The sequence below is a fragment of the Mytilus edulis genome, chromosome 4 (genome assembly GCF_963676685.1).
Source record: "Mytilus edulis chromosome 4, xbMytEdul2.2, whole genome shotgun sequence".
Lineage (NCBI taxonomy): Eukaryota > Metazoa > Mollusca > Bivalvia > Mytilida > Mytilidae > Mytilus > Mytilus edulis.
The window spans coordinates 36,286,556-36,388,512 of NC_092347.1; the positions used below are offsets into that span (position 1 = coordinate 36,286,556).

The 101,957-nt window shown below is 32.1% G+C and overlaps 5 protein-coding genes across 9 annotated transcripts; 4 read left to right on the forward strand and 1 right to left on the reverse strand.

Moving 5' to 3' along the window:
* Window positions 1–4,262: 4,262 nt before the first annotated feature.
* On the forward strand, window positions 4,263–8,487 carry LOC139519579 (uncharacterized). The gene is made up of 5 exons (XM_071311747.1): window positions 4,263–4,350; window positions 4,549–4,631; window positions 5,558–6,571; window positions 6,970–7,023; window positions 8,366–8,487. The coding sequence occupies exons 2-5, from the start codon at window positions 4,550–4,552 to the stop codon at window positions 8,380–8,382; spliced, it is 1,167 nt and encodes a 388-aa protein (XP_071167848.1). The 5' UTR covers window positions 4,263–4,350; window position 4,549; the 3' UTR covers window positions 8,383–8,487.
* A 5,051-nt stretch (window positions 8,488–13,538) lies between these two features.
* LOC139519581 (reticulon-4 receptor-like) lies at window positions 13,539–74,657 on the forward strand. 4 transcript variants are annotated; one of them, XM_071311754.1, is made up of 14 exons: window positions 13,539–13,603; window positions 29,516–29,698; window positions 33,001–33,072; window positions 42,083–42,154; window positions 43,884–43,955; window positions 45,716–45,787; window positions 49,349–49,420; window positions 52,694–52,765; window positions 57,156–57,227; window positions 59,016–59,087; window positions 60,954–61,099; window positions 62,136–63,277; window positions 68,306–68,466; window positions 71,523–74,657. In XM_071311754.1, exons 2-12 carry the CDS (start codon window positions 29,517–29,519, stop codon window positions 62,147–62,149), a joined length of 918 nt encoding a protein of 305 aa, XP_071167855.1. In that variant the 5' UTR covers window positions 13,539–13,603; window position 29,516; the 3' UTR covers window positions 62,150–63,277; window positions 68,306–68,466; window positions 71,523–74,657. The 4 variants fall into 4 exon arrangements, with proteins under 4 accessions (XP_071167855.1, XP_071167853.1, XP_071167854.1 ...); XM_071311753.1 differs by lacking the exon at window positions 13,539–13,603 and adding an exon at window positions 28,172–28,256; XM_071311752.1 differs by lacking the exons at window positions 68,306–68,466; window positions 71,523–74,657 and having other exon boundaries at window positions 60,954–63,179.
* A 327-nt stretch (window positions 74,658–74,984) lies between these two features.
* Window positions 74,985–80,422, forward strand: LOC139519580 (PE-PGRS family protein PE_PGRS47-like). Of its 2 annotated transcripts, XM_071311749.1 has the most exons (6): window positions 74,985–75,087; window positions 76,890–76,982; window positions 77,738–78,244; window positions 78,317–78,559; window positions 79,790–79,843; window positions 80,311–80,422. In XM_071311749.1, the coding sequence occupies exons 2-6, from the start codon at window positions 76,892–76,894 to the stop codon at window positions 80,322–80,324; spliced, it is 909 nt and encodes a 302-aa protein (XP_071167850.1). In that variant the 5' UTR covers window positions 74,985–75,087; window positions 76,890–76,891; the 3' UTR covers window positions 80,325–80,422. The 2 variants fall into 2 exon arrangements, with proteins under 2 accessions (XP_071167850.1, XP_071167849.1); XM_071311748.1 differs by having other exon boundaries at window positions 77,738–78,559.
* Window positions 80,423–88,135: 7,713 nt separating this feature from the next.
* On the forward strand, window positions 88,136–92,215 carry LOC139519582 (isoniazid-induced protein IniB-like). The gene is made up of 5 exons (XM_071311755.1): window positions 88,136–88,207; window positions 88,988–89,080; window positions 89,767–90,276; window positions 90,957–91,010; window positions 92,095–92,215. The coding sequence occupies exons 2-5, from the start codon at window positions 88,990–88,992 to the stop codon at window positions 92,106–92,108; spliced, it is 669 nt and encodes a 222-aa protein (XP_071167856.1). The 5' UTR covers window positions 88,136–88,207; window positions 88,988–88,989; the 3' UTR covers window positions 92,109–92,215.
* A 3,479-nt stretch (window positions 92,216–95,694) lies between these two features.
* LOC139519583 (netrin receptor UNC5A-like) lies at window positions 95,695–98,259 on the reverse strand. Its single transcript, XM_071311756.1, has 4 exons — window positions 98,081–98,259; window positions 97,064–97,260; window positions 96,460–96,607; window positions 95,695–95,899 (listed from the first exon to the last, which is right to left on the reverse strand). The coding sequence occupies exons 1-4, from the start codon at window positions 98,142–98,144 to the stop codon at window positions 95,832–95,834; spliced, it is 477 nt and encodes a 158-aa protein (XP_071167857.1). The 5' UTR covers window positions 98,145–98,259; the 3' UTR covers window positions 95,695–95,831.
* Between the last annotated feature and the right edge of the window lie 3,698 nt (window positions 98,260–101,957).

Consider the following 101,957-nt stretch of genomic DNA (forward strand, 5'->3'; position numbering starts at 1 on the left):
GTCAGTTCTATGATTGAATCAGAGTGATAACGTTTACAAAGTATGATAAACAATATCTTAAAGCAAGGTATTTCTACCATCGTTATACCTTGATATAAGCAATTTCTCGTTTAATAAACATTATAAGTTCTTGTCTTAAGGGTAGAGAAGATACATGTTTTATAGAAGAAGTCTTACAATAAGAAAAACGTAATGTAATCAGATTACTATTTGGATAATTTAGTATTCACATTTGCGTCACACCCTCCCTAGAGAATAAAGGCTTACAGTGCTTGTTTTTATTTTAATCCATAAAAATAGATCTTAAAATGTTTGAAATGGGTTATCATTATTCTTTTTACATTGCAGATGGCTATGGCTTGCTTGAGTTAGCATTGTTTTAAAGGCAATTACGAGGAGTTTTATCTCGGGGTTCCCCGCAATTACAATATCATATATTCAGTAATAGACGATTCTGTAAGCAGCGTCGTTTGATAAATTCTGGAATTCAAAATACTTACGTGCTTGCGGATAAAAACAGATAACGATATCATATCATTTACTAATTACAACACATAAATTGTATCTTTGTGCTTTCATCATATTGTAAATGGTTGCATTAAGTCTTGACGGGTTATCTGCTTGTTGACTCTGCATACTCAAGATAAAAACTAAATAAAAGTCTATATCAGTTTTTGTTTCGTATTCCTAATTGAAGGCGTCAAAACAAATATTTCAACAGCCTTCCAAGATTTCATAATACTTTTTTTCTGTGTAACCCTTAGATCTTTTTTTTCTTAGTACATGCTCCACACAGTGAAACGGTCAATATGAAAATAATGGCAAAACATTCCACAGTTATACAAGCATCAATTTTTACACATGGAAACTTTATATATAACGTAGTATGAACCAGCAGTTTTTAATCGTAATTTCAGCAATTTTAAAGATGGCCAATAGTACGAACATAATAGTTTTGAAAATGATTACCCTGGTCTAATAAAATGAATACCATGACATAACGCTGGTCGGCTAGCCATTTAACCAGGTTCAACCCACAGTTGTTTTTTTAAGTCCTTTACAAAAGTCGGGAGTGGGGCAGTTGATATCAAACAGTCTGTTTCTATGTACGTTAGCGTTTGTTTTTGTTGCAGTTCAATGTGTTTATTGTTCCGTTGCTTTCCTCTTATAGTTGATGTGTTTCCCTCGATATCAGTTTGTTACCCGGATTTGTTTTCTCTTAATATCGATTTATGAACAGCAGTATTCTACTTTTGCCTTTATAAGACAGGCTAATAAGAACAACTCTGCTATATAAAATGAAGGAAACAGTAGTGTACAAGCACGGGAAAATAAAAAGCATATAAAGCAACATATGAAATTGAAAAGTCAATCCGCAAAAAACCTACTACCAAAAAAATGTCAATTTATCCTCCCTTAAAAATGTCATAAAAGAAACTGCACACTGTTGCAATTTACTGCTGTGTGACTCGATATTTCGGGTCAGTCTTAGCTTTGTTCATTTGTTACATGGAGGCTCTTAATTTCGCCTCATATACGGTCATTGTGTCGTATTCAAATTGACGGATGTTGCATATCTTATTTTGGATACAATTCAAAATTTTAGAATAAAGAAAGTCATTAAAATATATGTGTAACATGAGTTAAATAACGTTCGATTAACGATCAGGCTGTATGTATGAACAAAAAATGTAGTTATATCTAATAGTTAATTTTGATTGAAGGTGGTAATGGATAACCCATTGTCCTTTTAATCATTACAGCATCTACAACTGCAATAGTTCAATTCTTGATTTTTTGTTTGTAGTATTTTTTAAACGATAAGGATGTTCAAGTAAATTTTTAAATCTTAGTGTGTGAACATTTCGAAAAATTTATTAAACATAGTTTTGACCAGAACGGCTTCACTTAATATAGACACAAAAATCTGACTGGAATGTCTTTCCAGTATCTAGTTTTCATAATTTAGCATATTGCCATAATTGAATTTTGTAGTCGATACGGATGACCGACCAAGCTAACTGGATAAAACAGATGAAGGTCATCTGGTCTGTTTGTACGTTCCAAACATTAAAATAATGTTATTTCACCATATATGATCTAATTGAGCATACTACAAGCTTGGCAAACTTGTAGCCAGTGTATGGGGCGTGATCGACAGTTGTAATTGCCGTCTAGGGTTTTGAAAATAAATTATAACTAGATTTGTAATTGCTAGCAATAACGGATGGAATCCTCGTTGCCCCTTTGACATTTTTGCTGGTTCCATAGTAACGATTGCCATTTTGCAAATGCCATACCCTGATTGCAAATCTGCACAGGCTGGTTAACGTAATTTAAAGTACAATTGCAATATGTCACCCCAACTCCGTTGAAGGTGTCATAATGACGTTTTTATAACATATTGGATATCTTTCACAGCCATATCCGCGCATCTTGCTATGAATTTATAAAATGAGTCAGAAGCCTGATGTTCAGTGGTTGTCGTTTGTTGATGTTGTTCATAAATGTTTCTCGTTTCTCTTTTTTATATTGATTCGACTGTTTGTTTTCTTGTTTTAATGGTGTGACACTACCTTTTTTTTGGAAAAGGGGGGGGGGGTATATTTTGCTGTTCTGAGTAAGACGATGCTTTCTGTTGAAGTCAAAACAAATCATATTCAACCTTGATATAATAAAATTATAATATAGATGGTCAGATGTTCTTTAAAAAAGAAATTAATAATCAGACAATTGAAAAAAATTTATTGCCTTTACCAATATATAGTATAATATATAACAAGTGCATTGAATGCAATGCTTTCAGATCCAAAGTTAAACAGTCAAGTTGTTACGTATTGTGTTAAAAGAGGGGAATAACTACAATTGTACTGTTACGTTGGTCTACGTAAAATGTGTTTGATGTCACTAATTGAGGTATTTAGGTAAACGTTTAAGTAAACTTTTAATTGATAAAGTAAAGTTTTTTCGTAGACCAAGCTAAAAACATACAACGGCTATATCCATTCCAATGCAACTTGATACTTTACATTTCATTTTTTTTTTATGTTAGTAGGTTTTCACTAAATTTCAAATATAGATTTAGTGAAATTTGTCCTTGTGTTTGGCAAATTAACGTCGTGACGTTACAAAAACACTTCCTCAATGGTAATTAATTTCTCTTTATTTTGCTTTAAAAAAAATCTTTGGATCATCACTGATGAGTCTTTTGTAAATAAAGGCAACAAAAGTAAACCGTTGTTCGAAATTCATAAATTGATTGAGAAGAAAACAAACTAAAACTGAGGGAAACAAAATAAATATACGACACAACAGAAACAAAGCATTAAAATGTAACATACACAGAAACGAACTATTATATTATAATGGTCATTTTCCGGACTTGGCATAGGATATTTAAAGAAAACAATGGTGGGTTGAACCTGGTTTTGTGGATAGCCAAACCTCGCACTTTTATGGCAATGTTAAATATAACACTAAAATGTCACCTTACATGACAGGAATACAGTACAAATAAATGCAACAACATTCAGAACACAGAATTACGCAAATAACAATTTATTACCGTAAATTTAGACAACGGAACAACAGAAACACTGAAGTAAACAAACACAAAACAAAAAACGACAATGCAACACACACAGAAACAAACTATACGATAACAAGTGTTACGAGACGAGCGTCTGGCGTACATAATTTGAAGTCTGGTATGCTTAATGAGTATTTTCTATTTAAACAAAAAAAAAAACAGGCGTTTTTTGAAACTGCATACGCCTCAAAATAATAGTAATATTTACAAAAGTGAATTTTCAGGTAAAACATGTTTTGGTTTATTATAAAAGAAATATTAAATCAAAAAGAATTCGGAATTTAAAATGGCGCTTAACTTCAGTTACATACATTTAGATCGTAGAATCTACCACTTCAAAGTATATGAAGACGACCAATAAAAAATCGTAGTTGCTTATCGATTACAAAATTACATGAATAAATGACCATATTACATAACAATCCAGACTTTTTAAGGAAAAGTGTTCAATGACAAATAAAATGTCTGATTCATATTTGTCAATAAATTGTCATGTAAGCAGAGGAAAATTTATAGTGTGGTTTAAAATCATGTAAAACACGAATTTTACAATTAAGTGTTAAATATAGAGAATGAAAGTGTACTAAACTTCAAACTTTATTGAAAAACATCAATGTTCATATACAAAGGTCAAATGTAATGCTCGCCAAAGAATACGGAAAGCACGTAAACATAACCGTATAAATAAGAACAATTCCTGATCACTTACACATACCGATATATTCACTAGTTACCAAAGGGATCAAGAGAAAGAAAACTAGGTATAACAGTTATATGCTCGAGTAAATATCAAATAAATTATCGTTTTATATGTATAGAAATCGTTTGATTATAAGACAAATTAATATAAAAACTATTTATTTTTCTATTTAAAAATCTTGAAAGTATGGTTTTACGACAATTATTTATATGATATGGTTGAAGAAATTAATTAATACCTTTTACTTCATTTTAAACAGGATGAATACTTTTATTACCGTTCTACTAGTGGCTGTTTCCTATGCTAATGCTGTTCCAACATATGGTGGCGGTAGAGGAGGAGGTCTGTATTTATAGAAATTGATTGTAGGTCTGATTGACGTAAACAATGATAGGTTTAAAATCGGTTTCACTTATTAAGTTCTGATTTTTTTCTGGATTTTTTTTTGGCAATTATTCTTTTTACGCGAGGTTTATCATATTATCGCTAAACAGTATGATGGACATACAATTTTGTTCTTCGAAAACTTCTTTATGAAAGCATGATAATATTAATTTGATGTAATACAATTATAGTTACATATAACTACTCAGTAGTATACATATTTTTGAGGGGCCAGCTGAAGTCCGCCTCAAGATGCATTGTTTTCTTCCTGTGTTTTGCTGTTTTCTGCTCTTTGGTCGAGTTGTTGCCCTTTTGACACATTTCCTATTTCCGTTCTAATTTTATCTACTTTTTCATTCGATGACTTACTTCGTTATTATGACGACCTTAATCTGGCTAAGTATTATTACTGATTTTGGTTTGTTTGACATCAAGTGGCTAGTATTTCATGCTCATACAGTACGAGAACAGTTAACAAATACACCAAACTGGAAAATTCTGAAAAAAGGCCGACCGGCACTGTTGCATTGCAAGTGCCTTTAGAAATAACTGATTTGTCGATCGGTTGTTGCAAGAATTGATGAATGTGCAAAGAGTTTGGGTCTATTCCAGCACATACTTTGAATATAAAGAACCAATGCTTTCTTTTCCGGTGTAGCAAGAAATGCCAGTGAATTATCAACAATTACTCAGATTTTCCATTTAATAATTTTAATGTGAATACCTGTTTTGTTTTTAAAAAAATGAGTATGGAAATGATTATAACATTGTTTTATTCGATTAACAAAAGTTAGTCAGAATAAGCGTCAGAAAATAACTTTTGATAGAACTAAATTTCTCATTTGTTTTGCTATCATAACATATTCTTGTATAAATTATTTCAGTAAGTGGTTCAATTAGTGGAGCAATTGATGGATCTATCGGTGGAAATTTAGGAAATAACTTCGGAAGTGGAATTGGAAGCAGCGGAATTTCTAGTTCTCTCAGTGGTGCTCTAAGTGGAAACTTGGGTGGAGTCAGCGGCAGTGGAATTGGCGGCGCAGGTGTATCTAATTCTCTCAACGCTGCTCTAAGTGGTAATTTGGGAGGTAGTCTAGGAGGTGGATTTGACGGTAGTGGACTGTCTAGTTCTTCTCTCAATGCTGCCCTAAGTGGAAACTTGGGTGGTGCTATCGGTAGTGGTTTTGGCGCCAGTGGAGTATCAAATTCTCTTAACGCTGCTTTAAGTGGAAATTTGGGAGGAAGTCTAGGAGGTGGACTTGGCGGCAGTGGACTATCTAGTTCTATCAATGCTGCTTTGAATGGAAATTTGGGAGGCAGTCTAGGAAGCGGTATTGGAAGCAGTGGAATTTCAGGTTCTCTGGCAGGTGCCCTTAGTGGAAATTTGGGAGGTGGAAGAAGTGGTGTTGGTGCCGGCAGATCTATCTCCATCAGCATTAGTGCCTACCTTAGATTGATTTCCTACATCTCTTCTCTTCAACAAGCTGTTAGTGCCAATACCTTAGCAGCAAGTTTGAGCGGTGGAATCAGTGGTGGCATCAGTGGAGGAGTTGGTGGTGGAGTAGGTGGTGGATTAACTGGTGGATTAACTGGTAGTGTTGGTGGTGGAGTAGGAGGTGGATTCACTGGTGGTGATGGATCTAACTTTGCTGGACAATTTGACGGTGGATTTGCTGGTTCTGTTGGCAGATCTGGATCCGGAACTGGAGTAGGAAGCAGCGGATTTGCTGGACAATTCGGAAGTGGATTTAGTGCACAAAGTGGAAATATCGGAGGTATTGGAGGAGCAGGCGGTTTAAGTGGAGGACTTTCCGGAGGATTAAGTGGTGGAATTTCTGGTGGACTAGGAGGTGGTATTGGAGGTGGTGCAGGAGGAATCAGTAGTGCAAGCCTTCAAGGTCAGTATTATATGTCATCACCAGGCAAAACTAAAATAAATGAATACAATTCAATGCTTCATATTGTCAATAATACTTACAGTGTTAATTATTTAAGTGCTAACGTTCAAGTGCTATAACGTTCAAGTGCTATAACGTTCAAGTGCTATAACGTTCAAGTGCTATAACGTTCAAGTGAGCCATAAACTGCTTCTAAACCATCATGTTATTGGTTCAGTATACCCATTTTTTAAGGAACTATTTTGACTGGGTTGCCAGTCTGCGTCTTTAGTAGATGAACCGGCTTACTTAGCTATACGCATGACAATTTTATCCAATTATCTGTTGGTATGAAACATAATTTAACTACTTAAGGCTGTATTTCTATATATTATATTTTGCTTTATACTTGAACCAAGGTGCTCTTCAAGGACGTCTAAACAGTGGAATCGGTGGAAGCGCTGCTGGAAAAGGTTAGCTTTTTGTAATAACGTTTAAAAATAACAAGGTAGAAATAATCAAAAATATGATAGTCAATACTTTTACAATACATGCAAGTCACAGCTATTTTGTTTTGCTATCCGAAGGAATGAATCGGAGCTCTTTGATCGGACTGGACATACGATTATAAAAGAGTTTGTATAATGTACCTGAAACGTTTTCAACAATTTTACATCGCCTCTCAATCCGAGTTACCCGTGCAACTGATATTCCTGTTTGGATCAATATTACCAATTTTACATGTTTTAGAAAAATGTTGTATTAAAGATCATCTTTAACAAAAAACAAGTAAAATTTGATATCGAAGAACATCTTTAACCAAAATGAGTAAAATTGTATCATAAACCAAAAACCATATATACATGTATAGAAGGAAAAATGTATTCCCATTATTATTAGATGACGAATTAGAATGAAATTTGTTGGATATTAACTCGAATTTTTTCGAAATCTTCTTAAATTATAGTTCTGAGCCATCCTTATGCATTTGGTGACTCGTTCCGATTTAATCCTAACTATTGTTAGAACTCTTTTTTTTTATCTTAATTTCATGTTTAATAGCAAAAACATATTACAATTAGGAGATAACTGTATTATAATTTAAGCTCGGATTGCATCAATTGGTGATAAGATGGTCGCAAATCAAGTTTACTGGCGACGCGTTAGCGGAGTTAGTTTACTAATATTTGAAACCATCAATTCACCAATTGATGCCGTAAGAGCTTAAATTACAATATATTATTTCCATTTTGATGAAACTATCAGAAAACAACGTCAAATCATACAGTTAAAATTTGTTATACATCGTCTGCGCTCGCGCGAACATTTTCAAAGCATCAATTTGACTTAATGTCATGAAAATTTAAGCGTTATCCATTCAAAATGAACGTTACAAACGATGTTGCATTAGAATTCATCTTTATAAAGTCTCACTCTCAGGGTCAAAGTTTGTGTGATGATGAAAGTGAAATGTGAATGTTAAAAAAAAACAGTTGTCAATGTACCATAAAATATAACTTAAAGATTTATGTAAATTGACAAAGAGTAAAGACGTTCTACATGTATGCATGTTGTGAATAACAATAATAGATTTTTCGTAAAATATACATTAAAAAAACTTTCACAATAAAATTGAATAAGTACTTTTATCTATAAATACCCCCCTTATTGGAAATACAAAAATTGTAATTAAAATATTATCATAAAAAAAATCTAACATGATCAGTGATACAATCATTATGTTTATAGATATTGGTTAGTTATTTGTTTACAGCTTAGGTGTATGCATATACTAATATAAAATTTGTTTTGTAGGAGCAGCATATTATTAAATGATGTATATTTATTGGATGCCTGAAGTATTAATCAACAGCCCCATGTGTGTCGTGTCTATTGTATTTACTTGTTATTAGAATAAACATTGTTATTGAAGTTCATATTTAGTCTTTTGTTTTATCGATAAGACCCTATAATAAAAATCAAATCGAATAAGAATCCGAAATACTTCACATTCATATTGTTTAAATGAGAGGCAAATCATACAAGAGGATATTCAAACTCCTAAATAGAAAACAAACTGACTGTTATTACCAAAACGAGCAAACAATAGCAAACAAATCACATCTTTAAAAAAACTGAAGACTGCGATACTCGAATCTCACATTGTACCGGGGTGATCTTATGTGCCCAGAAATCGTATATAGATCCAGTTCTGCATGTAACACTCGACCCGATAATATTACTAATATTACCGGTGATAAGGCAAATTCGTTCGGTCACATTCAAGGAAAGAGAGACAGGATGGTGATTTACGAGGATTGGAACATCTCCAGCGGCAAATATGAGGCAGATATAGCATAACGGTCAACCAACTCGTAAATTGTTGTCCGTAGAATTTTCAAAGAGATGTTAAACTTCACATAGAAAAAAGGGACGAAAGATATCAGAGGGACAGTCAAACTCATAAATCGAAAATAAACTGACAACGCCATGGTTAAAAATGAAAAGGACAAACAGACAAACAATAGTACACATGACACAACATAGAAAACAAAAGAATAAACAACACGAACCCCACCAAAATCTAAGGGTGATCTTAGGTGCTCCGGAAGGGTAAGCATATCCTGCTCCACATGTGGCACCCGTCGTGTTGCTTCTGAGATAACAAATCCGGTAAATATTTTAAATCGGTAGGTCACATTTATGAAAGGGAAGGAGATTGTAGATACGACGTAAGGAACATATCCGATATCATTTGTGAAACGGTTATCCCATAACGGTCAACGAACTCGTGATGGCGTCCGTAAAATTTACGAAGAGATGATTTCAACTTCACCATTTGGAACTCTTGATAGAAGTGTGAACCGTTTTGAATTACTTATTTCATTCAGAAAGGTTAAGAAGGATTATTGCATTGGCATATCTAGATAAAGCCAACAGTATTATATTGCTGTTCGAAATTCAAAAATCGATTGAGAAAAAAGAACAAATACGAGGTACAAACTAAAACTTAGGGAAACGCATCAAATACAAGAGGAGAACAGCGACACAACAGAAACACTAAAATGCAAACACACAGAAACGAACTAAAATTTTACAATGGCCATTTTCCTGCCTTGCAATTTTAAGAAATGGGTTGAACTTGGATTTGTGGCTAGACAAACTTCCCGTTTTTATGGCAATGTTAAATATAACATTAAAATGACAGCATAACGGACAGAGAAACACACAAAAAAAAACAATACAATAGAACATTACAACAAGCTAAAAGTAATTAAAGATACCAGGCTTATAATTTAAGACGCGTGTTTCGTCTACATAAGACTCATCTGTGACGCTAAGGTCAAAATAGCAAATCCGGTTTATTCAGAGAAACTGTTATGTCTAAATATCTCCTTGTATTGTTTTGAGTGTATCTATCATGATACAATTAATACAAGATTACTCCAAAATACCCTTTATAGTAAACAGTATACAAATGACTCGTAGTAGAGTAGGATCTCAGATTGTATCTTTTCCTTGAAGGGATTCTTCAAGTTACTTGTTTTTTGTGAGATGTGACCATTTTTGCTATACATGTATATATATAACTTCAAAATATCCTTATAAACAGTATACAAATGACTCGTAATAGAGTTAGATTCGTGTTGTTTATTCTTTAGTTTTCTATGTTGTGTCGTGTGTGCTGTTGTTTGTTTGTCTTTTTCATTTTTAGCCATGGCGTTGTCAGTTTGTTTTAGATTTACTAGAACACACCCGCGAAATCGCGGGCATTCAGAGCGGAGTTAAAAGTATGTAAAGTGTTGTTAGAAGTTTTATACCTCCTCCTTCATTTCCAAAATTCCCAATTTTTGGTTTTCTATCAATTTCAATATGAACATACATTTAGTATGTTATGAACATTTAAGTAAGGAGCCTGTAGTTCAGTGGTTGTCGTTTGTTTGTGTGTTACATATTTGTTTTTCGTTCCTTTTTTGTACATAAATAAGGCCGCTAGTGTTCTTGTTTGAATGTTTTTACATCGTCATTTCGGGGCCTTTTAAAGCTGAGTATGCGGTATGGGCTTTGCTCGTTGTTGAAGGCCGTACGGTGACCTATAGTCGTAATTTTCTGTGTCATTTTGGTCTCTTGTGAACATTTAAGTAAGGAGCCTGTAGTTCAGTGGTTGTCGTTTGTTTGTGTGTTACATATTTGTTTTTCGTTCCTTTTTTTGTACATAAATAAGGCCGCTAGTTTTCTCGTTTGAATGTTTTTACATCGTCATTTCGGGGCCTTTTAAAGCTGAGTATGCGATATGGGCTTTGCTCGTTGTTGAAGGCCGTACGGTGACCTATAGTCGTAAATTTCTGTGTCATTTTGGTCTCTTGTGAAGAGTTGTCTCAACATGGCAATCATACCACATCTTTTTTTTTGTAATCAATGAATTTTGTAAAATATTTAATGAATGGAGAATTTCAGAAAAGGTATCAAAAGTTCACATGAATAATTTTAGCGCTTATCTGTATATTACTATATAAATAAAGTGTATTTACTTTCAATTCTTAGTTTAGTAATCGATCCATGGTGGTCAATTGACATAGTATACAGACCCTCTCCATTTAATAAACTCTGAACAGAATTAAAATACACTTTATTCGTACTATTTGTTTGTTCAAAGTATACAGAAAAACGCAAACCGGAAATATAATCTGACTTAAAATTTCGTCCAATGACGGGACAATATCCGGATGCCTTTTTTCTCGTTTTTCTCCCAAAATAACTCAATTTGAATAATCATATGAATGGATGACAAATGCGACTATGCACTGTACATATAGGACACAGAGTCGTGTTGATTAATTTATTGTGGAAAGAAGAGAAGCGACACCAAAAATGAGGTCTTCTCGTTTAATAGTATAGATGAGTTTGACTGTCCCTTTGGTATCTTTCGTCTCTCTTTTAGATCTCAGACTGTATCTTTTCCTCAAAGGATTCTTACTTGTTTTTTGTGAGATGTGGTCATTTTTGCTATAACATCAAAATATCCTTGGTTTATTGAAATGGGCATTTTCGTTGTCGGTTTATTCACCGGAATCACGTGATGTCGTTAAGGCTGAAGCTTATCGTGAGATCAAATCTACTTTACGAATTGTTTTCGGCCAATCGAAAGTTATTGATATAAATTTCATCGTTTTTTATTATACTATTCATATTATATAAATTAATAAACATACATAATTTTGTAAACTTCGAAGACATTTTAGGGGTAGTCCATGTTTTTAAACCCCATCCTTCTCACGCGTATGGCTTACTTACATGCTATAGTTCTAAACAAAGAGTTTCAGTTGTATTTCATGTAACGTTATATAAAAATAAGAAGTTGTGATATGATTGCCGATGAGACAAGTTAACCTCTTCATCAGAGAACCAATAATATAGAAGTTTAAAACAAGTTTCTGTCACCGTATGTACTTCATCAATGAGCAAAACCCATACCACATAATAAGCTATAGAAGGCAGTGAAATGACAAACATTAATCAATTCAAACAATAAATACTGATCACTGCCTCAGTTATGTACAAAAGAAAATATTTAAACCTAATATATAAGTGCTATAAATTGGATAATGCACAGTTAAGATGGAAGTGTGGGGTTACATATACAAAAGTGAACTTTTTTGTTGTTTTTTAATATACAACATAAATTTATCTCTTTGACTTATGTTTCTTTCAAAGTAAAGCAATTAATCTATAGTGAATGACCCTTTCAGTTACAATTTGTCATACACAGATGTAAAAGTACTTCAAACAGAATTAATTATGTAGAAGATGTGAGTTATAAGACAGCAATAAAACGACAAAAACCCATCAAGAAATTGAGAAGGCAACATTGATAGTGTTCAACATTTAGACTGGTAGCCAAGTTCTTGGACTAAATCTTCACAAAATTACACAAGAAATATGAATAAATTAAACAGAAACAACCAAAGATTGCACAATTCTCCAAATAGCGTAGTATATATAGTGAACTGTCGTATTACTATTAGTATAGAAAATTTACTTCAAATTATATCTCAACCCTTAATGATATGATTATCGTTATCATAATGCAGGGGTTAGAATTTGTGCACTCAAGTGATAATCATGTCGATTAAAAAATAACATAATCAGTGACACACAATAACGCACAAATACCCGGGATGGAGACATTAGTAAACGTAAGATATCCAGCAAAAAAAAAACCCTCATATACTGTATTATTTCATTTTGAAAAAAAATATACAGTGACGAAGCATATGCTATCTTTTGTATCGACATAACTGTCTATTATACACTATTGTTTTACCTTATTCGAATATTATCAGTATCGACACAAACTTTACAATTTTTATGATTTTTTCAGTACGCGTAATATTGATCCAAAATCTATTGGATTTTTTCTATACTTTTATTAATACACACATATGAACTGCGTGACTAGCACCATAAAGCACACACTTCAATCACATGTTTTCAAATATTCTCGTCCAAAATGCCCTGTTTCAGTGCCAGTTAATTTTTCAAGTCTAAAATATCAGTAATAAATGAACTGACAAATAACTGTCTTACAAATTGTTAGATACATGTGTAATATGTCCTTTCATAGTTTTATATAGTCAATTTTATCTACACGAAGGCTTTTCGATTATATTTTGATTTTAGATTGCTTGAGCTAGGCGCAAAATAATTCAGCCACCCTTTTTCCTTTTAATCACGAAAATATGAATTGACAAATGCTTCGTTTACGGATTTTAAGTTCCCATTTTATTTCTTGTATATGTACTATTTTATAAATTATATTTAAATGTTTTATTTAACTTTATGTTGTGTTCATGTATGTTATTTAAACTGCAACAATGAAACAATCACGGGGTTACATGTACATCTGATACACTTTAATCAATAAACTGAATAACAAAGAGGTGTTGTCTTATATTTATCAAATTTTGAGATAATTTTGTAACTATATAATACAATAGCTTTAGTTAATAGTCTATCAAAGCACATTCTGTACAGTATTGTTCAGTGATTAAGGTATGTCTATCTGTTTTCCTTTAAATTGCTAATACATGTTTAAATTAATTTTTTTTTATTGTGAGGATGTATAATAGTTAGTATCCTCATCCGTCTGTTGTTTGCTTTTTTGTTGATAAATGTCTGTCTGCTTGGTATCGATCTGATGAGTTGATTTATTTTCCAATAATTTCTATAGTATGTTCTTATGTTTTACTGTTGCACCACTGTCCAAGGTTAGCGAAAGGTTGGGTCCGCCAAATTATGTTTGTGTTCGTCACAAGTTGCGAGCCTGTAATTCAGTGGTAGTCTTTTTTGTTGTATATCAGAGCTGACTATGCAGTATTGGCTTTTCTTCATGGAATTTTAATTTTTATGACTCTTGTGGATATTTTTTTCATCAGCAGGTTTTTTAACTTCAAAATTACATCCCATTTTCACATTGATTAACTTCTAAAGTGCTATATTTCATTTTCAACATGAATATCTGCAAGATATTTACGAAATTTGTGAATTGGTAGAAAGAAATAATTATATTAACAATGAGAAAGGCAAGACAAGTGTTTTGCATAGCCTACGAAAATATAGGGGCGTTGTGTTTTTCTTATTTGCGTGAACTCCGTTATTCCGTCTGTGAATGCAGTCATCAATTCCGAATCAGGATGGCGCTTTCGGTACAGGTCATTTACAAAACAGTTGTGGTCACAGCAACTTGACATTTATTAAAAATATTCATTATGATGTGAATTTCTATAATCCTGGTTTTCATCCTGATTAATCGATTTACTGAAGGTGGAAATGTGATCGATTGATCAAGTTTTGGCATCTTGTGGATACGCATTACTTATGGATCAGTGGTAAGTGGTTGAGTAGCATTCACTTCCTTTTATTTGTCAGATAGCTATTTTTTCACCCATATAGACCTCGAACTTCTCCCTCACCTTAGTACCAGTACTGGAAGATACAAACCGCGCTGAAGTACGTCCATTATTCATAGTTCATTATTCATTATTCAATAATGAATAATGAAATAGTTCACTATTCACTATTCACTATTGAAAAATGAATAATGAATAATGAAATGGTTTATGTTTCATTATTCAAATTGAAGCGGTGAATAGTGAAAAAAATATAGAAAAAAATTGACTGTGACACAATAGCTATATTTTGATTCGAAATGACCATAAGAGGGTTTACGGAGGACCTAAATGCCACAAAATGCATACAAATGAGGAAATTTAAAAAAGAAGATGTGGTATGATTGCCAATGAGACAAATATCCAGAAAGACCACAATGACACAGACATTAACAAATATAGCTCACCGTACAGCCTTCAACAATGAGCAAAGCCCATACCGCATAGTCAGCTATTAAAGGTTCCGCAACGAATATTAGAAGTCCTAAATGCCGAAATACGCGTGAAAATCAAGAAATAGCCAATTTTGAATAATGAAATGGATATTTTGAATAATGGAATGGAGTGCGGCGACCCTTTAGCCCCCAATTATAGATAAACCTTATACCTCATTCGAAAGCTGATTACAAGACGAACAAAATGTATATAGTCAATATGTTCCGCAACGAATATTTGAAGACCTAAATGCCGAAATACGCATGAAAATTAAGAAATAGTCAATTTTGAATAATGAAATTGATATTTTGAATAATGGAATGGACTGTGGCGACCCTTTAGCCCCTAATTATAGATAAACCTTATACCTCATTCGAAAGGTGATTACAAGACGAACAAAATGTATATAGTCAATATGTTCCGCAATGAATATTAGAAGACCTAAATGCCAAAATACGCGTGAAGATTAAGAAACAGCCAATTTTGAATAATGAAATTGATATTTTGAATAATGGAATGGACTGTGGCGACCCTTTAGCCCCTATTATAGATAAACCTTATACCTCATTCGAAAGCCGATTACAAGACAAACAAAATGTATATAGTCAATATGTTCCGCAACGAATATTTGAAGACCTAAATGCCGAAATACGCGTGAAAATCAAGAAATAGCCAATTTTGAATAATGAAATGGATATTTTGAATAATGGAATGGACTGCTGCGACCCTTTAGCCCCCAATTATAGATAAACCTTATACCTCATTCGAAAGCTGATTACAAGACGAACAAAATGTATATAGTCAATACGTTCTGCAATGAATATTAGAAGACCTAAATGCCAAAATACTCGTGAAGATTAAGAAACAGCCAATTTTGAATAATGAAATGGATATTTTGAATAATGGAATGGACTGTGGCGACCCTTTAGCCCCTATTATAGATAAACCTTATACCTCATTCGAAAGCTGATTACAAGACAAACAAAATGTATATAGTCAATATGTTCCGCAACGAATATTTGAAGACCTAAATGCCGAAATACGCGTGAAAATCAAGAAATAGCCAATTTTGAATAATGAAATGGATATTTTGAATAATGGAATGGACTGCGGCGACCCTTTAGCCCCTAATTATAGATAAATCTTATACCTCATTCGAAAGCTGATTACAAGACGAACAAAATGTATATAGTCAACATGTTCCGCAACGAATATTTGAAGACCTAAATGCCAAAATACGCGTGAAAATTAAGAAATAGCCAATTTTGAATAATGAAATGGATATTTTGAATAATGGAATGGAGTGCAGCGACACTTTAGACCCTAATTATAGATAAACCTTATAACTCATTCGAAAGCTGATTACAAGACGAACAAAATGTATATAGTCAATATGTTCCGCAACGAATATTAGAAGACCTAAATGCCAAAATACGCGTGAAGATTAAGAAACAGCCAATTTTGAATAATGAAATGGATATTTTGAATAATGGAATGGACTGTGGCGACCCTTTAGCCCCTATTATAGATAAACCTTATACCTCATTCGAACGCCGATTACAAGACAAACAAAATGTATATAGTCAATATGTTCCGCAACGAATATTTGAAGACCTAAATGCCAAAATACGCGTGAAAATTAAGAAATAGTCAATTTTGAATAATGAAATGGATATTTTGAATAATGGAATGGACTGTGGCGACCCTTTAGCCCCTATTATAGATAAACCTTATACCTCATTCGAAAGCTGATTACAAGACGAACAAAATGTATATAGTCAATATGTTCCGCAACGAATATTAGAAGACCTAAATGCCTAATTACGCGTGAAAATTAAGAAATAGTCAATTTTGAATAATGAAATGGATATTTTGAATAATGGAATGGAGTGCGGCGACCCTTTAGACCCCAATTATAGCTAAACCTTATACCTCATTCGAAAGCTGATTACAAGGCGAACAAAATGTATATAGTCAATATGTTCCGCAACGAATATTAGAAGACCTAAATGCCTAATTACGCGTGAAAATTAAGAAATAGTCAATTTTGAATAATGAAATTGATATTTTGAATAATGGAATGGACTGTGGCGACCCTTTAGCCCCTAATTATAGATAAACCTTATACCTCATTCGAAAGGTGATTACAAGACGAACAAAATGTATATAGTCAATATGTTCCGCAATGAATATTAGAAGACCTAAATGCCAAAATACGCGTGAAGATTAAGAAACAGCCAATTTTGAATAATGAAATGGATATTTTGAATAATGGAATGGACTGTGGCGACCCTTTAGCCCCTATTATAGATAAACCTTATACCTCATTCGAACGCCGATTACAAGACAAACAAAATGTATATAGTCAATATGTTCCGCAACGAATATTTGAAGACCTAAATGCCAAAATACGCGTGAAAATTAAGAAATAGTCAATTTTGAATAATGAAATGGATATTTTGAATAATGGAATGGAGTGCGGCGACCCTTTAGACCCCAATTATAGCTAAACCTTATACCTCATTCGAAAGCTGATTACAAGGCGAACAAAATGTATATAGTCAATATGTTCCGCAACGAATATTAGAAGACCTAAATGCCTAATTACGCGTGAAAATTAAGAAATAGTCAATTTTGAATAATGAAATTGATATTTTGAATAATGGAATGGACTGTGGCGACCCTTTAGCCCCTAATTATAGATAAACCTTATACCTCATTCGAAAGGTGATTACAAGACGAACAAAATGTATATAGTCAATATGTTCCGCAATGAATATTAGAAGACCTAAATGCCAAAATACGCGTGAAGATTAAGAAACAGCCAATTTTGAATAATGAAATGGATATTTTGAATAATGGAATGGACTGTGGCGACCCTTTAGCCCCTATTATAGATAAACCTTATACCTCATTCGAAAGCCGATTACAAGACAAACAAAATGTATATAGTCAATATGTTCCGCAACGAATATTTGAAGACCTAAATGCCAAAATACGCCTGAAAATTAAGAAATAGCCAATTTTGAATAATGAAATGGATATTTTGAATAATGGAATGGAGTGCAGCGACACTTTAGACCCTAATTATAGATAAACCTTATAACTCATTCGAAAGCTGATTACAAGACGAACAAAATGTATATAGTCAATATGTTCCGCAACGAATATTAGAAGACCTAAATGCCAAAATACGCGTGAAGATTAAGAAACAGCCAATTTTGAATAATGAAATGGATATTTTGAATAATGGAATGGACTGTGGCGACCCTTTAGCCCCTATTATAGATAAACCTTATACCTCATTCGAAAGCTGATTACAAGACGAACAAAATGTATATAGTCAATATGTTCCGCAACGAATATTAGAAGACCTAAATGCCTAATTACGCGTGAAAATTAAGAAATAGTCAATTTTGAATAATGAAATGGATATTTTGAATAATGGAATGGAGTGCGGCGACCCTTTAGACCCCAATTATAGCTAAACCTTATACCTCATTCGAAAGCTGATTACAAGGCGAACAAAATGTATATAGTCAATATGTTCCGCAACGAATATTAGAAGACCTAAATGCCTAATTACGCGTGAAAATTAAGAAATAGTCAATTTTGAATAATGAAATTGATATTTTGAATAATGGAATGGACTGTGGCGACCCTTTAGCCCCTAATTATAGATAAACCTTATACCTCATTCGAAAGGTGATTACAAGACGAACAAAATGTATATAGTCAATATGTTCCGCAATGAATATTAGAAGACCTAAATGCCAAAATACGCGTGAAGATTAAGAAACGGCCAATTTTGAATAATGAAATGGATATTTTGAATAATGGAATGGACTGTGGCGACCCTTTAGCCCCTATTATAGATAAACCTTATACCTCATTCGAAAGCTGATTACAAGACAAACAAAATGTATATAGTCAATATGTTCCGCAACGAATATTTGAAGACCTAAATGCCGAAATACGCATGAAAATTAAGAAATAGTCAATTTTGAATAATGAAATTGATATTTTGAATAATGGAATGGACTGTGGCGACCCTTTAGCCCCTAATTATAGATAAACCTTATACCTCATTCGAAAGGTGATTACAAGACGAACAAAATGTATATAGTCAATATGTTCCGCAATGAATATTAGAAGACCTAAATGCCAAAATACGCGTGAAGATTAAGAAACAGCCAATTTTGAATAATGAAATGGATATTTTGAATAATGGAATGGACTGTGGCGACCCTTTAGCCCCTATTATAGATAAACCTTATACCTCATTCGAAAGCCGATTACAAGACAAACAAAATGTATATAGTCAATATGTTTCGCAACGAATATTTGAAGACCTAAATGCCGAAATACGCGTGAAAATCAAGAAATAGCCAATTTTGAATAATGAAATGGATATTTTGAATAATGGAATGGACTGCTGCGACCCTTTAGTCCCCAATTATAGATAAACCTTATACCTCATTCGAAAGCTGATTACAAGACGAACAAAATGTATATAGTCAATACGTTCCGCAATGAATATTAGAAGACCTAAATGCCAAAATACTCGTGAAGATTAAGAAACAGCCAATTTTGAATAATGAAATGGATATTTTGAATAATGGAATGGACTGTGGCGACCCTTTAGCCCCTATTATAGATAAACCTTATACCTCATTCGAAAGCTGATTACAAGACAAACAAAATGTATATAGTCAATATGTTCCGCAACGAATATTTGAAGACCTAAATGCCGAAATACGCGTGAAAATCAAGAAATAGCCAATTTTGAATAATGAAATGGATATTTTGAATAATGGAATGGACTGCGGCGACCCTTTAGCCCCTAATTATAGATAAATCTTATACCTCATTCGAAAGCTGATTACAAGACGAACAAAATGTATATAGTCAACATGTTCCGCAACGAATATTTGAAGACCTAAATGCCAAAATACGCGTGAAAATTAAGAAATAGCCAATTTTGAATAATGAAATGGATATTTTGAATAATGGAATGGAGTGCAGCGACACTTTAGACCCTAATTATAGATAAACCTTATAACTCATTCGAAAGCTGATTACAAGACGAACAAAATGTATATAGTCAATATGTTCCGCAACGAATATTAGAAGACCTAAATGCCAAAATACGCGTGAAGATTAAGAAACAGCCAATTTTGAATAATGAAATGGATATTTTGAATAATGGAATGGACTGTGGCGACCCTTTAGCCCCTATTATAGATAAACCTTATACCTCATTCGAAAGCTGATTACAAGACGAACAAAATGTATATAGTCAATATGTTCCGCAACGAATATTAGAAGACCTAAATGCCTAATTACGCGTGAAAATTAAGAAATAGTCAATTTTGAATAATGAAATGGATATTTTGAATAATGGAATGGAGTGCGGCGACCCTTTAGACCCCAATTATAGCTAAACCTTATACCTCATTCGAAAGCTGATTACAAGGCGAACAAAATGTATATAGTCAATATGTTCCGTAACGAATATTAGAAGACCTAAATGCCTAATTACGCGTGAAAATTAAGAAATAGTCAATTTTGAATAATGAAATTGATATTTTGAATAATGGAATGGACTGTGGCGACCCTTTAGCCCCTAATTATAGATAAACCTTATACCTCATTCGAAAGGTGATTACAAGACGAACAAAATGTATATAGTCAATATGTTCCGCAATGAATATTAGAAGACCTAAATGCCAAAATACGCGTGAAGATTAAGAAACAGCCAATTTTGAATAATGAAATGGATATTTTGAATAATGGAATGGACTGTGGCGACCCTTTAGCCCCTATTATAGATAAACCTTATACCTCATTCGAAAGCTGATTACAAGACAAACAAAATGTATATAGTCAATATGTTCCGCAACGAATATTTGAAGACCTAAATGCCGAAATACGCATGAAAATTAAGAAATGGCCAATTTTGAATAATGAAATGCATATTTCGAATAATGGAATGGACTGCGGCGACCCTTTAGCCCCAAATTATAGATAAATCTTATACCTCATTCGAAAGCTGATTACAAGACGAACAAAATGTATATAGTCAACATGCTCCGCAACGAATATTTGAAGACCTAAATGCCGAAATACGCGTGAAAATTAAGAAATAGCCAATTTTGAATAATGAAATGGATATTTTGAATAATGGAATGGAGTGCGGCGACCCTTTAGACCCTAATTATAGATAAACCTTATACCTCATTCGAAAGCTGATTACAAGACGAACAAAATGTATATAGTCAATATGTTCCGCAACGAATATTAGAAGACCTAAATGCCTGATTACGCGTGAAAATTAAGAAATAGTCAATTTTGAATAATGAAATGGATATTTTGAATAATGGAATGGAGTGCGGCGACCCTTTAGACCCTAATTATAGAAAAACCTTATACCTCATTCGAAAGGTGATTACAAGAGAAACAACATGCTTATAGTCAACATGTTCCGCAACGAATATTAGAAGACTTAATTGCCAAAATACGCGTCAAGATTAAGAAACAGCCAATTTTGAATAATGAAATGGATATTTTGAATAATGGAATGGACTGTGGCGACCCTTTAGCCCCTATAATAGATAAACCTTATACCTCATTAGAATGCTGATTACAAGACGAACAAAATGTATATAGTCAATATGTTCCGCAACGAATATTAGAAGACCTAAATGCCTAATTACGCGTGAAAATTAAGAAATAGTCAATTTTGAATAATGAAATGAATATTTTGAATAATGGAATGGACTGTGGCGACCCTTTAGCCCCTAATTATAGATAAACCTTATACCTCATTCGAAAGGTGATTAGGTATAAGGTTTATCTATAATTAGGGTCTAAAGGGTCGCCGCACTCCATTCCATTATTCAAAATATCCATTTCATTATTCAAAATTGGCGATTTCTTAATTTTCACGCGTAATCAGGCATTTAGCTCTTCTAATTTTCGTTACGGAACATATTGACTATATACATGTTGTTCCTCTTGTAATCACCTTTCGAATGAGGTATAAGGTTTATCTATAATTAGGGGCTAAAGGGTCGCCGCACTCCATTCCATTATTCAAAATATCCATTTCATTATTCAAAATTGACTATTTCTTAATTTTCACGCGTAATTAGGCATTTAGGTCTTCTAATATTCGTTGCGGAACATATTGACTATATACATTTTGTTCGTCTTGTAATCAGCATTCTAATGAGGTATAAGGTTTATCTATAATAGGGGCTAAAGGGTCGCCACAGTCCATTCCATTATTCAAAATATCCATTTCATTATTCAAAATTGGCTGTTTCTTAATCTTGACGCGTATTTTGGCAATTAAGTCTTCTAATATTCGTTGCGGAACATGTTGACTATAAGCATGTTGTTTCTCTTGTAATCACCTTTCGAATGAGGTATAAGGTTTTTCTATAATTAGGGTCTAAAGGGTCGCCGCACTCCATTCCATTATTCAAAATATCCATTTCATTATTCAAAATTGGCTATTTCTTAATTTTCACGCGTATTTTGGCATTTAGGTCTTCTAATATTCGTTGCGGAACATATTGACTATATACATTTTGTTCGTCTTGTAATCACCTTTCGAATGAGGTATAAGGTTTATCTATAATTAGGGGCTAAAGGGTCGCAACAGTCCATTCCATTATTCAAAATATCCATTTCATTATTCAAAATTGACTATTTCTTAATTTTCACGCGTAATTAGGCATTTAGGTCTTCTAATATTCGTTGCGGAACATATTGACTATAAACATTTTGTTCGTCATGTAATCACCTTTCGAATGAGGTATAAGGTTTATCTATAATTAGGGGCTAAAGGGTCGCCGCACTCCATTCCATTATTCAAAATATCCATTTCATTATTCAAAATTGACTATTTCTTAATTTTCACGCGTAATTAGGCATTTAGGTCTTCTAATATTCGTTGCGGAACATATTGACTATATACATTTTGTTCGTCTTGTAATCAGCATTCTAATGAGGTATAAGGTTTATCTATAATAGGGGCTAAAGGGTCGCCACAGTCCATTCCATTATTCAAAATATCCATTTCATTATTCAAAATTGGCTGTTTCTTAATCTTGACGCGTATTTTGGCAATTAAGTCTTCTAATATTCGTTGCGGAACATGTTGACTATAAGCATGTTGTTTCTCTTGTAATCACCTTTCGAATGAGGTATAAGGTTTTTCTATAATTAGGGTCTAAAGGGTCGCCGCACTCCATTCCATTATTCAAAATATCCATTTCATTATTCAAAATTGGCTATTTCTTAATTTTCACGCGTATTTTGGCATTTAGGTCTTCTAATATTCGTTGCGGAACATATTGACTATATACATTTTGTTCGTCTTGTAATCACCTTTCGAATGAGGTATAAGATTTATCTATAATTAGGGGCTAAAGGGTCGCAACAGTCCATTCCATTATTCAAAATATCCATTTCATTATTCAAAATTGACTATTTCTTAATTTTCACGCGTAATTAGGCATTTAGGTCTTCTAATATTCGTTGCGGAACATATTGACTATAAACATTTTGTTCGTCATGTAATCAGCTTTCGAATGAGGTATAAGGTTTATCTATAATTAGGGTCTAAATGGTCGCCGCACTCCATTCCATTATTCAAAATATCCATTTCATTATTCAAAATTGACTATTTCTTAATTTTCACGCGTAATTAGGCATTAAGGTCTTCTAATATTCGTTGCGGAACATATTGACTATATACATTTTGTTCGTCTTGTAATCAGCTTTCGAATGAGGTATAAGGTTTATCTATAATTAGGGGCTAAAGGGTCGCCACAGTCCATTCCATTATTCAAAATATCCATTTCATTATTCAAAATTGACTATTTCTTAATTTTCACGCGTAATCAGGCATTTAGGTCTTCTAATATTCGTTGCGGAACATATTGACTATATACATTTTGTTCGTCTTGTAATCAGCTTTCGAATGAGGTATAAGGTTTATCTATAATTAGGGTCTAAAGGGTCGCCGCACTCCATTCCATTATTCAAAATATCCATTTCATTATTCAAAATTGGCTATTTCTTAATTTTCACGCGTATTTTGGCATTAAGGTCTTCTAATATTCGTTGCGGAACATATTGACTATATACATTTTGTTCGTCTTGTAATCACCTTTCGAATGAGGTATAAGGTTTATCTATAATTAGGGTCTAAAGGGTCGCCGCACTCCATTCCATTATTCAAAATATCCATTTCATTATTCAAAATTGGCTATTTCTTGATTTTCACGCGTATTTCGGCATTTAGGTCTTCAAATATTCGTTGTGGAGCATGTTGACTATATACATTTTGTTCGTCTTGTAATCAGCTTTCGAATGAGGTATAAGATTTATCTATAATTTGGGGCTAAAGGGTCGCCGCAGTCCATTCCATTATTCGAAATATCCATTTCATTATTCAAAATTGGCCATTTATTAATTTTCATGCGTATTTCGGCATTTAGGTCTTCAAATATTCGTTGCGGAACATATTGACTATATACATTTTGTTTGTCTTGTAATCAGCTTTCGAATGAGGTATAAGGTTTATCTATAATAGGGGCTAAAGGGTCGCCACAGTCCATTCCATTATTCAAAATATCCATTTCATTATTCAAAATTGGCTGTTTCTTAATCTTCACGCGTATTTTGGCATTTAGGTCTTCTAATATTCATTGCGGAACATATTGACTATATACATTTTGTTCGTCTTGTAATCACCTTTCGAATGAGGTATAAGGTTTATCTATAATTAGGGGCTAAAGGGTCGCCGCGGTCCATTCCATTATTCGAAATATCCATTTCATTATTCAAAATTGGCTATTTCTTAATTTTCATGTGTATTTCGGCATTTAGGTCTTCAAATATTCGTTGCGGAACATATTGACTATATACATTTTGTTCGTCTTGTAATCAGCTTTCGAATGAGGTATAAGGTTTATCTATAATTGGGGGCTAAAGGGTCGCCGCACTCCATTCCATCATTCAAAATATCCATTTCATTATTCAAAATTGGCTATTTCTTGATTTTCACGCGTATTTCGGCATTTAGGACTTCTAATATTCGTTGCGGAACCTTTAATAGCTGACTATGCGGTATGGGCTTTGCTCATTGTTGAAGGCTGTACGGTGAGCTATAGTTGTTAATGTCTGTGTCATTGTGGTCTTTCTGGATATTTGTCTCATTGGCAATCATACCACATCTTCTTTTTTAAATTTCCTCATTTTTATGCATTTTGTGGCATTTAGGTCCTCCGTAAACCCTCTTATGGTCATTTCGAATCAAAATATAGCTATTGTGTCACAGTCAATTTTTTCTATATTTTTTTCACTATTCACCGCTTCAATTTGAATAATGAAACATAAACCATTTCATTATTCATTATTCATTTTTCAATAGTGAATAGTGAATAGTGAACTATTTCATTATTCATTATTGAATAATGAATAATGAACTATGAATAATGGACGTACTTCAGCGCGGTCGAATAGAAGAAATGAAAATAGCATGATATGACAAATATATGCTGCCTTCTTTTTCCCGTTCCTTTCATTTCAGAAGTATGCCATTCTACAGGATATGAAATGTTCAAAAATTGCGATTGAAGCTTCTGCAGTTACACATGCTTTTATTCTGTATAGTTGTTTAGGACTGTAAGGTTAAAAAATACTCTGAGACTGCCCTTTTATATGTCTACGTTACAGTTTAACAAATGTAAAACGAATGATATACTCAAATGCAGCTGTCTTTGCCGAAACCATGGTCTTATCTTGATTTCACCATTAATAAAACGATTGCTGCACGACGGCATTTCAAGGGCTTTGTGAACAGCGAGTTGTATGGCTGTCATTAAGCAAGGTTTACCTCGTATTGTCTTAGTGTGGCAAAAAAGTGCGAGCGACGATGATCACATAAGGAAAATGTGAAGGTCAAACAATTTAAAAAGATGCCATCACAACGACCTTAACATGGGCAAAATGCAATATAAACTCACACGAAAAAAAAAGAAACTTAACAAGAGCTTACAAAGGGCAAAATGGACATACGTAATTAACACGAAAACGAAGCTTAGCAAAATGTTGTTACCGCACACGAAGTTGCCGAATGTGTATAAAAACTCAGCCGGCGGTTATACGATGGCTTAAGAAGACCTTACGAAAGGCCAAAATCTTTTACAATCACAACCGAAATTGAACATTTCTTTTAGCGTGTGTCAATTTCGGGACAGTGTTATTGTGCTTTGAACATTTTATTTTGTAACGCACAAATTATTGACTGCTGTAACCTTAATTTTGACAGGTTTACCTATCCTATAATTTCAGTTTGTTTTACTTAAACATTGGTGTCAATAATGGATTTGTATTTGACTGCCATACAAGTTAGAGGTTAACTTAGCTATATAAAAAAATGATCAACCATATTCGTGATCAGGTCACTGGAAATGTCTGTACCAAGTCAGGAGTTTGACAGTTGTTTTCCATTCGTTGATAAGTTTGAGTTTATGATATTGCCTTAGATTCCAGACTTTCCATGTTGAATTTTTGTCTGAATTCGGTATTTTTTTCTTCTTATCAATTTATTTTCCTTCTAAATTCAAAAAATATTTTTCTAACATTTTCCTGGATTTTAAACTTATCTTAATTATTGTTTGTCTATATTATGATTCCATCCCTGTACCTTTGTTAATTGGTTTTAGAGAATAAAGTATCTATATCATATTTGTAAGGTGGTACACTCAGGTTAATAAAATAAAATAAAAAATGACTTGAATTCAGAAATAAACTATAATTGATAAAGCAAAAAATAACGAACTCCAAGGAAAATAAAAAAAAAAGTTGAAATCTGTCAAAATCAAACGTTAGAACTCATAAACCAAGGAGATAATTTGAAAACAACTCTCCCATTCTAGAATTAGTAAAGGCAGTTGACGATGAGAATGATTGGTTAAACCTGATCTTATAGCTAGCTAAACCTCCAACTAGCACGATATTTGCTTATAGTACTGTGATTTTGACAAAATTTGATAAGCAACCCAAACAGACACCATTGGTTGATATTACAATAATTGGAATCCAGACGCTAAACTGTGTACACATACATCACACACATACAACACATCTGACTAAAATAGTTCAGCAAACATAAAAATGAATCTGGCAATTTCTGAAATAAAAAAAACTTTTGTAGCAGATAGTATATCATAGTTGACATTTTCCCGATACAAATTAAGAATGATATGGTCACTACGGTAAACTATCGAACACGACATTTCAAAAACCTCATTCGTCCGAATCGCATTTCTTGATCCCCATTCTTGCACAAGAATCGTCAAAGGCCAAGTCGTGATAAATGGATGAACAAATACCGAGTCATGTTAGCAGTCAAACCAAAATAAGATTTAAAGTGTACACAAAGACAAATGAATTAAAAAGGAAACTGTAATGGACATACAAAAATACACAAGAGCTGAGAATGTAACAGTCAAATTAGGGGTATCGTCTTAATTATACCTAAAATGTTTCTTCAAACTTCTTTTGTTTTGCGGAAATCCGACTCATTTGAAAATATAAAAACGGTCGGTAAGGGGAGCTGCACAGTTGGTTCCTATAGGAATACCGAAAGCTTACTGTATACTTCCAATTTTGTTTAGGGGCTAGCTGAAGGACGCCTCCGGTGCGGGAGTTTCTCGCTACATTGAAGACCCATTGGTGGCCTTTGGCTGTTGTCTGCTGCGTGGTCGGGATGTTATCGCTTTGACAAATTCCCCATTTCCATTCTCAATTTTATTACATAGAGATCTTGTTCATATATATTTTGGACAAAAAAAAAATGCATAATTTGTCATTTAAAGTTAAATACGCGGAAGAGGTGCGTTAAGAAGTCTTTTCGACAAATATATATTTTTTTTATTATTCAACAATATATTGCTTGCTGTTAACAATTTACTTCACTAGTCCAGCATTTTAGTGAAGGGTATCTTTATTTTAACAAGAAATCCAGGATTTCTCCCTGTTTAACAATAAAACATTACAATTTATCTAAACTATATTATAAATATTTCATTTTCAACCGTAAATAAATAAGTACATATGAAATTCTAATTTATTAACATGTGTATCTAGCTTGTTCATGTTGTTTGGTAAGAAAAAGTTTCCGGAAATAGTTCACACTTGCCGTTATCGATTTTACATTATTGTATTGATATCTCTTCCTGGTTACCGGGTTCCAAATTACCAGTCAATAGTGATTTATGATTAATATAAGCAATTCACAGGTATGACTCTTTTTGGGTTAACAAATATTATAATATATTTGTTTCGATTCTGAAAAGAAAAATAGTATGTAAATATTTTCCTTTTTTTAACGATAAAAAACAGTGGATAACAAATACCGTTATCTCCATGCTTATCGGTGATATATGGTAAAACTGTATCTCTAAATCAGTTCCGGATCTAGAAATTTTATATTATTAACCTTTTTCTTTTCTTTTTTGCTGGATTATACATTTGCAAACATAAAAGATTATTACAACAATTTAACAACTTTATCAAGTAGACATTTATTCTTAGTATGTTTACTAGTTGCCTGAATTTAAGTATTACGAAATTGATAAGCTACAACCTCAGAATTTCAAACTAGTATTTGAAATATTGAATCGGATTATTCTTTAATTTAAGTCGAATAAATATCTTTTATGTTTGCAATTAGTAACGTTGTAATTCATGTATTTGGTACTTTGGCGCTTTATATATTTGAGGGTCCAATTAACCTATGTAAATTGACCCAAATTCTTTTTCTCACAAAAATACTTTTATAAAATATTTTTTTCGTGACGTCATGGATAAAACACTACTCTTAAATATAAAATGAAAGTGCTATTTCATTATATCAAAAACACATAGCTATGTGTTATTTAATTTATCATTCTGAATATCCTATCATTATTGTCTTTCACAGATTACTTTTTTTTAAAGTATTTTCCATGACTTCACGTACATAACAACGTTACGGGTATTAGAAATAACAACAAAATTCAAGCAAGATGTTGTATATTTTTTTTTATTGTAACAGTCAAATAATAAAACTGAGCCAAAACGAAGAACTTAAGCATTGCATTTAATAACTTGATGTAAATTCAATTCAGTATCCCTTAAATTATCGATTTCTGATTGGTCTGGACAAAAGGGTAACATTCAAAACAATTGTCACCCGCTCAGCCATGTGATAGAGTAAATTAACACCCTTGAATTATCCAAACAAAAAATAGCATTTTAACGTGAATTATGATAATGTAAAATGTAAGTCGAAATAAGACCCTTACTGCAACCTGAAATGTTTATGTTGTCATAAAGACGCCAAAATAGTATTCTGCTCCGAATTTTCCAGATTTATGGAACTGGTTTATGTATCAATAGAATTAACATAGTTTTGAAAAAGTCATGAATAAGTTAATTTTGTGTTGATAATTGTACTTACATGTATCATTAAGCCTATCTTTTTTGGAAAAGCATTGATTGCTGTTTTACATTTCAGAATGAAGAGGATTTACACAAATGAAGCACTCTGTATACTTATTATTTTGTACGCTGGGGAGGTTCTACTATGTCCCGACAAATGTGCTTGTAGAATAGACACCATTGGAGTTTTGGTAAAATGCGAATATAGACTAGGACTGACTGAAATTCCAAAATTATTTCCGAATGACACATACAGAATGTAATTTGTCTCCTAATTTTTAAGTCATTCCCCTTTTATATACATGTACTTATTAATTCAAAGTATTTCACATAGGAAAAATAATAATAATTTTGATTCTAGTTTTGAAAGGGTGAAAGAAAAAACCCAGTCAATCAAACTGGTATACAGCAAAATAATGCTGAACATTTAAAAGACAAACAACAGAACAAATAGGATTTATAAAACTTACGCAACATAAAAATTATCAAATACTGAGGCTGAATTCAAGTGCTACTAACGACAATTGAAAGGTCCGAATCACCTAGATCTACATAAGTTTCAAAAACATGTCGATGTAGCTCACAATGCATATAATTTTCAATGACCACAAATAAAAAGCAAATCTTTTCTGAAAACAATCTGTTCTACTCAATACGTTCGATGACATTAAGATGTTTTATAATTTATTTATTTAGAAATTTCTGAGCTTGTAAATAAAAAAATCTCTTTATAAACAGTCAATTTACACCAAGATAAAAGTATATTGAAATAGATAAATTAAGAAAAATGAGGAAATCAGATCACGAAAAATAGCATGTCAAGTGAAAAATAATGGAACGTTAAATTGCAAAGCGTCTTTAAACTAGACAAAGTGATGCGGGCGCAATCCACTCCGAGTAACTGTATTATAACATAGTCATTGTCAGACATTTTGTTAGATATTATTGTGTCTTGGAGACACAAATTATTCCCACGCAGATTTAAGGTGTAATTCTAAAATACACAAAGTTGAGCTTAGTTGCACATAGGTTTATGGTTCACTGTAGAAGTTATCCGGAAACTCTATGCACAGGTCTGCAATAAGTATACTACACTCCGAATATGACAAAGTTCAACTATCTCCAAAAGAAAGCAAACATCAATGAAAATAAAATACCTGACCACATGCACACCTAAAATATATGTACAAACAGCCAGCAAAGTGAAAACTTCCGAGCATTCAAATCTGTGACAAAATCCCCATTCCCATTCTCAATTTCATTTAAATCAATATAAGGAATTGATAATTCATCATAACAGAATAACAAAATACATCATGTAAAGAAAAAAGCTACATTACGTTCAGCCATTTACAAATCAAGTAATGTAAAAACCACATTGCCTAATAACATAAACACATTAAATTATAACATCCAGTAATGACAAAACAATTAATATTTAGTGGTGACAAAACGATATCAAGTCTATACGAAACCATATCATGTAATATCGAAAAATCAATATGTAATAACTATTCCATATTGAGTAATTTCAAAATATCATAAAGTAATGTCAAAACCATAGTATTTAAAGACAAAATGTCATGAAGTAATAATGATACAACATACCGTACTGTCAGAGTACCACATTAGGCAGCTGTTACCTGATTAGAAAAATGTCTAAACAATAGATCAGAATACACGTTTACTTTTCTACATTGGCTAGAGGTATAGGGGAAGGGCTGAGATCTCATAAACATGTTTAACCCCGCCGCAATTTTGCGCCTATCCCAAGTCAGGGGCCTCTGGTCTTTGTTAGTCTTGTGATTTTTAATTTTAGTTTCTTGTGTATACTTTGGGGTTTAGTATGACGTCCATTATCATTGAACTAATATACATATTTTTAAGGGGCCAGCTCAAGGACGCCTCTGAGTGCGGGAGTTTCTCGCTATATTGAAGACTCATTGGTGGCATTCGGCTGTTGTCTGCTCTATGGTCGGGTTGTTGTCGCTTTGACATATTCCCCATTTTCCTTTCTCAATTTTTTAACTAAACAGATCTACTTGTATTTTTTGTCCATCTGATGAGTTAAGCCTTTTTCAACTGATTTTTATAGTTCGTTCTTATGTTGTACTGTTATACCACTGTCCCAAGTTAGGGGGAGGGTTGGGATCCCTCTAACATGTTTAACCCCACCACATTATTTATGTATGTGCCTGTCCCAAGTCAGGAGCCTGTAATTCAGTGGTTGTCGTTTGTTTATGTGTTACATATTTGTTTTTCGTTCATTTTTTTTTACATAAGTAAGGCCGTAAGTTTTCTCGTTTGAATTGTTTTACATTGTCTTATCGGGGCCTATTATAGCTGACTATATATGCGGTATGGGCTTTGCTCATTGTTGAATGCCGTACGGTGACCTACAGTTGTTAATGTCTGTGTCATTTTTGTCTTTTGTGGATAGTTGTCTCATTGGCAATCATACCACATCTTCTTTTTATAGATGCATGTGATGTTGAATGTATTCAAATCGATAATACATATTTCAATCTGTTCAATATAAACACTGATTTCATAAAAAAAAACTAGGTGATTTCTGACACAAGATTTTCAACCTTGTTCCTCTCCAAAAGACGCCAAATGACACAGAAATTAACAACTTTATGCCACAGTTTCAACCTTCAACAATGAATAAAGCTATTCCACATATTCATCTATAAATAGCCCCAAAATGAAAAATGTTAAAAAATCAAATGAAAAAACGATGTAGATTATCAAAAAAACAATATAATACATGAAACGAAATATGTCAATCTCGGGAAAATGCAGAATGGAGGATCTAAGTAATCAAAATTTGCCCTTCAGAAGGAAAAAGAAACCACAAAAATATAACATGCTCATATAACCCCCATTCATTTTTACATAATTTAACAAAAGAAAGAAAACAAATATTGAATTCCCCCTCTAATTTGTGTTCCCCTGCGTTATAGATTTTGAAAATCCTAAAATTGATAACCTTTCCCGCTACGGACTTAGCAGACTCCTTTATATTACTCAAAACAAAACAATAAAAGCATATATAAATGAATAATATATTATTTAGACCTGGTGATAGTAAAGTCAAGTATAACCTCTGTTGTATTATAAGAGACTAAAGGAACAATCACATGTCATTTGTCATTAGAAATAGAATGCACGACGTAAAAACAGACAACACTCATGTCGATTCTTGATAGAAAAGCAAATACTGAGCACCACGAACCTACTAGATTCCAGGGATGATTTCAAGTGATTTGGAAGGACTTTTAGCGTGTACATTACTAGTATAAGAACGTAATACATAACACAATTTACAGTGAGAGTGATACATTTGTTGACTAAACTTAACCAAGTAAGCTCGATAGACAAGGAATTTAGAAATGAATAATAAGTTTATATCTTTAACTAAGCAGATTGTAAAAAAAAATGGGACAACTGAAATTTTCCAATTACTATCATAAGATCGAGCTTAAATAACAGATCAACGAATTTATATAACTTAACACAATGAGTAACTAAAAATATACTTGTTTTTCTTTATTACAGAGAATTGTATGGCAATAACTTCCCAACAATAGAAGCAGAAGCATTTCAAAATTTGTTAGTGTTACAAAATTTGTAAGTATTATTTGGTTATGTGGTATTTTAGCATTCAAATTGGTTATCGGTTCAACATTTGATTTTGATTGATAGTAGCTCTTCATAAAGCTAGGTTCACACTGCCTATCAGATCAACTCGCTGATCTCGATTGTCAAAATTTCCACGACCAAGCGCAATCAAATTCATGATATCTTATAGTTCGTTTCTGTGTGTTGTATGGTCGTTTTGGTGTTTTTGTTGGACTTCAGTGTTTCTGTTGTTTCGTTGTTTTCCTCTTATAGTTGATGTGTTTACCTCAATTTTAGTTTGTAACCCCGATTTGTTTTCTCTCAATCGATTTACGACTTTCGAATAGCGGTATACTACTGTTGTCTTTATTTACTGCTCTTTTCTTGAAAAAGATTTGACACTGGAGTAGTACTGATGTTAGATAGCAATATACATAAATTTACCATCCCCTTTAACTGCTTTTTACAAATTTAGCCTACTGTTTTTTGTCATTTATGTGCATATGTATGTAATCAGTATTTTCCATAGATCTGATATCTAGTAGTTGAATAGTTCAAGATATATCTTTTTGGTGTATCCATGGCAACAACCTGTTAGTGTTTACTAATAATATTGCAAAAAGGGGGTAAAGATGTCACATATTTTCCAATTTCAATCTCCTGATGGATACCTTTTGTGAAACTGTTTACATATCTATCACGAATTCAAATAAAAATTATTTGTCCTTCGTCTTATTTGTTTTATAAAATTGCGTCAAAAGGCGTATGCAAAATAGTATTTGTAAACATTCGACCTTACGGTGACATTCAGTTGTTAATTTCTGTGTCATTTGGTGTCCTGTGGAGAGTTGTCTCATTGGCAATTATACCAGATCTTCGTATTTTAAACTACATAAAATGTCTGGACATACGGAAAATACGGACAGTCAAACAAATATAGCCCATTAAACAGGTAAAATATTATATTGATGTTCTTAAAAACTAACTTTGAAGGCTAGATTAGTCATCAGCTGTCTAATAATGAATTTTAATAGACAATTACTTTCATATTTGAAAAATCCTTTGGGGCCAAAATACAGGTTATATTTCCCGTCCGTAACACCTAAGATCGTCACAGGTTTAATGGGGTTTCTTGTTGCTAAGTTTTTAGTTTTCTATGTTATGTAGACTGATGGGCTTTCGTTTTTCGCTATGGCTGTGTGAGTTTTGATTGTTCCTTTGGTATCTTTTGTCTCTCTTTTAAAAATTTACACCTCCTTGCAAAAGTACAGACGCGTACTGTACAAGGAGGAATTTGTGTACAGTAAAAAATAAATAGCGACAATATATTTTTGCAGAAGCAAAGTTATGAGAATTAATCAAAGATGCACATTTTTTAGTGAATCGTGTTGCAGTCATGCATACTCGTGTATCGCCGTGTTGAGATCGGATATTGGTCGAGTTCTGATTGGTAAACTATTTGTATTCCGACTAATCTCGTTTTTTATGGAATTTTTGGCCTCTATGCTCTTCAACTTTGTACTTGTTTGGCTTTTTAAGCTAGATTAACACTGCCGATCAGATCAACTCGATGATCCCGATTGTCCAAATTTCCACGACCAAGCTCAACCAAAATTTTGATCGGGCCTGTTTACGACTTCTACCCGACCACTATCCGACTGTACACGACCTTGACTCGATCATTCACGACTCCTTAATGACTCCATCACGACTCCATCCCGACAACAAAATGAATACTTATTCGATAATTCCGATCTCTTCAATATCTTTACACGATCTTTTCTCGACTAGCTAGACCAAATAAACTATTCACTATATATCTCAGCCTGATCTCGACCAGACCAGATCGACCTGATCGTATATGGGTCGTAGGGATAATCAGGAATTGATCAGGTATGCACAATTTTAGTATAAAAACGTCCGAAATGTGTATTGCCCGCCGCTTCGGAGTGACCATTAAGTGTTACCCGTGTCCGTCCGTAGGTACAATATTAGTTTCCGTTTTCTAATTTTATTTTGCCTGAACCAAATTTTATGAATCGCCCTATTATATTCACAATGCTTATTACCATGAAACACAGTTCAAATGCGAGTTCAGGTGCCCGTTATAGAGTAATGACCCTTTATAATGGTATATATGCTAGCTGTGGCATGATTAGTGTCTCATTGACATTCTTCGTTTGTTTGGTTATATTCAGTAGAAGGTCCGAGTAAAATCACACATTTAAAATATCTACATAGAAATAAAGCAGTAGGATTTGTGGGCAAGGTGGTTAGAGCTCGGAGAGACAGGTTAATAGCTGTGACGGAGCTTGAAGAGTGTATATAAGACGAACAAGATGGTGTAGACAGCAACAGGCGCCGATAAATTTAGGTGCAGCAGTGACTGACATGAAGACTACTGTGTGAGCAGTATGAGAGACTTGCACTAAGTCAACAAAGAGGAACCCAATGCTTATAAAAACTTCCTAATTGTGGACACTGATATGCAAAGATGTCACATATTTCCCCAAAATTTGACCCAAAGTAGAATTTCAGTTCCCTGGAGTGAGACCTTTTCTGAAACTGTTTACAACTTTAGATAAATCTATCAAGAGATCAACAGTGCATTTCTTTCTACCCAAAGTTTGGTAAACGTTGTGTTCCATTTGTTATCGTTTAATCAGAGTTTGCTGACCCTGTTTGAACTGCCAGAAACGCATGCACATTTTGTTGTTATTTGAGACCTATTACGAGGGGAAATAGCCTCCGTAGAAGATGTTATAGACACAGAGGAAATCGCTCCTCTATGCATATTTAATTTTATTGGCAGTTCTTTATCTTAATCAGATGAATGTTTGAAGATAGTGATGATAAAGCCTTTTTTTTTTTAAAAGAGGCATGTTCTTACTGGTCTATAATTACTCAAATTTAGGTATTACCCTTCTTTCTTTCATAGCTTTTATGTTGTTTTGAGTTATTACAAGCAAGAACATGTTTAGATAATTGATTTAATGTTAAAGATAGAAAGAAATGCATTTTTTGAACTAACAAACGACGAACGACAAATTGTAGACGCATTTGCAGCCAGTGTATATTTTGTCAAAGTTTATGTAAACTTTGCAAAACTATGTTAGAAACAAATGATCAAACGTGTTCTCGTTAGACAGTTTGTATCGTTAGTGTTAGAAAGAAATTCGCTCAAAATAAAACAATATTTGTCTTTCGTCTCCTTTTTGTGTGAAACTACGTCAATTTGAATGAAAAAAAAAATGACTGTAAGGTGACTTACACAGCTACTTTTGCATAGGTACTATTTCTGTACTAAAAATCTGTAGTACTGGAAATTTACTTTTAATGTTCACATATTTTTAGTACAGAAATAGTACATATGCAAAAGTAGCTGTGCATAGTTGTGTTTAATAACGTCTGTGTCATTTTGTATTCTGTGAAAAGCTGTCTCATTTGCAATTGTACAACATCTTCTTTTTTTATACTACAAACATTTCTGGACACACGAAAAATACGGACAGACAAAACAGAAAATACCCCATAAAACAGGTAGATATAATCGTGATGCTCTTATAAACCAACGTTGAAAGATAACTTAGTCATCAGCAGTCTAATAATGAATGTTATTGCACAATTACTTTCATATTTGAAAAAACCGGCGGTGCCAAAATTGCAGGATTTTCTTCTCTACGGAACACCTGAGTTGATCCCAGGTTTTGTTGGGTTACGTGTTGCTAAGTTCTTAGGTTTCTATGTTATGTGGACTGCTGTTTGTCTTTTCGTCGGTTTTCGTTTTTCGCTATGCCTGGCCGTTTGTTTTTCGACCTTTGAGTTTGATTGTTGCTTTGGTGTCGTTTGCCTACCTCTCTTTGCAAAAGTAAAGACACGAACTGAGAATTAATCAGATGTGCACACACTTTTGGAGAATCGTGTAGCAGTCATGTTTTCTCGTGTGTGGACGAGTAGAGATCGAAGAGTGGTCGAATGTGGTCGCGAAGGGATCGGATATTGGTCGAGTTGGTCTGGGATAAAATAAAAATAGAAGTCGCAGTGATCTGGAAGCGATCGAGCATTGTTCGAGTTAATCTAAAAATGATCGGAAATTTGTCGAGCAAAGGTCGCAATGATCGAGAACTGATCGGTAAAAATTTTGTATTCCGACCAAATCCGATCTCTACACGATCCTTTCCCGATCAATTCGACCGCTACTCGACGAATTTAGATCTCTTCTCGACTGACTTGCTTCTCTATCCTTACTCGAATGTTTTCAACAGGTCAAAAACTCTCGCGTAGAAAGTCAGATCGATGACGAGCAAGGTAGACTATTTCGAACATTCTTGTCGATTGAGTCAGACCAGTCTCCCGATCACGTAATTTGTCGTGATCGGGCTTGATCGAGTTTATCTGATCGGCAGTATGTAATGATTTTCTTATCCCAGGAGTAGATTACCTTAGTCGTATTTGGCACAACTTTTTGGAATTTTGGGTCCTCAATGCTCTTCAATTTTGTACTTGTTTGGCTTTTTAACTGTTTTGATATGAGCGTCACTAATGAGTCTTATGTAGATGAAACGCGCGTCTGGCGTAATAAATTATAATCCTGGTATCTTTGATAACTATTTAAGGTAGCACGATACAAAGATTTTATAACTCCAACTCCCAAGTTTTAAAATGCTGTAACTTTCTTGATAATGCTTGAAAATTTATAAAAGTGGTAGTTATTGATAGCTAACAGATTACTCTATGAAATTAATGCAATATTAGTATTATCCAACAATTGTGTAACCAACTATAATGTTAAGTGTGTCTAAAATAATTTTCACCAAATTTCCACTATCAATTGAAATTAGCTTCCACAAAGGTATTCCTAGAGAGTTGATTTTATTATATGTTGTTCCTATGGCCATTTTCTACAAAAGGATGTCTCAAATTTTAGATAAAATGTATAGAATAAATTTTACACCTTATTGAACATTATCTTCCTTTATGTGGTTAGGATGTTTACACTAATTTCAGATTTTGAGAGAATGGTTTACCAAAGGGACAATTTGAGACACCCTTTTGAAGCCCATGATGTGTTGATTAAGATTTCGTTAAAATTTTCTGTATAGTTAAGGAGGTGATAGAGCTAACTTCACTACAGTGAACTGACCAAGATTTGGCCACAAATTACATAATTATTGATTACATAATAATTGCATAATATAATTATTGCATTCATTTAAAAGATTATTCTTTTATCTATGTATATATACCTCTTTTAATATTTTTTATGCATTCATAAGAAAGTTACAGCATTTTAAAGGTTACTGATTGGAAGTTAAAAAATCTTTGTATTGTGCTACCTTAATACCACTGGGTCGATGCAACTGCTGGTGGACATTTCGTCCCACGGGGTATCACCAGCCCAGAAGTCAGCACTCCGACGTTGACATGAATATCCATTACATGGTCATTTTTGTAAATTTCTTGTTAACAAAACTTTGAATTTTTCGAAAAACTACGGATTTTCTTATCCCAGGAGTAGATTACCATAGCCGTATTCGGCACAACATTTTGGAATTTTGGGTCCTCAATGCTCTTTAAATTTGTACTTGTTTGGCTTTTTAACTGTTTTGATATGAGCGTAACTGATGAGTCTTATGTAGACGAAACGCGCGTCTGCCATACTAAATTTTAATCCTGGTAACTTTGATAACTATTTTACACCACTGCGTCGATGTCACTGCTGGTGGACGTTTCGTCCCCTAGGGTATCACCAGCTCAGTAGTCAGCACTCCAGTGTTTACTTGAATATCAATTATATGGTCATTTTTGTAAATTTTAATTTTTCGAAAAACTATGGATTTTCCTGACCCAGGAGTAGATTACCTTAGCCGTATTTGGCACAACTTTTTGGAATTTCGGGTCCTCAAAACTTTGTACTTGTTGGATTTTTAACTGTTTTGATATGAGCGTCACTGATGAGTCTTATGTAGACGAAATGCGCGTCTGGCGTGATAAATTATAATCCTGGTACCTTTGATAACTATTTTACTACACTGGGTCGATGCCACTGCTGGTTGACGTTTCGTCCCCTAGGGTATCACCAGCCCAGTAGTCAGCACTCCGGTGTTGACATGAATATCAATTATATGGTCATTTTTGTAAATTTCCTGTTTATAAAACTTTTAATTTTTCGAACAACTATGGATTTTCTTGACCCAGGAGTAGATTACCTTAGCCGTATTTGGCACAACTTTTTGGAATTTTGGGTCCTCAATGCTCTTCAACTTGGTACTTGTTGGCTTTTTAACTGTTTTGATATGAGCGTCACTGATGAGTCTTATGTAGACGAAACGCGCGTCTGGCGTAATAAATTATAATCCTGGTACCTTTGATAACTATTTTACTACACTGGGACGATGCCACTGCTGGTTGACGTTTCGTCCCCTAGGGTATCACCAGCCCAGTAGTCAGCACTCCTGTGTTGACATGAATATCAATTATATGGTAATTTTTATAAATTTCCTGTTTACAAAACTTTGAATCTTACGAAAAACTAAGGATTTTTTTTATCCCAGGAGTAGATTACCTTACCCGTTTTGGGGACAACTTTTAGGAATTTTGGGTCCTCAATGCTCTTCAACTTTTTAATTGTTTGGCTTTTTAACTGTTTTGATATGAGATGAGTCTTATGTGAATGAAATGCGCGTCTGGCGTACTAAATTATAATTCTGTTACTTTTGATAACTATTTTCTACACGATCCTTTCCCGATCAATATGACCGCTACTCGACGAATTCTCTATCAATTCTCAAGTGACTGGCTTCTCGATCCTTACTCGAATGTTTTTGACATGTTTCCCACGTTTTACTCAACTATCAAGATACAGTTACTATGTAATACGATGTGATTTGATACTTATTTCAATCCGGACAAGTGTTGAAGTTACACTGATTGCTCATCCAGTTCAAGCTAAACAACGTAGTCTGCATAAAACTTTTCTAAGTGACATATTTAAACCATCGTACACACTTCAACCAAAACAATTGTATTACTTGAGTTTATGTTTAAATAAGTGGTTCATAGCGAACAGTTGTTTCAATGCAATCATACCACATCTCCTTTTTTCATATAAGTATTTTCCGTTAAATAACGGCGAACATGATATGAACTTTTTTTTGAGTTTCTCAGTAAAACTAAAGTAATGTTAATTTAGTAAAAATAGATATATGTGGCACATATAATGGAAACGCAGGAAACGCATAAAAAGTATAGTCTGAACCATGTGCGTATTTTATCAAAAAACACATACGATCGGACTGGACGCGTACGGCCTGTCTAATTTTAATAAGTTGGGTACGTTGATTAGTCAGAGGCAAATGTATATTACTTATCAACATGACTGACATCGCGAATCAATATATAGAGTTCTAATGCAATTGAATTAAAGACTAATACTTTAACTATTTCTAAACGTAATTTCATATAGTAATCACTTGTATTCAGCATTGCTGTAATACATGAAATTGAACTTTGCCCTTTGAAATTAGAGTAATAGAAAGTTAACATAACGTGGAAAGAAATAGTCCCAACATAGGATCTAGATAGACAATTTAATAAATATTTAATTTAAATTGATTGAATAAATAAAGGCAACAGAAGTATACCGCTGTTCAAAACTCATAAATCCATGGACAAAAAACAAAATCGGGATAACAAACTAAAACCGAGGGAAACGCATTAAATATAAGAGGAGAACAACGATATAACACTAAAATGTAACACATATAGACAAAATCCCACGAGAATAACAAATATAACATATATATATAACATCAAAACCAAATACATGAATTTGGGATAGACAAGTACCGTGACACGTCTTATCGCAATGTGAATTTACACTCAAAAATAAGAGAAAACAAACGACACAACGTTATCATGTAACACACACAGAAACGAACTATAATATAACAATGACCATATTCCTGACTTGGTACAGGGCATTTTTAAAGGAAAAAATGGTGGGTTGAACCTGGTTTTGTGGCATGCCAAACCTCACACTTTTATGGCCATGTGAAGTATAACATCAAAATGACAACACAGGACTACAATATAAATAAATTGGAGAACACAATTGACAAAGAATCACACGAACAACAGCCAACAAAAGGCAACAAGTTCAAAATTTTAATACGCCAGAAGTGTATTTTGTCCACACAAGACCTATGTGTGACGCACAGATACAAAAGTTTGAAAGCCGAAACGAGTACAAAGTTGAACAGCATCGAGGACCAAAAATTGAGAATGGAAATTGAGAATGGAAATGGGGAATGCGAAAGAGAAAACAAAGAAACCAAATGCCAGAAAACAACCGAAGGCCACCAATTGGTTTTCAACAAATCCCACAATTATTTACTTTATTTATCGAATTGTTATGAAAATAATTTGTATAACTAAATAAAATATTTGTCTAAAATTAAACCCTGTGGTCCAAATATATGTTTGGTTCAGCTCGCACTAGACCGTATACGTGTACGGTTAAAATACTCAGATAATCTGGAACACATACACTTTTCTACTTTGGAACACAAAATATCTAGTGGCACTTTTCGTTCCTAATATCTTGATTATATCATAATGATATCTTACTCTTACTCTTGTTTTCTTTCGTGCATAGATAGTCAATACACGAAAAATGTATGTAGAAAACCAAGAAATTAAGTTAAAGATAAATGTGTGTTTTATTCAATGGTAAGACTGCATTGCAATGTTACTGGTTCGTAGAATCTTATTTTAACAAACTAAAGCCTATCCATTGAATCTGAAACACCTACTATATGAATGTGTGCCTGTTGATCAGCTTATTCTGTAACGAATAAACAAATCAGGAATGTAGTTGCATCATAGCTGATCAATGTTTTGAAATGCAACTGATCAGTATTGACTATTTAATATTGTGTTGACAGTTGTTAACCTTTTAGGGGTTCACATTATAACTTAAAACATATCGTGTCATTCATACAATTGAAATATGTTTTAGAGATCTGTCATACTGTAATATAAGAACAATTGAACCAGGCGCCCTTGTTAATTTACCAAAATTACGTTATTTGTAAGTATTTATTAGCTTAAAGATGTCTGTTCTGTTATGTTTCATAAGTTGGAATAAAAATATTTACGTGTTTAAAAGTACAAAAATTGTGAAACAAAACATGTTTCATAGCAAAGCGACAGAGCGTATACTCTTAATAGATTGTTATTTACTTGACTTTTATAATATAATTGATTTTGAAGAGTCGTAATGGATGTTGTATAGCTTTTTGATGCAGAGATAATGTTAGTGAATGAAGTTTATACACATTTTTATTCCTTACCTGGACTCTTAAAACAAGAATGTAAAAAATACAACAACAAAAAACAACTTTGAACGACCATATTGATGAACACGTAATACTAAAGAGTTTCCATAATATAGGAAGTGGAAGAACGAAGGCTGAAATAAAACTAGAGGCTTTAAAGAACCTGTGTCGCACACCTATGCCTCAATTTATATCTATGTTGTCACTGGTTCAGATGTACTTATAAATATGATTATTTCTGTGACTGTATCTTGCATTAATTTATAGGATCCTTTACAATAGATATTTCAGCTGATCTGTAACAATTCAATCTTCATGCCTTATATATAATGTACTGTATTACGACACTAGATTCAAACTGACGAGGAAAGGTAACACCCGGCCATCAAAAGCTTTATTATTTTTTGTGAAGGCTAAGTGACCGAGTGGTCTAGCGTGTCGGATACAGAGCAAGGCGATTTGGTGTCACGATATCTCAGTAGCATGAGTTCGAATCCCGGCGAAGAATGAACAAACAATTTGAGAAAGCAACTCAACAGATCTAGCATTGTTGGTCTGATGCTAAGACAAATTATATATACAGAATACACACAACCATGTACCACCATCAGTGCTGGTGATCCGATGGATAAATCAGTTGTAGAGTTAGTCACTGAATCAGACGTACTTATAAATATAATTATTTCTGTGACTGTATCTTGCATTAATTTACAATAGATATTTCAGCTATTCTGTGAGAATTCAATCTTCATGCCTTATATATCCTGTACTGAGTGATATGAATGTATGAATTTTCAATATTTGATATAGAAGCTAAAGAAAACAAAAGAAAATACAATATGGCAGATTTTTAAAATAACCTTTGAGATGTCTGATTGGGAAACTATACTGGTTTTTTTTCTTTCATAACATGCGGTATAAAACGTGTTTATTCATTTTTCTTTCATTAGATCAACATGAAAAAGAAAAACACTCCTGGACCAGGGTTACACAAAATTATCTACGTTATCTTTTCTTTTAAAGAATTTGTTTTAAAGGTATTCAATTTCATGTAAAAATATATATCGAGCCCAAAAGGTAAATTCTTTCTTGGTTTCATACAATTAATCGACAGTTTACTGATGCTCAAAAACCGACAAAACCACACAATTGACTATAAAATCCTTCAATTCATTTTAAATAAGTTTGTTCCAATATATATTTTTAATTTGGAAATGGAAATTTTTATTAAAAAAGTTGTATGTACAATTTGAAACAACATTTTTAAGTTTGAACAACATTTATTGAATCCACTATGTTTATTATTGAAATAGAAATATAATGTTTTATTATTTCAATTGACTCAACATAATATGAAGCCTTTGATACTTGCTCGCTGAGCTCACTCACCAAAAAGCTTTATATTGTGAATCTCAGCCGATCATTTATAGTATCAATATTTACAAAATATGATTATCGGTACTTAACATTCTTTTGTTTCAGATATTTGGGTTCGAACCAAATAACTACAATACAACCAGACATATTAAGGGACTTACCAGCACTTATAAAAATGTAAATATTTACGTTTTAAATATATATTATTCAGCACACACACACAAATATATCTATATATTCTTTCAGGAATGTGACCCTTGTTTTTCTAACTAACTGACTATGCATTATATGTATATATGATGCCTAGGTGGTCAAGTGGTCTAGCGCGTCGGTTATATTGCAGGCGATTTTGTGCCACAATATGTAAGTAGCATGAGTTCGAATATCGGCGAAGGAAGAACAAAAAAAGATGCGAAAGCAGATCTAACATTTTTGGGCTGTTATTTAGACGAATAAACAATATATAAACGACGTTCAAACCTATGATTGCGTTGGATAAAAACTGAAATTTTTATACGAGTGCATGTAAAACAAATTTCGTTGTAGAGGGATCTAAATACGGCCCAAACAACATTTTCCGAAAGAACAACAAGTGAAAAAGTATAATTTAACAAACCGAGTTTGACTGACAGATCGAACAACGGATGTTCTTAAAACCCTGCTGATTGCCATTGACAATTGCCAAACAAATTGATCACAAGATGTGACAAAATGTATCTTTATACTAAATTAATACTAAACAGAAAACAATAAACTTGTTGAAAAACAATTGTAACGCTTTCGAAAGCCTAATTCGCATTTGGTTTTGGCTTGAATAAAATATTGTTCCTTTATGGATCTTCTTACGTCGCATCCTACATTAATTTTATAGAACGGGAAAATTGAAAAAAAACAAACCTTTACTCAGATAATCTTGTAATTTGATATAACAGATTATCAATTTGATATATCAGATTTTCAATTTGATATAACAGATTTTCAATTTGTTATAACAGACTTTCAATTTGATATAACAGATAATCAATTTGATATTACAGATTTTCAATTTAATATAACAGATTTTCAATTTGATATAACAAATTATAAATTTGCTTCAACTGATTATCAACTCGATATAACAAATTACTAATTTGATTTATCTTATTATCAATTTGATAAAACAAATTGTGAATTTCTCTTCCAATAGCATGATTTTATCATAAAAGTGATAAATAAAAAAATCGCAAAACTCGAACTTGCGCATTTTATGTATTTAATTTTAGTTTATCTGACGTCCAGTGATAAATATCTGATGCACATTCAAAACTGAGTTTACAGGTTTAATGTTTCTTTATCCCATCCTGTTCCCCTTATCCTTTTATTTGAGACAATGTTGACACTAGCTCCTCTATTTCGTATATACGATCTTGTGTCTTAAAACGAACAAATATAAGAGATAAAATCTATTTGATCAATTTACATTGCATAATTTCAAGTAAATACGAAACGAAGATATTGATGCTGATCGGAAAATGCAAAGATAAATAAAATGCGTCACCTTCATCAAAAAGCCTGGCATGTTGCTTTATTAGTTTCAATATGAACCTAAAAGAATTTATTAAACATCCTTTAATTCATCCTTTCACTTCTTTTAAATAAGTTTGTTCCAATATATATTTTTGATTTGGAAATGGAAATATTTATCAAAAAAGTTGTATGTACAATTTGAAACAACATTGTTAAGTTTGAACAACAATTATCGAGTCCATTATGTTTATTATTGAAAAAAGATATTTTTTATCATTTCAATTGGCTCAAAATAATATGAAGCCTTTGAATCTTGCTTGCTCGCTGGGCTCACTCAACAAAATGCTTTATATTGTAAATCACAGCCGATCATTTATAGTATCAATAATTACAAAATATGATTATCACTACTTAACTTTCTTTTGTTTCAGAGATTTGAGTTCGAACCAAATAACTACAATACAACAAGAAATATTTAGAGACTTACCAGCACTTAGACATTTGTAAATATTATGTTTTAAATATATATTATTCACCACACACACACAAATATATCTAGTATATATTCTTTCAGGAATGTGACCCTTGTTTTTCTAGTACGACTGACTGTGCAATATATGTATATATGATGCCTAGGTGGTCAAGTGGTCTAGCGCGTCGGATATATTGCAGGTGATTGTGTGCCACGATATGTCAGTAGCATGAGTTCGAATCTGGGCGAGGGAAGAACAAAAAAAGATGCGAAAGCAGATCTAACAGTGTTGGGCTGTTATTTAGACGAATAAACAATATATAAACAAGTCTGAATTGAAAACGACGTTCAAATCTATGATTGCGTTGGATAAAAACTACAATTTTTATGCGTGTGCATGTAAAACATATTTCGTTGTAGAGGGGTCTAGATACAGCACAAACAACATTTTCTGAAAGAAACAAAAAGTGAAAAGGTATAATTTAACAAACCGCATTTGACTAACAGATCGAACAACGGATGTTCTTAAAACCTGCTGATTACCATTGACGATTACCAAATAAATTGATCACAAGATGTAACAAAATGAATCTTTATACTAAATCAATACCAAACAGAAAACAATAAACTTGTTGTAAGACAATTGTAACGCTTTCGAAAGCCTAATTCGCATTTGGTTTTGGCTTGAATAAAATATTGTTCCTTTATGGATCTTCTTATGTCGCATTCTACATTAATTTTATAGAGCGGGAAGATTTCAAAAAGACCGCTGCCGCAACGATCTTAATGTTTGCGAAGAGGAATTTTCCTATATTACAACTGTCTGGTGTGTTTTTGATGAATGCGTGTTCTTTCCACTTAACTATGATCGGTTTGTCCGATGTGTATTTTGTTTGTAGCCGCAATTTTTACTTTTATACGTCATGTTGGTATCGTCATGTTGGTATTGGTATGTATCGTATGTCCGGATTTCGTCATTTGTTCGCTTCCGATATATAGGTATGCACATATACCACAACGAGAATCTGTGCATTTCGACACATTGAATTGTTTTTTCCTTTCGTTGGGTCAGACTTGGCACGGGTCATTAGACGTTTTTAGATTGCCGTTTGCCTTCTACCAACGTTTCCTTGTATAAAAGGGTTCTTATTTTTTAATCTTGTCCAAGAATCGCTAAATTTCTCCTCGCTACAGAAAATATATATTAGGATTGTGTGTGATAACAAACGGTATCTTATCATTTTTGGTAGATCTTTTACTTGTTACACGTAGTAATTCAATCGTGATTTGTTTATCCATTTCCGTACCTCTTTTGGTAAGGCTTAATAGATATTTTTGTGCAAAAATAAATACTTCGAGTTCTTACAATCGTTCATCCCTTAATTCTTCATTCTCAACTGATGAAAAATTTAAATAATATTGAGAATGGAAATGGAAAATGTGTCAAAGAGACAACAACCCGATCATAGAGTAGAAAACAACAGAAGGCCACTAATGGGTCTCCAATGCAGCGAAAACTCCCGCATCCGGAGGCGTCATTCAGCTGGCCCCATAACAATTATGTATACTAGTTCAGTGATAAGGGACGTCATACTAACTCCGAATTATACAAAAGAAACTAAAATTATAAATGATACAAGACTAATAAAGGACAGAGGCTCCTGTCTTTGGGACAGGCTAAAAATTATGGCGGGGTTAAGCATGTTTTTTTTTTGTATATCTCAACCCTCCCCAAATACCTCTTTTTGTATGCACTGGATGGCAAGAATGGAAGTTTAAATATTGGTGTGTGTCAGTGTCTTTATAATAAATATCCGTTTTAAGATCAGTGCTTTTTTTAATTATCATAATATCAAGGAATGATAGTGTGTGAGAATTTACTTTCATGATGAACTTTATAGATGTATTGAGACTGTTAAGAATATCAGAGAACATTTTAAGCTCTTCATCGGATTTTGTCCAAATGATAAAGCAGTCGTCAAGGTATCTTTTCAGGAGGTTTCAAATTACCTGGACATTTCTATACAAATTTATTTTTAATCTCCTGATACAATTTCTGTTCTAAAACCCCTTTATAAGTGTGGCGTAAGTTGGGGCAATTTTTGTACCCATTGCAGTTTGTGTATATATTTTCCAATCAAAATAAAATGTATTGTTTTCCAAAATAAAATTTATGGAATCTAAAATGAAATCGATGGTAAAACTTCTGGATAATGCTTTCAGCTGCAAAACCCAAATCATGTGCTATGTTTGTATACAAACCTGTTACATCGAAACTTACAAGGCGGGCCTTCTCCATTGTAGTCTTTGGAAGATGTTATAAAAAAAAAATCGATGGCATCTCTAATGTTACTTGGTACATAGGAAAATGAGGTTTTAGAATAAAGTCGAGAAAATTACTTAGGCGGTGAGTCGGGCCTATTGGTCCAGCAATTATGGATCTGTAGAGTTTGATATATTCATTATTTTTGTTTCTTGACTGCTTTTTGTTTTTTCTTTGGATTTATGTATCTTTGAAAGAACATAAAATTTGCTGGGTTGTCTTTCAAAACTTGTTAAGTATTCATACTCGTTGTCCGTTCTGGCTGAAGTATACTAGGATAATTATTTGTTCAATCGGCTCATAATCAAATGATTAATATTTTTCGGAAGTTCTGATGATATATCGAATGAGTGGGTGTAAATTTTAGATGTTTTTCAAAAGAGTAGTTTAATTTTGGTTTAGTTCCATCCACGATATAAAAAAAAACATTTTAGCTACCTTTTTATTTGCTTGACACTTTGTTTCCTCTAGGGTTTTCTCCCGTTCTGGGGAATTTAGCTTCAAAGCTGGTTGAAATGAACAACTAAATATCAACAACGGCAAATAATAAGCTTCATGATAAGATCTCTGAAAAAAAAACTCTAGTGATATACATAACTAGCCATTTTTCAAGTTTCTCTTTATTCCAAAAAATATGTCGATATTTTTATCATAGCAATATCACAAAAGGATAGCTTTTGTTTGGAAAAAAATAATATTTATAAATTTTCAAAGCATGTATTTCATTTAGCTTTTCCTGAATTATAACAATTAATCTCTCATCTTTTTCTCAAATTTTCATTTTCCTTTCAGCAATCGCAAAAATAATAAATGCACGTAGACATTTTTAAATGTTAGAACACTAAAAGAGTAGCTTGACTATGTTTACGTGAAAGGCTTTTATTTCGTGTGTTCCTGAAGAAAAACTGGCTATTTTTGTCAATTAACATAGAAGTTGAACGCACCAATCTCGAGTGCGGTTTGAATTGACAACTTACATTTTGAAAGTCTTTTTTTCTGGGAACGAATATGTCAGAGCATTTACCAAACACTTGCATTTTTTCGGTAAATGAAGTAAATCGTACAGTCTGTAAAGGCATGTTCTCAGACCAAACAAAAACAACAACAACAGTTTAACGTCACCAAAACGTAAGTTAATTTAGTATAAATGTCGATCAAATCAGGGAAATTCAAATCCAAGTTTTAAATAACTAAAACATCTTAACCACAATAGTATTCACAATAATGATATGTAAACTTCATAATATCTGGTCAATTTTTATCTCACAGACTTTTTGGTAGCAACAACATATCTGTTATAGAAGAGAACGCCTTCAAAAATCTCACAGGATTGCAAGTATTGTAAGTATATTGTAGTCTTGTAAAAAGAATGTTAGGTTTAAAAACCGTGAAACTGTTTATGTGGGTTTTTTTTATCAATGTCCTACACAAATATCTCAACGAAATACATGAAGTAAGAATAATAGTTAAGGTTTATGACCCCTTCTGTAGCCATTTTAGTACGAACTTTTCAAACTTCAATTGTATCAAAACTACAGACATAATGAATGGTAGAGATAGGCCATTTTGAACATATACGAAGGGAAAACTTGATGCAAAACATTGTTATTTACTGTTTCATTACATTTAATAGAAAAAGAGTACTTTGTGGTAAATAAACCAAGATTTTTATAGAAAATCCACAGCCTTTGATTCTGAGATTTTTTGTTTTTAAGATTTGAAACATAGATTACTCACTTGCTTTTCTATGATGTGCTAGTGTTTATTTTTTATAAAAAGTTTTAACAAACCTGTAAATTCCAAAATACCTCGTGCTGAGTCACTAAAGTCGAGCTCACCCTAAAAGGTGTACTTGATTTGATCCATATTTTTGTTTGTTTTAACCAATAACTACATTAATAAATTTGTTTTAGGGAAATCATTACTAGCACTGCATGCAATAATCCCATATCTATCAGCCATCAAATTACTAAATTTGAGAGAACAAGGATAAAGGCTGTGGATTTTCTATAAAATGTACATAAGTTTAGCATTGAATCAACACAAGGGTACATAATCCTTAATGAATGAATAGTCAGTGATCATGTCATCTTAAATGTCCAAACATATTTTACAAATCTTGATTTCCCGATCTTTAAATTCTATAAAAAAAAAAGTAAAAGCTAAAATGGCCATTCAAGAGAGCCAAAGCAATTCTGAACAGTACAGTGAAATATAAGGTCAACAGATATTCGATTATAATCAACTATTCAAAATGAAAAAAGCTTCAAAGACAGTGGGTATGACAAAGATTTCTCTTTACAGCAGCCATAAACTTCAGTTTGTGTAAGGTCTACAGGGTGTACTATTGTTTTCGCCAATGTATTGGTGCTAGTTTTTTGTTCTGTGAATAGGTTTCTACACCGTTATCTTTCATGAGTATATGTCCATAAAAATATTGCATTTCTATTTTGAATGAATTGGTATTCTCATCAAAACCTTTTCTCTGAAATGTGATATTTCTAGCGGTGTCTATGTTACATTTTGTAAAACTATTCTTATAATTAAAACAACCTCATGTAATTAAGTTGCAAAGCCGGAGTTTGGACGGTTCCCATTTGACTCATTTATATAAAGACATTAGTTTTATCATGTTTTATTAGAATTAAATGTGGTTAGGAAATACACCATCTATTTAAAAAAGTTTCAAAGCTAATAAGTCTATGTATGAAGATGGAATATATACTTGATATACTTTTGCAAAGCGCATTTTTACAGAATTAAATATATATTGATAAAGAAGAATGTCTTAATTTTTATAACCTTTTAAAGTATTAAACAATCAAATTGTGTAAGAAAATCTTTTGAATGTGAACTTTTGCAATTTAGTGAACTTTAAAATGAAAATAAATAGGAAGACTTTTTGCATAACGTAAACGAATTAAAAACGAGGTCTTTTCACCAAAATATGGAAAACAACATGTTTAATAATTTCTTGCGTCCGAAGCGCTTATCGGGGTTTACCTTCATCAGGAACGCTCAAAGCTAAACATTTGAAATACGAAGATAGATAAGTACCGAAAATCGTTGAAGAGCTATATGTCAAAATTACCTAAAATAAATAGCAAAATTCATCTAAAGCCAACTTGAATTTAAAAACCATGAATTTAATATGAAAGTAATAAAATTAGGTTTAAAATGTCATTTCAATTGTCAAATGATAGCTTATTGTATGCTAATTAAAAAAATATACGGTTTCTAAACATTTTTTTTTTAAAGGGAGATACTTTGTTACTTCCGGTTTGAAAAATGTTACTCCCGATACTATCTAAATATTTACTTGACACTGATTCCAAAAATATCTGGTTCTATATACTTTTATATTAATAAAGTAAAGAATAATAGCTACTTTCGGTTTACACAATGTCACTTCCGGTTGTTTTTTACAAGGTTCAACGGTTTGAAACTTATTGCAAAAGGTCTTATGGCTTTATTATGTATACATATGAGGTTAAATCAAAGGTCAATATTTAGACCGTCATATTAAGCTATGATAATGAGATCAATTTCAAGGTCATAAACCAAGTACCTCAAATCAATAGACCATAGGTTTTAATCATATTTGGTTAATGAGTTATATCACCATAATTATGCGTATTTTCAAATGCAAGAGGGGAGAAAACTCCCTTTTAACGTTCAACGTACCCTTGCAATCATAATTTTCGTGTTACATGTCTTAATTACAATTTAGTAAAAATAATTTGTCGATATCTTATAGTTTTTGGGGACTAGTGAAAAAAAGCCAAAATTAAAATTAAGAATATGACCTTGACCTTTGAACTTGACCTAATTTTCATTTTTTTGGACCAAGGACCTCAAATCAAAAGATCCTAGGTTTTTATCACTTATGGTTTACAAGATAGAAATGCATATCACTTATATCAAATGCATAATGGGAAATAACTCTCATATGTAGCGTTCATTTTGCTTCGGTCAAAATTTGACAAATCATGCAAAGGATATAACGAACAATTTTATAAAATAAATTCGTCACTTTCTTTTACGGTTACGGAGAAGACGCAGTCACATGGAAAACAGTGTTCGGGGAGATAACTCCTACAAAGAAAATTGTTCGGCTTAGAATGGGTGAAAATAAAGGGCGCCTAAACTGTATGATACTATATAAGAAATATCTAAGCGACATCTTGTGAAACAAAATTTTACGCGAGAACAAAATTTAATGGAAGAAAAATAATAATAATCAGAACAAATACAATAGGTCTTTCCACAGAAAAGTGGAAAGACCTAATTATTCATCGTCAACTTTTAACAAAAATGATGTAAATTAGCTTTACTTAAACGTAAAACAATTTTAGATCCAAAAGATGAGGACCACATTGTTCAATTATTTATATACTTATATATCATTAACATTAACATGACTTGTTTAGAACTCTGATTGTAGTGTTTATGGTAGGGATTGGTTCACTTCCTTACCTCCACAGCTTCACCACAATGTGTTGTAGAAGTTCAAATTCCTTATAATAATAATCACCCATTGACGCACAACAAAACAATTAATTATAAAAACATGACTATTGTTATAAAAAACAAATTACCTTTGATTTGTTTCAGACATTTTGGGGAGAATCGAATAACTACAATACAGCAGGGAACCTTTAGAGACCTTCAAGCGCTCAAACATATGTATGTATAATTTAAAAAAAAGTGTAAAACCTAGCAGCATAGACAACATATTACGGTCATTCAAAAATATAACGCTTGCTGACCCAGTTCGTTTGACTGTTCATATTACACAAATAACTACCGAAGTTCATACACATTTGAAACATTATGTTTAAGAAAAGCAGAGATAGATCAATGGTAATGTATTTGAGATCGTTAATAATAAACTTTTATCTGAGTCGTTGTACATGTGTGATTACACATTATTCGGTTTTTAGCTCATCTGGCCAAAAAGGGCCCAGTGAGCTTTTCTCATCACTTACTGTCCGTCGTCTGTCGTTCGTCGTCCGTCGGCGTCGTCGTAGTTAACTTCTACAAAAATCTTCTCACTGGGCAAAATAAAACTAAACTTTTCCTAAATCATACTTAGGGTATCTATATAAAAATTTTATCCAATGTCCCGGGAAATCAACCAAGACTGCAATGGCTAGAAATAGAACATAGGGGTGAAACGCAGTTCTGGCTTATAGCTCCGAAACTAAAGCATTTAGAGCAAATAGTCCGTTATGGGGTAACAAGTCCACAAGGTATAGATCTACATTAATCTGACCAGAAATTTTCAGACGCATGAGACAACCGGTTGTTAGGTTGTTGCGCCTAAATAGGTATTTTAAGGAAATTTGCCATTTTTTGGTTATTATCATGAATATTATAGAGATAATCTGTAACCAGCCTAATTGTTCAACAAAGTTGGACCACAAATAAGTTACCATACCATAATGGTCAAATTACCCCTGTCGTTTTGAAGTAAACTTTTCACATTTTTCGTAAATTTGTTTCAGTTTTTTTTTAAATCTTCCCCTATACTACTGGGCCAAATTGAATCAAACTTTGCCTAAAAAAAAATAAAAAAATTAAAAAAAAATTGCCCAACTCATGTTTATGGTTTCTGGTTTTTAAAATGTATCGGAATACTCTGTCCATCAACAAAGATGGCGGACATGGCTAAAAAAAAGAACATGAGGGATAAATGCAGTTTTTAGCTTATATTTCTTAAATTAAGCATTTACAGGAAATCTGACATGGAATAAAAATGTTCATCATTTCAAGATCTATCTGCTCAGTAATTTCCAGACCCATCAGACAATCTGCTGCCCTGGAATTGGTAATTTAAAGGAATTTTTTCAGTTTCGGGTTATTGTATTGAATATCAAAATAGATAACAATCATCATTTAGGTATCTAGATAAAATAAAATGTGTCAAATGACCCTGCATGGCTAAAATAGAACATAGGGGGTAAATGCAAGTTTTGTCTAAATTTTTTTAAGACTTTATAAATAGAAATAATCTGAAAGGTACAAATATGTTCAGAATAATGAACTCTTTCAATTGTCCAATATTTCAAAACTTTTAAACAAATTCTTATAGGAGTTATGGCCCATTCAAGACAAACATTTTTTTCATTTTTCCCTATTATAATGAAGAAAATGATATTTAGAGAGAAACCTTTTGTTCCTGTTATGTCTCACATGATTTAAATTATAATAGAAAAAAAAAACCATTTAAAATCAAAAAAATAATCAGCAAGGCAAGAAATATAGTTCAGTCAATGAAACTAAACAGACTAAAATATCAGTAATAAAAGATAAAAAAAAATCGCTAAATTTTGTTGATTTTGAATAATTAAACAGTAGCAACAATAAAAGGTAGACCCAGAAAACGTTGTTAAGGATGATTTATTGTTCTCTGATAAAAATAATTAGAAAAGAGTATGTGCCTCAATTTTTGAAATTGACGTTTACGCCCTATTATAAAAAGACTAAAATGACAAGGATTTGCTTATATTTTTTTTAAAACATTACAAAACAAAAACACGAAAAAGAGTCTAGAATAAACAGTATTCTCTGATTAAGTGTAAAGGTGATGCATATGACAGACAAAAACACATTCTATTATCAGTATTTATGTGAATAGTAATACTACAGAAAATAATATCCAAGAACAAAAGTAGGATACAAATGGCAGAAGAAAAATTAACACAGCCATTAAACGGCATACAATATGTTGTCAATCAAGAAATCAAGCATCTTGATAATGTTAGTTTCAGTGGATTTTTTTTAACAAAAAACAGCATCACTACATGTATTTCTTTCAACTTAAAGTTTGGAATGGAGAAAACTTGTATAGGTAGTTTTAAAGCCTTTGAAGTCTTATTGATTTTGATAATCAAGAAAAAGGTCGTATGGAGCACTTGGAATACTAGGCAATATAACCTTGTTTGTAAGGACTTTTATAACTTAGATCTCCAATGTGATGAAGGAAGATCCAGTTTTTTATCTTTAATTGAAATTTAAAAAAAAAACGTTTTATATTATTTAATTACCCATTCGATATATATCATGTCTAAGTTAAGTTATTGTCCTATATATATTTGTCATATAGTCTAGGTGTGCTTGCGGTTAGAAACTCGCTACAAACCTTAAACGCTGAGATTGTCATTTGCCTTTTCTCCTCTACGGAGGCATTTTTGGAGAGAAGCAAACACTGTTGAGTCCGAAATATAATGTGTTTGGAGACGTTACATGAACTGTTCATTCATTAAAAAATGCAACACAATAAATGAAACTAAGACGACAACAGAAATAACAATATCATTGACTGATCCAGACAACAAAAATAATTGACTAATAAAACGATGATTTATAATCATTTTTAATAAAGACACCAGTAGTAATCCGGTGATTAAAAATCATATATGCATAAAGAGAAAACAAATCGGGTTTACACACTAAAACCGAGAGAAACACATGAACTATAACAGGAAAACAAAGGAACAACATGAACACTGAAGTGTAACAAATACAACAAACGCCATCACACAAAGAAACGAACTGTTTGATAACCACTGCTATATTCCATACTTGGTACATGACATTTTAAGAAAAACATGTTGTGCTGAACCCAGTTCAATAGCTAGCCAAAACTCTCGCTTTATGACACTTTTTTTTAAATATCGCCACCTAAATGATGACACCAAAATAGACCTAAAAGAAATCATCAGTATAAGATTGCACGTACTTATATCTATTTATATCCATATTAGGTTATAACGGTGATAGGACTATTCGGAGTCTTCGAAGGTCATTTCGGTTTATTATTGTATGGCGCCTTGTTTAAATACGCACAAAATGCTGATATATATCAATCAATCAAATTGAAAATATGGTTAATTATTTCTCTTGGAATATTTTAAATTTGAATAAACATTTTAGTTAGTTATGATTTTTTATGTTGTCTCTTGTATACGATTATTTTTCTGTTTGTCGTTATCTGTTTTATCCATGGCGTTCTCGATTTGTTTTCATTTTGTGAGTTTAAATATCCTTCTCGTATATTTCGCCCCTCTTTTACGAATCAATAACATAATCTGGACAAAATCATTGAACATGAATTTGTCAGCTAATCAGACATTGAAAAAGGTTTTGACTGTGATTATCCAGAGATAACGTCACGACATTACAATCTCTCGAGGAATTGAAGGAATTTGAAACTATGGCCGTGTTTACGCCACAATGTATATTGTCCGTTTTAATCAATGCAACTCACTACATGGATTATGAGGGGAGCTTCTTTATCTTTTTCCCTGCTTATTGTGACACCTTTTTCAAAAACGAGTTTAATTTTTAATAATCAGAAACCTAGAATGCGTTTTAACTTTATTAATCTAGGTCCAATCATGTTCTAAAACTGTTCCAAGTGCAAATGTTTGTCAATTTGTGGTATAAATACGGCGGTATGTTGACGCATTTTAAAGAACAAAAATGTCCTGCTGATATTTTTGCATTTCAAAGTTTCTCTCTGTCTATTATTGTTTTCAAGATAATAGTAAAAAAAAATAATTTTAAAATTGTCATTTAAGGGAAATAACTTCTATCAGGATTCAATTGACACAGGTGGCAGTTTTGACGTAAATTGATAATAGGTAGAGGTGAACATTCTGAACATTTTTTCCAGATCAGATTTTCACTTTTAATAACGGTTTTCTAAATAATACACAACAGTAACATAATACCTGTATCTACTATATTTCGACATGTCCACCATCTTTGTTGGCAAGCGGGTTCCATACACGCATTTGAAACGAAATACCATAATAATGATTGTGGTAATATTTGGTTTAATTTAGTCCAGTGGTTTCAGAGGAGCACATTTTCGTAAAAAGTAACGGACGACGGAAGCCGGACAACGGACGTCAAGTGATGAGAATAGCTCATTGGACAATTAGGCCAGTTGAGCTAAAAACGAGAAAAGAGTACCGCCAAAATTCTTCAGGAAAAATAACTCAGTCATATTAAAATACTAAACAAAACTGATCACATATATACATAAAAATTCCATTATTTGTTTTAGATATATAAAAAACAATCAAATAACAACAATACAACAAGGAGCATTTCAAGACCTACCATCGTTTCTCAGTCTGTATGTATGCATATTTACAATAGTTAATTCACAAATAAACAGTTGCAGAGTATTTTTTATCATTACCATAAAGTCTTAATTGTATTACATTCCTTTTTTTTTTTAAATACATGGACTTGTAAATTTTTTTCTCTAAAAGCAAATCTATTTTTTAAGTATTCAGGTGATTTTGTTCTAGAGCCTGATTCCTTAAATTCATTATGTTCGATGGTTACCAATCTAAATTGGAATATGATATTTGAGCATATTTCTATCCTAACATTGATTGTGTTGATAATAAATTTAAAAAAAGCGTAACAAACGTAAAGGTAAATCAGGAAAAGCCTTTTGGACTAACAAAATGACACGTAATGAGTTGGGCAACTTTTTACCCTCCCTCAATATCGTATTATTTGAATAATCATTTGCCATAAGCTTATATAAGCTTTGGATTTCAAATATTTTGGCCACGAGCATCACTGAAAAGACATGTATTGTCGAAATGCGCATCTGGTGCAAGAAAATTGGTACCGTTAATTTTATCACTACCACTGGGTCGATGCCTCTGCTGGTGGACTATAAGTCCCCGAGGGTATCACCAGCCCTGTAGCCAGTACTTCGGTACTGGCATGAAAATACGGATTTTTGTGTTATTAAAATTTGGTGTTACAAAATATTAGAAATTATTATAAATTAAGGAATGTATCTCCCTCATGCAAAGCTCTGATTCCTTTCACGGATTTGGCTACAATTTTTGGACCTTATGGATTATAGCTCTTCATTTTTTATATAAGCTTTGGAATATTTTGGCCACGAGCATCACTGAAGAGACATGTATTGTCGAAATGCGCATCTGGTGCAAGAAAATTGTTACCGTTAATTTTATTTTATTGCCACTGTATACAAACTTAAAATAAGTATCATGTTTAGTTTTTGGATGAACACATCGTTGCTTAGCACTGAATTTTAAGCATAATTTAAAATTAAAATGATAGTACATATACCAAACTTTTTCGGTTTGATTCGGAATGTATGTTTTTCTTAGCCTTTCTCTTGGTGAGCACGAACACAGATTTACCATGCATAATTAATAGTAAAAAACAAGGCAAAGGCCGAATTATAATAGAAAGTTGAGATACATTTTGTAACTCTGATGGAGTTTTTAATGTCATACATCCATACTACTTATTTTTTTCTATTAAAACTTGCAAATTAAATGACACTTTTGAATCGTCTGCAATCTAGTGATGCAGTAAGCAACATAAATGAAACAGTGATATTAGTCGAAAGTATTACTCCAAAAGCCTGTGAAATATTACCGTTTCAACATGTAACAAAACACGGAACATCATACAAACTGCTTTTTATGTACTTTTAATTTATAAAATGTTATGCAAATGTATTTCATACATAACGATGCGTCGCAACTTAAATAAGCTTATGCGTTAATACAATTAACCATATTGGGCCAGTCTCTTAATTTATATCATAATGACAATGTAATCTGTATTGCACAGGCTGAATTACCTGTGTTGAACAGGCTGATTTACTCGTATTAGGGCTGATTTGTTCTTATCAATTAATAAAAATAATTATTCAATGATAATCAATAATATTTTATTTTTGTGATACTTATACTAAATGGCTTCCTTGTTATTTATTAAATATTAGGCAACTGTAATAGCGTCAGTATTGGTCTAGTCACAATTTTGTCTTGAATTAAGTTACATTTGGTTAATAACATAATGTGTATTTCAATAGTTTAGTTAGAAAATGTCATTTAATGGTTTATTTAATTCTTTTTTGCAGAGATATGAAAGGGAACAATTTGACTTTTGTAGGGATTGACAGTTTTGTAAACGTATCAAACTTAAAATATCTGTAAGTATGAATGCTACCGATAAGTTTATGTAAAATCATTATTGGTCATAGCAATAACACTTTCAACACTTACAAAATTAAAGCGAAACTTCAAATTGATACGGGCGAATGGATAACAAAAATGTGTATGCATGATCATATTACGCAAAATGAAGCATTAACGAACTAAAAGTTATAAACATTTCATTAAAAGAGCAGAACTAACGGCAAACAAATAAATATGAAAATATAAAATCTGATACACATCAAAAAGGTCGAACAGATGATTGCATATTTATGTCAATTTGTACCTTAATAACGGCGCTAGTTTTTCTTAAAAACTACTGTTTATGAGATAAAATTCAAATAACGTAATATTATCATCGGCGTCTTTGAAAGACGGATATCGTGACTTTAAGATATCTTAAACTAAATTTTATCATATATATAGAAATAAATTATTCATACGGTCAATAAAACGAAAATCATAGGCAAGTGCGTGTAAGTCAAAGAAATTTAGTATAAAATGTTAAATCTCTTGAAACTTTATTATGAACTATTTATGAACTAAGGACAACTGCCCTTTCAAACAATATCATTGTGATTTTTAACGAATACCTACAAGCATGTATATTATTCCTAAAACAACAACACCTTTCAGACTGTTTTTATCCATAGTTTTGGATGCATAAATAAATATGAGCCAAGGCCTTTTCCACAAAGAATGTTTACCTGCATACCTATAAATGAAACAATGTACTTAATTTGTATTTGTATTAGATGACACTCAGTTTGAATTATCGCAGTTTTTTTCCACGGTCGTCTACGCCAAAAAAACTTATAATACCATAGATTTACATTCATTAAGTAATCTACGCACTTGTGTACATTCACAACACCACTACTTGTGATACTCGATATATTTGACTTACAGGCACTTGTCTATGACTATTGCTAGCCGAGTCCTATTCTCAAAATACATTGGCAAACGTCTTTCAGGCTTTTTCAAGCAATGTACCGCCTGTTTGCTCTGAATGATTTGGGTCTGTGTTAATATAATCATGAGAAAAATAATTTGTAAATTTAGACGTCTTTTGTATAAAATGGATTTTTTTAAATAATATAACTGTCTAAAATCACTAGTGAAAGAATTTTACCTTTGACCAATCAGAAAACAATATTTTCAATCTTTATTTTCGTTTTATATGTAAGCTTCTCACTATAGATTTTTTATTGACTTAAAAATTGCTCCATTTATTTCAATTTACTTAAATGATTATTATTAAGTATGGTATATTTCCCTAAATAAACTATGCTAGTACATTATGTTTTTAAAACGGCTATAACTCACATTACAAATCTAATACTGAACATATCAACCTGTGGAAAATATAAAAAAAGAAGAGTGGTATGATTGTCAATGAGACAACTCTCCCGAGAGACCAAATGACACAGAAATTAACAACTATAGGTCACCGTACGGTCTTCAATAATGAGCAAACCCAATACCGCATTGTCAGCTATAAAGAGCCCCGAAATGACAATGTAAAACAATTGAAACGAGAAAACCAACGGCCTAATTTAAGTACAAACCATGAACGAAAAACAAACATGTAACACATAAACAAATGACCACTACTGAATTATAGGCTCCTGACCTGTTACAGGTACATACGTACAGAATGTGGCGGGGTTAAACATGTTAATGGGATCCCAACCCTCTCCCTAACCTGGGACAGTGTTATAACAGTACAACCCCGCCTTGTAGATAAAGTCAGATTTACAATTATCGAATTGTCACATTGTTTGAAACTAAATTGAAGAAATAAAAAAAAATATACCTGAAGTGGAATTAATTCATTTTGTTTTTAATGTTTTCATTCACAGATATCTTGATTTAATCTGTGATTGTAACATTCCATTTTGGGCCTGGATAAATTCTAAATATTTTGCCGCAAAAAATGTAACTTGTTTAGATCGAAACAGTGTTCAAATATCGAGTCTCCAAGCAAGCGATTTTGAAAGTTGTACCTGTAAGTATCTTACTTTTACTTAATTGAAAAATAATAATTATATATTGTAGATACAAGCATACTATTAGGGACTCCCGTTTTGAATTTTCCTCGGAGTTCAGTATTTTTAAGATTTTCATTTTACTTGAAAGTCAAATATTCCATGCACTTATTTCACGATACACTTTATTAGGAAATATTGTTTTATAATTGAAGCCAAGGAATACAGTCGATGTGTTTACCTAGAGTATCAATTGTTGTGATCGTTGGCAACATTGTATAAAACATAGTGAAACAGTTGATATTCTTGGTATATATACAAAAAAGACATGTTTTGTGAATTTGAATGAGAAAACTGTCCCTCAGTGACCAAAGGACATAGATGTAAGAATTTCGTGTAGCGTTTACGTCATTAAATCTTTACATAAGTCTGTCGGATATATTTTAATTTTGGAAATTTTCATTGAAAAAAGAAAACTTTGTCGATAACTCATCATTTATACCAGGATTAAAATTTTATACTTACGCCAGACGCGCTTTTCGTCTATAAAAGACTCTTCAGTGACGCTTGAATAAAAAAAAAGTTTTAAAGCCGCATTATGTAATAAGTTGAAGAGCAGTGAGGATTAAAAGTTCCTAAAAGTTTTGCCAAATACAGCTAAGGTAATCTATTCCTGAGGTAGGAAAGCCTTAGTTTTTTTCAAAAATTCAAAGTTTTGTTAACTTTTTAATTTATTATTATGAACATAACAGTCAATTATTCATTCCCCATATTGTCATTGTGTAACCTATAAAGATATTTTGCTTCAAATGGCAAAGACTATAAAGTTGGTAAATAAAAAAAAATTGTTATGATTCCCAATGAGAAAACTCTCAAAAAGAGACCAAATGACACACACATTAAATATTATAGGTCAAGAAAGAATAAAGCCCATAATTATGTAAGCTGTATATGGCCCCGATGTCACTTTCAATATAATTCGAAGATAAAGCTAAGTTTTAATTGTATATTACCGTCATCATATTATTTCACTATGTATTGGTGTAATAATTGTAGCATGTGTATTATGAACATGTACTGTGTGACAATATATTAAGTTCGGTTTCTGTATAATCCGGAAAATGAATAAAGCAGTAAAACAAGTCAAATAATTAACCGGTATGTTCTGATTATAATGATGTTTTTACTTTTAGAAATCGCTTTTCAAAATGACGAAACGTTTTATCAATCACATTCATGGTTGAAAATTTAAAATGAAGTTTCCATTTGTTATTTTCTTAGTATGAATTAATAATACATGTATAATGCTTGACACTGTAATATTTGAATTGCTTTTGTAGTTATTATTTTCTACTAACCTAATTTAATGTAACTATGCTTTTTAAATTATTTGTTGTTTATATATTAAAATTCATCTGTGGTAAAATGAAATCTATGTATTTGAATGCATTTATTAGTCTATAAATTAAAATAAAATTGCATTTTTCAACGGTGAATAATATTTTTTATCATTGAGGTGAATATTGCATGATTTATCTTCATTTAATCGCTAAATTGGTGAATTACGATAATCCCAGCGAAATTTTAAAGTATATATACATATGTTTAATGATCGTGTATGTTAATTTTTGTTTGTAAACTTTAAAAATCGTTTTTCTTTTATTTTTCAGGTTTTAAGCATGTTAACGTGGTTGTCAATTTTGGAAAATTATCAAATATTGTTTATTAACTAAATACATTGTTATTAATTATATTTTAGAAATCAGTTTTATGGCGAGGTTATGTTCTTCAACATTTTTATTGGGTTTTCTTTCTCAATGTTTGTTTCAAATTAACCCTAAAATATCTACCTGTTGAACATCACCTAAGAGCAAACAAATAGGCAAGATTGAGAACATGTAATTGGACAAATAAATATAATTGTCATAGTACTTTTTTTTTCTTATTGTAAAAAAATATAATTAAATCTTCTTTCAAAAGCAGTAGCTGGATTTCAAATTAATATTTAAAGTTAAAGTAAATTGATTTATTAATAACTCCTACTAAGCTAATTTTCAATCTTTTGCCTTCCCGTCATTGAAATGTTATACCTTTTTTCTAGATTAGACGTTCATTCAAAGACAGCATTTAGATCAGACGTTTACCAATTCCGAGGTTCTTCAGTGTTCTAAAAATCATTATGATTACATCACTTGAAGGTAAAAGTGTTTGGTAATATTATAACCATATGATGTGGCACGGTACTTATACTTCGCGTGATTGTGTTATTGTGTTATTGTCAATATTTATTCTTGTCTTTCGTTTTTGATAATGTGTTTTGTCTATATTCATTTTTATTTTTGTTTATTGACGTTTTTGTTTGTTTTATTAACATAAGGTTGACCACTGTTCTCTAATTGTGGCATGTTTACCTCTGTTCTGTTTGTTTTGTTCACACATCGTTGTAAAAATAATGGAATTTTATGAGACTGTCATACAAGTGAGAGGTATAGCTAGATATAAAGCCTGGTTTAATCCACCATTTTTACATAATAAAAATGTCTGTACCAAGTCAGGAATATGAAAATTGTTATCCATTCGTTTGATGTGTTTAGGCTCTTATTTTTGGCATTTGATTTAGGACTCCTCGTTTTGAATTTTCCTCGTAGTTCGGTAATTTTGTTATTTTACTTTTAATAAAAATTGGGACATGCAGTCTTGTTTTAAATCATTTCAAACAACCACATTGATGAAGTATCTGCTACTGTAATGCCGTTTTACGTCTTCACAGTTATGGGAAAATTTAAACGAAAACGTATCACCTGATAATTTATTTTCTATATATACTGTTGTTTACCTTTCTTTGTTGTCTTTCTTCTATTAACAAAGTTGTTGTTTTTTCTTATATACATGTTATAATTTGAATTGTCTTTTGTTCTATTTTATTTTATTTTTTCTCGTTAATGAATTTTTTGTGTGAGGGTTAGGAATTTTGTCAGATGATATAGGGTAAAATATGTTGACCGGTAACACCCATTTGTCTTTTCATATAAGACTTTAATATAATTCATAAAAAAAATCATTTACCAAAATGTATGCAGACTCTAGATTTCTTTTCTTTTGATTTGAGACCCAAATAATACCAATGAATGTTAAGTTTGGCCTTGTCCCGATATTAAAAAAAACCTGAAAAGGAGCTCCATAAACTATCAATAATATTAGCCTATTTTGTTCCTTAAGTAATGCTCTTCTGACTTCAAATTAAAGTCTCAGTTTTAAATCTAAATTGTTGTTTTAATTTGCTACTAAGTACATTCTTTAAATCAATTACTGTTTTCTGTAAATTGTATGTATCGAAGTGTTTTGGTGATAAACGCCTGCAAGTAGAATCGATGTCAGCAACATTAGTTTTGTTTAACGTTCATTTGACCACTTTGTTGAATGCATTGATGTCGGACATTTAAAAAAGAAATGTATGTCAAATATAAAAACATGCATAATTATGCATTTACAACAAAAAAATCTCATTTGATGAGATCACAACTTCTTATGAAAAATGGAACTAAGCTTGATCTTGAAGTTCTTTTACAGTGCTTATCCAGTAACCTTGAGGTATCACAATAACAATGGCTAAAACAGTTTACCAAATTGCAGTTTGATTTCTTCACCCACAAACTGATCAACTGGTAAAATATTTCAGCAGATTGCTCAAGTGAAATGTTGTTAGTATGAAGTGAGTGCTGTAAAATCAAAAGTAAAACTTACCATCCAGATCCAGTTAGTTGATATATTTGTCATTCATTTCAAACAAAATAATTACTTACTATAGTATGAGTTACTGAATACAAAGGTCTAATATTGACATGGAAACTTCTATCATAATAAATTTAATAAATAAATAGTTCAAATCATTGTTTTGTAGGTGTATATTTTATAGCCTTGTCTTCTAAGAGAAAGTTATTGTGCCATTGTGATTCGATCTGATAAGCACAGTAACACATTGTTTAGTTTAACAGGTCCGGATTATGTATATGCGATTTAAATATGTTTAAACTTTGCAACAATAGTAATTTAATTTTGATCAAACATCTGCATTTAATTTCTACTTAGACTTTTTAACGTTCATTTTTTACGTCTTTTGACTTTCATTTGTTTAGAACTATTGAACTAAGAACGTGTATCTGGTGAACAAACATAGTATCCTTCACGGTTTATGTTTTCATCTAAAGTCATGTTAGTTAGTGTGGTAATACGTCTTCGTGAGTCAAGTATTTTTGCATAAATATTTGAAATGTAGTTATGAATTTGAAAATAATAAATAAGCTTAAAGTTTAGAAGATATCCGATCAATCATTAAAGCATGAACAGCGATATCATAACTCAAAATGCAAAATGTTTCAAGTTTAAAATGATGATTTCTTATTGATTTTAAGACTGGGGTTTTTCAATACTTTAAAATGATGATAAATATAATCTTGATCAATGTTATTGACCTATATCTTTTAAAGTTTTGAAAGCCATGTTACTGATAAATGAATTGGCTTTTCTTTTTTATCATGACTTTGATATTATGATTTTCATAATGGTAAATTATATTGATTAAGTAATTCTCGTTTGAAATAATAAAGCAAGTTTAGGCAATTAAATTCTAATTCGTAAACTCAAACGAATATAAAATATTTATCAAATAACCACAAACTCTCACATGGGAAACGCCACTTGCAGAGACAAGTGTACATTTCATTATTCGTATATGTATAATGAAATGAATGTTTTCGTGTAAATACACCGAACATTCTCAGCTAGTACTGGTTACCGCATACTAATGGTCAACAAATCTGAAAATAAATAATATAAATTTATTATATTATTTATTTGAAAAAGTGCTACTGGTCACTTTAACTGCAATGGCTAGAATGACTTTAAACTACCAGAATCCACTCGTGCATGAAACTTTAAACCCCATTCAAACCGACCTTACTATAAATAACTAAACACGTGTTAACTATAAACAAACACAACACTCTTACATGTTCGACTTTTGTACAACTTTGATAAATACATAAAGTGATATGTCAGAAGGTCCTTTCTGTGGCATCTGTTATTTGATATCTTACATTAACTTCAATAATTTACGATATGTCTGTATCTGAAGTCACTTACATGTTTTGGAGTCTTCAATCTCAATCTGATTTAAGATCTCAGAATTTCTTTCGTGTTTTTTTTTGTTTTTTTTTGTTACCTTGATTTGTTCTATTAATTAATCTATTCGAAAATCGGTACTTGTTGCCTCTGTGTGTGTGTGTGTGCGTGTGTTTAACCTAAAATTTATAAATTTATTCGAATGCTTTGGTTTTTATTTTTATTATTTGTACAAAATGAGAGCTAGTGATCATTACATTTTATCGAAGAGCTCGAGAACGGTCTCTTTATCTGTGCGTTTCACTTTTGTATCTGATATTGCTCCGTTTGACAGTATTTTGTGAAATGTTAAACAGAATTTTACTAAAATATTAAGTTTTTTTATAAGATTAGCATTGTTAACTATTGCATGCCATGGTTTTTTTTTTAATTAACACTCCATAGTGCTCATTTGTCTGCTACATTGAACTCATCCGAATATGTATCAGACTTAAATGATTCTTTTTTTCAGAATTGTCACCATATTATAAAGTCTTTGTGCTGGTCATATTTTTGTATATGTAGTTTGTGTGAGGTTTTATTTCCTTTTAGAAATTATTTATTGTATCATTGCTGTATCTGGGTGTTACTGATTTTGTATTTCGCTTTATTATCAATGCGTAAAAAGTAAAATTAAAAAGTACCGGAATCAGAGGGAAATACAAAACGAAAAGTCCATTATAATATTGCAAAATCAAAAGCTCACACATTAACGAATGAAAAACAACTGTCATATTCCTGTCTTGTACACGCATTTTCTTATGTAGAAAATGGTGGAAAAAAACTTGTTTTATAGCTAGCTTAACCTCTCACTTGTATGGCAGTCGCATAAATTCCATTATATTGACAGCGACGTGTCACCAGTGAACAAAACAGACAGACATAATAGGTAAACATGTAAAAAATTGGGGTACAGCAGCCATCATTGTAATATAATCTAAATCACTTTACAGCAAATTACTATTACAACAAAGAAATACAGAATAGCATATAGACAAAGTATATACGCAGATATATGAGACAAGAATTCAAAATTTACCATAGCAAAATAACGGCGGGATGTGTAAGTATCTATTACTACCACAATTTTATATTAATTAGCATTGTAATTTCCATTGTTATTAATAAATGTTATATCAGTATTACAAACCTAATCCTGAATTCTATCCTATTTTTTGGAAATTTTTAAAAATTCAAATGCGACGTCACTTTGTACGTCGATCTCGGCTAACTCGACTGTGACTTTTTATGTGCTGGTTTAAGTTGTTTTATGTATTCGTTTTTATTCTGTAGTAAGTCACAATTTCGGTGTTATCATGTATATCTATTGTATAGTCATTTTTTATAAATTTACTGTTTGCAAAAGTATGAATTATTCTAAATAAAAAGGATGTTCTAATGCAAGGCAGAAAACCTAAGCCGTAGGCACAATTTCTTGGAACTTTTGGTCCTTATTGCTCTTCAATTTTGTACTTGTTTTGGCTTATGAACTTTTTTTTTATCTGAGCGTCACTGGTTAGTCTTGCGTAGACGAAACGCGCGCCTGGCGTTTTAGAATTATAAACCTGGTACCTTTTGATAGATATTATTCGTGTGTTTCTCTGTCCTATATGTTCTCCCATTTATTTGTATTGTAGTCCTGTCATGTAAAGTTGTCATTTTAACGTTATATTTAACATTGCCATAAAAGCGAAAAGTTTGGCTAGCCACAAAACCAGATTCAACCCATCTTTTTTTTCTTAAAATGTCTTGTACCAAGTTCGGAAAATGGCCATTGTTATATTATAGTTCGTTTCTGTGTTGTGTCACATTTTAGTGTTGTGTTTCTGTGTTTCGTAGTTTTACTCTTATATTTGATGTGTTTCCCTCAGTTTTAGTCTGTAACCCGGATTTGGGTTTTTTTCTTAAATCAATTTATGAATTTCGAACAGCGATATACTACTGTTACCTTTATTTGACCTATTGCAATGATTGTACCGTTAGTATCGTCTGCCACTTTTGCGAAAGTTCTACGGTTTAGTTTCAGTTTATAAAACTTTATTTATAAAATGTAAATTTTATTTCAGACAAGGACAAATAAAGCCTTTAAAACAACATATGAGTGGTTGATAACACTGACAGAGTTTTTGATGAGCGTCTACTACATTTGGTCTCAAGACGAGAGTTGTCTCATTGGCAATCATTCCATATCGTCTAATTTGCATATTCAGCGAAACAAACGGAAATGGTATGCTTCACATATTTTTAATACTTTGTAATCGATGGTTGGAATTTTTTCCTTAATTCTATATTTTCTGATTATATTAGTATCACTTGAATGGTCAGAATTTAAAAAAATATTGTGTTATATAGATATAAGAAGATGTGGTATGAGTGCCAATGAGACAACTCTTCATCCAAGTCACAGACAATGATGAGAAACAGCAAACATTTACCATGGATAACAGACAGTATTAGACGACAAATGAAAAAGTACAAGAAAAAATATCAAAAGTACAAACTGAAAGGCAAAGGGAAACAAGACCAACCCAAGAAAATTTAGACATGATTTACAAAAACAACAAATAACATCTTATTGAAATTATATTGAAAATATGATATGTGAAAGCTCTAACATACCACCACTCCAAAAAGAGGGCTCCTTACAGCTGACTCAAAAGCTAACATTTTAAATGAACCGTTCAAAAAAGCATTCACACCTGTAACAGATGACCCAATACCAGATAAGGGCGTCAGTAAACATCCACAGATGCCTGATATTAAAATAAAACAACAGGGCATAGAAAAACTTCTAAATAATATCAATATCAATAAAGCAGCTGGGCCTGATATCATCTATGGAAATATTTTAAAAGAGTGTAAATCATCTATCACTCCCATCTTATCAATCATATTCCAAACATCACTGAACTCTGGAAAGATACCAGACGACTGGCGTCACGCAAGTGTATGTCCAGCATTCAAAAAAGGCGACAAACATAATCCTATAAACTATCGCCCAATATCATTGACTTGCATCTGCTGCAAACTATTAGAACATGTTGTAGCTAGTAGCATAATGAAACATCTGGAAAAAAATAAAATACTGTATGACTTACAACATGGTTTTCGATCCTCCCGCTCCTGTGAAACTCAGCTTATATCATTTATTCAAGATCATGCAAATTCAAATAATAAAAACATTCAAATAGACATCATAATAATGGATTTTGTAAAAGTATTTAATAAAGTTTCATAACACCACCTGCTTCCGGAACACCTGATATCACCCCTAGTTTTATGGTGGGGGTCGTGTTGCTTATTCTTTAGTTTTCTATGTTGTGTTATGTGTTCTTTTGTTTGTCTGTTTGTCCTCTTTCATTTTTAGCCAGGCGTTGTCAGTTTATTTTCGATTTATGAATTTGACTGTCACTTTGGTATCTTTCGTCCCACTTTTATAAATATTCATTTTATCCACGAACAATTATAAATTGGAACTATTTGCCACAACAAATAGTATCATGCAGTACAGTAGAGGGATTTAAGAGTATGATCACAGAATCTGCTCTCATTCCGATATTCTACCCCTAACTATTCTGTTATCAAATGTATATAGTTTTTGTTATTTTTGATTATTTCTTACTACAGTGTAAATTATAAATTTTATAGTTGACGCCGGCGAATAATCTTCAATAATTGAAGAATCGCTAGAAACTTAAAGAAGAAGAAGTCACAATTTATTATTATAAACCATTATGGGTCAATTTGTACGGTCTTCCACACGGAGCATTCACAGTTGGCTCACACCTAACAGTAAGCTATTAAGGGCACAAAAATGACAAGTGTTAAACCATTCAAACGGTAAAACCAACGGTCTAATCTATAAAAAAAAACCCGAGAAATACTTATGAACCACATCAACTAACAACAACTGAACTTTAGTTTGGATACTTCCTGGTATGCGTTAATGTATCGTTCTATGCTCTTCTTCCATTTTATTCACTAAAATTACACTTAAACCAGTTCTGCAATATTGTCCTTAATAAAATATTTGTCTTTGCTTTAATTAAAATTTATGAAATTTGAGGTAAGCTTTCCAAAACTTATTTTATATATACTGATTGGCTGGATTATCTGGTTGACTGTGTCTAGTTAGTAAGACATGTTGCATTATTTGCGTTACCACTATGTATACGGAGTGATCAAAGAAAAGCTAAAACAAATAATTGAATGCCCAAACATATGTAAACTTAATGGGGAGATTAGTGCATTGCCTGACCTTTCAAGAAGACAATATAAATATGAAGTAGTGGACATTTATTGTTATGCTGTGACATACAACATTAATTCTTCTGCGATTTTGGTGTTAAGCCAATGCTTAGGCTCAACACCACCGTTGTAAAGTTTAATGAATTCATCTAATTATTTTTCGTTTCTCAACCACACCTTCTTTTAATACATCTCTTTCTAATTCTTGTAACACTCCTCTATTATTGATATAAGTGTATTAAAATTTCAAAGATCATATTTAAAAAAAAAGAGGATAGAGCACGATAGAAAATTAAAACTATGGAATGTAAAATTGTGGTGTATGATAGTAAACACAGTTCCTCCCATCGATAATATATTAAAAAGGTTATTAGACCTCAACCAACTTGAGCCCCTTGTTTCCAAGAATGAAAAAGCGGATAAGTATAAAAAACTGTAATTTACATAAAATACATCAAATTTCATTTCATACAACAAACAAGCAATACAGCATCCATTGTAAATCAATAAAAAAAAAAAGTAAAATCATAAAATTCCTGAACTCCGAGGAAAATTCAAAACAGAAAGTCTCTAATCAAAAGGCAAACTCAAATGATAAAAAACATCAAACAAATGGACAACAAATGTCATATTCCTGACTTTGTACAGGCTTTTTCAAATAGAGAAAATGGTCGATTAAACTGGCTTTATAACGCTAAACCTCTGACGCATCAAATTCCATTATATTTGCAACGATTTGTGAACAAAACAGACATACTAGGTATAATTGGCAAAATATGGGTACAGCAGTCACCATTGTGTCGCAATCTCAATTGCAAAAAACAAAGACAAAAACAAACAAAAAGTTAACAACGAAGCACAAAAAGCGTCTATCAAATTTAACAACCACATTCATTGCTTATTTATATTATATGTATTTTAAGTTTAACTGGTATATTATCATTTTCCGAAAAAGGATGAGGGAGTCGCAAAAACAGGACCGCTTCCTTAATATATTAAGGAATTCCTAAATAACTCTGCGTTTCTTTATTTCAGGTATCACTAGACCGTACTTAGCCAAACTTCAAACAAAGATACTGAGAAAGCAATCAAACATACGTGACCAGAGGTTTTAATCCTCCGAAGAGGAATATTTCGAAACAATATCGAAATCATTGGAACATAATTGCAAACGCTCAGGAAAAAAATATCAGTCGCAAAACCTTTCTGTTTTTTGTTTTTTTTTTACATATAATAAGTTTATATAACTCACTATTTATGTCAATTATAAAATCATTGTATAAAAAACAGTTCTGTATAAAAAAAAAACCAGTGTATGAGAAGAAAGAAAAAACAAGAAAAAGAAAAAAAAGGAAAAAAGAATTGAAAGTAAAAATGAAAGAGCAGATCATATTTTGTAAATTGGGAGGGAGATTGGTAATGCAGCCAGGTTGTTTTTGTCTTACCAGTCAGAAGCCTCTGTAAATTCAGAGTGATTATGTGAGATTGGAAATACAGGGGAGAGAATGAAACACCATGAACATTCATACAATTTACTTACAAGCATTTCATGTTAATTTTTGTACGCACACTTTAATGTATTTGTTTCTTTTTTCGTTCTCTAGTTTATTTTGGGAAGTCGACAAATTTAATATTTATAAAATTGAAATTTACGGACAAATAAATAACAATGACATTACATTTATGAAATGTCAACATTTACATATTACCTTTTGATGAAGGTCTTTGACTTGTGCAATGGAACATGCTATAATATTTTAATATTTTATAGTAAATTGATCTGCGGTTAATATAAGAATTTTAATAATGCAGTTAATTTCATATCCAATGACAAAAAATACATCAATGTCAAGAAAGCATGCTTAATGAACAGATTAAAAGATAAAGTTACATTTACATTCAACAGTGTGTACACCGAAGTTACTTAGTTTGCAATTTTATACAAAAGAAAAATTCGAAAGAAAATCAGTTTAAGTATTTTAATTTTTCATAAACTTTAACTTTTTCTTTATTTTTTTTTTAAATTTATTTATGTTTTTAAGTCTATTTTAATAAGTTATCTCATCATACTGTATTATTCATGTTTGTTTTTATGTATATCTGTTTTTATTTGAACTTCTCTGTAACCTTAGTTCTCGTAAGGTTTTATGATAAAAAAAAAAAGTATACATCTAGTAGAAAAGGTACAAGTCGTGATTTCTTATTCTCATGAGGATTTTGTTAGGTAGTTGTTCTAATAAACTCTCCGAGTCCCTTTCAATATCTCTACATTTGAAAATGCCTGTACCAAGTCAGGTATATGACAGTTCTTGTCCATTCGTTTTTGATGTTTTTTTGTTATTTGATTTTGCCATGTGATTATTGACTTTCCGATTAGATTTTCCTCTAAGTTCAGTATTTTTGTGATTTTACTTTTTGGTACAATATTGTTTTAATGTGTTTGATCACCAGCAAACGATCTCATTATAGGTAAAGTCCCCAAAGCGCACTGAAATCCTACAGTAACTATTTTCTTTTTAAATTCAAGACCAGCTTATGGGGAAACGAATTTTGAAATATGTCTCTAGTTTTTTAATATTTGAAAATTATCATAACGAAAATGTTTTAAGAAACAAATAAAAAAAATTGATTATCAAATCTGCAAATAGAGCATCTCGAACTATGTTGGAACTCCGAAAAGATAAGAAAAACCCTCAATTTAATCAATGATGACATGAGGATTATGAAATAAGAACCATTAAAATTTCTATATACACACGAATAAACTCATCGTTGAAGCTATTACATGTATCGATTGAAAAGAGGGGATGGTATAAATATGACAAGGAAAAAAATGTAAAAGTCTAGATAAAGGCATATCAGATAATAATAAACACACATATGTACGAACGAGTTGTAATAAAATCGGAACGACAAATACTTTGGTCCAACAAACGGCCTTCTACATGTTCTAGTCAATGTTTTTATTGTTTTCAAATATCACAAACTAGTCAAAACATTTACTAAATTTTATCATCGGTACAAGGATATCATTTGTAAATATAAATCAAAATGCAGACATCTTATACGTTCAAGTATTTCACATCCAATCTTTTATGGTAATATTTTATGCATAGCACAAAAACGTCGTCATTCACCTCAATCGGAAATGAAACACATTTACTGTATTCCCAGTTGTTGGCCTGATACGAGTTCTATTCTTCTTATATATTTTATGATGATGATAATTAACCCTAACGGGAGGGATTGTTCTTGATTTGAAAATGTCGTCATTCACCTCAAAAGCTAACCAAACCATTAAATATTCTTATGCAGAAGAGATATATATACATTTACGATCCTGTTGTCAGGTCGTTAAATATGGCATATTTTGGTATTAATATTGATCCACTCATAGGGTCTTTGCATCGGAAATAAAAAAAAAAACATTTACTCTAATCCCAGTTGTTGACCTGATACGAGTTATATCCTTCTCATATATTTTATGATGATGAATTTTAACCCCTAACGGGAGGGATTGTTTTTGATTTTCATATGATGAAGACATCATAGTTCAATCAGTTTAATTGAGGTCAGGAGCTGGAATGTCAGTAACTGCTAGTTGTCCTTTATTAATTAATGTATCATTGCCATTTCGCTTAGTTTCTTCTGTTTCCTATTCTCAAATCGGACACGGACTTCTTTTAAACTGAGTTTTACTGTGCGCATTACGGTGTGTTTATTTATTCAACATTAGGATATTCTAATGTAGAAAATGTTGGATTATACCGATTTATCTGAACAAACAATGTATTATCTCTCAGACTGACTGACGGACAGAGGGAAAAAATATGTCAAAGGGTTATAAATATCTAGGACCATAAGATATCATTTTCAGAGCACTTTAATTGTAAAGAGATTTTTTTTTAAACAGAGAATGGATACCTAATAGAATATTGGTATCTTCGAACTAAATGGGATATCGTAATTTTATGAAATAGTTTCCTTATCAACAGCATAAAGAATCCAATATATCTATTATTACATACCAACATATAGAATATACAATATGCAATAATTTATTTGAACAACTTGTTTACATATATTTCTTCTTTTTCGAAAGCTTTAGCTTTCACTACATATCGTTCCAGACCTCTTTAGTAGGTATTAAAAGATATAAAGACATTTTAATTGTTGTTAAATATCAAAGCTGACCTTGTATTGTGTAATTTAATAATGGTCTCGAGTGCGTTTTATCTTGAGACAAATGTCTTTTTCAAGAAGCCGGAATGATATGTTTATAAAACTACATGTAACACAAATTACGTAATATTCATTGTAAGAGATGTGATGTAACAATTTATGAAAAAATGAAAAAAAGACAAATAAATCAGACTGATTAATATTTGTCAATACATTGACATCATAAGCAGAAGTAAATGTTTATATTGTGGTTCAAAATCTTGTAACACACGACGTTTACAATTCCGTGTTAGTGTTAATGTGACAGCTCATGCTCCTGAATAAAAATATATAACACGTACGCGCACTGATATAAACAAGAATATCCAAGGTCCTCCTCACTTTCTTCTGTCAGTTCCAGTCAACCAAGAAAATAAAGGTATGATGTTTTATTGTTAAAATATTTTGTAAATTTTAGGGCGTACTGTTTCAAATTTAAGCTTACTTCAACATGAAAATTGCATCAACTTGCATTATTTTAAAAGAAATTTAGTATAAAAAAATATCTTGTCAGTATTATTCTTTTGATTTTTCTAAGCATAATGAAACAACTGTGTGTGCGTATCCAAACAGTATGCAATTCAGAGGTTGTCGTTGGTTAAGCTTTGTAAAATTCGTATTTTCGTTATTTGTATTCTAGTAAATAAGGCTTTTACACTGGGGCCCTTTATAGTTTGTTTTTCGGTGTGAGCCAAGGCTCCGTGTTGAAGGCCGTATAATGACCTATAATGGTTTACTTTTTTAAATTGTTATTCGGATGGAGAGTTGTCTCATTGGCACTCACACCACATCCTCCTATATCTATTAGTTTTTCGGATGAATTGTTTCACATTTGGCCTTTTATAGTTGATCATTCTGTGTCGTCGGTTTTCTCATTTGATGAGCTTATGGTGACATATAATTGCTTATTTCCATTTTATTTGAGATCATTTGAATTCTGGTAGACGATTGTCTCATTGGCAATAATACATCTCTTTATTTTATAGCAGGGTAGTATTAAGGTAAACGAAATGATGTTCGTTGACAAAGTGTAGGTAATATAGTGCTATTTTCAAAAATATAAACAACACTTAAGGTCACCGTTTGTGTGATTGATTAAAAAAAAGTTGAATGCTTTTTTATTTGATTTAGATGTACAAGCGTTGACTGAAGCCTATTTTGTATGATGCGCTTTCTCTAAATATGTGCCCACAAAAAACGCTTTTATAACCATATGAACATTACAAAAAAGTAGAATTCAATTCTTATAATTACATTTTTTTGCTACAGTCATGAAAAAGCTTATCGATAGTTTTCCTATACAAAGCTGTGAAGTTGTCATTTTCTGCAGTATACGAAAGGATATTCGTTGTAAAATATAAATATTATATTCATTTTATTTTTATACATTTTATTAAGAAGTTTTTAATAGTACACTATTTGAAACTACGGTATATAAGGTATATATGTTTAACCCCGCTATATTCTGAATGTGTGTGCCTGTCCCAAACCAGAAGCCTGTAATTCAGTGGTTGTTTATGTGTTACATATTTGTTTTTCGTTCATTTTTTGAACAGCCATTAGGTCGTTAGTTTTCCCGTTTGAGTTGTTTTACATTGTCATTACGGGGCCTTTTATAGATGACTATGCGGTATGGGTTTGACTAATTCTTGAAGGGCGTACAGTGACCTAAAGTTGTTAATTTGTGTGTCATTTGGTCTCTTGTGGAGAGTTGTCTCATAGGCAATCATACCACATCTTCTTTTTTTTTTTTAAAGTAATCTCTCCTTATATGTATAATATAAAGAATAATGTACAATTGTACTAATGTTACATTTATCTATTTTCTGGTGCAATAATATCAGCAAGAATACATCATCTTTTGGAATTTTCCATTGATAAAATGATTTTGTGAAATACAATTTAAAGTTATTACCCATCATTATTTAAATGAAAACTTTCGCAAGTTAATTTCATTTCTCCTTTAATTTACTAATTCTAGTAAAAGAACTTATCATTTGTAGTTTTATATTACCAAAAGAACTTTCTTCGATAAAAGGGCCTTGATACCCTTTCTATACAAAAATTGACCAAGAATAGAATGTATCAATTTTAAGGTAAATTTTCCTAAACATTTATGTGTGATCAAACTTTACAATTCATATTTTTTTTTAAACTACAATATATCTTTCTTTATTATAGGCATGATGATGAATAGTTGCATAACCTGTTTTGCTCTGTTGCTTACAAGTTCTCTTACTCATGCCAGTGGTAAATTTGGTGGCGGCAGAGGAGGTATGTTAGACTTATTTCATAACTTTAAACACCACGTTGATTCTGTAAAATCAGAAGTCTGAAATCTTAAATTAGAAAGTAAACTAACAATTGCTTATCCCAAGTACGAGTGAAAGGATGTTAATCTAAAATTAACGTAAAAACACATCGCCATAAAATTTATCTGCATGTTTGGTCTTTATCAATTACAGGGTATGTCCAAAGGGCAACGACATTTTGGTAAAAATGTTCACGTATATTTATGCACTTTATATCAGATGTTATTGTGATGGCTCTTAAGCTTTGTTCTTACTTTTTTTTAAACACTTTATCAATTATATACTTCCGAAGCGCTTTTCTACCTTTATCTTCACCAAAAACGTTCAAATTCAAACGTTTGAAAGTTATAAGAAAACCTTTATGACCTAAAAATAATAGCTAAATCATACTCGGGTTCAATTTTACCCGAGGGAGTGGTAAACTTAATTACTTATTAATTTTTAAATGATAAATGGACAGTTTTAGCAGATACGTTAGGAATCATGTCATTGCTGAAGCACTGATTACTTTCGAGGACTAAGATCCCAAAGCAGCATGTAATATATCTACAATCGGACCCTTTAATTTACATCATAATTTAGTATACAATATTTGATTGATATTTGTATTTTTTAAGAAAATTGTCTTTAAAAATATGTGATCTAATGATAGTTTTCGTAAAAGATAAACTTGAAAGAATGAAATCTTATAAATCCTTTGACATTTTAAAATTGCAGTCTCTGGTTTTGGAGGTGCATCTGTAAGTGGGTCAATTGGTAGCAACTTGGGTCTTGGTCTTGGAGGTGGAGTTCGTGGTAGTGGATTATCCGGTTCTCTGAGTGGTGCTCTAGGTGCTTCATTGGGAGGTGGAATTGGTAGTAGTGGAATATCAAGTTCTCTTCGTGGTGCTCTTGGTGCCTCATTGGGAGGTGGGATTGGCGGTAGTGGAATATCCAGTTCCCTGAGTGGTGCCCTCGGTGCCTCATTGGGAGGTGGGTTTGGTGGAAGTGGAATATCCAGTGCCCTGAGTGGTTCACTCGCTGCCTCATTGAGAGGTGGACTTGGTGGAAATGTAATTGGAAGTGGTATCGGTCAATCAATTACCATCAGTTACAGTGCTTACATCCGATTGATGTATTATGTATCCGCTCTTCAACAAGCTTATTACACTAGTAGCTTAAGAGCTGGACTGACAGGTGGATTCGGGGGATTTGGTAGTATGACTGGAGGTGGATTAGGTGGTGGTTTTGGTTCTGGATTTTCTGGTCAATTTGGTGGTGGATTCTCTGGTTTAACTGGTAGAACTGGATTGGGAGGTGTTGGTTCTGGATTTTCTGGTCAATTTGGTGGTGGATTCACTGGTTCAGGTGGTAGAACTGGATTCGGAGGTGTTGGTAGTAGATTTGCTGGCCGTTTCGGGGGAGGATTTGCCGGACAGGTTAGAAGGTTTGGAGTAGGGACCGGGGGATTGACTGGAAGTGTAGGCGGTCGAATTTCTGGTGGATTCGGAAGTGCTTTCGCCAGAAGAACTAGTGGATTTGGCAGTTCTAGCCTCTCAGGTAAATATTGAATCGTCGGCGTTATTCAGAACACGTCATAATATTTTTCTAATATACACATCTTATAAAAAAACATAAATAAAGATAGTGAGCTCACACATATTGCCAGCAAATATCAGTAAGAAATGAATTCAACTTGATTTTAGAAGATTTAAAGTTATCAAAAGAAAAAGCCTGAAATCTTAATGACAAAAAATAAAAAGTTGGAGATGCGTTTTATGAGGTGTTTGATCTATTTTTAAATGTCAGAATTTACTTCATTGCATTGAAAATAAAAGTGGCTTCAGTTGAAAAGAGGGAAAATGTGCACAAACGGACATAAATACAAATGTAAATTTCATGATGAACAAAAAAAAACACCATTTGTTTGACGTTGCTTTTCTTCAATTTTCATGAAAGATGGCCAATAATAAGTTTCAGACACGAAAACACGTTCAACATTTAACAATGAGGAGTAAGATATCATCGAGTACTGTTTCGTTTCCTTTGAATTGTAGCGCACACGAATTATTTGTTAATGTTACTGTGGATGTCCCACTAAAAACCCAATACATATGCCAATGACATATTGATTTCCATGAAGATTGGTGACACATAAAAATACATTGAGAAAGATTAATATGATCTTTCTACGCAACAACTAATTTTCCGTTGCTATATTAGATCAATTTTCGATACATATGAGTTCTTTTATTCTAATACACTCTTGTCCTTACAAAACAAAAACAAAAGATTCCCGAACACTTCTATAAAGCTACATTGTATACGCATAACACCAATTCAAATCTAATATAATTAAACAAAGGTCGCTAGATATTGTACCTGAAGTTAAACTTCATGAGAAAAATGTATGTCTGGAAATATTTTACAATATATCAACCAAGTGCAAATAGAATTAATCAAGCATATTTACTTATAATTCTGTTCTGATAGAGAAATGTGTTCATAAGTAAACCTTTGGTATCTTTCGTCTCTCCTTTGTGTGTATTCATTTTTCATCTAATATTTCTTACTTTTTGTTGTTGCTTTTTTTGTGATTTGACGATTAGAAGTCTTACGGACATATACCAAACTCCTTTTTCGACATACTTATTAAAACAGCTACACTAAATTATAAGGGGGCGAAAGATACCAGTTGGACATTTAAATAAAGAAATTATGGTACATGTTTACATTTAGATGAATCACTTAGATTAAACTCACGCTATATTGATTGTTCCCTTCTTACAGGTTCCCTTCAAGGAAGTTTAAGAGCTGGATTAGGTGGTAGAACATCAGGAAAAAGTAAGAATATAACCAGTGATTATTAATATACTTTACTTTTTTTACCGTAACGGCTACAATCAAGGCAAAAAAGTCATCATAGATATCATAGATAGACCAAAATTTAATATTTACGCCAGACGCGCGTTTTGTCTACAAAAGACTTATCAGTATCGCTCGAATCAAAAAATGTTTAAAAGGCCAAATAAAGTATGCAGTTGAAGATTGTTAAAAGAAATAGATCAGATTAAAACTTTTCCAATTAAAAGGCTTATTCAATCCTCAACTCTTCACTTATAAAAATACTTGCTAATTTAGTTTGTTGTACAACCATTTTAGATTATCTACATATACGAGGATTTCTTATACTAAATTTTAATATATGCATTATTTTGTTGCTACCGGTTGCTAAAACGGGAACGTGACTTGGTATTTTCTTTATTGATCTATACATGTATATTCATTATTTATCAATTTCTTTTTTTCAGTTGCTGCCTACTAAATATATATATTTACTTGACGCTGAAGTTGTTGAACAGATACCATAACACTTACGTGGTGATGGTTATATATCATAAAAATAAAAGTTTTCCTCCTAAATCATATTATTGTTTTTTTGATATCCTCCTTTCGCTTGCAGCCTACTATTAAATAATATGTTCGAAATAATTCAGAACGCGTACGCACACACTCTATGGAAAGTCGTAAGATGTTTTTTATAAGATATTTTGAAATGAGCGTCACTGATGAGTCTTATGTAGACGAAACGCGCGTCTGGCGTACTAAATTATAATCCTGGTACATTTGATAACTATATATGTAGGTTTCGTATTAAAGAATATGACTACAAAAGAGGGGCGAAATATATCAGAGTGACAGTCAAACTCGTATGATGCAAATGGTGTATAAAGAAACTGAGGTGGAACTATTTTAGTGGGCCTAACATAAAGCACAAACGAGTAACATTCATGTGTTTCAACCAATTAGCATATCTTTTTAAAGAAAGTCTCACAAATTGTTAATAAAAATAAAAACTAATAACTTTTACTAATAGATGTTTGTATCGCTTTATAGATTTCATTTCATCCTGAACACTCTATGCCAAATAATTTAAGGTCGAGGACGTATAATTTCTTTAACACGCCATGCGCCATATAATGAAAAACAACAAAAACATATGGCATATAATGAAAAGTAACAAAACATATGGTGTATAATGCGCGACACCGGAAATGAAATAGGATGACAATATACACCTTATCGCTATTTGTCCGCCATTACTAGATATCACACAGGTTCCCGTAATTTTTTTACGTCACAAAACAAAATATCTGACGCCACAATGGAAAAGTGATTGTTGTATGCGTCAAAAGTTCAAGCGGCCGGGTCAGCCGGAATTAGCGATAAGGTGTTTTATATTTAATGGATCCAATACAGGATGCACATGTTTAATGTTAATATGTTTTGAGCGATTTGAAGAAATTGATGTTTGATCGCTTTTGTCTCTTCTGTTCAAACTGTTTATAACTTTTGTGGTGACATATGTTGCCCTCTTATAGTATTCCGGTTATTTAAGTTGTTGGTTCTCAGCCTTATCAAAGTACGTCCCACATACCTTTCTTCGTATACTTTTTACTGAGAAATAAATCTATAATCAATTTAGGAAAGGATTATAAAATTAAATATAACACTTGGCATGAGAAATATTCGCATAACAATAATGTATAAAATGTAAGCGAAAGACAGGTACAAAAGGAAAACATATGTAAACATGTTCTGTACACATTATTTCATAATAAAACTAACATTATGATGACATTGACCCAAGTGCACTAATGGAGTGCAGATCGTTTATATAGCGGACTGATATTAAATAGTTGTTGCCTTGGGGAAAGTCTCAAAAGATAATTAAAAACATATTTAACCTTGAAGTATACTACAAGTACAATGTATTGTATACGTAAAGAGTTTTATGACCATTATAGAAATAAAATTAATTCCTAAAAATATCAACGAACAACTTAGCCATAGGGAGTTGAAACATTAGTTTCTTTAAAAAATGTTTTAATCTCAGACGGAAAAATTTAAAAATTGTAGGTATGTTCCGTTGCTTTCTTTATTAATTTCAGTAATAAAAAATAACACACTCTACATTTCATAAAAGAGCGCACTGGTTTCGGGAATTGCAGAAGTACAAAAAAACAAATATAACGGATTATAGGAACAGGCATGTACTTATTTATTTTAATTCAACTTTTCAAATTCAACATCTTTTCAGTAGTGATCTCAAGTCTACATGCTTTCATTTCACACTAAAATTTCCGAAATATGTATATATATATCTGTTTTGCGAAATTATACCACTGTTGAATATGTTCCTCATGCTCAGGCATGAATAAGTAGTTGAAGTTTAGTTGTTTCTGTCGTGTGATCACTGGTTGCAAAAATATAAATCACACAATTCTTAATTTTTTGTTCAAGATGATGAATGGTTAAGTTTCTTTATCGCTAAAAGATGTTTCAGTTGATGAAATCGCAAGTATAATTTCGGTGAAGTCCTACGTGGAAGTAAAACAAGAATATAGTGTTTTATTTTATTCAATATTGGTTTATTTGACTTAATAGAATAGCATATTTTTAGTGTTTGTTTTGTCGATCCTATTGTGCCTTTAAAACAAGATACAGACCATAATCTTAACACTTTATGAATTGAGTTCATTCAATAAAATATCAGAAAGTTTCATAAGACAGGTGATTTTGCTAAATCATTTCAAATGAGTTTAAGACTATGTGATTAAATTAATAATAGTACAATTATCCATCGTATACCAAATGACGTGCAAGTCAACAGCTAAAGATATCTGTATAACCTTAAACAATGAGCAAGCGATACTGTATAGTAGGCTATAGAGGTTACAAAATGACAAATGTAAAACAATTCAAACGAGAAAACTCACGATATGGTTTATATTCGGTAAAGGAAAACAAAATACTATTAATACCAAAACAAACTACAATAGCTGAATTACAGGATCCGGACTATAATATTTCACCAGTGCTAGATTCCTGTTCTTATCATATCTCACTTACAAAAAAGGACACCTTTTACATAGTCGTGTATCCGTCAAAAATCAATCATTGCAGTGTCAGTTATTGTTTTTCTGAACAGTTATAGTTGTGCAGTTACTCTATTTATTGCTTAGCAGTTTGTGTACGGACAAACTCTAGAATCCTAGAGTTGATTGTGGGTATTTGTATGAATCAGTCAATTCAGAAGAAAAACTAACAAGAACTAACCAGCCTATTTCAGGTAACTCTCAACCAAAGAAACTGTAAAAACCAAACTTCATAATGAATTAATGATAGGAATATGAGAAAAGGAAATATCATTTGATATGATAAATTCGTTGCGTTCAAAGCGCTTTTCATTATCATCAACACACTTAGTCTCAAGTATTCGAACGCCCATCAGAAACATTCGCAAATCAGTGAATTATATAATCTAGATTAATGACAGGTACAAAAGAAAAACTTGTTCAACAAATTATGTACACATTATCTTATAATAAAAGAAATATTATGATGACATTGACCCAAGTTCACCAATTCAATGAAGTGTATTTTGCATTTATAACAGAAAGCATAAAGAGTTGTTGCCTTAAGGAGGAGTCTCAATAGATAATTAAAATGATGTTAAACTGTGACTTATACTGCAAATCACATCGAATAATTCATACATATAAGTATATACATTTTTCAGCCGTATGCCATTTTCTAAAACCGTTATTTGTTGACCTGTCACAATGCGTTATCTTTATTCAGAATTCAGAAAAAAATTACATTGTAAGGAAATTATTAAGAAGTATTTTTTGTGATTAACTTCCAAATGAATGTTAAACAAGAAAACTTGTTGTTCATTCATTATTGAATTATATAACTTTGTCTAAATTAAATTTGCATTATAAAATAGTATACTTTTGGGGTTTGTATTGTTGAACTTGTGTATCACATGGGCCATAATCTTCAGAGTAAATGAATGTCGTTAGGATTAATGATCGGATAACTCTTTACCATAGATCAAATGACGTACATTTCAATACATGTAACTATAGGTTACTGTATTATAGCCTACAACGATGAAAAAACCGATACCGTATAGTAGGCTATGAAGGTTCCGAAATAATAAATTTAAAGAATTCAAACAAAAAACCAAACAGCCTGATTTGTATTCAATAAACGAAAACCAAAAATATGTATAGCAAAGCAAACTACAACCGCTGAATTACAGGATCCCGACTTGGTTTTCTATAATATTCTACCAATGCCAATTTTTTTCTGTTCCTCTCTATCTCACTTACCTAACCAATACCGTCCACATGAATCAAGTATTCCTTCAGAGATTGTTTTTCTGGAGTCTTATAGTTTATATCATCATAATGGTGTGTAGTTATTCTATTTATTGCATAGCAGTGTTTGTTTTTACTTCCAGGTGTCTTCTTGGAAATCTTGCATTATAAGGTTGCCAAATATCCCATAATTTTTTTTATTTAAATTTAGCTAATTTTGTTTATGGTCCATATCTTTTGCGAGCTTTTTTAATTTCTCTATCTGTAAGATAATAATTTAAAGGTCTGCATGTTATATCATTTTCGGTCAAAATTAAGATACAACCAGTTTCTTTAAAAATATGCAGGATGCGTCCCTTCTTTGTCGTCAAGTATACGTGCATCTTCGCTATCTAGGAATTGGGATCCGGCACCTCTTATACACCCTTGGCATATAAGGACAGAGCTTGAACTTACAGCGGTGTGCCATTTAGTGGATATATAGTTATCACGCCTACTTAGACTACATAATTATTCACCATTGCAGAACGTGATTGTTCGAAGGTGTAAAATGTATACTTTGAAATTCAAGTATTTGTACGAGTAACATGCCATTGAATTTAAATTAGTTTAAATATCACTAAATGTCCTCCTATATGTTTGCTGTTGTTTACTTTTATGGGTGGGAGTAAATCTTGTAGCACAATCTGCAATTGACAATTGTTTATTTATATTCCACTAATTTCATCAATCCGAAAATATTCAGGGGAAGCTTCGAGCATTTTAGATTATATCGAAATAATCTTGATCAGCTCGGGAGAATCTTAAGCAGTTAAGAGCATCTCGGAAAATATTGAGATAAGGTATGAGCAACTAATAAAATATCGGGAGCAGTCAAAAGTATCTTAAATAATGTTAGAAAGGTACTAAAAAAGATAGCCAAGCGTGAGAAACTCGATAAAGAGGGTGAACGATTATGGAACGACACGATGTTAACGAAGCAGGATAAATAAAGCTCACAAAGCAAACTTTAATTACTTATTTATAGTACCTCGCAAAATATAGACGTCGCCATGATATGACATATGTATTCCTGATAATAAATCAACATCTAAATGGTTGGTTTTTTTTTAAAGAAAACGAAAGAACATTAGAAAAGCACAATACTTACATATATTGGTTTAGTTTTATTGCAGCATAATTGACATTTGATAGATATAGCTATTGTTTTATGTCCTTTTTTGGCAGGCTTTCTAATTTTCGGCGTTCTAATTGAGGGAATATAGTCATCAAAGGTACCAGGTTTATAATTTAATAAGCCAGACGATCGTTTCGTCTACATATAACTCATCAGAGACGCTCAGATAAAAAAAACAGTTAGAAAGCCAAACAAATATAAAGTTGAAGATCATTGAGGACCCCAAAACGTTGTGCCAAATACGGCGAAGGTAATCTATGCCTGGGGTAAGAAAATCCTTAGTATTTTTAATAATTCATAATTTTTCATACAGTGAATTTATAAAAATGACCATTTAATTGATATACATGTCAACACCCAAGTTCTGACTACTGGTTTGTTGATCCAGTGAAAACATTACTTATATTGATATAACTATTGTTTAAGTCATTTTTTGTCATAACGCTCGTCGCCTGTTTCGGTTCTTCCACTTCCTTGGCATTTACTTAACGGCTTTGAGCGTTCCTGACGGCAGCAATTCCAGATATGTGCTCTGTAGCATGACTATAAAGAGTGGTTATTATTAATAAGTAGAATTTTTCTCAATCTGATTTTAATATATTCAGTTCATAGAAAAATCTTAACCACTGGAAGACGCATTTGGAACAATGAAGATTATGATCTCATGGAATCGTGCAAATACTGCAAACCAACTTATTTTTTGCCATCGATAGTTTTTCACGATTTGCGAGTAGAAAATTAACGCGAATATAAATCGTCAAAAATATGTTAAACTTGAATATTCCTGATTTAACTATAGCTACATGAAACTATTTGACAATAGCAACATTATATCGCCTCGTAAAGGACTAGTAAAGCATCAACGCGAAAAAAAGTATCCGGAGAAAAAGTTGGTTTACAATATGCCGTTGAAAAACGATATATCAAAGTGCATGAACGTCTGAAATGATTCAAGCCGGAACATGAAGATGAAGTTCATATATATTCTTTTACCAATAAAATATTCGAAGTTAATGATACGACTTTTATATTAGTAAATTCCAATTTTATAATACCTAATGTATTATTACGTCCTTTACGATTTACCTCCCCTGAAGCTTATCATTTTATCGAGCACTTCAAATCATTATATTTATTTTCTTACTGACAAAATAAACAAAATACCAGTAAAAGTTGTTAAAAGCAGCAGCAAAAGCAATACTAAGCAGAGTTTCCATCCTCTGATGATCAGCAGGACAAATCATTTGAACAACAGCAGCTAAACAAAAACAAATTGGGTATATCTAAAACATGACACGGTTTAAACGAGCACGTATTAATAGTAACAGCTGACAACTATTAAAACAAACTAAACCAGCATGACATGAGATTCGAGAGCATTTAAAATTTAGATCACAAAAACAAAGCGCGTATATCTTTAAACACATACTATAATAGAAAAACTGACAGTTACAACCTTTAATTAGACGAAGAAACCACTCAATCTGAAATTGTATTTATATCCTCCTAGTTACCAAACATGAGAACGCAGACTTTATAGAATGCACTAGAAATCTTACAAGAATAAAAAATTTCCGCAAGTCACTTTCAATTCTCAGCAAAACATTATACCGTTATAACCTAAGGTAGTCAAAAATAATATAGACACTACCTACCATGTCAAGAAATTGAAGAAGTAAAAAATGGCGGTATTTTTTTGTCAATTTCTATTACAAAAACCAGCGGGACGAAGGCTTCAATTCACGAACGCGTAGTAATCGCATATACAAATGGCTTCCTTATCACTGATGTGACTTCCAGGCACGGATTTAAAACAACTATTGTCGGTCTATTGATGAATGATTACATAGATGACGTCCTTTTCAGTACATGACGTTACGATGAATTTTCACTGAAAAAAGAAATTGCAAAATACAAGCCCTACTCATAGTAACTGGACAGCAAAGATATTACGAAGGATCAAAATATTCTGCTTCATATATAACATTGTTTGAACATCAATAAAAGAGGAGCGAAAGACACTAGAGGGACGGCAAACTCATAGATCGAAAATAAACTGACAACGCTTAGGCTAAAAAAAAAAGACAAACAGGCTAACAACAACACAACATAAAAAAACTAAAGATTAAGCAACAAGAACCCCACCAAAAACAGGGGATTATTGCGAATGGTAAGCAGATCCTACTCCACATGTGGCACCCGTCTTGTTGCGCATGTTATTACAAACCCAGTAATTAGTTCAATTAGGTTGGTCGCATTCATAAAAAAGGGAGGGGATTGTAGTTACGACGGAAGGAACATATCCGATAAGTATAATGCCGTCTTTGTCTTTTTAAGAGCAAGTTCTATCTGTATTTATGTTCTTCGTTAAACATATCAAAGCTCTATTTACGGTATAGTTTTTGTTCATTGTTGAATGTCGTACAGTGCCCTATAGTTGTTTACATCCTTTGTTCTTAGGTATGTCCTTTGATTGTGCAATTTACATGTGGTCTCGAGCTAGCCTAAAGTAGGGTATTCCAGATGCACATTCCGTTTCCGAGAAGCCACAATTATATGTTTATATAACCATTACATAGGATATTGAATGTTAAAATTTGTAATAATACATGTTAAAATCGTCAAATAAAGCAAAAATTTTAATATTTGTCAATAAAATAAACTCTTACGCAGATGTAAAATTAATAATGTGGTTCAAATGCATGTAACATACGACGTTTACAATTCCTTGTTAGTGTTAATGTAACTGTTAGTGACAGTGATTAAAAATAGCAAGCACGTACGCGCAATGGTATAAAATTGATGAACAAAGGAACTGGTTGCAAGCATCTAAAAGTTCCACAGACACCGAAGGAAATACAGGTATGAAGTTTTGTAAAAATATTATTTTATTTGTTAGTGCACATAAGAGCTTTTTCTAAAATTTAAAATCAAAAGTGTACCAATTTCAATCATTTTCTTAGGAATAAAGAACAGAATTATTTGGAGTAAATTTCATGGTTTATACATGATTATAATGTACATTGTGATACAACTTCATTTCAGGAAACATAATTATATAAAAAAAAATTATTATTCCAAAAACGCACTTTTTACGTTCAAACATTAACTTCTAATTGTGGATTTTATTTGAAATATACGAAAAGCAATTTTTTGGTTTGATAAAAAAAATATTAACATTATTTCCATACATGTATTCATATAAAATCAAAAGAAATTCTACATTATTATGATGTCTCAATTTTCTCCTTTTAATTTGCTAATTCAAGTATAAAAGGTGAGAGCTCATTTGCTGTGACTGTGGAAGGATCTTGAATTAGATATTCCTTAGTTTGCATATGGGTCTGCATCAAATCGACAGCAGAAAAATTCTTGCAGTTATTCAATTTATGTTAAAAACCTTATTGCAAAACCAATTAAGATTTATTTTTTAGGGTAATAACATTTGTAGTATATAGTGAGCCTTGAGAAAGACTGGCGTGAACGTTAGAATAAATACGTGAAAAAGACTAAGATATAGCACCAATGACCCCAAATATAATGGAATTTATGGTAAATGATCGACTTTTTAAAAAATGTCGATGTGTTTAAACTTTACAGTTCAGATTTTTTCAAACTGCAATATTTCTTTATTTATTTTAGGCATGATGATGAATAGTTGTATAACATGTTTTGCTCTGTTGCTTGCAATTTCTCTTACTCATGCCAGTGGTGTATTTGGTGGCAGCGGAGGAGGTTTGTTACACTTTTTTCATAATTGAAAAACAACAGGTTGATTCTGTAAATTTGATTTGATTTGAATTTTTTATGTTTAAACGCCCCTTTTCAGAACCGCTTTTTGCTATTTCGTGGCAGTTAGTTGTTATCGGAGGAGGAAGCCGGAGTTGCCCGGAGAAAACTGACAATCCTAGTCTAATACTCGTATTTTTGTCTATACTTAATCGCAATAATATAAGTGCACGCAATAATTTCAGTTCTAGTCTCAAAACAAAAAGTAAAAAACTATTTAATTTAAAAAGTCCAATGCGCTGTTCTTTATAAACTGACACCAGTAACTTTCAAAACAAAACAAAATATTTGAAATCCACGAGAATAGGTATTTGATAAATATGACCTAAAATTAAAACCAAATTACACCTAACGTCAACTTTGCTCAAGGTAATTAAAACCTAACTATCTTTATAATTTATCAATTTGTACGTGGATAATAAAAGAAAGTGTGTTATAGATTATGTCAAGGCAGCCAAAGCACTGACTATTCATCTGATGGTATTATCGGGGAAGTAATATCTATTAAAGATTAATATATATATATATCTTTATTAGTTATGCGCAATCGCATCAAATAAACTTATATGACATTATTTTATGAATATTTTACAGACTGTAATCTAATACACTATATGATATTAATATTGTAGCCGCTAGTCTAGCAAGAAGAAACGTTGGTGTTGAACTTATTGGTGGTACTGGAATATCCGCTACTCTGACCGGAAGTGGTGCTAGTCAATCAATCACACTCAGTATCAATGCATACCTCAGATTGATATACTATGTATCCGCTCTTGAAAAAGTTTGCTACAATGCTATCCAAGGTGGTTGGATGCCTAGAGGATTAGTCGGTGTTCTTGGTTCTAGATTCACTGGTCAATTGGGTGGTGGAATTGCCGGACAGTTAGGAGGGTTTGGAGGTCTTGGTTCTGGATTCACTGGTCAATTGGGTGGTGGAATTGCCGGACAGTTAGGAGGGTTTGGAGGTCTTGGTTCTGGATTCACTGGTCAATTGGGTGGTGGAATTGCCGGACAGTTAGGAGGGTTTGGAGGTCTTGGTGTGGGAGGATTAACAGGAAGTTTAGGTGGTGGAATATCTGGTGGATTCGGCAGTGGGTTTGCTGGTAGAGCTAGTGGATTTGGCAGTTCTAGTCTCTCAGGTAAATATAGAAAATTATAGTCAATAGTCAAAATATATTATAGGATTTACACAATTAGAAATTAAACGCTATTCAAGAAAATATTCTAACATGTTTTGTTAGAAATCGATTCAAATCTGTAATCTTAATAAAGAAATATCTATTCGAATTTATGTTCTGCCATACTTGTTTTTTTTTACATATTTGATGTATTGTAAATGTCAAGATTTGCTGTACTGCAATGAAACATAAAACAATGAAGCAAACGATATCAACCAATACTGTTTAATGATACCTGAATTATAGCGCACATAATGTGGTTGTTAAAGCATCCATGCATGTCCCTCCAAATAAAACCAAAAAAATATCTATGACATATAAGTTTTCAAGATACGTTTGTGACAAAAACATACTTTTATTAAGATTTATAATATATGTCCTGCATAAGATATGTTCTTCGACATTTTGGAAAGTATTAGCATATATCTGAAAAATATATTAAAGATTCATTCAGCGAAACCAGGATAAAAAATCAGCAGAGAAAATCATCATTCTGATTTAGACATTTATGCATTCTGTAAATCTGATGATATCTATGATTGGGTTTTTTTTCTTTAACACCTCTTCTTTTGATTAATGTGTTTTGTTTGGGTGTTTCCTTCTGCTGGTTGTTATAGAGTAAATACATTTGCATTTTACAGGTTCCCTTCAAGGAAATTTAAGAGCTGGATTAAGTAGTGGGGCAATTGGAAAAGGTATGAATATGAACCTGTGATTATCAAATATTTAAACTTAATATTTTTAGTTGTTTACTATTGATATCACTTTTAATTTAATATATACAAGAGAACTTAAATATTTTATCTATTAAAATTAAAGATACTACCGACACAGATAAATCTGCTTCATATTTAGACCTTTTTCTCGAAATGACTACTGATGGTAGGTTAAATACCAAAATTTGAGACAAACACGATGATTTTAATTTTCCTATAGTCAACTTTCCATGTCTGTGTAGCAACATTCCAGTGGCACCAGCATATGGAGTATATGTGTCTCAATTGATACGTTACTCTAGATCTAGCTAAGGAAGTTGATTTTGTTGAACGAGGAATACTGCTTCCTCAAAAGTTGCTAAGACAGGGCTATGAATCAATCAAATTAAGGTCATCACTCAAGATATTTTACGGTCGCCATCATGAGCTGATTGTCCATTATAAAAAGTGTGTCAGAAATCTTATCTGATATTCTTCCTCAGTCATAATAACCTTCCATCATTACCGAACTGAACAAATAAATAACACGACGGACGCCGAATACGGGGTAGGAAATACTTACCCTTCCGGAACACCTGATTTCACTCCCGGTTTTAGTGGAGTTCGTGTTGTTTCTTATTTATTATTTGTAACTGTTGATGTAAATGTCTTTTGGTTTTATGAGTCTTTGCTTACGTCTTGGTTTTGATTGTTATTGTCTTATTAACGCATTATGTATTAAGGGATATAGATCAGAACTAGAATGTTCTATAAGAAAGCTCCTATAAATCTCAACTCTTCACCTAGATGAGGTATTAATAATTTAGTATTTTGTACATTTTTTTTAAATCAATAAGGTGAATATGATCTTATTATATAATATTAAAACATTTCAAATATTGCTTGTTACAATAATTGTTGGTACATGTAGCTTAAACGGGATTTTGAAGAGTGTTTGCCTTTAAGCGTTCCCGATAAAGGTAAATCCAGAAAAGCACTTCGGACGCAAGAAATTAAAACGTATTGTTTTCATTTTTTTCCCTGTTGCTTAAGATTGCCATAGACAAATCCTTTCTATTTACAGGTGCTGCATATTAAATATATATTTACTAGACGCTTAAAATTGATGAACAGATATCTTCATATCCTGATCTTCTTGGTGATTGTTATAATTTATAAAATAAACTTATTCTTCTGAATCACAACATCGTCTTTCAACTCCTTTATTCGCTTTTAACCTACTATTGAGCATGATTTTATAGAATAAAACAGGAAGACACTATACGGAAAATGACTGCAAGTAACTTCAGTCGTAAGATATTGTTTTACGTAAGAAAGTGTTGTTAGGAAGGATGAGAGTTCAAATTCAAAACATCCAAGTATAAAGATTCAGAGATGGGATTTTTTTTTAACTTGGTAGACATAAGCACAATTAAGTTTGATATCGAGGTGTTTAAACTCATAATCATGCCATCGAAAAGTTTCACACCGTGGTATGAAAACAAAACTTTGTAATGTTTTTGTTATTTTTTTATTTACCAATATAAGGAAAGCCCAAAGTCATAGAATCAAAAGCCAACTATGATATCCGATAGCCTTTAAACACGACAAACAAGTTATGCAGGTTGACGATATTGGGCTTCAGAACAGAATGAATATTTTGTTTATAATGTTTTACTGATAAACTGGCGTTTGGTGGCCTAGGTATTTTCTGTTTAAATCATTATCAGATTTTCTTGTTGCCATATATTTCCCTCAATCCAAAGTGTTCACAAAGGCAATTTAAAACATTTGCAAAACACTAATATATACACTCTAGACAAAAGACATGTGAAAACGATAAACACATCAAAACAAGTGTTGTACATGTCCTTATATAATAATACTAATGTTAATTTGACATTGACCCAAGTGCACCGGGGAAGAGTAATTTAACTATTGAATATGCAAAAGACATAAAGAGTTCGTACATAAGGGAGATGTCTCTTCAGATAAGTTAAACACATAGATAACTATACTGTATACGTCAAATCACATTAGATATAGAAGACGTAAGGAGCCTTATTACTAATTCGATAATTGTTGATTCGAAGTAACTTAAGCTATATATAAATTATCAGCATATTTTGTAAGAATACCACTTCAGATGTCATAGGTGTTGTAGGATATGCTAATCCATCCGTAGCACCTTAGATCACCTCAAACCGTTGGAGGGATCGTGTTGTTCAGTCTTTAGTTTTCTATGTTGTGTTTTGTGTACTGTGGTCAGTTTATTTTCGGTTTAGTCCATCATTTTCTACATAAGTCAATGCATGTTCCAAGTAAGGAATGTACAGATGCTTTTAATTCGTTTGTCGTTTTGATCAGGGACTTTCCGATTTAAATTTTCCTTCGGAGATCGTTTTTTTTTTGTTAATTTTTTTTAATCCGTAATTTAGAATATTAAAAAATATCGTTCATAATTAAAGTCAACAGTAGTTTACTGCTATCGAAAAGTACATACTCGATTAAGCAAAAAAACTCCATGTAACAAACTTAAACTGAGGAATACAGCGGAAACAGAAAAACTGAATTACAACAAATGTAAAAGCCAAAACATACCTTGAAACTGACTATGAACTTGGTATAGGATATTTTAAGACAAATTATAGTGTTGAACATGGTTTTATGGCTAGCCAAACCTTCTGCTTATCTAGCAATGTTAACAAATACTGCTAAAATGTGCACTATGTGATAGGAATACAATACAAACAAATGCAAGAACTCCCAGCACAGAGAAACACAGACATAAATCATAATTATGATAGTACGTTACAACATGTAAAACGCAAAATTACAACGGACACCTTCAATGACAGCCCATCAGGACATCACAAACGAAATATAATCTGCGCGTCACATGAATCGATCAACGTCACAAAAAGTGACAAATGTTTTCTGACGTTTATATTATCACAGGTAAATTTTTAAAAATAAAAAAGATTTGTCTTATTTATAATGTTTATAAAGACGTACATGAACATTAAAATGGGAATGAGGTTGTAAGGGTGTTATTTTATGTATCTTCAAACGTTGGCAAGAATATTAAAATAGAACTGTGTTTGTAATTGTGTTATTGTAAAGATATTTTTACGGAAAAAGGGAAACATCGACATTTAAAAGGACAATGAATTCACACAGTGCAATTGATTATTTCAAGCAGTGATTTAAAACACTAAGGTAAATGTTAACCATAATTCTGATATTCCAGTAAATGTTGACCATTATTCTGATATTCCAGTAAATGTTGACCATTATTCTGATATTCCAGTAAATGTTGACCATTATTCTGATATTCCAGTAAATGTTGACCATTATTCTGATATTCCAGTAAATGTTGACCATAATTCTGATATTCAAGTTAAAATTTTGCAGAAACTTTGTAGTGATGATACTCCAGTTGTCGAGGTTAATCCACCTACAGTGTCCAGTGTAAAGATTGAATTGAAATAATGATGTTCCTGTATAGAAGAGTCCATGAAAGTTTACGCACGATGTCTGAAGACACATTTAGTGTGAAAAAGATGCAGTTGGCCTAAAATATGTTTATGATGTACAGTAGTTGTCGTTTGTTTATGTAATATATACGTGTTTCTCGTTTCTCGTTTTGTTTATATAGATTAGACCGTTGGTTTTCCCGTTTGAATGGTTTTACACTAGTAATTTTGGGGCCCTTTATAGCTTGTTGTTCGGTGTGAGCCAAAGCTCCGTGTTGAAGGCCGTACTTTAACCTATAATGGTTTACTTTTTAAATTGTTATTTGTATGGAGAGTTGTCTCATTGGCACTCACACCACATCTTCCTATATCTATTTTTATCAAACAATAAAGAAATAGACAAAAATCATGGGGCCAACACTAATCCATCCATATTACATACTGCCAATAACTTGCTGGGTTTTGTAAGTTACAAAACGTATAAATCTATAAATATATTACTAGTAATGGAAATCAGCTCATCATAGATATCAGGACTAAATTTAGTATATACGCCAGACGCGCGTTTCGTCTACAAAAGACTCATCAGTGACGCACGATTCCAAAAAAGTTTTTAAAAAAAAATTTAAATAAAGGCCGAATAAAGCACAAAATTGAAGAGCATTGAGGACCAAAATTCCTAAAAGTTTTGCCAAATACAGCTAAGGTACTCTATGCCTGAGGTAGAAAAGCCTTAGTATTTCAAAAAATTAACCATATCAATGAAAATTCATTTCAGCACAAAAAGTGTTGACTACTGGGCTTGTGATACCCTCGGGGAAATCGGCAGTGGCATCGACCCAGTGGTTGTAAATAAACTCATCATAGATACCAGGACTAAATTTAGTATATAAGCCAGACGCGCGTTTCGTCTACAAAAGACTCATCAGTGACGCTCGATTCCAAAAACGTTTTAAAAAAAGGCCAAACGAAGTACGAAGTTGAAGAGCATTGAGGACCAAAATTCCTAAAAGTTTTGCCAAATACAGCTAAAGTAATCAGAAAGAAAGTATATGGACTGGCATTTACATGGTATAAATAAGTATTGCTGACAAAAGAATCACCGTAGAGACATGAACTTAAAAAAAACACAGGAACAGATTTGTTATTACTGTTTTTCATCACACTGTCGTTTATAAAGTCTGCTAAATAGATATTAAAGAATTAAAGATAAATCACGGACAATTTAATGAAATAAAACAATTTAAAGAGAAATTATACATAATCAGTTAAATACAAATTTGAAATTGTAACATGTTCATCAGATAATTAGTTCGAATTGATAGTGTTAGTTTCATGCCTCCTTTTACTGCTTAAATATTTTCATAAATATCCACATGGATGCTACAAGCATTACTGACATCGTCATAGAATCTGAAACAAAACGAAAATGTATTCATTATATCAAAACTTTTTTCTCAAAATTTTTTATTCTAAAAGACAAACATTCTCCTGAATATATGCACATTGCCATCAACTTTATACTGGTAATGGATTATGGCATGAGATGAACATGATGAAGGTTATTACAAAACATGATGTTGAAAATAGGCATAATTTTTTTGTACTACACTATTAAACATGAATTCAAACAAGTAAAGCTTAAATATGTATACTTTGTTATTTGTTATGTATATATTGTAATAGTCCAACGTTTCATCATTATTTTCGACCAATAAATTTGAATGCTCCATTGGTAACTTTCATCTCTCTTATACAACAGTTACTGAAAATGGGTAGTTTTTTTATATCCTTTGCTTTAATTTAATTTATTTTGGCGTTTCTGATGGAGGTAAATCAAGAAAGGCTCATCGGACGCACCAGCATTATAAAGTGATATATTTATTTTTTACGCTAAGTGTCGCATAAGAGCACTAGTGTATCTGACACTGACTGCTATATATGTACACATTGTTAGGAAATTTGTCACTTACCTGCTCCTGAACATGTTGTTACACAACCAGCATGTGTTAGATCTTCGTCACTGCCGTCGGAACAATCAACTGCTCCATCACACCTTTTTGCACTGGTTACACAAGTCACTAAACCGGATACGCATCCATAGTTATCGGCACCACAATTCTATAAAAGTTCAAAAAAATTTTAATTTTTTAAACTGTACATTTAATGTTATTTCCAAAATGGTTTAGAATAATCTTCATATACGTTAATCAGGCGAAAAAAAGTGTCTCCCGAATGTACGCATCGATTTGTTTAATCATGAAAATCATGAAATGGAAGCCGCTGTAGAGGTGACGCACTATCACTTATTTCGGTCTTTGAAATCTAAGCACTACCATTATAACATGAAAGATGTAGTTGAAAAGAAAATGCTTGATTTTACATATTAAGGATCAATCTGTCACACTTCTGATTGATTGTCAGATATAAGTATTACTAACGTAGTTTGTGAGAATAAGTCTCCATTTAAAAAAAATACATCTCATAGCTCCGTTATGATTTGTGTATTCATAAGTATATAAGATACAAATAACACAAATAAACAAAAATATTTGTATTATCAATTCAAAATTTAACCTTATCTAAGTTTCCAAGTTGATTGGGATAACAAGTTGAGGTCCAGCAACTGTTAGTTTCTGAATCGTCACCAGCACAGTCCGTTCCACCACCAGATGCAGCCGGGTTGTCACATTGTCTTGTCCGGGTGTTTTGTCCATTACCACATGTCACTGAACATGACCCGTAAGCAGACCACGTACCCCAGTTTCCATTGACTGAAATAATGTTATGGATTCGAAACATGAAAAATCAATTTGGCTAGTAATGATAATAATAAAAGAATAAGTACCAGGCAATTTCTCAAAAGCAGCTTATTGGGTGTCATACTACCAATTCAAATCGTTATACGATTAACCTTTTTTTTAACCACATATCTCTTAAAATCATACCTTTTTATAAAAGTTAAACTTAATTTTCAGCCGTGCTTAATACTTAATACTTTACGAACTCAATGTCAGAAGAACATTTTTCCACAATGGACATTTAAAATTTAAATATAGTCTCATTGGAGGGCAACATATAAGTTTATTTATTTATGTAAAATTATATATAGCACGATTGCCAATGACATTAATTTCAATCAGAGACAAAACATTACAAATAAGAAAACCATCTGCCTTATTTTTGAACAAAATAATAAACAAACAAAAAATATGATATTCAGCAACAAACTACAACCACTGAATTAATGGGTCCGGAATTGGTCAGAATGTGGCGGAGTTAAATATGTTTCCTGGCGCCAAACCCTTCGCTAAAAAGTACAGTCTGTGGTGTTAGAGTACATCCTGTGTTTTGTCTGAAGCAATGGGACTGAAATACACATCATTTTATAGTTTTAAGTCATGTACGGACCGTTATAGCTGTATATGGGTATCGTACCATACGATGGCCGATATTTGATTACAAACACGTAATTAGGACTCTGATAAAAAGTTATCTAATTAAAATAAAAACACAAAGATTCTTTTGTATAATGTCCTAAAGAAATATTAAAATGAGAAAAGTCCCTAATAAAAGAAAAATTAAAATACTTACCAACTTGACCTTTTGACAATTCCACCAAAGCGAATAATGTTACAACAAATAATAACCGACTCATATCTGTAACTTTCTAGATATATTCGTTTGTTTGCGTTTTGATAATTTTCTGATGCTTTATATAAAAACGACACGCACCTCGATATCTGTCTATTTTATTAATACTTGTTTCTGCATACTATTGACATTGTATTGGATTTGCCTGTCGATTTAAATAAATCGAAAACTTTAAATTATACTGTATACTTCATAACTATAATTTAATATCTAATTCTTAAAGAATGGATCTCTATCTCTATCATAATATTTAATGTTTAGATAAATACACAATATGATATTTAACCGCAAAAATGCATACGTTAAAATTCTGTTAACTCAAAAAATAATATTTATAAATGTTAAAAATATTAAGGCCGCGTATTTTATCATTAAGGTCTTAAGCGGATTGAGCCCACCTGTCCAGTTTACGGTAACTTAAATTGTCAAGATGGATAGCAAACCATTTATTTATACAGTCTTTTTATGACACAACGATCTTATGTATTGTCTTGCTTTCTTTTTCGTAAAAATGGAAGACTTAGCTACTAAGCTCAGTTTTAGCAAATTAAGTTTTGCTTCTTTGGCAAAAAATACTATTGCGTTTATTCAACACTACATGACGTTAGTTTAACATACATATGATGAAGACATAATTTTGCAATCAGTTTGATTGAGGTCTGGAGCTGGCATGTCAGTTAACTGCTAGTAGTCTGTTGTTATTTATGTATTATTGTCATTTTATTTATTTTCTTTTGTTACATCTTTTGACATCGGACCCGGACTTCTCTTGAACTGAATTTTAATGTGCGTATTGTTATGCGTTTACTTTTCTACATTGGCTAGAGATATAGCGGAAGGGTTGATATCTCATAAATATGTTTAACCCCGCCGCAATTTTACGCCTGTCCCAAGTCAGGAGCCATGGCCTTTGTTAGTCTTGTATGATTTTAATTTCTTGTGTATAATTTGGAGTTTAGTATGACATCCATTATCACTGTACTAGTATACATATTTTTAAGGAGCCAGCTGAAGGACACCTACGGGTGCGGGAGTTTCTCGCTACATTGAAGACCCATTGGTGGCCTTCGGTTGTTGTCTGCTCTATGGTCGGGTTGTTGTCGCTTTGAAATATTCCCCATTTCCTTTCTCAATTTTATACAAAAGCAAGTCTTCAAACAGATATGATTTAATAATTCGAAATCTATTGGACAAAGAGATGAACTACTTATTTTTACATTAACAAACAAAAACTGACACACAAATTAACCAAATGTATCCCTACTCTTTACTATACATGAAACCTAATGGTTCCAACAAAAAAAGACTGTTTGGTACAACTGATCATAATAAAGTTCAAATTTATATACCAGATCTGTATGAAATGTCATACTCTTTGTTCAGAAGGTTTTCAAAAAATATATAATATCTCCAAGACTGATTGGTAGATCTTACAACCGCTTACAGAGAACAGCTCTTTATTATAAAGTTACAGACCAAATTTCTTTACAATCAATTTAACAGAAACGGCAACACGAATTATGTATGTACAAATACAGTCTATTATCACCACCCCCGACGGTGTGGTACGTTATGAATTTTGAATTTACTTAAAATGTACATTAAAAAAAACGTAGCAATCAAATTCAGGAACAAACTAACAAAACCAAAAATACACGAGCTTATGGTGTCTTTGCAAATGATACTATGTCAAAATATGGCTTGTTTTGTTTTATTTTCAAACGATTTCCAAGTTACAAGAGGTCGAGGGAATAATTGTACTTTTCTCAAAACACATTCGTTTTTTTTATTCAATATACCAGTTCGATTTTAGCATGACTTAAAAAAAGAACTCCTACAGATTTCAAGGTAATGTCACTCGTGCGTTTTTTGGGTAATGTCGCTCTTGCACTTACGAGCTTAAAAGACTTTTGAACTGCATGTATTGTGAAATTATCTTTGTTCGAGACTCCAGACATTCATTGAAATAAGTATATAGACATCTAAGCCCTGATATAGCAATATATTTGCGTCATGGGCTAAGTCAAGATCTGAAGATTTAATTTGTTAATAAGTAACGCGAATACAATTTTCTTTTTTTGTAACGAAATTTGTAAAGTACGATATATTCTAGCGTAGGATAGTTATTAAGGTGATGTTAGAAATTACTCTTGTTTTAGAACAGTGACCCAGTCATAGAGGTAATCTGCTTAACGGTAATACACATTTGTTGATTCACCTGTTTGTTAAAGTAGGATACATGTAGTTTAATAACTCATCAAATAATAACTTTTATCAATATTTGATATGGAAAAAAAATTAAAAAATAGGACGAAATGGAATTAACATTTCACTGAATTATCTTTTCAAATTTTTTTTGTTAATAACTAAGCTGATTAAAAAATAAATGCTTCAAAAATGAATAATCAAAATGCTAGACCTTTTGATCGACAACAAATTTGTTGAGTTTGGTATATTTACATAATTTCAGAGAGTCGTTGGTATATTAGGTTGTAATTGTACAGATTATTCTGACTGCTTTGTTTTTAAACTCATTCGACCAAATTCAAACAGAATTTTCTCATAACCAAAATTAGCTAGTAAGCATTTTGCAAATCTGTATTTTAACTAGATGATATATTGGTGATAACTCCTGCCACTCCTCATTAACCACCTTTGCATTTCATTTAGCCATGTGAACTTGAGATTATGGATAAAATCGAAACTAGAATATCTTTACTATAACTTAATTGTTTCTATAACAATCGCACTGATTTAAACATGTCACTAAGCAACAGAAGCATATCATCTTGCCAATCGTATATCTTTTTCCGTTTATCTGTTTCAAAGTACTTGCTTCATTCATTAGGTTATGCTCTATACACAAACACTGTTGCAACATATTTAAGATATGAAGATCGAAGCAATGTCTATGTGACTAAAGTCAGTAGGGGTACGTTTTCGCGGTTTACATCTTTCGACAAAGAAAAAGTCGTCTAATTTGTATTTTACCGATTTTGTCTTATCCCCTTATGTCACTTTTCAATCATTTTTGGGTTCATGCAATTCCTTCAGTCAGTGTTTGTTATCTTGATATTATGGTATATCAACAACATTTGGGTGCAACCGAAAACAACCATCATATTAATTTACGTTTTTTGATTGAGTTAAGCCTGCCAATTGATATTTTATCGTATGTTTTTCTATGTTGTGATGTTATGCTTTTGTTTCAGAAAAAGGGAGAAGGTTTGGTACCATTAAAACGTTTAATCCCGCTGCAAATGTTTGCACCTGTCCTTGATCAGGAATCTGATGTACAGTAGTTGTCGTTTGTTTATGTAATTTATACGTGTTTCTCGTTTCTCGTTCTTTTTTTATATAGATTATACCGTTGGTTTTCCCGTTTGAATGGTTTTACACTAGTAATTTTGGGGCCCTTTATAGCTTGTTTTTCGGTGTGAGCCAAGGCTCCGTGTTGAAGGCCGTACATTGACCTATAATAGTTTACTTTTTTTTAAATTGTTATTTGGATGGAGGGTTGTCTCATTGGCACTCACACCACATCTTCCTATATCTATCATAGGTTACAGTAATCAGTCAACTTTTAGGATTCATCGACCAAAACTGTGTGAGATACAACACAGACACACAACGTTAACACACATGGCTGAATAAATCAAATAGACATGTTCTTCTCATATATTTTATGACGGTATAATACAAAATCGTAATCAGTTTAATTGAGGTCTTGAGCAGGCATGCCAGTAACTGCCAATAGTTCTTTTTTTTATTTATGTATCATTTCCATTTTGCTTGGTTTCGTATGTTTCCCATACTG

Coding starts and splice junctions, on each gene's coding strand:
- LOC139519582 (XM_071311755.1), top strand. CDS start 88,990: ATGATGATGAATAGTTGTATAACATGTTTTGCTCTGTTGCTTGCAATT. Junction 89,081..89,766: donor ATTTGGTGGCAGCGGAGGAG/GTTTGTTACACT, acceptor TTAATATTGTAG/CCGCTAGTCTAGCAAGAAGA. Junction 90,277..90,956: donor TGGCAGTTCTAGTCTCTCAG/GTAAATATAGAA, acceptor TGCATTTTACAG/GTTCCCTTCAAGGAAATTTA.
- LOC139519579 (XM_071311747.1), top strand. CDS start 4,550: ATGAATACTTTTATTACCGTTCTACTAGTGGCTGTTTCCTATGCTAAT. Junction 4,632..5,557: donor TGGTGGCGGTAGAGGAGGAG/GTCTGTATTTAT, acceptor AAATTATTTCAG/TAAGTGGTTCAATTAGTGGA. Junction 6,572..6,969: donor CAGTAGTGCAAGCCTTCAAG/GTCAGTATTATA, acceptor ACTTGAACCAAG/GTGCTCTTCAAGGACGTCTA.
- LOC139519580 (XM_071311748.1), top strand. CDS start 76,892: ATGATGATGAATAGTTGCATAACCTGTTTTGCTCTGTTGCTTACAAGT. Junction 76,983..77,737: donor ATTTGGTGGCGGCAGAGGAG/GTATGTTAGACT, acceptor TTAAAATTGCAG/TCTCTGGTTTTGGAGGTGCA. Junction 78,560..79,789: donor TGGCAGTTCTAGCCTCTCAG/GTAAATATTGAA, acceptor CCCTTCTTACAG/GTTCCCTTCAAGGAAGTTTA.
- LOC139519583 (XM_071311756.1), bottom strand. CDS start 98,144: ATGAGTCGGTTATTATTTGTTGTAACATTATTCGCTTTGGTGGAATTG. Junction 97,261..98,080: donor ATTGTCAAAAGGTCAAGTTG/GTAAGTATTTTA, acceptor ACATTATTTCAG/TCAATGGAAACTGGGGTACG. Junction 95,900..96,459: donor AACAACATGTTCAGGAGCAG/GTAAGTGACAAA, acceptor GTTTTGTTTCAG/ATTCTATGACGATGTCAGTA.
- LOC139519581 (XM_071311752.1), top strand. CDS start 29,517: ATGAAGAGGATTTACACAAATGAAGCACTCTGTATACTTATTATTTTG. Junction 29,699..33,000: donor CCGAATGACACATACAGAAT/GTAATTTGTCTC, acceptor TCTTTATTACAG/AGAATTGTATGGCAATAACT. Junction 52,766..57,155: donor CTTCAAGCGCTCAAACATAT/GTATGTATAATT, acceptor TATTTGTTTTAG/ATATATAAAAAACAATCAAA.